Source organism: Osmia lignaria, chromosome 12 (assembly GCF_051020975.1).
Source record: "Osmia lignaria lignaria isolate PbOS001 chromosome 12, iyOsmLign1, whole genome shotgun sequence".
NCBI lineage: Eukaryota > Metazoa > Arthropoda > Insecta > Hymenoptera > Megachilidae > Osmia > Osmia lignaria.
In genome coordinates, this window is record NC_135043.1 from 747232 (window position 1) to 891410 (window position 144179).

Sequence of the window (144179 nt, forward strand, 5' to 3'; positions counted from 1 at the left end):
TGCATTATATCGCATGTAGATATAGTAACAATGACATTGTTTTAAATACATATTACATTAAATCTCATGTGGATATAGTAACAATGACATCTTCATTAAATGTGTAGTACATTATATCTCATGTATATATAGTAACAATGACATTGTTATTATATGTACATTCCATCATATCATGTAGATATAGTAACAATGACAATGTTATTAAACCTATATTGCATTATATCGAGTAGATATCGAAACAATGACATTGTCATCAAGTGTATATTACATTATATCTCATGTAGATATAGTAATAATGACTTCTATATTAAGTGTATATTGCATTATATCTCATGTACATATAGTAATAATGACTTCTATATTAAGTGTATATTGCATTATATCTCATGTACATATAGTAATAATGACTTCTATATTAAGTGTATATTACATTATATCTCATGTAGATATAGTAACAATGACATTGTTATTAAACGTATGTTACATTATATCTCATGTATATATAGCAACAATGACATTGTTATTATATGTACATTACAGTGTATCTCATGTATGTATAGTTACAATGACATTGTTATTAAATGTATATTATATTATATCCCATGGAGATATACTAATAATGACATTGATATTAAATATATATTACATCTCTGATGTAGATATAGTAACAACTGTATTGGTATTAAATGTATATTACATTATATCTCATGTATATATAGTAACGATGACAGTGTTATTACATGTATATTCCATTATATCATGGAGATTTAGTAACAATGACATTGTTTTAAATATATATTCCATTATATCTCATGTGGATATAGTAACAATGACATCGTCATTAAATGTATAGTACATTATATCTCATGTATGTATAGTAACAATGACATTGTTATTATATGTACATTCCATCAAATCATGTAGATATAGTAACAATGACATTGTTATTAAGGGTATATAACATTATATCGAGTAGATATAGTAACAAGTGTGTTGCTACTAAATGTATATTACATTATATCTCATGTATATATAGTAACAATGACAGTGTTGTTACATGTATATTCCATTATATCATGTAGATTTAGTAACAATGACATTGTTATTATATGTACATTCCATTATATCATGTAGATATAGTAACAATGACATTGTTATTAAATATATATTACATTATATCTCACGTAGATATAGTAACAATGACAATGTTATTAAACCTATATTGCATTATATCGAGTAGATATCGAAACAATGACATTGTCATCAAGTGTATATTACATTATATCTCATGTAGATATAGTAATAATGACTTCTATATTAAGTGTATATTGCATTATATCTCATGTAGATATAGTAACAATGACATTGTTTTAAATACATATTACATTATATCTCATGTGGATATAGTAACAATGACATCTTCATTAAATGTATAGTACATTATATCTCATGTATATATAGTAACAATGACATTGTTATTATATGTACATTCCATTATATCATGTAGGTATAGTAACAATGACATTGTTATAAAATATATATTACATTATGTCTCATGTAGATATAGTAACAATGACAATGTTATTAAATTTATATTGCATTATATCGAGTAGATATCGAAACAATGACATTGTTATCAAGTGTATATTACATTATATCTCATGTAGATGTACTAATAATGACTTCTATATTAAGTGTATATTGCATTATATCGCATGTAGATATAGTAACAATGACATTGTTATTAAATATATATTACATTATATCTCATGTAGATATAGTAACAATGACAATGTTATTAAACCTATATTGCATTATATCGAGTAGATATCGAAACAATGACATTGTTATCAAGTGTATATTACATTATATCTCATGTAGATATAGTAATAATGTCTTCTATATTAAGTGTATATTGCATTATATCGCATGTAGATATAGTAACAATGACATTGTTTTAAATACATATTACATTATATCTCATGTGGATATAGTAACAATGACACTTTCATTAAATGTATAGTACATTATATCTCATGTATATATCGTAACAATGACAGGGTTATTACATGTATATTCCATTATATCACGTAGATATAGAAACAATGACATTGTTATTAAACCTATATTGCATTATATCGAGTAGATATCGTAACAATGACATTGCTATAAAGTGTATATTACATTATATCTCATGTAGATATAGTAACAAGTGTATTGCTATTAAATTTATTTTACATTATATCTCATGTGTATATAGTAACAATGACATTGTTATTAAGGGTACATAACCTTATATCGAGTAGATACAGTAACAAGTGTGTTGCTATTAAATGTATATTCCATTATATCATGTAGATTTAGTAACAATGACATTGTTATTATATGTACATTCCATTATATCATGTAGATATAGTAACAATGACATTGTTATTAAATATATATTACATTATATCTCACGTAGATATAGTAACAATGACAATGTTGTTAAACCTATATTGCATTATATCGAGTAGATATCGAAACAATGACATTGTCATCCAGTGTATATTACATTATATCTCATGTAGATATCGAAACAATGACATTGTCATCAAGTGTATATTACATTATATCTCATGTAGATATAGTAATAATGACTTCTATATTAAGTGTATATTGCATTATATCTCATGTACATATAGTAATAATGACTTCTATATTAAGTGTATATTGCATTATATCTCATGTAGATATAGTAACAATGACATTGTTATTAAACGTATGTTACATTATATCTCATGTATATATAGCAACAATGACATTGTTATTATATGTACATTACAGTGTATCTCATGTATGTATAGCTACAATGACAGCGTTATCAAGTGTATATTATATTATATCCCATGGAGATATACTAATAATGACATTGATATTGAATATATATTACATCTCTGATGTAGATATAGTAACAACTGTATTGCTATTAAATGTATATTACATTATATCTCATGTATATATAGTAACGATGACAGTGTTATTACATGTATATTCCATTATATCATGGAGATTTAGTAACAATGACATTGTTTTAAATATATATTCCATTATATCTCATGTGGATATAGTAACAATGACATCTTCATTAAATGTATAGTACATTATATCTCATGTATATATAGTAACAATGACATTGTTATTATATGTACATTCCATTATATCATGTAGGTATAGTAACAATGACATTGTTATAAAATATATATTACATTATGTCTCATGTAGATATAGTAACAATGACAATGTTATTAAACCTATATTGCATTATATCGAGTAGATATCGAAACAATGACATTGTTATCAAGTGTATATTACATTATATCTCATGTAGATGTAGTAATAATGACTTCTATATTAAGTGTATATTGCATTATATCGCATGTAGATATAGTAACAATGACATTGTTTTAAATACATATTACATTATATCTCATGTGGATATAGTAACAATGACATCTTCATTAAATGTATAGTACATTATATCTCATGTATATATAGTAACAATGACATTGTTATTATATGTACATTCCATTATATCATGTAGATATAGTAACAATGACATTGTTATTGAACGTATATTACATTATATCTCATGTAGATATAGTAACAATGACAATGTTATTAAGTGTATATTACATTATATCTCATGTAGATATAGTAATAATGACTTCTATATTAAGTGTATATTGCATTATATCTCATGTAGATATAGTAACAATGGCATTGTTTTAAATACATATTACATTATATCTCATGTGGATATAGTAACAATGACATCTTCATTAAATGTATAGTACATTATATCTCATGTATATATAGTAACAATGACATTGTTATTATATGTACATTCCATTATATCATGTAGATATAGTAACAATGACATTGTTATTATATGTACATTCCATTATATCATGTAGGTATAGTAACAATGACATTGTTATAAAATATATATTACATTATGTCTCATGTAGATATAGTAACAATGACAATGTTATTAAACCTATATTGCATTATATCGAGTAGATATCGAAACAATGACATTGTTATCAAGTGTATATTACATTATACCTCATGTAGATATAGTAATAATGACTTCTATATTAAGTGTATATTGCATTATATCGCATGTAGATATAGTAACAATGAAACTGTTTTAAATACATATTACATTATATCTCATGTGGATATAGGAACAATGACATCTTCATTAAATGTATAGTACATTATATCTCATGCATATATAGTAACAATGACATTGTTATTATATGTACATTCCATCATATCATGTAGATATAGTAACAATGACATTGTTATTAAATATATATTACATTATATCTCATGTGGATATAGCAACCATGACATCTTCATTAAATGTATAGTACATTATATCTCATGTGGATATAGTAACAATGAACTCTTCATTAAATGTATAGTACATTATATCTCATGTATATATAGTAACAATGACAGTGTTATTACATGTATAATCCATTATATCATGTGGATATAGTAACAATGACATTGGTATTATATATATATTACATTATATCTCATGTGGAAATAGTGACAATTACATCTTCATTAAATGTATAGTACATTATATCTCATGTATATATAGTAACAATGATATTGTTATTATATGTACATTCCATTATATCATGTAGATATAGTAACAATGACAATGTTATTAAGTGTATATTATATTATATCTCATGTAGATATAGTAACAATGACATTGTTATTAAATGTATAGTATATTATATCCCATGGAGATATACTAATAATGACATTGATATTAAATATATATTACATCTCTGATGTAGATATAGTAACAACTGTACAGCTATTAAATATATATTACATTATATCTCATGTATATATAGTGACAATGACAGTGTTATTACATGTATATTCCATTACATCATGTAGATATAGTAACAATGACATTGTTATTATATATATATTACATTATTTCTCATGTGGATATAGTGACAATTACATCTTCATTAAATGTATAGCACGTTATATCTCATGTATATATAGTAACAATGACATTGTTATTATATGTACATTCCATTATATCATGTAGATATAGTAACAATGACATTGTTATTAAACGTATATTACATTATATCTCATGTAGATATAGTAACAATGACATTGATATTAAGTGTCTATTACATTATATCTCATGTAGATATAGTAACAATGACATTGTTATTAAATGGATAGTATATTATATCCCATGTATACATACTAATAATGACATTGATATTAAATATATATTACATCTCTGATGTAGATATAGTAACAACTGTACAGCTATTAAATGTCTATTACATTATATCTCATGTACATATAGTAACAATGACAGTGTTATTACATGTATATTCCATTACATCATGTAGATATAGTAACAATGACATTGTTATTATATATATATTACATTATATCTCATGTGGATATAGTAACAGTTACTTCTTCATTAAATGTATAGTATCTTATATCCCATGTATATATAGTAGCAATGGCATTGTTATTATATGTATATTCCATTATATCATGTAGATTTAGTAACAATGACATAGTTATTATATATATATTACATTATATCTCATGTGGATATAGTGACAATTACATCTTCATTAAATGTATAGTACATTATATCTCATGTATATATAGTAACAATGTCATTGTTATTATATGTACATTCCATTATATCATGTAGATATAGTAACAATGACATTGTTAATAAACATGTATTACATTATATCTCATGTGGGTATAGTAATAATGACATTGTTGTTAAATGTATATTCCATTATATTTCATGTATATATAGTAACAATGACAGTGTTATTACATGTATATTCCATTATATCATGTAGATTTAGTAACAATGACATTGTTTTAAATATATATTACATTATATCTCATGTGGATATAGTAACAATGACATCTTCATTAAATGTATAGTACATTATATCTCATGTATATATAGTAACAATGACAGTGTTATTACATGCATAATCAATTATATCATGTGGATATGGTAACAATGATATTGTTATTACATATATATTACATTATATCTCATGTGGATATAGTGACAATTACATCTTCATTAAATGTATAGTACATTATATCTCATGTATATATAGTAACAATGACACTGTTATTATATGTACATTCCATTATATCATGTAGATATAGTAACAATGACATTGTTATTAAACGTATATTACAATATATCTCATGTAGATATAGTAACAATGACATTGTTATTAAACGTATATTACATTATATCTCATGTAGATATAGTAACAATGACATTGTCATTAAATCTATAGTACATTATATCCCATGGAGATATACTAAAAATGACATTGATATTAAATATATATTACATCTCTGATGCAGATATAGTAAGAACTGTATTGCTATTAAATGTATATTACATTATATCTCATGTATCTATAGTAACAATGACAGTGTTATTACATGTATATTCCATTACATCATGTAGATATAGTAACAATGACATTGTTATTATATATATATTACATTATATCTCATGTGGATATAGTAACAATTACTTCTTCATTAAATGTATAGTATCTTATATCTCATGTATATATAGTAGCAATGGCATTGTTATTATATGTACATTCCATTATATCATGTAGATATAGTAACAATGACATTGTTATTATACGTATGTTACATTATATCTCATGTAGATATAGTAACAATGACATAGTTATTATATATATATTACATTATATCTCATGTGGATATAGTGACAATGACATTTTTTTAAATATATATTACATTGTATCTCATGTGGATATAGTAACAATGACATCTTCATTAAATGTATAGTACATTATATCTCATGTATATATAGTAACAATGACAGTGTTATTACATGCATATTCCATTATATCATGTGGATATGGTAACAATGATATTGTTATTATATATATATTACATTATATCTCATGTGGATATAGTGAAAATTACATCTTCATTAAATGTATAGTACATTATATCTCATGTATATATAGTAACAATGGCAGTCTTATTACATGTATATTCCATTATATCATGTGGATATGGTAACAATGATATTGTTATTATATATATATTACATTATATCTCATGTGGATATAGTGACAATTACATCTTCATTAAATGAATAGTACATTATATCTCATGTATATATAGTAACAATGACATTGTTATTATGTGTACATTCCATCATATCATGTAGATATAGTAACAATGACATTGTTATTAAATATATATTACATTATATCTCATGTGGATATAGCAACCATGACATCTTCATTAAATGTATAGTACATTATATCTCATGTATATATAGTAACAATGACAGTGTTAATACATGTATATTCCATTACATCATGTAGATATAGTAACAATGACATTGTTATTATATATATATTACATTATATCTCATGTGGATATAGTGACAATTACATCTTCATTAAATGAATAGTACATTATATCTCATGTATATATAGTAACAATGACATTGTTATTATATGTACATTCCATTATATCATGTAGACATAGTAACAATAACATTGTTATTAAACGTATATTACATTATATCTCATGTAGATATAGTAACAATGACATTGATATTAAGTGTCTATTACATTATATCTCATGTAGATATAGTAACAATGACATTGTTATTAAATGGATAGTATATTATATCCCATGTATACATACTAATAATGACATTGATATTAAATATATATTACATCTCTGATGTAGATATAGTAACAACTGTACAGCTATTAAATGTCTATTACATTATATCTCATGTACATATAGTAACAATGACAGTGTTATTACATGTATATTCCATTACATCATGTAGATATAGTAACAATGACATTGTTATTATATATATATTACATTATATCTCATGTGGATATAGTAACAATTACTTCTTCATTAAATGTATAGTATCTTATATCTCATGTATATATAGTAGCAATGGCATTGTTATTATATGTACATTCCATTATATCATGTAGATATAGTAACAATGACATTGTTATTAAATGTATATTACATTATATCTCATGTAGATATAGTAACAATGACAATGTTATTAAACCTATATTGCATTATATCGAGTAGATATCGAAACAATGACATTGTTATCAAGTGTATATTACATTATATCTCATGTAGATGTACTAATAATGACTTCTATATTAAGTGTATATTGCATTATATCGCATGTAGATATAGTAACAATGACATTGTTATTAAATATATATTACATTATATCTCATGTAGATATAGTAACAATGACAATGTTATTAAACCTATATTGCATTATATCGAGTAGATATCGAAACAATGACATTGTTATCAAGTGTATATTACATTATATCTCATGTAGATATAGTAATAATGTCTTCTATATTAAGTGTATATTGCATTATATCGCATGTAGATATAGTAACAATGACATTGTTTTAAATACATATTACATTATATCTCATGTGGATATAGTAACAATGACACTTTCATTAAATGTATAGTACATTATATCTCATGTATATATCGTAACAATGACAGGGTTATTACATGTATATTCCATTATATCACGTAGATATAGAAACAATGACATTGTTATTAAACCTATATTGCATTATATCGAGTAGATATCGTAACAATGACATTGCTATAAAGTGTATATTACATTATATCTCATGTAGATATAGTAACAAGTGTATTGCTATTAAATTTATTTTACATTATATCTCATGTGTATATAGTAACAATGGCATTGTTATTAAGGGTACATAACATTATATCGAGTAGATACAGTAACAAGTGTGTTGCTATTAAATGTATATTACATTATATCTCATGTATATATAGTAACAATGACAGTGTTGTTACATGTATATTCCATTATATCATGTAGATTTAGTAACAATGACATTGTTATTATATGTACATTCCATTATATCATGTAGATATAGTAACAATGACATTGTTATTAAATATATATTACATTATATCTCACGTAGATATAGTAACAATGACAATGTTGTTAAACCTATATTGCATTATATCGAGTAGATATCGAAACAATGACATTGTCATCCAGTGTATATTACATTATATCTCATGTAGATATCGAAACAATGACATTGTCATCAAGTGTATATTACATTATATCTCATGTAGATATAGTAATAATCACTTCTATATTAAGTGTATATTGCATTATATCTCATGTACATATAGTAATAATGACTTCTATATTAAGTGTATATTGCATTATATCTCATGTAGATATAGTAACAATGACATTGTTATTAAACGTATGTTACATTATATCTCATGTAGATATAGTAACAATGACATTGTTATTAAACGTATGTTACATTATATCTCATGTATATATAGCAACAATGACATTGTTATTATATGTACATTACAGTGTATCTCATGTATGTATAGTTACAATGACATTGTTATTAAATGTATATTATATTATATCCCATGGAGATATAGTAATAATGACATTGATATTAAATATATATTACATCTCTGATGTAGATATAGTAACAACTGTATTGCTATTAAATGTATATTACATTATATCTCATGTATATATAGTAACGATGACAGTGTTATTACATGTATATTCCATTATATCATGGAGATTTAGTAACAATGACATTGTTTTAAATATATATTCCATTATATCTCATGTGGATATAGTAACAATGACATCTTCATTAAATGTATAGTACATTATATCTCATGTATATATAGTAACAATGACATTGTTATTATATGTACATTCCATTATATCATGTAGGTATAGTAACAACGACATTGTTATAAAATATATATTACATTATGTCTCATGTAGATATAGTAACAATGACAATGTTATTAAACCTATATTGCATTATATCGAGTAGATATCGAAACAATGACATTGTTATCAAGTGTATATTACATTATATCTCATGTAGATGTAGTAATAATGACTTCTATATTAAGTGTATATTGCATTATATCGCATGTAGATATAGTAACAATGACATTGTTTTAAATACATATTACATTATATCTCATGTATATATAGTAACAATGACATTGTTATTATATGTACATTCCATTATATCATGTAGATATAGTAACAATGACATTGTTATTAAACGTATATTACATTATATCTCATGTAGATATAGTAACAATGACATTGTTATTAAACGTATGATACAATATATCTCATGTATATATAGCAACAATGACATTGTTATTATATGTACATTACAGTATATCTCATGTAGATATAGTAATAATGTCTTCTATATTAAGTGTATATTGCATTATATCGCATGCAGATATAGTAACAATGACATTGTTTTAAATACATATTACATTATATCTCATGTGGATATAGTAACAATGACACTTTCATTAAATGTATAGTACATTATATCTCATGTATATATCGTAACAATGACAGTGTTATTACATGTATATTCCATTATATCACGTAGATATAGAAACAATGACATTGTTATTAAACCTATATTGCATTATATCGAGTAAATATCGTAACAATGACATTGCTATATACTGTATATTACATTATATCTCATGTAGATATAGTACAAAGTGTATTGCTATTAAATGTATTTTACATTATATCTCATGTATATATAGTAACAATGACATTGTCATCAAGTGTATATTACATTATATCTCATGTAGATATAGTAATAATGACTTCTATATTAAGTGTATATTGCATTATATCTCATGTACATATAGTAATAATGACTTCTATATTAAGTGTATATTGCATTATATCTCATGTAGATATAGTAACAATGACATTGTTATTAAACGTATGTTACATTATATCTCATGTATATATAGCAACAATGACATTGTTATTATATGTACATTACAGTGTATCTCATGTATGTATAGTTACAATGACATTGTTATTAAATGTATATTATATTATATCCCATGGAGATATACTAATAATGACATTGATATTAAATATATATTACATCTCTGATGTAGATATAGTAACAACTGTATTGCTATTAAATGTATATTACATTATATCTCATGTATATATAGTAACGATGACAGTGTTATTACATGTATATTCCATTATATCATGGAGATTTAGTAACAATGACATGGTTTTAAATATATATTCCATTATATCTCATGTGGATATAGTAACAATGACATCGTCATTAAATGTATAGTACATTATATCTCATGTATGTATAGTAACAATGACATTGTTATTATATGTACATTCCATCAAATCATGTAGATATAGTAACAATGACATTGTTATTAAGGGTATATAACATTATATCGAGTAGATATAGCAACAAGCGTGTTGCTACTAAATGTATATTACATTATATCTCATGTATATATAGTAACAATGACAGTGTTGTTACATGTATATTCCATTATATCATGTATATATAGTAACAATGACATTGTTATTATATGTACATTCCATTATATCATGTAGATATAGTAACAATGACATTGTTATTAAACGTATATTACATTATATCTCATGTAGATATAGTAACAATGACATTGTTATTAAACGTATGATACAATATATCTCATGTATATATAGCAACAATGACATTGTTATTATATGTACATTACAGTATATCTCATGTAGATATAGTAATAATGTCTTCTATATTAAGTGTATATTGCATTATATCGCATGTAGATATAGTAACAATGACATTGTTTTAAATACATATTACATTATATCTCATGTGGATATAGTAACAATGACACTTTCATTAAATGTATAGTACATTATATCTCATGTATATATCGTAACAATGACAGTGTTATTACATGTATATTCCATTATATCACGTAGATATAGAAACAATGACATTGTTATTAAACCTATATTGCATTATATCGAGTAAATATCGTAACAATGACATTGCTATATACTGTATATTACATTATATCTCATGTAGATATAGTACAAAGTGTATTGCTATTAAATGTATTTTACATTATATCTCATGTATATATAGTAACAATGACATTGTCATCAAGTGTATATTACATTATATCTCATGTAGATATAGTAATAATGACTTCTATATTAAGTGTATATTGCATTATATCTCATGTACATATAGTAATAATGACTTCTATATTAAGTGTATATTGCATTATATCTCATGTAGATATAGTAACAATGACAATGTTATTAAACCTATATTGCATTATATCGAGTAGATATCGAAACAATGACATTGTTATCAAGTGTATATTACATTATATCTCATGTAGATATAGTAATAATGTCTTCTATATTAAGTGTATATTGCATTATATCGCATGTAGATATAGTAACAATGACATTGTTTTAAATACATATTACATTATATCTCATGTGGATATAGTAACAATGACACTTTCATTAAATGTATAGTACATTATATCTCATGTATATATCGTAACAATGACAGGGTTATTACATGTATATTCCATTATATCACGTAGATATAGAAACAATGACATTGTTATTAAACCTATATTGCATTATATCGAGTAGATATCGTAACAATGACATTGCTATAAAGTGTATATTACATTATATCTCATGTAGATATAGTAACAAGTGTATTGCTATTAAATTTATTTTACATTATATCTCATGTGTATATAGTAACAATGGCATTGTTATTAAGGGTACATAACATTATATCGAGTAGATACAGTAACAAGTGTGTTGCTATTAAATGTATATTACATTATATCTCATGTATATATAGTAACAATGACAGTGTTGTTACATGTATATTCCATTATATCATGTAGATTTAGTAACAATGACATTGTTATTATATGTACATTCCATTATATCATGTAGATATAGTAACAATGACATTGTTATTAAATATATATTACATTATATCTCACGTAGATATAGTAACAATGACAATGTTGTTAAACCTATATTGCATTATATCGAGTAGATATCGAAACAATGACATTGTCATCCAGTGTATATTACATTATATCTCATGTAGATATCGAAACAATGACATTGTCATCAAGTGTATATTACATTATATCTCATGTAGATATAGTAATAATCACTTCTATATTAAGTGTATATTGCATTATATCTCATGTACATATAGTAATAATGACTTCTATATTAAGTGTATATTGCATTATATCTCATGTAGATATAGTAACAATGACATTGTTATTAAACGTATGTTACATTATATCTCATGTAGATATAGTAACAATGACATTGTTATTAAACGTATGTTACATTATATCTCATGTATATATAGCAACAATGACATTGTTATTATATGTACATTACAGTGTATCTCATGTATGTATAGTTACAATGACATTGTTATTAAATGTATATTATATTATATCCCATGGAGATATAGTAATAATGACATTGATATTAAATATATATTACATCTCTGATGTAGATATAGTAACAACTGTATTGCTATTAAATGTATATTACATTATATCTCATGTATATATAGTAACGATGACAGTGTTATTACATGTATATTCCATTATATCATGGAGATTTAGTAACAATGACATTGTTTTAAATATATATTCCATTATATCTCATGTGGATATAGTAACAATGACATCTTCATTAAATGTATAGTACATTATATCTCATGTATATATAGTAACAATGACATTGTTATTATATGTACATTCCATTATATCATGTAGGTATAGTAACAACGACATTGTTATAAAATATATATTACATTATGTCTCATGTAGATATAGTAACAATGACAATGTTATTAAACCTATATTGCATTATATCGAGTAGATATCGAAACAATGACATTGTTATCAAGTGTATATTACATTATATCTCATGTAGATGTAGTAATAATGACTTCTATATTAAGTGTATATTGCATTATATCGCATGTAGATATAGTAACAATGACATTGTTTTAAATACATATTACATTATATCTCATGTATATATAGTAACAATGACATTGTTATTATATGTACATTCCATTATATCATGTAGATATAGTAACAATGACATTGTTATTAAACGTATATTACATTATATCTCATGTAGATATAGTAACAATGACATTGTTATTAAACGTATGATACAATATATCTCATGTATATATAGCAACAATGACATTGTTATTATATGTACATTACAGTATATCTCATGTAGATATAGTAATAATGTCTTCTATATTAAGTGTATATTGCATTATATCGCATGCAGATATAGTAACAATGACATTGTTTTAAATACATATTACATTATATCTCATGTGGATATAGTAACAATGACACTTTCATTAAATGTATAGTACATTATATCTCATGTATATATCGTAACAATGACAGTGTTATTACATGTATATTCCATTATATCACGTAGATATAGAAACAATGACATTGTTATTAAACCTATATTGCATTATATCGAGTAAATATCGTAACAATGACATTGCTATATACTGTATATTACATTATATCTCATGTAGATATAGTACAAAGTGTATTGCTATTAAATGTATTTTACATTATATCTCATGTATATATAGTAACAATGACATTGTCATCAAGTGTATATTACATTATATCTCATGTAGATATAGTAATAATGACTTCTATATTAAGTGTATATTGCATTATATCTCATGTACATATAGTAATAATGACTTCTATATTAAGTGTATATTGCATTATATCTCATGTAGATATAGTAACAATGACATTGTTATTAAACGTATGTTACATTATATCTCATGTATATATAGCAACAATGACATTGTTATTATATGTACATTACAGTGTATCTCATGTATGTATAGTTACAATGACATTGTTATTAAATGTATATTATATTATATCCCATGGAGATATACTAATAATGACATTGATATTAAATATATATTACATCTCTGATGTAGATATAGTAACAACTGTATTGCTATTAAATGTATATTACATTATATCTCATGTATATATAGTAACGATGACAGTGTTATTACATGTATATTCCATTATATCATGGAGATTTAGTAACAATGACATGGTTTTAAATATATATTCCATTATATCTCATGTGGATATAGTAACAATGACATCGTCATTAAATGTATAGTACATTATATCTCATGTATGTATAGTAACAATGACATTGTTATTATATGTACATTCCATCAAATCATGTAGATATAGTAACAATGACATTGTTATTAAGGGTATATAACATTATATCGAGTAGATATAGCAACAAGCGTGTTGCTACTAAATGTATATTACATTATATCTCATGTATATATAGTAACAATGACAGTGTTGTTACATGTATATTCCATTATATCATGTATATATAGTAACAATGACATTGTTATTATATGTACATTCCATTATATCATGTAGATATAGTAACAATGACATTGTTATTAAACGTATATTACATTATATCTCATGTAGATATAGTAACAATGACATTGTTATTAAACGTATGATACAATATATCTCATGTATATATAGCAACAATGACATTGTTATTATATGTACATTACAGTATATCTCATGTAGATATAGTAATAATGTCTTCTATATTAAGTGTATATTGCATTATATCGCATGTAGATATAGTAACAATGACATTGTTTTAAATACATATTACATTATATCTCATGTGGATATAGTAACAATGACACTTTCATTAAATGTATAGTACATTATATCTCATGTATATATCGTAACAATGACAGTGTTATTACATGTATATTCCATTATATCACGTAGATATAGAAACAATGACATTGTTATTAAACCTATATTGCATTATATCGAGTAAATATCGTAACAATGACATTGCTATATACTGTATATTACATTATATCTCATGTAGATATAGTACAAAGTGTATTGCTATTAAATGTATTTTACATTATATCTCATGTATATATAGTAACAATGACATTGTCATCAAGTGTATATTACATTATATCTCATGTAGATATAGTAATAATGACTTCTATATTAAGTGTATATTGCATTATATCTCATGTACATATAGTAATAATGACTTCTATATTAAGTGTATATTGCATTATATCTCATGTAGATATAGTAACAATGACATTGTTATTAAACGTATGTTACATTATATCTCATGTATATATAGCAACAATGACATTGTTATTATATGTACATTACAGTGTATCTCATGTATGTATAGTTACAATGACATTGTTATTAAATGTATATTATATTATATCCCATGGAGATATACTAATAATGACATTGATATTAAATATATATTACATCTCTGATGTAGATATAGTAACAACTGTATTGCTATTAAATGTATATTACATTATATCTCATGTATATATAGTAACGATGACAGTGTTATTACATGTATATTCCATTATATCATGGAGATTTAGTAACAATGACATGGTTTTAAATATATATTCCATTATATCTCATGTGGATATAGTAACAATGACATCGTCATTAAATGTATAGTACATTATATCTCATGTATGTATAGTAACAATGACATTGTTATTATATGTACATTCCATCAAATCATGTAGATATAGTAACAATGACATTGTTATTAAGGGTATATAACATTATATCGAGTAGATATAGCAACAAGCGTGTTGCTACTAAATGTATATTACATTATATCTCATGTATATATAGTAACAATGACAGTGTTGTTACATGTATATTCCATTATATCATGTAGATTTAGTAACAATGACATTGTTATTATATGTACATTCCATTATATCATGTAGATATAGTAACAATGACATTGTTATTAAATATATATTACATTATATCTCACGTAGATATAGTAACAATGACAATGTTATTAAACCTATATTGCATTATATCGAGTAGATATCGAAACAATGACATTGTCATCAAGTGTATATTACATTATATCTCATGTAGATATAGTAATAATGACTTCTATATTAAGTGTATATTGCATTATATCTCATGTAGATATAGTAATAATGACTTCTATATTAAGTGTATATTGCATTATATCTCATGTAGATGTAGTAACAATGACATTGTTATTAAACATATGTTACATTATATCTCATGTATATATAGCAACAATGACATTGTTATTATATGTACATTACAGTATATCTCATGTATGTATAGTGACAATGACATTGTTATTAAATGTATATTATATTATATCCCATGGAGATATACTAATAATGACATTGATATTAAATATATATTACATCTCTGATGTAGATATAGTAACAACTGTACTGCTATTAAATGTATATTACATTATATCTCATGTATATATAGTAACAATGACATTGTTTTAAATACATCTTACATTATATCTCATGTGGATATAGTAACAATGACATCTCCATTAAATGTATAGTACATTATATCTCATGTATATATAGTAACAATGACATTGTTATTATATGTACATTCCATTATATCATGTAGATATAGTAACAATGACATTGTTATTAAACGTATATTACATTATATCTCATGTAGATATAGTAACAATGACAATGTTATTAAGTGTATATTACATTATATCTCATGTAGATATAGTAATAATGACTTCTATATTAAGTGTATATTGCATTATATCTCATGTAGATATAGTAACAATGACATTGTTTTAAATACATATTACATTATATCTCATGTGGATATAGTAACAATGACACTTTCATTAAATGTATAGTACATTATATCTCATGTATATATCGTAACAATGACAGGGTTATTACATGTATATTCCATTATATCACGTAGATATAGAAACAATGACATTGTTATTAAACCTATATTGCATTATATCGAGTAGATATCGTAACAATGACATTGCTATAAAGTGTATATTACATTATATCTCATGTAGATATAGTAACAAGTGTATTGCTATTAAATTTATTTTACATTATATCTCATGTGTATATAGTAACAATGACATTGTTATTAAGGGTACATAACATTATATCGAGTAGATACAGTAACAAGTGTGTTGCTATTAAATGTATATTACATTATATCTCATGTACATATAGTAACAATGACAGTGTTGTTACATGTATATTCCATTATATCATGTAGATTTAGTAACAATGACATTGTTATTATATGTACATTCCATTATATCATGTAGATATAGTAACAATGACATTGTTATTAAATATATATTACATTATATCTCACGTAGATATAGTAACAATGACAATGTTGTTAAACCTATATTGCATTATATCGAGTAGATATCGAAACAATGACATTGTCATCCAGTGTATATTACATTATATCTCATGTAGATATCGAAACAGTGACATTGTCATCAAGTGTATATTACATTATATCTCATGTAGATATAGTAATAATGACTTCTATATTAAGTGTATATTGCATTATATCTCATGTACATATAGTAATAATGACTTCTATATTAAGTGTATATTGCATTATATCTCATGTAGATATAGTAACAATGACATTGTTATTAAACGTATGTTACATTATATCTCATGTATATATAGCAACAATGACATTGTTATTATATGTACATTACAGTGTATCTCATGTATGTATAGTTACAATGACATTGTTATTAAATGTATATTATATTATATCCCATGGAGATATACTAATAATGACATTGATATTAAATATATATTACATCTCTGATGTAGATATAGTAACAACTGTATTGCTATTAAATGTATATTACATTATATCTCATGTATATATAGTAACGATGACAGTGTTATTACATGTATATTCCATTATATCATGGAGATTTAGTAACAATGACATTGTTTTAAATATATATTCCATTATATCTCATGTGGATATAGTAACAATGACATCGTCATTAAATGTATAGTACATTATATCTCATGTATGTATAGTAACAATGACATTGTTATTATATGTACATTCCATCAAATCATGTAGATATAGTAACAATGACATTGTTATTAAGGGTATATAACATTATATCGAGTAGATATAGCAACAAGCGTGTTGCTACTAAATGTATATTACATTATATCTCATGTATATATAGTAACAATGACAGTGTTGTTACATGTATATTCCATTATATCATGTAGATTTAGTAACAATGACATTGTTATTATATGTACATTCCATTATATCATGTAGATATAGTAACAATGACATTGTTATTAAATATATATTACATTATATCTCACGTAGATATAGTAACAATGACAATGTTATTAAACCTATATTGCATTATATCGAGTAGATATCGAAACAATGACATTGTCATCAAGTGTATATTACATTATATCTCATGTAGATATAGTAATAATGACTTCTATATTAAGTGTATATTGCATTATATCTCATGTAGATATAGTAACAATGACATTGTTTTAAATACATATTACATTATATCTGATGTGGATATAGTAACAATGACACTTTCATTAAATGTATAATACATTATATCTCATGTATATATAGCAACAATGACAGTGTTATTACATGTATATTCCATTATATCATGTAGATATAGTAACAATGGCATAGTTATTATATATATATTACATTATATCTCATGTGGATATAGTGACAATTACATCTTCATTAAATGTATAGTACATTATATCTCATGTATATATAGTAACAATGACATTGTTATTATATGTACATTCCATTATATCATGTAGATATAGTAACAATGACATTGTTATTGAACGTATATTACATTATATCTCATGTAGATATAGTAACAATGACAATGTTATTAAGTGTATATTACATTATATCTCATGTAGATATAGTAATAATGACTTCTATATTAAGTGTATATTGCATTATATCTCATGTAGATATAGCAACAATGACATTGTTTTAAATACATATTACATTATATCTCATGTGGATATAGTAACAATGACATCTTCATTAAATGTATAGTACATTATATCTCATGTATATATAGTAACAATGACATTGTTATTATATGTACATTCCACTATATCATGTAGATATAGTAACAATGACATTGTTATTAAACGTATATTACCTTATATCTCATGTAGATATAGTAACAATGACAATGTTATTAAGTGTATATTACATTATATCTCATGTAGATATAGTAATAATGACTTCTATATTAAGTGTATATTGCATTATATCTCATGTAGATATAGTAATAATGACTTCTATATTAAGTGTATATTGCATTATATCTCATGTAGATATAGTAACAGTGACATTGTTATTAAACGTATGTTACATTATATCTCATGTATATATAGCAACAATGACATTGTTATTATATGTACATTACAGTGTATCTCATGTATGTATAGTTACAATGACATTGTTATTAAATGTATATTATATTATATCCCATGGAGATATACTAATAATGACATTGATATTAAATATATATTACATCTCTGATGTAGATATAGTAACAACTGTATTGCTATTAAATGTATATTACATTATATCTCATGTATATATAGTAACGATGACAGTGTTATTACATGTATATTCCATTATATCATGGAGATTTAGTAACAATGACATTGTTTTAAATATATATTCCATTATATCTCATGTGGATATAGTAACAATGACATCTTCATTAAATGTATAGTACATTATATCTCATGTATATATAGTAATAATGACATTGTTATTATATGTACATTCCATTATATCATGTAGGTATAGTAACAATGACATTGTTATAAAATATATATTACATTATGTCTCATGTAGATATAGTAACAATGACAATGTTATTAAACCTATATTGCATTATATCGAGTAGATATCGAAACAATGACATTGTTATCAAGTGTATATTACATTATATCTCATGTAGATGTAGTAATAATGACTTCTATATTAAGTGTATATTGCATTATATCGCATGTAGATATAGTAACAATGACATTGTTTTAAATACATATTACATTATATCTCATGTGGATATAGTAACAATGACATCTTCATTAAATGTATAGTACATTATATCTCATGTATATATAGTAACAATGTCATTGTTATTAAGGGTATATAACATTATATCGAGTAGATATAGTAACAAGTGTGTTGCTACTAAATGTATATTACATTATATTTCATGTATATATAGTAACAATGACAGTGTTGTTACATGTATATTCCATTATATCATGTAGATTTAGTAACAATGACATTGTTATTATATGTACATTCCATTATATCATGTAGATATAGTAACAATGACAATGTTATTAAACCTATATTGCATTATATCGAGTAGATATCGAAACAATGACATTGTCATGAAGTGTATATTACATTATATCTCATGTAGATATAGTAACAGTGACATTGTTATTAAACGTATGTTACATTATATCTCATGTATATATAGCAACAATGACATTGTTATTATATGTACATTACAGTGTATCTCATGTATGTATAGTTACAATGACATTGTTATTAAATGTATATTATATTATATCCCATGGAGATATACTAATAATGACATTGATATTAAATATATATTACATCTCTGATGTAGATATAGTAACAACTGTATTGCTATTAAATGTATATTACATTATATCTCATGTATATATAGTAACGATGACAGTGTTATTACATGTATATTCCATTATATCATGGAGATTTAGTAACAATGACATTGTTTTAAATATATATTCCATTATATCTCATGTGGATATAGTAACAATGACATCTTCATTAAATGTATAGTACATTATATCTCATGTATATATAGTAACAACGACATTGTTATTATATGTACATTCCATCAACATGTAGATATAGTAACAATGACATTGTTATTAAATATATATTACATTATATCTTATGCGGATATAGCAACAATGACATCTTCATTAAATGTATAGTACATTATATCTCATGTATATATAGTAACAATGACATTGTTATTATATGTACATTCCATTATATCATGTAGATATAGTAACAATGACATTGTTATTAAATATATATTACATTATATCTCACGTAGATATAGTAACAATGACAATGTTATTAAACCTATATTGCATAATATCGAGTAGATATCGAAACAATGACATTGTCATCATGTGTATATTACATTATATCTCATGTAGATATAGTAATAGTGACTTCTATATTAAGTGTATATTGCATTATATCTCATGTAGATATAGTAACAATGACATTGTTATTAAACGTATGTTACAATATATCTCATGTATATATAGCAACAACGACATTGTTATTATATGTACATTACAGTATATCTCATGTAGATATAGTAATAATGTCTTCTATATTAAGTGTACATTGCATTATATCGCATGTATATATAGTAACAATGACATTGTTTTAAATACATATTACATTATATCTCATGTGGATATAGTAACAATGACACCTTCATTAAATGTATAGTACATTATATCTCTATATATCGTAACAATGACAGTGTTATTACATGTATATTCCATTATATCACGTAGATATAGAAACAATGACATGGTTATTAAACCTATATTGCATTATGTCGAGTAAATACCGTAACAATGACATTGCTATATAGTGTATATTACATTATATCTCATGTAGATATAGTAACAAGTGTATTGCTATTAAATGTATTTTACATTATATCTCATGTATATATAGTAACAATGACATTGTTATTAAGGGTATATAACATTATATCGAGTAGATATAGTAACAAGTGTGTTGCTACTAAATGTATATTACATTATATCTCATGTATATATAGTAACAATGACAGTGTTGTTACATGTATATTCCATTATATCATGTAGATTTGGTAACAATGACATTGTTATTATATGTACATTCCATTATATCATGTAGATATAGTAACAATGACATTGTTATTAAATATATATTACATTATATCTCACGTAGATATAGTAACAATGACAATGTTATTAAACCTATTTTGCATTATATCGAGTAGATATCGAAACAATGACATTGTCATCAAGTGTATATTACATTATATCTCATGTAGATATAGTAATAATGACTTCTATATTAAGTGTATATTGCATTATATCTCATGTAGATATAGTAATAATGACTTCTATATTAAGTGTATATTGCATTATATCTCATGTAGATATAGTAACAATGACATTGTTATTAAACGTATGTTACATTATATCTCATGTATATATAGCAACAATGACATTGTTATTATATGTACATTACAGTGTATCTCATGTATGTATAGTTACAATGACATTGTTATTAAATGTATATTATATTATATCCCATGGAGATATACTAATAATGACATTGATATTAAATATATATTACATCTCTGATGTAGATATAGTAACAACTGTATTGCTATTAAATGTATATTACATTATATCTCATGTATATATAGTAACGATGACAGTGTTATTACATGTATATTCCATTATATCATGGAGATTTAGTAACAATGACATTGTTTTAAATATATATTCCATTATATCTCATGTGGATATAGTAACAATGACATCTTCATTAAATGTATAGTACATTATATCTCATGTATATATAGTAACAATGACATTGTTATTATATGTACATTCCATTATATCATGTAGGTATAGTAACAATGACATTGTTATGAGATATATATTACATTATGTCTCATGTACATATAGTAACAATGACAATGTTATTAAACCTATATTGCATTATATCGAGTAGATATCGAAACAATGACATTGTTATCAAGTGTATATTACATTATATCTCATGTAGATGTAGTAATAATGACTTCTATATTAAGTGTATATTGCATTATATCGCATGTAGATATAGTAACAATGACATTGTTTTAAATACATATTACATTATATCTCATGTGGATATAGTAACAATGACATCTTCATTAAATGTATAGTACATTATATCTCATGTATATATAGTAACAATGACATTGTTATTATATGTACATTCCATTATATCATGTAGATATAGTAACAATGACAATGTTATTAAACCTATATTGCATTATATCGAGTAGATATCGAAACAATGACATTGTCATGAAGTGTATATTACATTATATCTCATGTAGATATAGTAATAATGACTTCTATATTAAGTGTATATTGCATTATATCTCATGTAGATATAGTAATAATGACTTCTATATTAAGTGTATATTGCATTATATCTCATGTAGATATAGTAACAATGACATTGTTATTAAACGTATGTTACATTATATCTCATGTATATATAGCAACAATGACATTGTTATTATATGTACATTACAGTGTATCTCATGTATGTATAGTTACAATGACATTGTTATTAAATGTATATTATATTATATCCCATGGAGATATACTAATAATGACATTGATACTAAATATATATTACATCTCTGATGTAGATATAGTAACAACTGTATTGCTATTAAATGTATATTACATTATATCTCATGTATATATAGTAACGATGACAGTGTTATTACATGTATATTCCATTATATCATGGAGATTTAGTATCAATGACATTGTTTTAAATATATATTCCATTATATCTCATGTGGATATAGTAACAATGACATCTTCATTAAATGTATAGTACATTATATCTCATGTATATATAGTAACAATGACATTGTTATTATATGTACATTCCATTATATCATGTAGATATAGTAACAATGACATTGTTATTAAACGTATATTACATTATATCTCATGTAGATATAGTAACAATGACAATGTTATTAAGTGTATATTACATTATATCTCATGTAGATATAGTAATAATGACTTCTATATTAAGTGTATATTGCATTATATCTCATGTAGATATAGCAACAATGACATTGTTTTAAATACATATTACATTATATCTCATGTGGATATAGTAACAATGACATCTTCATTAAATGTATAGTACATTATATCTCATGTATATATAGTAACAATGACATTGTTATTATATGTACATTCCACTATATCATGTAGATATAGTAACAATGACATTGTTATTAAACGTATATTACCTTATATCTCATGTAGATATAGTAACAATGACAATGTTATTAAGTGTATATTACATTATATCTCATGTAGATATAGTAATAATGACTTCTATATTAAGTGTATATTGCATTATATCTCATGTAGATATAGTAATAATGACTTCTATATTAAGTGTATATTGCATTATATCTCATGTAGATATAGTAACAGTGACATTGTTATTAAATGTATGTTACATTATATCTCATGTATATATAGCAACAATGACATTGTTATTATATGTACATTACAGTGTATCTCATGTATGTATAGTTACAATGACATTGTTATTAAATGTATATTATATTATATCCCATGGAGATATACTAATAATGACATTGATACTAAATATATATTACATCTCTGATGTAGATATAGTAACAACTGTATTGCTATTAAATGTATATTACATTATATCTCATGTATATATAGTAACGATGACAGTGTTATTACATGTATATTCCATTATATCATGGAGATTTAGTATCAATGACATTGTTTTAAATATATATTCCATTATATCTCATGTGGATATAGTAACAATGACATCTTCATTAAATGTATAGTACATTATATCTCATGTATATATAGTAACAATGACATTGTTATTATATGTACATTCCATTATATCATGTAGATATAGTAACAATGACATTGTTATTAAACGTATATTACATTATATCTCATGTAGATATAGTAACAATGACAATGTTATTAAGTGTATATTACATTATATCTCATGTAGATATAGTAATAATGACTTCTATATTAAGTGTATATTGCATTATATCTCATGTAGATATAGCAACAATGACATTGTTTTAAATACATATTACATTATATCTCATGTGGATATAGTAACAATGACATCTTCATTAAATGTATAGTACATTATATCTCATGTATATATAGTAACAATGACATTGTTATTATATGTACATTCCACTATATCATGTAGATATAGTAACAATGACATTGTTATTAAACGTATATTACCTTATATCTCATGTAGATATAGTAACAATGACAATGTTATTAAGTGTATATTACATTATATCTCATGTAGATATAGTAATAATGACTTCTATATTAAGTGTATATTACATTATATCTCATGTAGATATAGTAATAATGACTTCTATATTAAGTGTATATTGCATTATATCTCATGTAGATATAGTAACAATGACATTGTTATTAAACGTATGTTACATTATATCTCATGTATATATAGCAACAATGACATTGTTACTATATGTACATTACAGTGTATCTCATGTATGTATAGTTACAATGACATTGTTATTAAATGTATATTATATTATATCCCATGGAGATATACTAATAATGACATTGATACTAAATATATATTACATCTCTGATGTAGATATAGTAACAACTGTATTGCTATTAAATGTATATTACATTATATCTCATGTATATATAGTAACGATGACAGTGTTATTACATGTATATTCCATTATATCATGGAGATTTAGTATCAATGACATTGTTTTAAATATATATTCCATTATATCTCATGTGGATATAGTAACAATGACATCTTCATTAAATGTATAGTACATTATATCTCATGTATATATAGTAACAATGACATTGTTATTATATGTACATTCCATTATATCATGTAGATATAGTAACAATGACATTGTTATTAAACGTATATTACATTATATCTCATGTAGATATAGTAACAATGACAATGTTATTAAGTGTATATTACATTATATCTCATGTAGATATAGTAATAATGACTTCTATATTAAGTGTATATTGCATTATATCTCATGTAGATATAGTAATAATGACTTCTATATTAAGTGTATATTGCATTATATCTCATGTAGATATAGTAACAGTGACATTGTTATTAAACGTATGTTACATTATATCTCATGTATATATAGCAACAATGACATTGTTATTATATGTACATTACAGTGTATCTCATGTATGTATAGTTACAATGACATTGTTATTAAATGTATATTATATTATATCCCATGGAGATATACTAATAATGACATTGATATTAAATATATATTACATCTCTGATGTAGATATAGTAACAACTGTATTGCTATTAAATGTATATTACATTATATCTCATGTATATATAGTAACGATGACAGTGTTATTACATGTATAATCCATTATATCATGGAGATTTAGTAACAATGACATTGTTTTAAATATATATTCCATTATATCTCATGTGGATATAGCAACCATGACATCTTCATTAAATGTATAGTACATTATATATCATGTATATATAGTAACAATGACATTGTTATTATATGTACATTCCATTATATCATGTAGATATAGTAACAATGACATTGTTATTAAATATATATTACATTATGTCTCATGTAGATATAGTGACAATGACAATGTTATTAAACCTATATTGCATAATATCGAGTAGATATCGAAACAATGACATTGTTATCAAGTGTATATTACATTATATCTCATGTAGATGTAGTAATAATGACTTCTATATTAAGTGTATATTGCATTATATCGCATGTAGATATAGTAACAATGACATTGTTTTAAATACATATTACATTATATCTCATGTGGATATAGTAACAATGACATCTTCATTAAATGTATAGTACATTATATCTCATGTATATATAGTAACAATGACATTGTTATTATATGTACATTCCATCATATCATGTAGATATAGTAACAATGACATTGTTATTAAATATATATTACATTATATCTTATGTGGATATAGCAACAATGACATCTTCATTAAATGTATAGTACATTATATCTCATGTATATATAGTAACAATGACATTGTTATTATATGTACATTCCATTATATCATGTAGATATAGTAACAATGACATTGTTATTATATGTACATTCCATTATATCATGTAGATATAGTAACAATGACATTGTTATTAAATATATATTACATTATATCTCACGTAGATATAGTAACAATGACAATGTTATTAAACCTATATTGCATAATATCGAGTAGATATCGAAACAATGACATTGTCATCATGTGTATATTACATTATATCTCATGTAGATATAGTAATAGTGACTTCTATATTAAGTGTATATTGCATTATATCTCATGTAGATATAGTAACAATGACATTGTTATTAAACGTATGTTACAATATATCTCATGTATATATAGCAACAACGACATTGTTATTATATGTACATTACAGTATATCTCATGTAGATATAGTAATAATGTCTTCTATATTAAGTGTACATTGCATTATATCGCATGTATATATAGTAACAATGACATTGTTTTAAATACATATTACATTATATCTCATGTGGATATAGTAACAATGACACCTTCATTAAATGTATAGTACATTATATCTCTATATATCGTAACAATGACAGTGTTATTACATGTATATTCCATTATATCACGTAGATATAGAAACAATGACATGGTTATTAAACCTATAATGCATTATGTCGAGTAAATATCGTAACAATGACATTGCTATATAGTGTATATTACATTATATCTCATGTAGATATAGTAACAAGTGTATTGCTATTAAATGTATTTTACATTATATCTCATGTATATATAGTAACAATGTCATTGTTATTAAGGGTATACAACATTATATCGAGTAGATATAGTAACAAGTGTGTTGCTACTAAATGTATATTACATTATATTTCATGTATATATAGTAACAATGACAGTGTTGTTACATGTATATTCCATTATATCATGTAGATTTAGTAACAATGACATTGTTATTATATGTACATTCCATTATATCATGTAGATATAGTAACAATGACAATGTTATTAAACCTATATTGCATTATATCGAGTAGATATCGAAACAATGACATTGTCATGAAGTGTATATTACATTATATCTCATGTAGATATAGTAATAATGACTTCTATATTAAGTGTATATTGCATTATATCTCATGTAGATATAGTAACAATGACATTGTTATTAAACGTATGTTACATTATATCTCATGTATATATAGCAACAATGACATTGTTATTATATGTACATTACAGTGTATCTCATGTATGTATAGTTACAATGACATTGTTATTAAATGTATATTATATTATATCCCATGGAGATATACTAATAATGACATTGATATTAAATATATATTACATCTCTGATGTAGATATAGTAACAACTGTATTGCTATTAAATGTATATTACATTATATCTCATGTATATATAGTAACGATGACAGTGTTATTACATGTATATTCCATTATATCATGGAGATTTAGTAACAATGACATTGTTTTAAATATATATTCCATTATATCTCATGTGGATATAGTAACAATGACATCGTCATTAAATGTATAGTACATTATATCTCATGTATATATAGTAACAACGACATTGTTATTATATGTACATTCCATCAACATGTAGATATAGTAACAATGACATTGTTATTAAATATATATTACATTATATCTTATGCGGATATAGCAACAATGACATCTTCATTAAATGTATAGTACATTATATCTCATGTATATATAGTAACAATGACATTGTTATTATATGTATATTCCATTATATCATGTAGATTTAGTAACAATGACATTGTTATTATATGTACATTCCATTATATCATGTAGATATAGTAACAATGACAATGTTATTAAACCTATATTGCATTATATCGAGTAGATATCGAAACAATGACATTGTCATGAAGTGTATATTACATTATATCTCATGTAGATATAGTAACAATGACTTCTATATTAAGTGTATATTGCATTATATCTCATGTAGATATAGTAATAATGACTTCTATATTAAGTGTATATTGCATTATATCTCATGTAGATATAGTAACAATGACATTGTTATTAAACGTATGTTACATTATATCTCATGTATATATAGCAACAATGACATTGTTATTATATGTACATTACAGTGTATCTCATGTATGTATAGTTACAATGACATTGTTATTAAATGTATATTATATTATATCCCATGGAGATATACTAATAATGACATTGATATTAAATATATATTACATCTCTGATGTAGATATAGTAACAACTGTATTGCTATTAAATGTATATTACATTATATCTCATGTATATATAGTAACGATGACAGTGTTATTACATGTATATTCCATTATATCATGGAGATTTAGTAACAATGACATTGTTTTAAATATATATTCCATTATATCTCATGTGGATATAGTAACAATGACATCGTCATTAAATGTATAGTACATTATATCTCATGTATATATAGTAACAACGACATTGTTATTATATGTACATTCCATCAACATGTAGATATAGTAACAATGACATTGTTATTAAATATATATTACATTATATCTTATGCGGATATAGCAACAATGACATCTTCATTAAATGTATAGTACATTATATCTCATGTATATATAGTAACAATGACATTGTTATTATATGTACATTCCATTATATCATGTAGATATAGTAACAATGACATTGTTATTAAATATATATTACATTATATCTCACGTAGATATAGTAACAATGACAATGTTATTAAACCTATATTGCATAATATCGAGTAGATATCGAAACAATGACATTGTCATCATGTGTATATTACATTATATCTCATGTAGATATAGTAATAGTGACTTCTATATTAAGTGTATATTGCATTATATCTCATGTAGATATAGTAACAATGACATTGTTATTAAACGTATGTTACAATATATCTCATGTATATATAGCAACAACGACATTGTTATTATATGTACATTACAGTATATCTCATATAGATAGGGTAATAATGTCTTCTATATTAAGTGTACATTGCATTATATCGCATGTATATATAGTAACAATTGCATTGTTTTAAATACATATTACATTATATCTCATGTGGATATAGTAACAATGACACCTTCATTAAATGTATAGTACATTATATCTCTATATATCGTAACAATGACAGTGTTATTACATGTATATTCCATTATATCACGTAGATATAGAAACAATGACATGGTTATTAAACCTATATTGCATTATATCGAGTAAATATCGTAACAATGACATTGCTATATACTGTATATTACATTATATCTCATGTAGATATAGTACAAAGTGTATTGCTATTAAATGTATTTTACATTATATCTCATGTATATATAGTAACAATGACATTGTTATTAAGGGTATATAACATTATATCGAGTAGATAAGGTAACAAGTGTGTTGCTACTAAATGTATATTACATTATATCTCATGTATATATAGTAACAATGACAGTGTTGTTACATGTATATTCCATTATATCATGTAGATTTAGTAACAATAACATTGTTATTATATGTACATGCCATTATATCATGTAGATATAGTAACAATGACATTGTTATTAAATATATATTACATTATATCTCACGTAGCTATAGTAACAATGACAATGTTATTAAACCTATATTGCATTATATCGAGTAGATATCGAAACAATGACATTGTCATCAAGTGTATATTACATTATATCTCATGTAGATATAGTAATAATGACTTCTATATTAAGTGTATATTGCATTATATCTCATGTAGATATAGTAATAATGACTTCTATATTAAGTGTATATTGCATTTTATCTCATGTAGATGTAGTAACAATGACATTGTTATTAAACATATGTTACATTATATCTCATGTATATATAGCAACAATGACATTGTTATTATATGTACATTACAGTATATCTCATGTATGTATAGTGACAATGACATTGTTATTAAATGTATATTATATTATATCCCATGGAGATATACTAATAATGACATTGATATTAAATATATATTACATCTCCGATGTAGATATAGTAACAACTGTACTGCTATTAAATGTATATTACATTATATCTCATGTATATATAGTAACAATGACATTGTTTTAAATACATATTACATTATATCTCATGTGGATATAGTAACAATGACATCTTCATTAAATGTATAGTACATTATATCTCATGTATATATAGTAACAATGACATTGTTATTATATGTACATTCCATTATATCATGTAGATATAGTAACAATGACATTGTTATTAAACGTATATTACAATATATCTCATGTAGATATAGTAACAATGACAATGTTATTAAGTGTATATTACATTATATCTCATGTAGATATAGTAATAATGACTTCTATATTAAGTGTATATTGCATTATATCTCATGTAGATATAGTAACAATGACATTGTTTTAAATACATATTACATTATATCTCATGTGGATATAGTAACAATGACATCTTCATTAAATGTATAGTACATTATATCTCATGTATATATAGTAACAATGACATTGTTATTATATGTACATTCCATTATATCATGTAGATATAGTAACAATGACATTGTTATTATATGTACATTCCATTATATCATGTAGGTATAGTAACAATGACATTGTTATAAAATATATATTACATTATGTCTCATGTAGATATAGTAACAATGACAATGTTATTAAACCTATATTGCATTATATCGAGTAGATATCGAAACAATGACATTGTTATCAAGTGTATATTACATTATACCTCATGTAGATATAGTAATAATGACTTCTATATTAAGTGTATATTGCATTATATCGCATGTAGATATAGTAACAATGAAACTGTTTTAAATACATATTACATTATATCTCATGTGGATATAGGAACAATGACATCTTCATTAAATGTATAGTACATTATATCTCATGTATATATAGTAACAATGACATTGTTATTATATGTACATTCCATCATATCATGTAGATATAGTAACAATGACATTGTTATTAAATATATATTACATTATATCTCATGTGGATATAGCAACCATGACATCTTCATTAAATGTATAGTACATTATATCTCATGTGGATATAGTAACAATGAACTCTTCATTAAATGTATAGTACATTATATCTCATGTATATATAGTAACAATGACATTGTTGTTAAATATATATTACATTATATCTCATGTAGATATAGTAACAATGACAATGTTATTAAACCTATATTGCATTATATCGAGTAGATATCGAAACAATGACATTGTTATCAAGTGTATATTACATTATATCTCATGTAGATGTAGTAATAATGACTTCTATATTAAGTGTATATTGCATTATATCGCATGTAGATATAGTAACAATGACATTGTTTTAAATACATATTACATTATATCTCATGTGGATATAGTAACAATGACATCTTCATTAAATGTATAATACATTATATCTCATGTATATATAGTAACAATGACAGTGTTATTACATGTATATTCCATTATATCATGTAGATATAGTAACAATGACATAGTTATTATATATATATTACATTATATCTCATGTGGATATAGTGACAATTACATCTTCATTAAATGTATAGTACATTATATCTCATGTATATATAGTAACAATGACATTGTTATTATATGTACATTCCATTATATCATGTAGATATAGCAACAATGACATTGTTAATAAACATGTATTACATTATATCTCATGTGGGTATAGTAATAATGACATTGTTGTTAAATGTATATTCCATTATATTTCATGTATATATAGTAACAATGACAGTGTTATTACATGTATATTCCATTATATCATGTAGATTTAGTAACAATGACATTGTTTTAAATATATATTACATTATATCTCATGTGGATATAGTAACAATGACATCTTCATTAAATGTATAGTACATTATATCTCATGTATATATCGTAACAATGACAGGGTTATTACATGTATATTCCATTATATCACGTAGATATAGAAACAATGACATTGTTATTAAACCTATATTGCGTTATATCGAGTAGATATCGTAACAATGACATTGCTATAAAGTGTATATTACATTATATCTCATGTAGATATAGTAACAAGTGTATTGCTATTAAATTTATTTTACATTATATCTCATGTGTATATAGTAACAATGACATTGTTATTAAGGGTACATAACATTATATCGAGTAGATACAGTAACAAGTGTGTTGCTATTAAATGTATATTACATTATATCTCATGTATATATAGTAACAATGACAGTGTTGTTACATGTATATTCCATTATATCATGTAGATTTAGTAACAATGACATTGTTATTATATGTACATTCCATTATATCATGTAGATATAGTAACAATGACATTGTTATTAAATATATATTACATTATATCTCACGTAGATATAGTAACAATGACAATGTTGTTAAACCTATATTGCATCATATCGAGTAGATATCGAAACAATGACATTGTCATCCAGTGTATATTACATTATATCTCATGTAGATATAGTAATAATGACTTCTATATTAAGTGTATATTGCATTATATCTCATGTACATATAGTAATAATGACTTCTATATTAAGTGTATATTGCATTATATCTCATGTAGATATAGTAACAATGACATTGTTATTAAACGTATGTTACATTATATCTCATGTATATATAGCAACAATGACATTGTTATTATATGTACATTACAGTGTATCTCATGTATGTATAGTTACAATGACATTGTTATTAAATGTATATTATATTATATCCCATAGAGATATACTAATAATGACATTGATATTAAATATATATTACATCTCTGATGTAGATATAGTAACAACTGTATTGCTATTAAATGTATATTACATTATATCTCATGTATATATAGTAACGATGACAGTGTTATTACATGTATATTCCATTATATCATGGAGATTTAGTAACAATGACATTGTTTTAAATATATATTCCATTATATCTCATGTGGATATAGTAACAATGACATCTTCATTAAATGTATAGTACATTATATCTCATGTATATATAGTAACAATGACATTGTTATTATATGTACATTCCATTATATCATGTAGGTATAGTAACAATGACATTGTTATGAAATATATATTACATTATGTCTCATGTAGATATAGTAACAATGACATTGTTATTAAACGTATATTGCATTATATCGAGTAGATATCGAAACAATGACATTGTTATCAAGTGTATATTACATTATATCTCATGTAGATATAGTAATAATGACTTCTATATTAAGTGTATATTGCATTATATCTCATGTAGATATAGTAATAATGACTTCTATATTAAGTGTATATTGCATTATATCTCATGTAGATATAGTAACAATGACACTGTTATTAAACGTATGTTACATTATATCTCATTTATATATAGCAACAATGACATTGTTATTATATGTACATTACAGTGTATCTCATGTATGTATAGTTACAATGACATTGTTATTAAATGTATATTATATTATATCCCATGGAGATATACTAATAATGACATTGATATTAAATATATATTACATCTCTGATGTAGATATAGTAACAACTGTATTGCTATTAAATGTATATTACATTATATCTCATGTATATATAGTAACGATGACATTGTTATTAAATATATATTACATTATATCTCACGTAGATATAGTAACAATGACAATGTTATTAAACCTATATTGCATAATATCGAGTAGATATCGAAACAATGACATTGTCATCATCTGTATATTACATTATATCTCATATAGATATAGTAATAGTGACTTCTATATTAAGTGTATATTGCATTATATCTCATGTAGATATAGTAACAATGACATTGTTATTAAACGTATGTTACAATATATCTCATGTATATATAGCAACAACGACATTGTTATTATATGTACATTACAGTATATCTCATGTAGATATAGTAATAATGTCTTCTATATTAAGTGTACATTGCATTATATCGCATGTATATATAGTAACAATTGCATTGTTTTAAATACATATTACATTATATCTCATGTGGATATAGTAACAATGACACCTTCATTAAATGTATAGTACATTATATCTCTATATATCGTAACAATGACAGTGTTATTACATGTATATTCCATTATATCACGTAGATATAGAAACAATGACATGGTTATTAAACCTATATTGCATTATATCGAGTAAATATCGTAACAATGACATTGCTATATACTGTATATTACATTATATCTCATGTAGATATAGTACAAAGTGTATTGCTATTAAATGTATTTTACATTATATCTCATGTATATATAGTAACAATGACATTGTTATTAAGGGTATATAACATTATATCGAGTAGATAAGGTAACAAGTGTGTTGCTACTAAATGTATATTACATTATATCTCATGTATATATAGTAACAATGACAGTGTTGTTACATGTATATTCCATTATATCATGTAGATTTAGTAACAATAACATTGTTATTATATGTACATGCCATTATATCATGTAGATATAGTAACAATGACATTGTTATTAAATATATATTACATTATATCTCACGTAGCTATAGTAACAATGACAATGTTATTAAACCTATATTGCATTATATCGAGTAGATATCGAAACAATGACATTGTCATCAAGTGTATATTACATTATATCTCATGTAGATATAGTAATAATGACTTCTATATTAAGTGTATATTGCATTATATCTCATGTAGATATAGTAATAATGACTTCTATATTAAGTGTATATTGCATTTTATCTCATGTAGATGTAGTAACAATGACATTGTTATTAAACATATGTTACATTATATCTCATGTATATATAGCAACAATGACATTGTTATTATATGTACATTACAGTATATCTCATGTATGTATAGTGACAATGACATTGTTATTAAATGTATATTATATTATATCCCATGGAGATATACTAATAATGACATTGATATTAAATATATATTACATCTCCGATGTAGATATAGTAACAACTGTACTGCTATTAAATGTATATTACATTATATCTCATGTATATATAGTAACAATGACATTGTTTTAAATACATATTACATTATATCTCATGTGGATATAGTAACAATGACATCTTCATTAAATGTATAGTACATTATATCTCATGTATATATAGTAACAATGACATTGTTATTATATGTACATTCCATTATATCATGTAGATATAGTAACAATGACATTGTTATTAAACGTATATTACAATATATCTCATGTAGATATAGTAACAATGACAATGTTATTAAGTGTATATTACATTATATCTCATGTAGATATAGTAATAATGACTTCTATATTAAGTGTATATTGCATTATATCTCATGTAGATATAGTAACAATGACATTGTTTTAAATACATATTACATTATATCTCATGTGGATATAGTAACAATGACATCTTCATTAAATGTATAGTACATTATATCTCATGTATATATAGTAACAATGACATTGTTATTATATGTACATTCCATTATATCATGTAGATATAGTAACAATGACATTGTTATTATATGTACATTCCATTATATCATGTAGGTATAGTAACAATGACATTGTTATAAAATATATATTACATTATGTCTCATGTAGATATAGTAACAATGACAATGTTATTAAACCTATATTGCATTATATCGAGTAGATATCGAAACAATGACATTGTTATCAAGTGTATATTACATTATACCTCATGTAGATATAGTAATAATGACTTCTATATTAAGTGTATATTGCATTATATCGCATGTAGATATAGTAACAATGAAACTGTTTTAAATACATATTACATTATATCTCATGTGGATATAGGAACAATGACATCTTCATTAAATGTATAGTACATTATATCTCATGTATATATAGTAACAATGACATTGTTATTATATGTACATTCCATCATATCATGTAGATATAGTAACAATGACATTGTTATTAAATATATATTACATTATATCTCATGTGGATATAGCAACCATGACATCTTCATTAAATGTATAGTACATTATATCTCATGTGGATATAGTAACAATGAACTCTTCATTAAATGTATAGTACATTATATCTCATGTATATATAGTAACAATGACAGTGTTATTACATGTATAATCCATTATATCATGTGGATATAGTAACAATGACATTGGTATTATATATATATTACATTATATCTCATGTGGAAATAGTGACAATTACATCTTCATTAAATGTATATTACATTATATCTCATGTATATATAGTAACGATGACAGTGTTATTACATGTATATTCCATTATATCATGTAGATCTAGTAACAATGACATTGTTTTAAATATATATTACATTATATCTCATGTGGATATAGTAACAATGACATCTTCATTAAATGTATAGTACATTATATCTCATGTATATATAGTAACAATGACATTGTTATTATATGTACATTCCATTATATCATGTAGATATAGTAACAATGACATTGTTATCAAACGTATATTACATTATATCTCATGTAGATATAGTAACAATGACATTGTTATTATATGTACATTCCATTATATCATGTAGGTATAGTAACAATGACATTGTTATAAAATATATATTACATTATGTCTCATGTAGATATAGTAACAATGACAATGTTATTAAACCTATATTGCATTATATCGAGTAGATATCGAAACAATGACATTGTTATCAAGTGTATATTACATTATATCTCATGTAGATATAGTAATAATGACTTCTATATTAAGTGTATATTGCATTATATCGCATGTAGATATAGTAACAATGAAACTGTTTTAAATACATATTACATTATATCTCATGTGGATATAGGAACAATGACATCTTCATTAAATGTATAGTACATTATATCTCATGTATATATAGTAACAATGACATTGTTATTATATGTACATTCCATCATATCATGTAGATATAGTAACAATGACATTGTTATTAAATATATATTACATTATATCTCATGTGGATATAGCAACCATGACATCTTCATTAAATGTATAGTACATTATATCTCATGTATATATAGTAACAATGACATTGTTGTTAAATATATATTACATTATATCTCATGTAGATATAGTAACAATGACAATGTTATTAAACCTATATTGCATTATATCGAGTAGATATCGAAACAATGACATTGTTATCAAGTGTATATTACATTATATCTCATGTAGATGTAGTAATAATGACTTCTATATTAAGTGTATATTGCATTATATCGCATGTAGATATAGTAACAATGACATTGTTTTAAATACATATTACATTATATCTCATGTGGATATAGTAACAATGACATCTTCATTAAATGTATAATACATTATATCTCATGTATATATAGTAACAATGACAGTGTTATTACATGTATATTCCATTATATCATGTAGATATAGTAACAATGACATAGTTATTATATATATATTACATTATATCTCATGTGGATATAGTGACAATTACATCTTCATTAAATGTATAGTACATTATATCTCATGTATATATAGTAACAATGACATTGTTATTATATGTACATTCCATTATATCATGTAGATATAGCAACAATGACATTGTTAATAAACATGTATTACATTATATCTCATGTGGGTATAGTAATAATGACATTGTTGTTAAATGTATATTCCATTATATTTCATGTATATATAGTAACAATGACAGTGTTATTACATGTATATTCCATTATATCATGTAGATTTAGTAACAATGACATTGTTTTAAATATATATTACATTATATCTCATGTGGATATAGTAACAATGACATCTTCATTAAATGTATAGTACATTATATCTCATGTATATATCGTAACAATGACAGGGTTATTACATGTATATTCCATTATATCACGTAGATATAGAAACAATGACATTGTTATTAAACCTATATTGCGTTATATCGAGTAGATATCGTAACAATGACATTGCTATAAAGTGTATATTACATTATATCTCATGTAGATATAGTAACAAGTGTATTGCTATTAAATTTATTTTACATTATATCTCATGTGTATATAGTAACAATGACATTGTTATTAAGGGTACATAACATTATATCGAGTAGATACAGTAACAAGTGTGTTGCTATTAAATGTATATTACATTATATCTCATGTATATATAGTAACAATGACAGTGTTGTTACATGTATATTCCATTATATCATGTAGATTTAGTAACAATGACATTGTTATTATATGTACATTCCATTATATCATGTAGATATAGTAACAATGACATTGTTATTAAATATATATTACATTATATCTCACGTAGATATAGTAACAATGACAATGTTGTTAAACCTATATTGCATCATATCGAGTAGATATCGAAACAATGACATTGTCATCCAGTGTATATTACATTATATCTCATGTAGATATAGTAATAATGACTTCTATATTAAGTGTATATTGCATTATATCTCATGTACATATAGTAATAATGACTTCTATATTAAGTGTATATTGCATTATATCTCATGTAGATATAGTAACAATGACATTGTTATTAAACGTATGTTACATTATATCTCATGTATATATAGCAACAATGACATTGTTATTATATGTACATTACAGTGTATCTCATGTATGTATAGTTACAATGACATTGTTATTAAATGTATATTATATTATATCCCATAGAGATATACTAATAATGACATTGATATTAAATATATATTACATCTCTGATGTAGATATAGTAACAACTGTATTGCTATTAAATGTATATTACATTATATCTCATGTATATATAGTAACGATGACAGTGTTATTACATGTATATTCCATTATATCATGGAGATTTAGTAACAATGACATTGTTTTAAATATATATTCCATTATATCTCATGTGGATATAGTAACAATGACATCTTCATTAAATGTATAGTACATTATATCTCATGTATATATAGTAACAATGACATTGTTATTATATGTACATTCCATTATATCATGTAGGTATAGTAACAATGACATTGTTATGAAATATATATTACATTATGTCTCATGTAGATATAGTAACAATGACATTGTTATTAAACGTATATTGCATTATATCGAGTAGATATCGAAACAATGACATTGTTATCAAGTGTATATTACATTATATCTCATGTAGATATAGTAATAATGACTTCTATATTAAGTGTATATTGCATTATATCTCATGTAGATATAGTAATAATGACTTCTATATTAAGTGTATATTGCATTATATCTCATGTAGATATAGTAACAATGACACTGTTATTAAACGTATGTTACATTATATCTCATTTATATATAGCAACAATGACATTGTTATTATATGTACATTACAGTGTATCTCATGTATGTATAGTTACAATGACATTGTTATTAAATGTATATTATATTATATCCCATGGAGATATACTAATAATGACATTGATATTAAATATATATTACATCTCTGATGTAGATATAGTAACAACTGTATTGCTATTAAATGTATATTACATTATATCTCATGTATATATAGTAACGATGACATTGTTATTAAATATATATTACATTATATCTCACGTAGATATAGTAACAATGACAATGTTATTAAACCTATATTGCATAATATCGAGTAGATATCGAAACAATGACATTGTCATCATCTGTATATTACATTATATCTCATATAGATATAGTAATAGTGACTTCTATATTAAGTGTATATTGCATTATATCTCATGTAGATATAGTAACAATGACATTGTTATTAAACGTATGTTACAATATATCTCATGTATATATAGCAACAACGACATTGTTATTATATGTACATTACAGTATATCTCATGTAGATATAGTAATAATGTCTTCTATATTAAGTGTACATTGCATTATATCGCATGTATATATAGTAACAATGACATTGTTTTAAATACATATTACATTATATCTCATGTGGATATAGTAACAATGACATCTTCATTAAATGTATAGTACATTATATCTCATGTATATATAGTAACAATGACATTGTTATTATATGTACATTCCATTATATCATGTAGATATAGTAACAATGACATTGTTATTAAACGTATATTACAATATATCTCATGTAGATATAGTAACAATGACAATGTTATTAAGTGTATATTACATTATATCTCATGTAGATATAGTAATAATGACTTCTATATTAAGTGTATATTGCATTATATCTCATGTAGATATAGTAACAATGACATTGTTTTAAATACATATTACATTATATCTCATGTGGATATAGTAACAATGACATCTTCATTAAATGTATAGTACATTATATCTCATGTATATATAGTAACAATGACATTGTTATTATATGTACATTCCATTATATCATGTAGATATAGTAACAATGACATTGTTATTATATGTACATTCCATTATATCATGTAGGTATAGTAACAATGACATTGTTATAAAATATATATTACATTATGTCTCATGTAGATATAGTAACAATGACAATGTTATTAAACCTATATTGCATTATATCGAGTAGATATCGAAACAATGACATTGTTATCAAGTGTATATTACATTATACCTCATGTAGATATAGTAATAATGACTTCTATATTAAGTGTATATTGCATTATATCGCATGTAGATATAGTAACAATGAAACTGTTTTAAATACATATTACATTATATCTCATGTGGATATAGGAACAATGACATCTTCATTAAATGTATAGTACATTATATCTCATGTATATATAGTAACAATGACATTGTTATTATATGTACATTCCATCATATCATGTAGATATAGTAACAATGACATTGTTATTAAATATATATTACATTATATCTCATGTGGATATAGCAACCATGACATCTTCATTAAATGTATAGTACATTATATCTCATGTGGATATAGTAACAATGAACTCTTCATTAAATGTATAGTACATTATATCTCATGTATATATAGTAACAATGACATTGTTGTTAAATATATATTACATTATATCTCATGTAGATATAGTAACAATGACAATGTTATTAAACCTATATTGCATTATATCGAGTAGATATCGAAACAATGACATTGTTATCAAGTGTATATTACATTATATCTCATGTAGATGTAGTAATAATGACTTCTATATTAAGTGTATATTGCATTATATCGCATGTAGATATAGTAACAATGACATTGTTTTAAATACATATTACATTATATCTCATGTGGATATAGTAACAATGACATCTTCATTAAATGTATAATACATTATATCTCATGTATATATAGTAACAATGACAGTGTTATTACATGTATATTCCATTATATCATGTAGATATAGTAACAATGACATAGTTATTATATATATATTACATTATATCTCATGTGGATATAGTGACAATTACATCTTCATTAAATGTATAGTACATTATATCTCATGTATATATAGTAACAATGACATTGTTATTATATGTACATTCCATTATATCATGTAGATATAGCAACAATGACATTGTTAATAAACATGTATTACATTATATCTCATGTGGGTATAGTAATAATGACATTGTTGTTAAATGTATATTCCATTATATTTCATGTATATATAGTAACAATGACAGTGTTATTACATGTATATTCCATTATATCATGTAGATTTAGTAACAATGACATTGTTTTAAATATATATTACATTATATCTCATGTGGATATAGTAACAATGACATCTTCATTAAATGTATAGTACATTATATCTCATGTATATATCGTAACAATGACAGGGTTATTACATGTATATTCCATTATATCACGTAGATATAGAAACAATGACATTGTTATTAAACCTATATTGCGTTATATCGAGTAGATATCGTAACAATGACATTGCTATAAAGTGTATATTACATTATATCTCATGTAGATATAGTAACAAGTGTATTGCTATTAAATTTATTTTACATTATATCTCATGTGTATATAGTAACAATGACATTGTTATTAAGGGTACATAACATTATATCGAGTAGATACAGTAACAAGTGTGTTGCTATTAAATGTATATTACATTATATCTCATGTATATATAGTAACAATGACAGTGTTGTTACATGTATATTCCATTATATCATGTAGATTTAGTAACAATGACATTGTTATTATATGTACATTCCATTATATCATGTAGATATAGTAACAATGACATTGTTATTAAATATATATTACATTATATCTCACGTAGATATAGTAACAATGACAATGTTGTTAAACCTATATTGCATCATATCGAGTAGATATCGAAACAATGACATTGTCATCCAGTGTATATTACATTATATCTCATGTAGATATAGTAATAATGACTTCTATATTAAGTGTATATTGCATTATATCTCATGTACATATAGTAATAATGACTTCTATATTAAGTGTATATTGCATTATATCTCATGTAGATATAGTAACAATGACATTGTTATTAAACGTATGTTACATTATATCTCATGTATATATAGCAACAATGACATTGTTATTATATGTACATTACAGTGTATCTCATGTATGTATAGTTACAATGACATTGTTATTAAATGTATATTATATTATATCCCATAGAGATATACTAATAATGACATTGATATTAAATATATATTACATCTCTGATGTAGATATAGTAACAACTGTATTGCTATTAAATGTATATTACATTATATCTCATGTATATATAGTAACGATGACAGTGTTATTACATGTATATTCCATTATATCATGGAGATTTAGTAACAATGACATTGTTTTAAATATATATTCCATTATATCTCATGTGGATATAGTAACAATGACATCTTCATTAAATGTATAGTACATTATATCTCATGTATATATAGTAACAATGACATTGTTATTATATGTACATTCCATTATATCATGTAGGTATAGTAACAATGACATTGTTATGAAATATATATTACATTATGTCTCATGTAGATATAGTAACAATGACATTGTTATTAAACGTATATTGCATTATATCGAGTAGATATCGAAACAATGACATTGTTATCAAGTGTATATTACATTATATCTCATGTAGATATAGTAATAATGACTTCTATATTAAGTGTATATTGCATTATATCTCATGTAGATATAGTAATAATGACTTCTATATTAAGTGTATATTGCATTATATCTCATGTAGATATAGTAACAATGACACTGTTATTAAACGTATGTTACATTATATCTCATTTATATATAGCAACAATGACATTGTTATTATATGTACATTACAGTGTATCTCATGTATGTATAGTTACAATGACATTGTTATTAAATGTATATTATATTATATCCCATGGAGATATACTAATAATGACATTGATATTAAATATATATTACATCTCTGATGTAGATATAGTAACAACTGTATTGCTATTAAATGTATATTACATTATATCTCATGTATATATAGTAACGATGACATTGTTATTAAATATATATTACATTATATCTCACGTAGATATAGTAACAATGACAATGTTATTAAACCTATATTGCATAATATCGAGTAGATATCGAAACAATGACATTGTCATCATCTGTATATTACATTATATCTCATATAGATATAGTAATAGTGACTTCTATATTAAGTGTATATTGCATTATATCTCATGTAGATATAGTAACAATGACATTGTTATTAAACGTATGTTACAATATATCTCATGTATATATAGCAACAACGACATTGTTATTATATGTACATTACAGTATATCTCATGTAGATATAGTAATAATGTCTTCTATATTAAGTGTACATTGCATTATATCGCATGTATATATAGTAACAATGACATTGTTTTAAATACATATTACATTATATCTCATGTGGATATAGTAACAATGACACCTTCATTAAATGTATAGTACATTATATCTCTATATATCGTAACAATGACAGTGTTATTACATGTATATTCCATTATATCACGTAGATATAGAAACAATGACATGGTTATTAAACCTATATTGCATTATATCGAGTAAATATCGTAACAATGACATTGCTATATAGTGTATATTACATTATATCTCATGTAGATATAGTAACAAGTGTATTGCTATGAAATGTATTTTACATTATATCTCATGTATATATAGTAACAATGTCATTGTTATTAAGGGTATATAACATTATATCGAGTAGATATAGTAACAAGTGTGTTGCTACTAAATGTATATTACATTATATTTCATGTATATATAGTAACAATGACAGTGTTGTTACATGTATATTCCATTATATCATGTAGATTTAGTAACAATGACATTGTTATTATATGTACATTCCATTATATCATGTAGATATAGTAACAATGACAATGTTATTAAACCTATATTGCATTATATCGAGTAGATATCGAAACAATGACATTGTCATGAAGTGTATATTACATTATATCTCATGTAGATATAGTAATAATGACTTCTATATTAAGTGTATATTGCATTATATCTCATGTAGATATAGTAACAATGACATTGTTATTAAACGTATGTTACATTATATCTCATGTATATATGGCAACAATGACATTGTTACTATATGTACATTACAGTGTATCTCATGTATGTATAGTTACAATGACATTGTTATTAAATGTATATTATATTATATCCCATGGAGATATACTAATAATGACATTGATACTAAATATATATTACATCTCTGATGTAGATATAGTAACAACTGTATTGCTATTAAATGTATATTACATTATATCTCATGTATATATAGTAACGATGACAGTGTTATTACATGTATATTCCATTATATCATGGAGATTTAGTATCAATGACATTGTTTTAAATATATATTCCATTATATCTCATGTGGATATAGTAACAATGACATCTTCATTAAATGTATAGTACATTATATCTCATGTATATATAGTAACAATGACATTGTTATTATATGTACATTCCATTATACCATGTAGATATAGTAACAATGACATTGTTATTAAACGTATATTACATTATATCTCATGTAGATATAGTAACAATGACAATGTTATTAAGTGTATATTACATTATATCTCATGTAGATATAGTAATAATGACTTCTATATTAAGTGTATATTGCATTATATCTCATGTAGACATAGTAATAATGACTTCTATATTAAGTGTATATTGCATTATATCTCATGTAGATATAGTAACAGTGACATTGTTATTAAACGTATGTTACATTATATCTCATGTATATATAGCAACAATGACATTGTTATTATATGTACATTACAGTGTATCTCATGTATGTATAGTTACAATGACATTGTTATTAAATGTATATTATATTATATCCCATGGAGATATACTAATAATGACATTGATATTAAATATATATTACATCTCTGATGTAGATATAGTAACAACTGTATTGCTATTAAATGTATATTACATTATATCTCATGTATATATAGTAACGATGACAGTGTTATTACATGTATAATCCATTATATCATGGAGATTTAGTAACAATGACATTGTTTTAAATATATATTCCATTATATCTCATGTGGATATAGCAACCATGACATCTTCATTAAATGTATAGTACATTATATATCATGTATATATAGTAACAATGACATTGTTATTATATGTACATTCCATTATATCATGTAGATATAGTAACAATGACATTGTTATTAAATATATATTACATTATGTCTCATGTAGATATAGTGACAATGACAATGTTATTAAACCTATATTGCATAATATCGAGTAGATATCGAAACAATGACATTGTCATCATGTGTATATTACATTATATCTCATGTAGATATAGTAATAGTGACTTCTATATTAAGTGTATATTGCATTATATCTCATGTATATATAGCAACAACGACATTGTTATTATATGTACATTACAGTATATCTCATGTAGATATAGTAATAATGTCTTCTATATTAAGTGTACATTGCATTATATCGCATGTATATATAGTAACAATGACATTGTTTTAAATACATATTACATTATATCTCATGTGGATATAGTAACAATGACACCTTCATTAAATGTATAGTACATTATATCTCTATATATCGTAACAATGACAGTGTTATTACATGTATATTCCATTATATCACGTAGATATAGAAACAATGACATGGTTATTAAACCTATATTGCATTATGTCGAGTAAATATCGTAACAATGACATTGCTATATAGTGTATATTACATTATATCTCATGTAGATATAGTAACAAGTGTATTGCTATTAAATGTATTTTACATTATATCTCATGTATATATAGTAACAATGTCATTGTTATTAAGGGTATATAACATTATATCGAGTAGATATAGTAACAAGTGTGTTGCTACTAAATGTATATTACATTATATTTCATGTATATATAGTAACAATGACAGTGTTGTTACATGTATATTCCATTATATCATGTAGATTTAGTAACAATGACATTGTTATTATATGTACATTCCATTATATCATGTAGATATAGTAACAATGACAATGTTATTAAACCTATATTGCATTATATCGAGTAGATATCGAAACAATGACATTGTCATGAAGTGTATATTACATTATATCTCATGTAGATATAGTGATAATGACTTCTATATTAAGTGTATATTGCATTATATCTCATGTAGATATAGTAATAATGACTTCTATATTAAGTGTATATTGCATTATATCTCATGTAGATATAGTAACAATGACATTGTTATTAAACGTATGTTACATTATATCTCATGTATATATAGCAACAATGACATTGTTATTATATGTACATTACAGTGTATCTCATGTATGTATAGTTACAATGACATTGTTATTAAATGTATATTATATTATATCCCATGGAGATATACTAATAATGACATTGATATTAAATATATATTACATCTCTGATGTAGATATAGTAACAACTGTATTGCTATTAAATGTATATTACATTATATCTCATGTATATATAGTAACGATGACAGTGTTATTACATGTATATTCCATTATATCATGGAGATTTAGTAACAATGACATTGTTTTAAATATATATTCCATTATATCTCATGTGGATATAGTAACAATGACATCTTCATTAAATGTATAGTACATTATATCTCATGTATATATAGTAACAATGACATTGTTATTATATGTACATTCCATTATATCATGTAGGTATAGTAACAATGACATTGTTATGAAATATATATTACATTATGTCTCATGTAGATATAGTAACAATGACAATGTTATTAAACCTATATTGCATTATATCGAGTAGATATCGAAACAATGACATTGTTATCAAGTGTATATTACATTATATCTCATGTAGATGTAGTAATAATGACTTCTATATTAAGTGTATATTGCATTATATCGCATGTAGATATAGTAACAATGACATTGTTTTAAATACATATTACATTATATCTCATGTGGATATAGTAACAATGACATCTTCATTAAATGTATAGTACATTATATCTCATGTATATATAGTAACAATGACATTGTTATTATATGTACATTCCATTATATCATGTAGATATAGTAACAATGACATTGTTATTAAACGTATATTACATTATATCTCATGTAGATATAGTAACAATGACAATGTTATTAAGTGTATATTTCATTATATCTCATGTAGATATAGTAATAATGACTTCTATATTAAGTGTATATTGCATTATATCTCATGTAGATATAGTAATAATGACTTCTATATTAAGTGTATATTGCATTATATCTCATGTAGATATAGTAACAATGACACTGTTATTAAACGTATGTTACATTATATCTCATGTATATATAGCAACAATGACATTGTTATTAAATGTATATTATATTATATCCCATGGAGATATACTAATAATGACATTGATATTAAATATATATTACATCTCTGATGTAGATATAGTAACAACTGTATTGCTATTAAATGTATATTACATTATATCTCATGTATATATAGTAACGATGACAGTGTTATTACATGTATATTCCATTATATCATGGAGATTTAGTAACAATGACATTGTTATAAATATATATTCCATTATATCTCACGTGGATATAGTAACAATGACATCGTCATTAAATGTATAGTACATTATATCTCATGTATATATAGTAACAATGACATTATTATTATATGTACATTCCATCAACATGTAGATATAGTAACAATGACATTGTTATTAAATATATATTACATTATATCTTATGCGGATATAGCAACAATGACATCTTCATTAAATGTATAGTACATTATATCTCATGTATATATAGTAACAATGACATTGTTATTATATGTACATTCCATTATATCATGTAGATATAGTAACAATGACATTGTTATTAAATATATATTCCATTATATCTCATGTGGATATAGCAACCATGACATCTTCATTAAATGTATAGTACATTATATCTCATGTGGATATAGTAACAATGAACTCTTCATTAAATGTATAGTACATTATATCTCATGTATATATAGTAACAATGACAGTGTTATTACATGTATAATCCATTATATCATGTGGATATAGTAACAATGACATTGGTATTATATATATATTACATTATATCTCATGTGGAAATAGTGACAATTACATCTTCATTAAATGTATATTACATTATATCTCATGTATATATAGTAACGATGACAGTGTTATTACATGTATATTCCATTATATCATGTAGATATAGTAACAATGAAACTGTTTTAAATACATATTACATTATATCTCATGTGGATATAGGAACAATGACATCTTCATTAAATGTATAGTACATTATATCTCATGTATATATAGTAACAATGACATTGTTATTATATGTACATTCCATCATATCATGTAGATATAGTAACAATGACATTGTTATTAAATATATATTACATTATATCTCATGTGGATATAGCAACCATGACATCTTCATTAAATGTATAGTACATTATATCTCATGTATATATAGTAACAATGACATTGTTGTTAAATATATATTACATTATATCTCATGTAGATATAGTAACAATGACAATGTTATTAAACCTATATTGCATTATATCGAGTAGATATCGAAACAATGACATTGTTATCAAGTGTATATTACATTATATCTCATGTAGATGTAGTAATAATGACTTCTATATTAAGTGTATATTGCATTATATCGCATGTAGATATAGTAACAATGACATTGTTTTAAATACATATTACATTATATCTCATGTGGATATAGTAACAATGACATCTTCATTAAATGTATAATACATTATATCTCATGTATATATAGTAACAATGACAGTGTTATTACATGTATATTCCATTATATCATGTAGATATAGTAACAATGACATAGTTATTATATATATATTACATTATATCTCATGTGGATATAGTGACAATTACATCTTCATTAAATGTATAGTACATTATATCTCATGTATATATAGTAACAATGACATTGTTATTATATGTACATTCCATTATATCATGTAGATATAGCAACAATGACATTGTTAATAAACATGTATTACATTATATCTCATGTGGGTATAGTAATAATGACATTGTTGTTAAATGTATATTCCATTATATTTCATGTATATATAGTAACAATGACAGTGTTATTACATGTATATTCCATTATATCATGTAGATTTAGTAACAATGACATTGTTTTAAATATATATTACATTATATCTCATGTGGATATAGTAACAATGACATCTTCATTAAATGTATAGTACATTATATCTCATGTATATATCGTAACAATGACAGGGTTATTACATGTATATTCCATTATATCACGTAGATATAGAAACAATGACATTGTTATTAAACCTATATTGCGTTATATCGAGTAGATATCGTAACAATGACATTGCTATAAAGTGTATATTACATTATATCTCATGTAGATATAGTAACAAGTGTATTGCTATTAAATTTATTTTACATTATATCTCATGTGTATATAGTAACAATGACATTGTTATTAAGGGTACATAACATTATATCGAGTAGATACAGTAACAAGTGTGTTGCTATTAAATGTATATTACATTATATCTCATGTATATATAGTAACAATGACAGTGTTGTTACATGTATATTCCATTATATCATGTAGATTTAGTAACAATGACATTGTTATTATATGTACATTCCATTATATCATGTAGATATAGTAACAATGACATTGTTATTAAATATATATTACATTATATCTCACGTAGATATAGTAACAATGACAATGTTGTTAAACCTATATTGCATCATATCGAGTAGATATCGAAACAATGACATTGTCATCCAGTGTATATTACATTATATCTCATGTAGATATCGAAACAATGACATTGTCATCAAGTGTATATTACATTATATCTCATGTAGATATAGTAATAATGACTTCTATATTAAGTGTATATTGCATTATATCTCATGTACATATAGTAATAATGACTTCTATATTAAGTGTATATTGCATTATATCTCATGTAGATATAGTAACAATGACATTGTTATTAAACGTATGTTACATTATATCTCATGTATATATAGCAACAATGACATTGTTATTATATGTACATTACAGTGTATCTCATGTATGTATAGTTACAATGACATTGTTATTAAATGTATATTATATTATATCCCATAGAGATATACTAATAATGACATTGATATTAAATATATATTACATCTCTTATGTAGATATAGTAACAACTGTATTGCTATTAAATGTATATTACATTATATCTCATGTATATATAGTAACGATGACAGTGTTATTACATGTATATTCCATTATATCATGGAGATTTAGTAACAATGACATTGTTTTAAATATATATTCCATTATATCTCATGTGGATATAGTAACAATGACATCTTCATTAAATGTATAGTACATTATATCTCATGTACATATAGTAACAATGACATTGTTATTATATGTACATTCCATTATATCATGTAGGTATAGTAACAATGACATTGTTATGAAATATATATTACATTATGTCTCATGTACATATAGTAACAATGACAATGTTATTAAACCTATATTGCATTATATCGAGTAGATATAGTAACAATGACATTGTTTTAAATACATATTACATTATATCTCATGTGGATATAGTAACAATGACATCTTCATTAAATGTATAGTACATTATATCTCATGTATATATAGTAACAATGACATTGTTATTATATGTACATTCCATTATATCATGTAGATATAGTAACAATGACATTGTTATTAAACGTATATTACATTATATCTCATGTAGATATAGTAACAATGTCAATGTTATTAAGTGTATATTACATTATATCTCATGTAGATATAGTAATAATGACTTCTATATTAAGTGTATATTGCATTATATCTCATGTAGATATAGTAATAATGACTTCTATATTAAGTGTATATTGCATTATATCTCATGTAGATATAGTAACAATGACACTGTTATTAAACGTATGTTACATTATATCTCATGTATATATAGCAACAATGACATTGTTATTATATGTACATTACAGTGTATCTCATGTATGTATAGTTACAATGACATTGTTATTAAATGTATATTATATTATATCCCATGGAGATATACTAATAATGACATTGATATTAAATATATATTACATCTCTGATGTAGATATAGTAACAACTGTATTGCTATTAAATGTATATTACATTATATCTCATGTATATATAGTAACGATGACATTGTTATTAAATATATATTACATTATATCTCACGTAGATATAGTAACAATGACAATGTTATTAAACCTATATTGCATAATATCGAGTAGATATCGAAACAATGACATTGTCATCATCTGTATATTACATTATATCTCATATAGATATAGTAATAGTGACTTCTATATTAAGTGTATATTGCATTATATCTCATGTAGATATAGTAACAATGACATTGTTATTAAACGTATGTTACAATATATCTCATGTATATATAGCAACAACGACATTGTTATTATATGTACATTACAGTATATCTCATGTAGATATAGTAATAATGTCTTCTATATTAAGTGTACATTGCATTATATCGCATGTATATATAGTAACAATGACATTGTTTTAAATACATATTGCATTATATCTCATGTGGATATAGTAACAATGACACCTTCATTAAATGTATAGTACATTATATCTCTATATATCGTAACAATGACAGTGTTATTACATGTATATTCCATTATATCACGTAGATATAGAAACAATGACATGGTTATTAAACCTATATTGCATTATGTCGAGTAAATATCGTAACAATGACATTGCTATATAGTGTATATTACATTATATCTCATGTAGATATAGTAACAAGTGTATTGCTATTAAATGTATTTTACATTATATCTCATGTATATATAGTAACAATGTCATTGTTATTAAGGGTATATAACATTATATCGAGTAGATATAGTAACAAGTGTGTTGCTACTAAATGTATATTACATTATATTTCATGTATATATAGTAACAATGACAGTGTTGTTACATGTATATTCCATTATATCATGTAGATTTAGTAACAATGACATTGTTATTATATGTACATTCCATTATATCATGTAGATATAGTAACAATGACAATGTTATTAAACCTATATTGCATTATATCGAGTAGATATCGAAACAATGACATTGTCATGAAGTGTATATTACATTATATCTCATGTAGATATAGTGATAATGACTTCTATATTAAGTGTATATTGCATTATATCTCATGTAGATATAGTAATAATGACTTCTATATTAAGTGTATATTGCATTATATCTCATGTAGATATAGTAACAATGACATTGTTATTAAACGTATGTTACATTATATCTCATGTATATATAGCAACAATGACATTGTTATTATATGTACATTACAGTGTATCTCATGTATGTAAAGTTACAATGACATTGTTATTAAATGTATATTATATTATATCCCATGGAGATATACTAATAATGACATTGATATTAAATATATATTACATCTCTGATGTAGATATAGTAACAACTGTATTGCTATTAAATGTATATTACATTATATCTCATGTATATATAGTAACGATGACAGTGTTATTACATGTATATTCCATTATATCATGGAGATTTAGTAACAATGACATTGTTTTAAATATATATTCCATTATATCTCATGTGGATATAGTAACAATGACATCTTCATTAAATGTATAGTACATTATATCTCATGTATATATAGTAACAATGACATTGTTATTATATGTACATTCCATTATATCATGTAGGTATAGTAACAATGACATTGTTATGAAATATATATTACATTATGTCTCATGTACATATAGTAACAATGACAATGTTATTAAACCTATATTGCATTATATCGAGTAGATATCGAAACAATGACATTGTTATCAAGTGTATATTACATTATATCTCATGTAGATGTAGTAATAATGACTTCTATATTAAGTGTATATTGCATTATATCGCATGTAGATATAGTAACAATGACATTGTTTTAAATACATATTACATTATATCTCATGTGGATATAGTAACAATGACATCTTCATTAAATGTATAGTACATTATATCTCATGTATATATAGTAACAATGACATTGTTATTATATGTACATTCCATTATATCATGTAGATATAGTAACAATGACATTGTTATTAAACGTATATTACATTATATCTCATGTAGATATAGTAACAATGTCAATGTTATTAAGTGTATATTACATTATATCTCATGTAGATATAGTAATAATGACTTCTATATTAAGTGTATATTGCATTATATCTCATGTAGATATAGTAATAATGACTTCTATATTAAGTGTATATTGCATTATATCTCATGTAGATATAGTAACAATGACACTGTTATTAAACGTATGTTACATTATATCTCATGTATATATAGCAACAATGACATTGTTATTATATGTACATTACAGTGTATCTCATGTATGTATAGTTACAATGACATTGTTATTAAATGTATATTATATTATATCCCATGGAGATATACTAATAATGACATTGATACTAAATATATATTACATCTCTGATGTAGATATAGTAACAACTGTATTGCTATTAAATGTATATTACATTATATCTCATGTATATATAGTAACGATGACAGTGTTATTACATGTATATTCCATTATATCATGGAGATTTAGTATGAATGACATTGTTTTAAATATATATTCCATTATATCTCATGTGGATATAGTAACAATGACATCTTCATTAAATGTATAGTACATTATATCTCATGTATATATAGTAACAATGACATTGTTATTATATGTACATTCCATTATATCATGTAGATATAGTAACAATGACATTGTTATTAAACGTATATTACATTATATCTCATGTAGATATAGTAACAATGACAATGTTATTAAGTGTATATTACATTATATCTCATGTAGATATAGTAATAATGACTTCTATATTAAGTGTATATTGCATTATATCTCATGTAGATATAGCAACAATGACATTGTTTTAAATACATATTACATTATATCTCATGTGGATATAGTAACAATGACATCTTCATTAAATGTATAGTACATTATATCTCATGTATATATAGTAACAATGACATTGTTATTATATGTACATTCCACTATATCATGTAGATATAGTAACAATGACAATGTTATTAAACGTATATTACCTTATATCTCATGTAGATATAGTAACAATGACAATGTTATTAAGTGTATATTACATTATATCTCATGTAGATATAGTAATAATGACTTCTATATTAAGTGTATATTGCATTATATCTCATGTAGATATAGTAATAATGACTTCTATATTAAGTGTATATTGCATTATATCTCATGTAGATATAGTAACAGTGACATTGTTATTAAACGTATGTTACATTATATCTCATGTATATATAGCAACAATGACATTGTTATTATATGTACATTACAGTGTATCTCATGTATGTATAGTTACAATGACATTGTTATTAAATGTATATTATATTATATCCCATGGAGATATACTAATAATGACATTGATATTAAATATATATTACATCTCTGATGTAGATATAGTAACAACTGTATTGCTATTAAATGTATATTACATTATATCTCATGTATATATAGTAACGATGACAGTGTTATTACATGTATATTCCATTATATCATGGAGATTTAGTAACAATGACATTGTTTTAAATATATATTCCATTATATCTCATGTGGATATAGCAACCATGACATCTTCATTAAATGTATAGTACATTATATATCATGTATATATAGTAACAATGACATTGTTATTATATGTACATTCCATTATATCATGTAGATATAGTAACAATGACAATGTTATTAAACCTATATTGCATTATATCGAGTAGATATCGAAACAATGACATTGTCATGAAGTGTATATTACATTATATCTCATGTAGATATAGTGATAATGACTTCTATATTAAGTGTATATTGCATTATATCTCATGTAGATATAGTAATAATGACTTCTATATTAAGTGTATATTGCATTATATCTCATGTAGATATAGTAACAATGACATTGTTATTAAACGTATGTTACATTATATCTCATGTATATATAGCAACAATGACATTGTTATTATATGTACATTACAGTGTATCTCATGTATGTATAGTTACAATGACATTGTTATTAAATGTATATTATATTATATCCCATGGAGATATACTAATAATGACATTGATATTAAATATATATTACATCTCTGATGTAGATATAGTAACAACTGTATTGCTATTAAATGTATATTACATTATATCTCATGTGTATATAGTAACGATGACAGTGTTATTACATGTATATTCCATTATATCATGGAGATTTAGTAACAATGACATTGTTTTAAATATATATTCCATTATATCTCATGTGGATATAGTAACAATGACATCTTCATTAAATGTATAGTACATTATATCTCATGTATATATAGTAACAATGACATTGTTATTATATGTACATTCCATTATATCATGTAGGTATAGTAACAATGACATTGTTATGAAATATATATTACATTATGTCTCATGTAGATATAGTAACAATGACAATGTTATTAAACCTAAATTGCATTATATCGAGTAGATATCGAAACAATGACATTGTTATCAAGTGTATATTACATTATATCTCATGTAGATGTAGTAATAATGACTTCTATATTAAGTGTATATTGCATTATATCGCATGTAGATATAGTAACAATGACATTGTTTTAAATACATATTACATTATATCTCATGTGGATATAGTAACAATGACATTTTCATTAAATGTATAGTACATTATATCTCATGTATATATAGTAACAATGACATTGTTATTATATGTACATTCCATTATATCATGTAGATATAGTAACAATGACATTGTTATTAAACGTATATTACATTATATCTCATGTAGATATAGTAACAATGACAATGTTATTAAGTGTATATTTCATTATATCTCATGTAGATATAGTAATAATGACTTCTATATTAAGTGTATATTGCATTATATCTCATGTAGATATAGTAATAATGACTTCTATATTAAGTGTATATTGCATTATATCTCATGTATATATAGCAACAATGACATTGTTATTATATGTACATTACAGTGTATCTCATGTATGTATAGTTACAATGACATTGTTATTAAATGTATATTATATTATATCCCATGGAGATATACTAATAATGACATTGATATTAAATATATATTACATCTCTGATGTAGATATAGTAACAACTGTATTGCTATTAAATGTATATTACATTATATCTCATGTATATATAGTAACGATGACAGTGTTATTACATGTATATTCCATTATATCATGGAGATTTAGTAACAATGACATTGTTATAAATATATATTCCATTATATCTCACGTGGATATAGTAACAATGACATCGTCATTAAATGTATAGTACATTATATCTCATGTATATATAGTAACAATGACATTGTTATTATATGTACATTCCATCAACATGTAGATATAGTAACAATGACATTGTTATTAAATATATATTACATTATATCTTATGCGGATATAGCAACAATGACATCTTCATTAAATGTATAGTACATTATATCTCATGTATATATAGTAACAATGACATTGTTATTACATGTACATTCCATTATATCATGTAGATATAGTAACAATGACATTGTTATTAAATATATATTACATTATATCTCACGTAGATATAGTAACAATGACAATGTTATTAAACCTATATTGCATAATATCGGGTAGATATCGAAACAATGACATTGTCATCATGTGTATATTACATTATATCTCATGTAGATATAGTAATAGTGACTTCTATATTAAGTGTATATTGCATTATATCTCATGTAGATATAGTAACAATGACATTGTTATTAAACGTATGTTACAATATATCTCATGTATATATAGCAACAACGACATTGTTATTATATGTACATTACAGTATATCTCATGTAGATATAGTAATAATGTCTTCTATATTAAGTGTACATTGCATTATATCGCATGTATATATAGTAACAATGACATTGTTTTAAATACATATTACATTATATCTCATGTGGATATAGTAACAATGACACCTTCATTAAATGTATAGTACATTATATCTCTATATATCGTAACAATGACAGTGTTATTACATGTATATTCCATTATATCACGTAGATATAGAAACAATGACATGGTTATTAAACCTATATTGCATTATGTCGAGTAAATATCGTAACAATGACATTGCTATATAGTGTATATTACATTATATCTCATGTAGATATAGTAACAAGTGTATTGCTATTAAATGTATTTTACATTATATCTCATGTATATATAGTAACAATGTCATTGTTATTAAGGGTATATAACATTATATCGAGTAGATATAGTAACAAGTGTGTTGCTACTAAATGTATATTACATTATATTTCATGTATATATAGTAACAATGACAGTGTTGTTACATGTATATTCCATTATATCATGTAGATTTAGTAACAATGACATTGTTATTATATGTACATTCCATTATATCATGTAGATATAGTAACAATGACAATGTTATTAAACCTATATTGCATTATATCGAGTAGATATCGAAACAATGACATTGTCATGAAGTGTATATTACATTATATCTCATGTAGATATAGTGTTAATGACTTCTATATTAAGTGTATATTGCATTATATCTCATGTAGATATAGTAATAATGACTTCTATATTAAGTGTATATTGCATTATATCTCATGTAGATATAGTAACAATGACATTGTTATTAAACGTATGTTACATTATATCTCATGTAGATATAGTAACAATGACATTGTTATTAAACGTATATTACATTATATCTCATGTAGATATAGTAACAATGACAATGTTATTAAGTGTATATTACATTATATCTTATGTAGATATAGTAATAATGACTTCTATATTAAGTGTATATTGCATTATATCTCATGTAGATATAGTAATAATGACTCCTATATTAAGTGTATATTGCATTATATCTCATGTAGATATAGTAACAATGACATTGTTATTAAACGTATGTTACATTATATCTCATGTATATATAGCAACAATGACATTGTTATTATATGTACATTACAGTGTATCTCATGTATGTATAGTTACAATGACATTGTTATTAAATGTATATTATATTATATCCCATGGAGATATACTAATAATGACATTGATATTAAATATATATTACATCTCTGATGTAGATATAGTAACAACTGTATTGCTATTAAATGTATATTACATTATATCTCATGTATATATAGTAACGATGACAGTGTTATTACATGTATATTCCATTATATCATGGAGATTTAGTAACAATGACATTGTTTTAAATATATATTCCATTATATCTCATGTGGATATAGTAACAATGACATCGTCATTAAATGTATAGTACATTATATCTCATGTATGTATAGTAACAATGACATTGTTATTATATGTACATTCCATCAAATCATGTAGATATAGTAACAATGACATAGTTATTAAATATATATTACATTATATCTTATGTGGATATAGCAACAATGACATCTTCATTAAATGTATAGTACATTATATCTCATGTATATATAGTAACAATGACATTGTTATTATATGTACATTCCATTATATCATGTAGATATAGTAACAATGACATTCTTATTAAATATATATTACATTACATCTCACGTAGATATAGTAACAATGACATTGTTATTAAGTGTATATTACATTATATCTCATGTAGATATAGTAATAGTGAATTCTATATTAAGTGTATATTGCATTATATCTCATGTAGATATAGTAACAATGACATTGTTATTAAATATATATTACATTATATCTCATGTAGATATAGTAATAATGACAATGTTATTAAACCTATATTGCATTATATCGAGTAGATATCGAAACAATGACATTGTTATCAAGTGTATATTATATTATATCCCATGGAGATATACTAATAATGACATTGATATTGAATACATATTACATCTCTGATGTAGATATAGTAACAACTGTACTGCTATTAAATGTATATTACATTATATCTCATGTATATATAGTAACGATGACAGTGTTATTACATGTATATTCCATTATATCATGTAGATTTAGTAACAATGACATTGTTTTAAATATATATTACATTATATCTCATGTGGATATAGTAACAATGACATCTTCATTAAATGTATAGTACATTATATCTCATGTATATATAGAAACAATGACATTGTTATTATATGTACATTCCATTATATCATGTAGATATAGTAACAATGACATTGTTATTAAATATATATTACATTATGTCTCATGTAGATATAGTGACAATGACAATGTTATTAAACCTATATTGCATTATATCGTGTAGATATCGAAACAATGACATTGTTATCAAGTGTATATTACATTATATCTCATGTAGATGTAGTAATAATGACTTCTATATTAAGTGCATATTGCATTATATCTCATGTAGATATAGTAACAATGACATTGTTATTATATGTACATTACAGTGTATCTCATGTATGTATAGTTACAATGACATTGTTATTAAATGTATATTATATTATATCCCATGGAGATATACTAATAATGCCATTGATATTAAATATATATTACATCTCTGATGTAGATATAGTAACAACTGTATTGCTATTAAATGTATATTACATTATATCTCATGTATATATAGCAACCATGACATTGTTATTATATGTACATTCCATTATATCATGTAGATATAGTAACAATGACATTGTTATTAAATACATATTACATTATGTCTCATGTAGATATAGTGACAATGACAATGTTATTAAACCTATATTGCATTATATCGAGTAGATATCGAAACAATGACATTGTTATCAAGTGTATATTACATTATATCTCATGTAGATGTAGCAATAATGACTTCTATATTAAGTGTATATTGCATTATATCGCATGTAGATATGGTAACAATGACATTGGTTTAAATACATATTACATTATATCTCATGTGGATATAGTAACAATGACATCTTCATTAAATGTATAGTACATTATATCTCATGTATATATAGTAACAATGACATTGTTATAATATGTACATTCCATTATATCATGTAGATATAGTAACAATGACATTGTCATTAAACGTATATTACATTATATCTCATGTAGATATAGTAACAATGACAATGTTATTAAGTGTATATTACATTATATCTCATGTAGATATAGTAATAATGACTTCTATATTAAGTGTATATTGCATTATATCTCATGTAGATATAGTAATAATGACTTCTATATTAAGTGTATATTGCATTATATCTCACGTAGATATAGTAACAATGACATTGTTATTAAACGTATGTTACATTATATCTCATGTATATATAGTAACAATGACATTGTTATTATATGTACATTCCATCATATCATGTAGATATAGTAACAATGACATTGTTATTAAATATATATTACATTATATCTCATGTGGATATAGCAACAATGACATCTTCATTAAATGTATAGTACATTATATCTCATGTATATATAGTAACAATGACATTGTTATTATATGTACATACCATTATATCATGTAGATATAGTAACAATGACATTGTTATTAAATATATATTACATTATATCTCATGTAGATATAGTAACAATGACAATGTTATTAAACCTATATTGCATTATATCGAGTAGATATCGAAACAATGACATTGTTATCAAGTGTATATTATATTATATCCCATGGAGATATACTAATAATGACATTGATATTGAATACATATTACATCTCTGATGTAGATATAGTAACAACTGTACTGCTATTAAATGTATATTACATTATATCTCATGTATATATAGTAACGATGACAGTGTTATTACATGTATATTCCATTATATCATGTAGATTTAGTAACAATGACATTGTTTTAAATATATATTCCATTATATCTCATGTGGATATAGTAACAATGACATCGTCATTAAATGTATAGTACATTATATCTCATGTATGTATAGTAACAATGACATTGTTATTATATGTACATTCCATCAAATCATGTAGATATAGTAACAATGACATTGTTATTAAATATATATTACATTACATCTCACGTAGATATAGTAACAATGACAATGTTATTAAACCTATATTGCATAATATCGAGTAGATATCGAAACAATGACATTGTCATCATGTGTATATTACATTATATCTCATGTAGATATAGTAATAGTGACTTCTATATTAAGTGTATATTGCATTATATCTCATGTAGATATAGTAACAATGACATTGTTATTAAACGTATGATACAATATATCTCATGTATATATAGCAACAATGACATTGTTATTATATGTACATTACAGTATATCTCATGTAGATATAGTAATAATGTCTTCTATATTAAATGTATATTGCATTATATCGCATGTAGATATAGTAACAATGACATTGTTTTAAATACATATTACATTATATCTCATGTGGATATAGTAACAATGACACTTTCATTAAATGTATAGTACATTATATCTCATGTATATATCGTAACAATGACAGTGTTATTACATGTATATTCCATTATATCACGTAGATATAGAAACAATGACATTGTTATTAAACCTATATTGCATTATATCGAGTAAATATCGTAACAATGACATTGCTATATAGTGTATATTACATTATATCTCATGTAGATATAGTACAAAGTGTATTGCTATTAAATGTATTTTACATTATATCTCATGTATATATAGTAACAATGACAGTGTTGTTACATGTATATTCCATTATATCATGTAGATTTAGTAACAATGACATTGTTATTATATGTACATTCCATTATATCATGTAGATATAGTAACAATGACATTGTTATTAAATATATATTACATCTCTGATGTAGATATAGTAACAACTGTATTGCTATTAAATGTATATTACATTATATCTCATGTATATATAGTAACGATGACAGTGTTATTACATGTATATTCCATTATATCATGGAGATTTAGTAACAATGACATTGTTTTAAATATATATTCCATTATATCTCATGTGGATATAGTAACAATGACATCTTCATTAAATGTATAGTACATTATATCTCATGTATATATAGTAACAATGACATTGTTATTATATGTACATTCCATTATATCATGTAGGTATAGTAACAATGACATTGTTATAAAATATATATTACATTATGTCTCATGTAGATATAGTAACAATGACAATGTTATTAAACCTATATTGCATTATATCGAGTAGATATCGAAACAATGACATTGTTATCAAGTGTATATTACATTATATCTCATGTAGATGTAGTAATAATGACTTCTATATTAAGTGTATATTGCATTATATCGCATGTAGATATAGTAACAATGACATTGTTTTAAATACATATTACATTATATCTCATGTGGATATAGTAACAATGACATCTTCATTAAATGTGTAGTACATTATATCTCATGTATATATAGTAACAACGACATTGTTATTATATGCACATTCCATTATATCATGTAGATATAGTAACAATGACATTGTTATTAAATATATATTACATTATATCTCATGTGGATATAGCAACAATGACATCTTCATTAAATGTATAGTACATTATATCTCATGTACATATAGTAACAATGACAGTGTTATTACATGTATATTCCATTATATCATGTGGACATGGTAACAATGACATTGTTATTATATATATATTACATTATATCTCATGTGGATATAGTGACAATTACATCTTCATTAAATGTATAGTACATTATATCTCATGTATATATAGTAACAATGACAGTGTTATTACATGTATATTCCATTGTATCATGTAGATTTAGTAACAATGACATTGTTTTAAATATATATTACATTATATCTCATGTGGATATAGTAACAATGAACTCTTCATTAAATGTATAGTACATTATATCTCATGTATATATAGTAACAATGACACTGTTATTATATGCACATTCCATTATATCATGTAGATATAGTAACAATGACATTGTTATTAAACGTATATTACATTATATCTCATGTAGATATAGTAACAATGACAATGTTATTAAGTGTATAGTATATTATATCCCATGGATATATACTAATAATGACATTGATATTAAATATATGTTACATCTCTGATGTAGATATAGTAACAACTGTATAGCTATTAAATGTATATTGCATTATATCTCATGTAGATATAGTAACAATGACATTGTTATTAAACGTATGTTACATTATATCTCATGTATATATAGTAACAGTGACATTGTTATTAAATGTATAGTATATTATATCCCATGGAGATATACTAATAATGACATTGATATTAGGTATATATTACATCTCTGGTGTAGATATTGTAACAACTGCATAGCTATTAAGTGTATATTACCTTATATCTCATGTATATATAATAACAATGACAGTGTTATTACATGTATATTCCATTATATCATGTAGTTATAGTAACAATGACAATGTTATTAATCCTATATTGCATTATATTGAGTAGATATCGAAACAATGACATTGTTATCAAGTGTATATTACATTATATCTCATGTAGATATAGTAATAATGACTTCTATATTAAGTGTATATTGCATTATATCTCATGTAGATATAGTAACAATGACATTGTTTTAAATACATATTACATTATATCTCATGTGGATATAGTAACAATGACACTTTCATTAAATGTATAATACATTATATCTCATGTATATATAGTAACAATGACAGTGTTATTACATGTATATTCCATTATATCATGTAGATATAGTAACAATGACATAGTTATTATATATATATTACATTATATCTCATGTGGATATAGTGACAATTACATCTTCATTAAATGTATAGTACATTATATCTCATGTATATATAGTAACAATGACATTGTTATTATATGTACATTCCATTATATCATGTAGGTATAGTAACAATGACATTGTTATAAAATATATATTACATTATGTCTCATGTAGATATAGTAACAATGACAATGTTATTAAACCTATATTGCATTATATCGAGTAGATATCGAAACAATGACATTGTTATCAAGTGTATATTACATTATATCTCATGTAGATGTACTAATAATGACTTCTATATTAAGTGTATATTGCATTATATCGCATGTAGATATAGTAACAATGACATTGTTATTAAATATATATTACATTATATCTCATGTAGATATAGTAACAATGACAATGTTATTAAACCTATATTGCATTATATCGAGTAGATATCGAAACAATGACATTGTTATCAAGTGTATATTACATTATATCTCATGTAGATATAGTAATAATGTCTTCTATATTAAGTGTATATTGCATTATATCGCATGTAGATATAGTAACAATGACATTGTTTTAAATACATATTACATTATATCTCATGTGGATATAGTAACAATGACACTTTCATTAAATGTATAGTACATTATATCTCATGTATATATCGTAACAATGACAGGGTTATTACATGTATATTCCATTATATCACGTAGATATAGAAACAATGACATTGTTATTAAACCTATATTGCATTATATCGAGTAGATATCGTAACAATGACATTGCTATAAAGTGTATATTACATTATATCTCATGTAGATATAGTAACAAGTGTATTGCTATTAAATTTATTTTACATTATATCTCATGTGTATATAGTAACAATGACATTGTTATTAAGGGTACATAACATTATATCGAGTAGATACAGTAACAAGTGTGTTGCTATTAAATGTATATTACATTATATCTCATGTATATATAGTAACAATGACAGTGTTGTTACATGTATATTCCATTATATCTCATGTAGATATAGTAACAATGACATTGTTGTTAAATCTATAGTACATTATATCCCATGGAGATATACTAAAAATGACATTGATATTAAATATATATTACATCTCTGATGCAGATATAGTAAGAACTGTATTGCTTTTAAATGTATATTACATTATATCTCATGTATCTATAGTAACAATGACAGTGTTATTACATGTATATTCCATTACATCATGTAGATATAGTAACAATGACATTGTTATTATATATATATTACATTATATCTCATGTGGATATAGTAACAATTACTTCTTCATTAAATGTATAGTATCTTATATCTCATGTATATATAGTAGCAATGGCATTGTTATTATATGTACATTCCATTATATCATGTAGATATAGTAACAATGACATTGTTATTAAACGTATGTTACATTATATCTCATGTAGATACAGTAACAATGACATAGTTATTATATATATATTACATTATATCTCATGTGGGTATAGTAATAATGACATTGATATTATATGTATATTACAGTATATCTCATGTAGATATAATAATTGTGACTTTGATATTAAATGTATATTACATCTCTGATGTAGATATGGTAACAATGACTTTGATATTAAATGTATATTACATCCTTGATGTAAATATAGTAACAACTGTATTGCTATTAAATGTATATAACATTATAGCTCATGTGGGTATAGTAATAATCACATTGTTATTAAACGTATATTGGAGTATATCTCATGTAGATATAGTAATAATGACTGTGATATTAAATGTATATTACACCTCTGATGTAGATATAGTAACAATGACATTGTTATTAAGGGTATATAACATTATATCGAGTAGATATAGCAACAATGACATTGTTATTAAATGTATAGTATATTATATCCCATGGAGATATACCAATAATGACATTGATATTAAATATATACTACATCTCTGATGTAGATATAGTAACAACTGTATAGCTATTAAATGTATATTACATTATATCTCATGTATATATAGTAACAATGACAGTGTTATTACATGTATAATCCATTATATCATGTGGACATAGTAACAATGACATTGTTATTATATATATATTACATTATATCTCATGTGGATATAGTGACAATTACATCTTCATTAAATGTATAGTACATTATATCTCATGTATATATAGTAACAATGACAGTGTTATTACATGTATATTCCTTTATATCATGTAGATTTAGTAACAATGACATTGTTTTAAATATATATTACATTGTATCTCATGTGGATATAGTAACAATGACATCTTCATTAAATGTATAGTACATTATATCTCATGTATATATAGTAACAATGACAGTGTTATTACATGCATAATCAATTATATCATGTGGATATGGTACCAATGATATTGTTACTATATATATATTACATTATATCTCATGTGGATATAGTGACAATGACATTTTTTTAAATATATATTACATTGTATCTCATGTGGATATAGTAACAATGACATCTTCATTAAATGTATAGTACATTATATCTCATGTATATATAGTAACAATGACAGTGCTATTACATGCATATTCCATTATATCATGTGGATATGGTAACAATGATATTGTTATTATATATATATTACATTATATCTCATGTGGATATAGTGAAAATTACATCTTCATTAAATGTATAGTACATTATATCTCATGTATATATAGTAACAATGACAGTCTTATTACATGTATATTCCATTATATCATGTGGATATGGTAACAATGATATTGTTATTATATATATATTACATTATATCTCATGTGGATATAGTGACAATTACATCTTCATTAAATGAATAGTACATTATATCTCATGTATATATAGTAACAATGACATTGTTATTATGTGTACATTCCATCATATCATGTAGATATGGTAACAATGACATTGTTATTAAATATATATTACATTATATCTCATGTGGATATAGCAACCATGACATCTTCATTAAATGTATAGTACATTATATCTCATGTATATATAGTAACAATGACAGTGTTATTACATGTATATTCCATTACATCATGTAGATATAGTAACAATGACATTGTTATTGTATATATATTACATTATATCTCATGTGGATATAGTAACAATTACATCTTCATTAAATGTATAGCACGTTATATCTCATGTATATATAGTAACAATGACATTGTTATTATATGTACATTCCATTATATCATGTAGATATAGTAACAATGACATTGTTATTAAATATATATTACATTATATCTCACGTAGATATAGTAACAATGACAATGTTATTAAACCTATATTGCATTATATCGAGTAGATATCGAAACAATGACATTGTTATCAAGTGTATATTATATTATATCCCATGGAGATATACCAATAATGACATTGATATTAAATATATACTACATCTCTGATGTAGATATAGTAACAACTGTATAGCTATTAAATGTATATTACATTATATCTCATGTATATATAGTAACAATGACAGTGTTATTACATGTATAATCCATTATATCATGTGGACATAGTAACAATGACATTGTTATTATATATATATTACATTATATCTCATGTGGATATAGTGACAATTACATCTTCATTAAATGTATAGTACATTATATCTCATGTATATATAGTAACAATGACAGTGTTATTACATGTATATTCCTTTATATCATGTAGATTTAGTAACAATGACATTGTTTTAAATATATATTACATTGTATCTCATGTGGATATAGTAACAATGACATCTTCATTAAATGTATAGTACATTATATCTCATGTATATATAGTAACAATGACAGTGTTATTACATGCATAATCAATTATATCATGTGGATATGGTACCAATGATATTGTTACTATATATATATTACATTATATCTCATGTGGATATAGTGACAATGACATTTTTTTAAATATATATTACATTGTATCTCATGTGGATATAGTAACAATGACATCTTCATTAAATGTATAGTACATTATATCTCATGTATATATAGTAACAATGACAGTGCTATTACATGCATATTCCATTATATCATGTGGATATGGTAACAATGATATTGTTATTATATATATATTACATTATATCTCATGTGGATATAGTGAAAATTACATCTTCATTAAATGTATAGTACATTATATCTCATGTATATATAGTAACAATGACAGTCTTATTACATGTATATTCCATTATATCATGTGGATATGGTAACAATGATATTGTTATTATATATATATTACATTATATCTCATGTGGATATAGTGACAATTACATCTTCATTAAATGAATAGTACATTATATCTCATGTATATATAGTAACAATGACATTGTTATTATGTGTACATTCCATCATATCATGTAGATATGGTAACAATGACATTGTTATTAAATATATATTACATTATATCTCATGTGGATATAGCAACCATGACATCTTCATTAAATGTATAGTACATTATATCTCATGTATATATAGTAACAATGACAGTGTTATTACATGTATATTCCATTACATCATGTAGATATAGTAACAATGACATTGTTATTATATATATATTACATTATATCTCATGTGGATATAGTAACAATTACATCTTCATTAAATGTATAGCACGTTATATCTCATGTATATATAGTAACAATGACATTGTTATTATATGTACATTCCATTATATCATGTAGATATAGTAACAATGACATTGTTATTAAATATATATTACATTATATCTCACGTAGATATAGTAACAATGACAATGTTATTAAACCTATATTGCATTATATCGAGTAGATATCGAAACAATGACATTGTCATCAAGTGTATATTACATTATATCTCATGTAGATATAGTAATAATGACTTCTATATTAAGTGTATATTGCATTATATCTCATGTAGATATAGTAATAATGACTTCTATATTAAGTGTATATTGCATTATATCTCATGTAGATGTAGTAACAATGACATTGTTATTAAACATATGTTACATTATATCTCATGTATATATAGCAACAATGACATTGTTATTATATGTACATTACAGTATATCTCATGTATGTATAGTGACAATGACATTGTTATTAAATGTATATTATATTATATCCCATGGAGATATACTAATAATGACATTGATATTAAATATATATTACATCTCTGATGTAGATATAGTAACAACTGTACTGCTATTAAATGTATATTACATTATATCTCATGTATATATAGTAACAATGACATTGTTATTATATGTACATTCCATTATATCTCATGTATATATAGTAACAATGACATTGTTATTATATGTACATTCCATTATATCATGTAGATATAGTAACAATGACATTGTTATTAAACGTATATTACATTATATCTCATGTAGATATAGTAACAATGACAATGTTATTAAGTGTATAGTACATTATATCTCATGTAGATATAGTAATAATGACTTCTATATTAAGTGTATATTGCATTATATCTCATGTAGATATAGTAACAATGACATTGTTTTAAATACATATTACATTATATCTCATGTGGATATAGTAACAATGACATCTTCATTAAATGTATAGTACATTATATCTCATGTATATATAGTAACAATGACATTGTTATTATATGTACATTCCATTATATCATGTAGGTATAGTAACAATGACATTGTTATAAAATATATATTACATTATGTCTCATGTAGATATAGTAACAATGACAATGTTATTAAATTTATATTGCATTATATCGAGTAGATATCGAAACAATGACATTGTTATCAAGTGTATATTACATTATATCTCATGTAGATGTACTAATAATGACTTCTATATTAAGTGTATATTGCATTATATCGCATATAGATATAGTAACAATGACATTGTTATTAAATATATATTACATTATATCTCATGTAGATATAGTAACAATGACAATGTTATTAAACCTATATTGCATTATATCGAGTAGATATCGAAACAATGACATTGTTATCAAGTGTATATTACATTATATCTCATGTAGATATAGTAATAATGTCTTCTATATTAAGTGTATATTGCATTATATCGCATGTAGATATAGTAACAATGACATTGTTTTAAATACATATTACATTATATCTCATGTGGATATAGTAACAATGACACTTTCATTAAATGTATAGTACATTATATCTCATGTATATATCGTAACAATGACAGGGTTATTACATGTATATTCCATTATATCACGTAGATATAGAAACAATGACATTGTTATTAAACCTATATTGCATTATATCGAGTAGATATCGTAACAATGACATTGCTATAAAGTGTATATTACATTATATCTCATGTAGATATAGTAACAAGTGTATTGCTATTAAATTTATTTTACATTATATCTCATGTGTATATAGTAACAATGACATTGTTATTAAGGGTACATAACCTTATATCGAGTAGATACAGTAACAAGTGTGTTGCTATTAAATGTATATTCCATTATATCATGTAGATTTAGTAACAATGACATTGTTATTATATGTACATTCCATTATATCATGTAGATATAGTAACAATGACATTGTTATTAAATATATATTACATTATATCTCACGTAGATATAGTAACAATGACAATGTTGTTAAACCTATATTGCATTATATCGAGTAGATATCGAAACAATGACATTGTCATCCAGTGTATATTACATTATATCTCATGTAGATATCGAAACAATGACATTGTCATCAAGTGTATATTACATTATATCTCATGTAGATATAGTAATAATGACTTCTATATTAAGTGTATATTGCATTATATCTCATGTACATATAGTAATAATGACTTCTATATTAAGTGTATATTGCATTATATCTCATGTAGATATAGTAACAATGACATTGTTATTAAACGTATGTTACATTATATCTCATGTATATATAGCAACAATGACATTGTTATTATATGTACATTACAGTGTATCTCATGTATGTATAGCTACAATGACATTGTTATCAAGTGTATATTATATTATATCCCATGGAGATATACTAATAATGACATTGATATTGAATATATATTACATCTCTGATGTAGATATAGTAACAACTGTATTGCTATTAGATGTATATTACATTATATCTCATGTATATATAGTAACGATGACAGTGTTATTACATGTATATTCCATTATATCATGGAGATTTAGTAACAATGACATTGTTTTAAATATATATTCCATTATATCTCATGTGGATATAGTAACAATGACATCTTCATTAAATGTATAGTACATTATATCTCATGTATATATAGTAACAATGACATTGTTATTATATGTACATTCCATTATATCATGTAGGTATAGTAACAATGACATTGTTATAAAATATATATTACATTATGTCTCATGTAGATATAGTAACAATGACAATGTTATTAAACCTATATTGCATTATATCGAGTAGATATCGAAACAATGACATTGTTATCAAGTGTATATTACATTATATCTCATGTAGATGTAGTAATAATGACTTCTATATTAAGTGTATATTGCATTATATCGCATGTAGATATAGTAACAATGACATTGTTTTAAATACATATTACATTATATCTCATGTGGATATAGTAACAATGACATCTTCATTAAATGTATAGTACATTATATCTCATGTATATATAGTAACAATGACATTGTTATTATATGTACATTCCATTATATCATGTAGATATAGTAACAATGACATTGTTATTAAACGTATATTACATTATATCTCATGTAGATATAGTAACAATGACAATGTTATTAAGTGTATATTACATTATATCTCATGTAGATATAGTAATAATGACTTCTATATTAAGTGTATATTGCATTATATCTCATGTAGATATAGTAACAATGGCATTGTTTTAAATACATATTACATTATATCTCATGTGGATATAGTAACAATGACATCTTCATTAAATGTATAGTACATTATATCTCATGCATATATAGTAACAATGACATTGTTATTATATGTACATTCCATCATATCATGTAGATATAGTAACAATGACATTGTTATTAAATATATATTACATTATATCTCATGTGGATATAGCAACCATGACATCTTCATTAAATGTATAGTACATTATATCTCATGTGGATATAGTAACAATGAACTCTTCATTAAATGTATAGTACATTATATCTCATGTATATATAGTAACAATGACAGTGTTATTACATGTATAATCCATTATATCATGTGGATATAGTAACAATGACATTGGTATTATATATATATTACATTATATCTCATGTGGAAATAGTGACAATTACATCTTCATTAAATGTATAGTACATTATATCTCATGTATATATAGTAACAATGATATTGTTATTATATGTACATTCCATTATATCATGTAGATATAGTAACAATGACAATGTTATTAAGTGTATATTATATTATATCTCATGTAGATATAGTAACAATGACATTGTTATTAAATGTATAGTATATTATATCCCATGGAGATATACTAATAATGACATTGATATTAAATATATATTACATCTCTGATGTAGATATAGTAACAACTGTACAGCTATTAAATATATATTACATTATATCTCATGTATATATAGTGACAATGACAGTGTTATTACATGTATATTCCATTACATCATGTAGATATAGTAACAATGACATTGTTATTATATATATATTACATTATTTCTCATGTGGATATAGTGACAATTACATCTTCATTAAATGTATAGCACGTTATATCTCATGTATATATAGTAACAATGACATTGTTATTATATGTACATTCCATTATATCATGTAGATATAGTAACAATGACATTGTTATTAAACGTATATTACATTATATCTCATGTAGATATAGTAACAATGACATTGATATTAAGTGTCTATTACATTATATCTCATGTAGATATAGTAACAATGACATTGTTATTAAATGGATAGTATATTATATCCCATGTATACATACTAATAATGACATTGATATTAAATATATATTACATCTCTGATGTAGATATAGTAACAACTGTACAGCTATTAAATGTCTATTACATTATATCTCATGTACATATAGTAACAATGACAGTGTTATTACATGTATATTCCATTACATCATGTAGATATAGTAACAATGACATTGTTATTATATATATATTACATTATATCTCATGTGGATATAGTAACAGTTACTTCTTCATTAAATGTATAGTATCTTATATCCCATGTATATATAGTAGCAATGGCATTGTTATTATATGTATATTCCATTATATCATGTAGATTTAGTAACAATGACATAGTTATTATATATATATTACATTATATCTCATGTGGATATAGTGACAATTACATCTTCATTAAATGTATAGTACATTATATCTCATGTATATATAGTAACAATGTCATTGTTATTATATGTACATTCCATTATATCATGTAGATATAGTAACAATGACATTGTTAATAAACATGTATTACATTATATCTCATGTGGGTATAGTAATAATGACATTGTTGTTAAATGTATATTCCATTATATTTCATGTATATATAGTAACAATGACAGTGTTATTACATGTATATTCCATTATATCATGTAGATTTAGTAACAATGACATTGTTTTAAATATATATTACATTATATCTCATGTGGATATAGTAACAATGACATCTTCATTAAATGTATAGTACATTATATCTCATGTATATATAGTAACAATGACAGTGTTATTACATGCATAATCAATTATATCATGTGGATATGGTAACAATGATATTGTTATTACATATATATTACATTATATCTCATGTGGATATAGTGACAATTACATCTTCATTAAATGTATAGTACATTATATCTCATGTATATATAGTAACAATGACACTGTTATTATATGTACATTCCATTATATCATGTAGATATAGTAACAATGACATTGTTATTAAACGTATATTACAATATATCTCATGTAGATATAGTAACAATGACATTGTTATTAAACGTATATTACATTATATCTCATGTAGATATAGTAACAATGACATTGTCATTAAATCTATAGTACATTATATCCCATGGAGATATACTAAAAATGACATTGATATTAAATATATATTACATCTCTGATGCAGATATAGTAAGAACTGTATTGCTATTAAATGTATATTACATTATATCTCATGTATCTATAGTAACAATGACAGTGTTATTACATGTATATTCCATTACATCATGTAGATATAGTAACAATGACATTGTTATTATATATATATTACATTATATCTCATGTGGATATAGTAACAATTACTTCTTCATTAAATGTATAGTATCTTATATCTCATGTATATATAGTAGCAATGGCATTGTTATTATATGTACATTCCATTATATCATGTAGATATAGTAACAATGACATTGTTATTAAACGTATGTTACATTATATCTCATGTAGATATAGTAACAATGACATAGTTATTATATATATATTACATTATATCTCATGTGGATATAGTGACAATGACATTTTTTTAAATATATATTACACTGTATCTCATGTGGATATAGTAACAATGACATCTTCATTAAATGTATAGTACATTATATCTCATGTATATATAGTAACAATGACAGTGTTATTACATGCATATTCCATTATATCATGTGGATATGGTAACAATGATATTGTTATTATATATATATTACATTATATCTCATGTGGATATAGTGAAAATTACATCTTCATTAAATGTATAGTACATTATATCTCATGTATATATAGTAACAATGGCAGTCTTATTACATGTATATTCCATTATATCATGTGGATATGGTAACAATGATATTGTTATTATATATATATTACATTATATCTCATGTGGATATAGTGACAATTACATCTTCATTAAATGGATAGTATATTATATCCCATGTATACATACTAATAATGACATTGATATTAAATATATATTACATCTCTGATGTAGATATAGTAACAACTGTACAGCTATTAAATGTCTATTACATTATATCTCATGTACATATAGTAACAATGACAGTGTTATTACATGTATATTCCATTACATCATGTAGATACAGTAACAATGACATTGTTATTATATATATATTACATTATATCTCATGTGGATATAGTAACAATTACTTCTTCATTAAATGTATAGTATCTTATATCTCATGTATATATAGTAGCAATGGCATTGTTATTATATGTACATTCCATTATATCATGTAGATATAGTAACAATGACATTGTTATTAAATGTATATTACATTATATCTCATGTAGATATAGTAACAATGACAATGTTATTAAACCTATATTGCATTATATCGAGTAGATATCGAAACAATGACATTGTTATCAAGTGTATATTACATTATATCTCATGTAGATGTACTAATAATGACTTCTATATTAAGTGTATATTGCATTATATCGCATGTAGATATAGTAACAATGACATTGTTATTAAATATATATTACATTATATCTCACGTAGATATAGTAACAATGACAATGTTATTAAACCTATATTGCATTATATCGAGTAGATATCGAAACAATGACATTGTTATCAAGTGTATATTATATTATATCCCATGGAGATATACCAATAATGACATTGATATTAAATATATACTACATCTCTGATGTAGATATAGTAACAACTGTATAGCTATTAAATGTATATTACATTATATCTCATGTATATATAGTAACAATGACAGTGTTATTACATGTATAATCCATTATATCATGTGGACATAGTAACAATGACATTGTTATTATATATATATTACATTATATCTCATGTGGATATAGTGACAATTACATCTTCATTAAATGTATAGTACATTATATCTCATGTATATATAGTAACAATGACAGTGTTATTACATGTATATTCCTTTATATCATGTAGATTTAGTAACAATGACATTGTTTTAAATATATATTACATTGTATCTCATGTGGATATAGTAACAATGACATCTTCATTAAATGTATAGTACATTATATCTCATGTATATATAGTAACAATGACAGTGTTATTACATGCATAATCAATTATATCATGTGGATATGGTACCAATGATATTGTTACTATATATATATTACATTATATCTCATGTGGATATAGTGACAATGACATTTTTTTAAATATATATTACATTGTATCTCATGTGGATATAGTAACAATGACATCTTCATTAAATGTATAGTACATTATATCTCATGTATATATAGTAACAATGACAGTGCTATTACATGCATATTCCATTATATCATGTGGATATGGTAACAATGATATTGTTATTATATATATATTACATTATATCTCATGTGGATATAGTGAAAATTACATCTTCATTAAATGTATAGTACATTATATCTCATGTATATATAGTAACAATGACAGTCTTATTACATGTATATTCCATTATATCATGTGGATATGGTAACAATGATATTGTTATTATATATATATTACATTATATCTCATGTGGATATAGTGACAATTACATCTTCATTAAATGAATAGTACATTATATCTCATGTATATATAGTAACAATGACATTGTTATTATGTGTACATTCCATCATATCATGTAGATATGGTAACAATGACATTGTTATTAAATATATATTACATTATATCTCATGTGGATATAGCAACCATGACATCTTCATTAAATGTATAGTACATTATATCTCATGTATATATAGTAACAATGACAGTGTTATTACATGTATATTCCATTACATCATGTAGATATAGTAACAATGACATTGTTATTATATATATATTACATTATATCTCATGTGGATATAGTAACAATTACATCTTCATTAAATGTATAGCACGTTATATCTCATGTATATATAGTAACAATGACATTGTTATTATATGTACATTCCATTATATCATGTAGATATAGTAACAATGACATTGTTATTAAATATATATTACATTATATCTCACGTAGATATAGTAACAATGACAATGTTGTTAAACCTATATTGCATTATATCGAGTAGATATCGAAACAATGACATTGTCATCCAGTGTATATTACATTATATCTCATGTAGATATCGAAACAATGACATTGTCATCAAGTGTATATTACATTATATCTCATGTAGATATAGTAATAATGACTTCTATATTAAGTGTATATTGCATTATATCTCATGTACATATAGTAATAATGACTTCTATATTAAGTGTATATTGCATTATATCTCATGTAGATATAGTAACAATGACATTGTTATTAAACGTATGTTACATTATATCTCATGTATATATAGCAACAATGACATTGTTATTATATGTACATTACAGTGTATCTCATGTATGTATAGCTACAATGACATTGTTATCAAGTGTATATTATATTATATCCCATGGAGATATACTAATAATGACATTGATATTGAATATATATTACATCTCTGATGTAGATATAGTAACAACTGTATTGCTATTAAATGTATATTACATTATATCTCATGTATATATAGTAACGATGACAGTGTTATTACATGTATATTCCATTATATAATGGAGATTTAGTAACAATGACATTGTTTTAAATATATATTCCATTATATCTCATGTGGATATAGTAACAATGACATCTTCATTAAATGTATAGTACATTATATCTCATGTATATATAGTAACAATGACATTGTTATTATATGTACATTCCATTATATCATGTAGGTATAGTAACAATGACATTGTTATAAAATATATATTACATTATGTCTCATGTAGATATAGTAACAATGACAATGTTATTAAACCTATATTGCATTATATCGAGTAGATATCGAAACAATGACATTGTTATCAAGTGTATATTACATTATATCTCATGTAGATGTAGTAATCATGACTTCTATATTAAGTGTATATTGCATTATATCGCATGTAGATATAGTAACAATGACATTGTTTTAAATACATATTACATTATATCTCATGTGGATATAGTAACAATGACATCTTCATTAAATGTGTTGTACATTATATCTCATGTATATATAGTAACAATGACATTGTTATTATATGTACATTCCATCATATCATGTAGATATAGTAACAATGACATTGTTATTAAATATATATTACATTATATCTCATGTGGATATAGCAACCATGACATCTTCATTAAATGTATAGTACATTATATCTCATGTATATATAGTAACAATGACATTGTTATTAAATATGTACATTCCATTATATCATGTAGATATAGTAACAACGACATTGTTATTAAATGTATATTACATTATATCTCATGTAGATATAGTAACAATGACAATGTTATTAAACCTATATTGCATTATATCGAGTAGATATCGAAACAATGACATTGTTATCAAGTGTATATTATATTATATCCCATGGAGATATACTAATAATGACATTGATATTGAATATATATTACATCTCTGATGTAGATATAGTAACAACTGTACTGCTATTAAATGTATATTACATTATATCTCATGTATATATAGTAACGATGACAGTGTTATTACATGTATATTCCATTATATCATGTAGATTTAGTAACAATGACATTGTTTTAAATATATATTACATTATATCTCATGTGGATATAATAACAATGACATCTTCATTAAATGTATAGTACATTATATCTCATGTATATATAGTAACAATGACATTGTTATTATATGTACATTCCATTATATCATGTAGATATAGTAACAATGACATTGTTATTAAATATATATTACATTATATCTCATGTAGATATAGTAACAATGACAATGTTATTAAACCTATATTGCATTATATCGAGTAGATATCGAAACAATGACATTGTTATCAAGTGTATATTACATTATATCTCATGTAGATGTAGTAATCATGACTTCTATATTAAGTGTATATTGCATTATATCGCATGTAGATATAGTAACAATGACATTGTTTTAAATACATATTACATTAAATCTCATGTGGATATAGTAACAATGACATCTTCATTAAATGTGTAGTACATTATATCTCATGTATATATAGTAACAATGACATTGTTATTATATGTACATTCCATCATATCATGTAGATATAGTAACAATGACATTGTTATTAAATATATATTACATTATATCTCATGTGGATATAGCAACCATGACATCTTCATTAAATGTATAGTACATTATATCTCATGTATATATAGTAACAATGACATTGTTATTAAATATGTACATTCCATTATATCATGTAGATATAGTAACAACGACATTGTTATTAAATGTATATTACATTATATCTCATGTAGATATAGTAACAATGACAATGTTATTAAACCTATATTGCATTATATCGAGTAGATATCGAAACAATGACATTGTCATCAAGTGTATATTACATTATATCTCATGTAGATATAGTAATAATGACTTCTATATTAAGTGTATATTGCATTATATCTCATGTACATATAGTAATAATGACTTCTATATTAAGTGTATATTGCATTATATCTCATGTACATATAGTAATAATGACTTCTATATTAAGTGTATATTACATTATATCTCATGTAGATATAGTAACAATGACATTGTTATTAAACGTATGTTACATTATATCTCATGTATATATAGCAACAATGACATTGTTATTATATGTACATTACAGTGTATCTCATGTATGTATAGTTACAATGACATTGTTATTAAATGTATATTATATTATATCCCATGGAGATATACTAATAATGACATTGATATTAAATATATATTACATCTCTGATGTAGATATAGTAACAACTGTATTGCTATTAAATGTATATTACATTATATCTCATGTATATATAGTAACGATGACAGTGTTATTACATGTATATTCCATTATATCATGGAGATTTAGTAACAATGACATTGTTTTAAATATATATTCCATTATATCTCATGTGGATATAGTAACAATGACATCGTCATTAAATGTATAGTACATTATATCTCATGTATGTATAGTAACAATGACATTGTTATTATATGTACATTCCATCAAATCATGTAGATATAGTAACAATGACATTGTTATTAAGGGTATATAACATTATATCGAGTAGATATAGTAACAAGTGTGTTGCTACTAAATGTATATTACATTATATCTCATGTATATATAGTAACAATGACAGTGTTGTTACATGTATATTCCATTATATCATGTAGATTTAGTAACAATGACATTGTTATTATATGTACATTCCATTATATCATGTAGATATAGTAACAATGACATTGTTATTAAATATATATTACATTATATCTCACGTAGATATAGTAACAATGACAATGTTATTAAACCTATATTGCATTATATCGAGTAGATATCGAAACAATGACATTGTCATCAAGTGTATATTACATTATATCTCATGTAGATATAGTAATAATGACTTCTATATTAAGTGTATATTGCATTATATCTCATGTAGATATAGTAATAATGACTTCTATATTAAGTGTATATTGCATTATATCTCATGTAGATGTAGTAACAATGACATTGTTATTAAACATATGTTACATTATATCTCATGTATATATAGCAACAATGACATTGTTATTATATGTACATTACAGTATATCTCATGTATGTATAGTGACAATGACATTGTTATTAAATGTATATTATATTATATCCCATGGAGATATACTAATAATGACATTGATATTAAATATATATTACATCTCTGATGTAGATATAGTAACAACTGTACTGCTATTAAATGTATATTACATTATATCTCATGTATATATAGTAACAATGACATTGTTATTATATGTACATTCCATTATATCTCATGTATATATAGTAACAATGACATTGTTATTATATGTACATTCCATTATATCATGTAGATATAGTAACAATGACATTGTTATTAAACGTATATTACATTATATCTCATGTAGATATAGTAACAATGACAATGTTATTAAGTGTATAGTACATTATATCTCATGTAGATATAGTAATAATGACTTCTATATTAAGTGTATATTGCATTATATCTCATGTAGATATAGTAACAATGACATTGTTTTAAATACATATTACATTATATCTCATGTGGATATAGTAACAATGACATCTTCATTAAATGTATAGTACATTATATCTCATGTATATATAGTAACAATGACATTGTTATTATATGTACATTCCATTATATCATGTAGGTATAGTAACAATGACATTGTTATAAAATATATATTACATTATGTCTCATGTAGATATAGTAACAATGACAATGTTATTAAATTTATATTGCATTATATCGAGTAGATATCGAAACAATGACATTGTTATCAAGTGTATATTACATTATATCTCATGTAGATGTACTAATAATGACTTCTATATTAAGTGTATATTGCATTATATCGCATATAGATATAGTAACAATGACATTGTTATTAAATATATATTACATTATATCTCATGTAGATATAGTAACAATGACAATGTTATTAAACCTATATTGCATTATATCGAGTAGATATCGAAACAATGACATTGTTATCAAGTGTATATTACATTATATCTCATGTAGATATAGTAATAATGTCTTCTATATTAAGTGTATATTGCATTATATCGCATGTAGATATAGTAACAATGACATTGTTTTAAATACATATTACATTATATCTCATGTGGATATAGTAACAATGACACTTTCATTAAATGTATAGTACATTATATCTCATGTATATATCGTAACAATGACAGGGTTATTACATGTATATTCCATTATATCACGTAGATATAGAAACAATGACATTGTTATTAAACCTATATTGCATTATATCGAGTAGATATCGTAACAATGACATTGCTATAAAGTGTATATTACATTATATCTCATGTAGATATAGTAACAAGTGTATTGCTATTAAATTTATTTTACATTATATCTCATGTGTATATAGTAACAATGACATTGTTATTAAGGGTACATAACCTTATATCGAGTAGATACAGTAACAAGTGTGTTGCTATTAAATGTATATTCCATTATATCATGTAGATTTAGTAACAATGACATTGTTATTATATGTACATTCCATTATATCATGTAGATATAGTAACAATGACATTGTTATTAAATATATATTACATTATATCTCACGTAGATATAGTAACAATGACAATGTTGTTAAACCTATATTGCATTATATCGAGTAGATATCGAAACAATGACATTGTCATCCAGTGTATATTACATTATATCTCATGTAGATATCGAAACAATGACATTGTCATCAAGTGTATATTACATTATATCTCATGTAGATATAGTAATAATGACTTCTATATTAAGTGTATATTGCATTATATCTCATGTACATATAGTAATAATGACTTCTATATTAAGTGTATATTGCATTATATCTCATGTAGATATAGTAACAATGACATTGTTATTAAACGTATGTTACATTATATCTCATGTATATATAGCAACAATGACATTGTTATTATATGTACATTACAGTGTATCTCATGTATGTATAGCTACAATGACATTGTTATCAAGTGTATATTATATTATATCCCATGGAGATATACTAATAATGACATTGATATTGAATATATATTACATCTCTGATGTAGATATAGTAACAACTGTATTGCTATTAGATGTATATTACATTATATCTCATGTATATATAGTAACGATGACAGTGTTATTACATGTATATTCCATTATATCATGGAGATTTAGTAACAATGACATTGTTTTAAATATATATTCCATTATATCTCATGTGGATATAGTAACAATGACATCTTCATTAAATGTATAGTACATTATATCTCATGTATATATAGTAACAATGACATTGTTATTATATGTACATTCCATTATATCATGTAGGTATAGTAACAATGACATTGTTATAAAATATATATTACATTATGTCTCATGTAGATATAGTAACAATGACAATGTTATTAAACCTATATTGCATTATATCGAGTAGATATCGAAACAATGACATTGTTATCAAGTGTATATTACATTATATCTCATGTAGATGTAGTAATAATGACTTCTATATTAAGTGTATATTGCATTATATCGCATGTAGATATAGTAACAATGACATTGTTTTAAATACATATTACATTATATCTCATGTGGATATAGTAACAATGACATCTTCATTAAATGTATAGTACATTATATCTCATGTATATATAGTAACAATGACATTGTTATTATATGTACATTCCATTATATCATGTAGATATAGTAACAATGACATTGTTATTAAACGTATATTACATTATATCTCATGTAGATATAGTAACAATGACAATGTTATTAAGTGTATATTACATTATATCTCATGTAGATATAGTAATAATGACTTCTATATTAAGTGTATATTGCATTATATCTCATGTAGATATAGTAACAATGGCATTGTTTTAAATACATATTACATTATATCTCATGTGGATATAGTAACAATGACATCTTCATTAAATGTATAGTACATTATATCTCATGCATATATAGTAACAATGACATTGTTATTATATGTACATTCCATCATATCATGTAGATATAGTAACAATGACATTGTTATTAAATATATATTACATTATATCTCATGTGGATATAGCAACCATGACATCTTCATTAAATGTATAGTACATTATATCTCATGTGGATATAGTAACAATGAACTCTTCATTAAATGTATAGTACATTATATCTCATGTATATATAGTAACAATGACAGTGTTATTACATGTATAATCCATTATATCATGTGGATATAGTAACAATGACATTGGTATTATATATATATTACATTATATCTCATGTGGAAATAGTGACAATTACATCTTCATTAAATGTATAGTACATTATATCTCATGTATATATAGTAACAATGATATTGTTATTATATGTACATTCCATTATATCATGTAGATATAGTAACAATGACAATGTTATTAAGTGTATATTATATTATATCTCATGTAGATATAGTAACAATGACATTGTTATTAAATGTATAGTATATTATATCCCATGGAGATATACTAATAATGACATTGATATTAAATATATATTACATCTCTGATGTAGATATAGTAACAACTGTACAGCTATTAAATATATATTACATTATATCTCATGTATATATAGTGACAATGACAGTGTTATTACATGTATATTCCATTACATCATGTAGATATAGTAACAATGACATTGTTATTATATATATATTACATTATTTCTCATGTGGATATAGTGACAATTACATCTTCATTAAATGTATAGCACGTTATATCTCATGTATATATAGTAACAATGACATTGTTATTATATGTACATTCCATTATATCATGTAGATATAGTAACAATGACATTGTTATTAAACGTATATTACATTATATCTCATGTAGATATAGTAACAATGACATTGATATTAAGTGTCTATTACATTATATCTCATGTAGATATAGTAACAATGACATTGTTATTAAATGGATAGTATATTATATCCCATGTATACATACTAATAATGACATTGATATTAAATATATATTACATCTCTGATGTAGATATAGTAACAACTGTACAGCTATTAAATGTCTATTACATTATATCTCATGTACATATAGTAACAATGACAGTGTTATTACATGTATATTCCATTACATCATGTAGATATAGTAACAATGACATTGTTATTATATATATATTACATTATATCTCATGTGGATATAGTAACAGTTACTTCTTCATTAAATGTATAGTATCTTATATCCCATGTATATATAGTAGCAATGGCATTGTTATTATATGTATATTCCATTATATCATGTAGATTTAGTAACAATGACATAGTTATTATATATATATTACATTATATCTCATGTGGATATAGTGACAATTACATCTTCATTAAATGTATAGTACATTATATCTCATGTATATATAGTAACAATGTCATTGTTATTATATGTACATTCCATTATATCATGTAGATATAGTAACAATGACATTGTTAATAAACATGTATTACATTATATCTCATGTGGGTATAGTAATAATGACATTGTTGTTAAATGTATATTCCATTATATTTCATGTATATATAGTAACAATGACAGTGTTATTACATGTATATTCCATTATATCATGTAGATTTAGTAACAATGACATTGTTTTAAATATATATTACATTATATCTCATGTGGATATAGTAACAATGACATCTTCATTAAATGTATAGTACATTATATCTCATGTATATATAGTAACAATGACAGTGTTATTACATGCATAATCAATTATATCATGTGGATATGGTAACAATGATATTGTTATTACATATATATTACATTATATCTCATGTGGATATAGTGACAATTACATCTTCATTAAATGTATAGTACATTATATCTCATGTATATATAGTAACAATGACACTGTTATTATATGTACATTCCATTATATCATGTAGATATAGTAACAATGACATTGTTATTAAACGTATATTACAATATATCTCATGTAGATATAGTAACAATGACATTGTTATTAAACGTATATTACATTATATCTCATGTAGATATAGTAACAATGACATTGTCATTAAATCTATAGTACATTATATCCCATGGAGATATACTAAAAATGACATTGATATTAAATATATATTACATCTCTGATGCAGATATAGTAAGAACTGTATTGCTATTAAATGTATATTACATTATATCTCATGTATCTATAGTAACAATGACAGTGTTATTACATGTATATTCCATTACATCATGTAGATATAGTAACAATGACATTGTTATTATATATATATTACATTATATCTCATGTGGATATAGTAACAATTACTTCTTCATTAAATGTATAGTATCTTATATCTCATGTATATATAGTAGCAATGGCATTGTTATTATATGTACATTCCATTATATCATGTAGATATAGTAACAATGACATTGTTATTAAACGTATGTTACATTATATCTCATGTAGATATAGTAACAATGACATAGTTATTATATATATATTACATTATATCTCATGTGGATATAGTGACAATGACATTTTTTTAAATATATATTACACTGTATCTCATGTGGATATAGTAACAATGACATCTTCATTAAATGTATAGTACATTATATCTCATGTATATATAGTAACAATGACAGTGTTATTACATGCATATTCCATTATATCATGTGGATATGGTAACAATGATATTGTTATTATATATATATTACATTATATCTCATGTGGATATAGTGAAAATTACATCTTCATTAAATGTATAGTACATTATATCTCATGTATATATAGTAACAATGGCAGTCTTATTACATGTATATTCCATTATATCATGTGGATATGGTAACAATGATATTGTTATTATATATATATTACATTATATCTCATGTGGATATAGTGACAATTACATCTTCATTAAATGAATAGTACATTATATCTCATGTATATATAGTAACAATGACATTGTTATTATGTGTACATTCCATCATATCATGTAGATATAGTAACAATGACATTGTTATTAAATATATATTACATTATATCTCATGTGGATATAGCAACCATGACATCTTCATTAAATGTATAGTACATTATATCTCATGTATATATAGTAACAATGACAGTGTTAATACATGTATATTCCATTACATCATGTAGATATAGTAACAATGACATTGTTATTATATATATATTACATTATATCTCATGTGGATATAGTGACAATTACATCTTCATTAAATGAATAGTACATTATATCTCATGTATATATAGTAACAATGACATTGTTATTATATGTACATTCCATTATATCATGTAGACATAGTAACAATAACATTGTTATTAAACGTATATTACATTATATCTCATGTAGATATAGTAACAATGACATTGATATTAAGTGTCTATTACATTATATCTCATGTAGATATAGTAACAATGACATTGTTATTAAATGGATAGTATATTATATCCCATGTATACATACTAATAATGACATTGATATTAAATATATATTACATCTCTGATGTAGATATAGTAACAACTGTACAGCTATTAAATGTCTATTACATTATATCTCATGTACATATAGTAACAATGACAGTGTTATTACATGTATATTCCATTACATCATGTAGATACAGTAACAATGACATTGTTATTATATATATATTACATTATATCTCATGTGGATATAGTAACAATTACTTCTTCATTAAATGTATAGTATCTTATATCTCATGTATATATAGTAGCAATGGCATTGTTATTATATGTACATTCCATTATATCATGTAGATATAGTAACAATGACATTGTTATTAAATGTATATTACATTATATCTCATGTAGATATAGTAACAATGACAATGTTATTAAACCTATATTGCATTATATCGAGTAGATATCGAAACAATGACATTGTTATCAAGTGTATATTACATTATATCTCATGTAGATGTACTAATAATGACTTCTATATTAAGTGTATATTGCATTATATCGCATGTAGATATAGTAACAATGACATTGTTATTAAATATATATTACATTATATCTCATGTAGATATAGTAACAATGACAATGTTATTAAACCTATATTGCATTATATCGAGTAGATATCGAAACAATGACATTGTTATCAAGTGTATATTACATTATATCTCATGTAGATATAGTAATAATGTCTTCTATATTAAGTGTATATTGCATTATATCTCATGTACATATAGTAATAATGACTTCTATATTAAGTGTATATTGCATTATATCTCATGTAGATATAGTAACAATGACATTGTTATTAAACGTATGTTACATTATATCTCATGTAGATATAGTAACAATGACATTGTTATTAAACGTATGTTACATTATATCTCATGTATATATAGCAACAATGACATTGTTATTATATGTACATTACAGTGTATCTCATGTATGTATAGTTACAATGACATTGTTATTAAATGTATATTATATTATATCCCATGGAGATATAGTAATAATGACATTGATATTAAATATATATTACATCTCTGATGTAGATATAGTAACAACTGTATTGCTATTAAATGTATATTACATTATATCTCATGTATATATAGTAACGCTGACAGTGTTATTACATGTATATTCCATTATATCATGGAGATTTAGTAACAATGACATTGTTTTAAATATATATTCCATTATATCTCATGTGGATATAGTAACAATGACATCTTCATTAAATGTATAGTACATTATATCTCATGTATATATAGTAACAATGACATTGTTATTATATGTACATTCCATTATATCATGTAGGTATAGTAACAACGACATTGTTATAAAATATATATTACATTATGTCTCATGTAGATATAGTAACAATGACAATGTTATTAAACCTATATTGCATTATATCGAGTAGATATCGAAACAATGACATTGTTATCAAGTGTATATTACATTATATCTCATGTAGATGTAGTAATAATGACTTCTATATTAAGTGTATATTGCATTATATCGCATGTAGATATAGTAACAATGACATTGTTTTAAATACATATTACATTATATCTCATGTATATATAGTAACAATGACATTGTTATTATATGTACATTCCATTATATCATGTAGATATAGTAACAATGACATTGTTATTAAACGTATATTACATTATATCTCATGTAGATATAGTAACAATGACATTGTTATTAAACGTATGATACAATATATCTCATGTATATATAGCAAAAATGACATTGTTATTATATGTACATTACAGTATATCTCATGTAGATATAGTAATAATGTCTTCTATATTAAGTGTATATTGCATTATATCGCATGTAGATATAGTAACAATGACATTGTTTTAAATACATATTACATTATATCTCATGTGGATATAGTAACAATGACACTTTCATTAAATGTATAGTACATTATATCTCATGTATATATCGTAACAATGACAGTGTTATTACATGTATATTCCATTATATCACGTAGATATAGAAACAATGACATTGTTATTAAACCTATATTGCATTATATCGAGTAAATATCGTAACAATGACATTGCTATATACTGTATATTACATTATATCTCATGTAGATATAGTACAAAGTGTATTGCTATTAAATGTATTTTACATTATATCTCATGTATATATAGTAACAATGACATTGTCATCAAGTGTATATTACATTATATCTCATGTAGATATAGTAATAATGACTTCTATATTAAGTGTATATTGCATTATATCTCATGTACATATAGTAATAATGACTTCTATATTAAGTGTATATTGCATTATATCTCATGTAGATATAGTAACAATGACATTGTTATTAAACGTATGTTACATTATATCTCATGTATATATAGCAACAATGACATTGTTATTATATGTACATTACAGTGTATCTCATGTATGTATAGTTACAATGACATTGTTATTAAATGTATATTATATTATATCCCATGGAGATATACTAATAATGACATTGATATTAAATATATATTACATCTCTGATGTAGATATAGTAACAACTGTATTGCTATTAAATGTATATTACATTATATCTCATGTATATATAGTAACGATGACAGTGTTATTACATGTATATTCCATTATATCATGGAGATTTAGTAACAATGACATGGTTTTAAATATATATTCCATTATATCTCATGTGGATATAGTAACAATGACATCGTCATTAAATGTATAGTACATTATATCTCATGTATGTATAGTAACAATGACATTGTTATTATATGTACATTCCATCAAATCATGTAGATATAGTAACAATGACATTGTTATTAAGGGTATATAACATTATATCGAGTAGATATAGCAACAAGCGTGTTGCTACTAAATGTATATTACATTATATCTCATGTATATATAGTAACAATGACAGTGTTGTTACATGTATATTCCATTATATCATGTAGATTTAGTAACAATGACATTGTTATTATATGTACATTCCATTATATCATGTAGATATAGTAACAATGACATTGTTATTAAATATATATTACATTATATCTCACGTAGATATAGTAACAATGACAATGTTATTAAACCTATATTGCATTATATCGAGTAGATATCGAAACAATGACATTGTCATCAAGTGTATATTACATTATATCTCATGTAGATATAGTAATAATGACTTCTATATTAAGTGTATATTGCATTATATCTCATGTAGATATAGTAATAATGACTTCTATATTAAGTGTATATTGCATTATATCTCATGTAGATGTAGTAACAATGACATTGTTATTAAACATATGTTACATTATATCTCATGTATATATAGCAACAATGACATTGTTATTATATGTACATTACAGTATATCTCATGTATGTATAGTGACAATGACATTGTTATTAAATGTATATTATATTATATCCCATGGAGATATACTAATAATGACATTGATATTAAATATATATTACATCTCTGATGTAGATATAGTAACAACTGTACTGCTATTAAATGTATATTACATTATATCTCATGTATATATAGTAACAATGACATTGTTTTAAATACATATTACATTATATCTCATGTGGATATAGTAACAATGACATCTCCATTAAATGTATAGTACATTATATCTCATGTATATATAGTAACAATGACATTGTTATTATATGTACATTCCATTATATCATGTAGATATAGTAACAATGACATTGTTATTAAACGTATATTACATTATATCTCATGTAGATATAGTAACAATGACAATGTTATTAAGTGTATATTACATTATATCTCATGTAGATATAGTAATAATGACTTCTATATTAAGTGTATATTGCATTATATCTCATGTAGATATAGTAACAATGACATTGTTTTAAATACATATTACATTATATCTCATGTGGATATAGTAACAATGACACTTTCATTAAATGTATAGTACATTATATCTCATGTATATATCGTAACAATGACAGGGTTATTACATGTATATTCCATTATATCACGTAGATATAGAAACAATGACATTGTTATTAAACCTATATTGCATTATATCGAGTAGATATCGTAACAATGACATTGCTATAAAGTGTATATTACATTATATCTCATGTAGATATAGTAACAAGTGTATTGCTATTAAATTTATTTTACATTATATCTCATGTGTATATAGTAACAATGACATTGTTATTAAGGGTACATAACATTATATCGAGTAGATACAGTAACAAGTGTGTTGCTATTAAATGTATATTACATTATATCTCATGTACATATAGTAACAATGACAGTGTTGTTACATGTATATTCCATTATATCATGTAGATTTAGTAACAATGACATTGTTATTATATGTACATTCCATTATATCATGTAGATATAGTAACAATGACATTGTTATTAAATATATATTACATTATATCTCACGTAGATATAGTAACAATGACAATGTTGTTAAACCTATATTGCATTATATCGAGTAGATATCGAAACAATGACATTGTCATCCAGTGTATATTACATTATATCTCATGTAGATATCGAAACAGTGACATTGTCATCAAGTGTATATTACATTATATCTCATGTAGATATAGTAATAATGACTTCTATATTAAGTGTATATTGCATTATATCTCATGTACATATAGTAATAATGACTTCTATATTAAGTGTATATTGCATTATATCTCATGTAGATATAGTAACAATGACATTGTTATTAAACGTATGTTACATTATATCTCATGTATATATAGCAACAATGACATTGTTATTATATGTACATTACAGTGTATCTCATGTATGTATAGTTACAATGACATTGTTATTAAATGTATATTATATTATATCCCATGGAGATATACTAATAATGACATTGATATTAAATATATATTACATCTCTGATGCAGATATAGTAACAACTGTATTGCTATTAAATGTATATTACATTATATCTCATGTATATATAGTAACGATGACAGTGTTATTACATGTATATTCCATTATATCATGGAGATTTAGTAACAATGACATTGTTTTAAATATATATTCCATTATATCTCATGTGGATATAGTAACAATGACATCGTCATTAAATGTATAGTACATTATATCTCATGTATGTATAGTAACAATGACATTGTTATTATATGTACATTCCATCAAATCATGTAGATATAGTAACAATGACATTGTTATTAAGGGTATATAACATTATATCGAGTAGATATAGCAACAAGCGTGTTGCTACTAAATGTATATTACATTATATCTCATGTATATATAGTAACAATGACAGTGTTGTTACATGTATATTCCATTATATCATGTAGATTTAGTAACAATGACATTGTTATTATATGTACATTCCATTATATCATGTAGATATAGTAACAATGACATTGTTATTAAATATATATTACATTATATCTCACGTAGATATAGTAACAATGACAATGTTATTAAACCTATATTGCATTATATCGAGTAGATATCGAAACAATGACATTGTCATCAAGTGTATATTACATTATATCTCATGTATATATAGCAACAATGACAGTGTTATTACATGTATATTCCATTATATCATGTAGATATAGTAACAATGGCATAGTTATTATATATATATTACATTATATCTCATGTGGATATAGTGACAATTACATCTTCATTAAATGTATAGTACATTATATCTCATGTATATATAGTAACAATGACATTGTTATTATATGTACATTCCATTATATCATGTAGATATAGTAACAATGACATTGTTATTGAACGTATATTACATTATATCTCATGTAGATATAGTAACAATGACATTGATATTAAGTGTCTATTACATTATATCTCATGTAGATATAGTAACAATGACATTGTTATTAAATCTATAGTACATTATATCCCATGGAGATATACTAATAATGACATTGATATTAAATATATATTATATCTCTGATGTAGATATAATAACAACTGTATAGCTATTAAATGTATATTACACTATATCTCATGTATATATAGTAACAATGACAGTGTTATTACATGTATATTCCATTATATCATGTAGATATAGTAACAATGACATAGTCATTATATACATATTACATTATATCTCATCTGGGTATAGTAACAATGACATTGTTTTAAATATATATTACATTGTATCTCATGTGGATATAGTAACAATGACATCTTCATTAAATGTATGGTACATTATATCTCATGATTATATAGTAACAATGACAGTGTTATTACATGCATATTCCATTATATCATGTGCATATGGTAACAATGATATTGTTATTATATATATATTACATTATATCTCATGTGGATATAGTGACAATTACATCTTCATTAAATGTATAGTACATTATATCTCATGTATATATAGTAACAATGACACTGTTATTATATGTACATTCCATTATATCATGTAGATATAGTAACAATGACAATGTTATTAAACCTATATTGCATAATATCGAGTAGATATCGAAACAATGACATTGTCATCATGTGTATATTACATTATATCTCATGTAGATATAGTAATAGTGACTTCTATATTAAGTGTATATTGCATTATATCTCATGTAGATATAGTAACAATGACATTGTTATTAAACGTATGTTACAATATATCTCATGTATATATAGCAACAGCGACATTGTTATTATATGTACATTACAGTATATCTCATGTAGATATAGTAATAATGACTTCTATATTAAGTGTATATTGCATTATATCGCATGTATATATAGTAACAATGACATTGTTTTAAATACATATTACATTATATCTCATGTGGATATAGTAACAATGACACCTTCATTAAATGTATAGTACATTATATCTCTATATATCGTAACAATGACAGTGTTATTACATGTATATTCCATTATATCACGTAGATATAGAAACAATGACATGGTTATTAAACCTATATTGCATTATATCGAGTAAATATCGTAACAATGACATTGCTATATAGTGTATATTACATTATATCTCATGTAGATATAGTAACAAGTGTATTGCTATGAAATGTATTTTACATTATATCTCATGTATATATAGTAACAATGTCATTGTTATTAAGGGTATATAACATTATATCGAGTAGATATAGTAACAAGTGTGTTGCTACTAAATGTATATTACATTATATTTCATGTATATATAGTAACAATGACAGCGTTGTTACATGTATATTCCATTATATCATGTAGATTTAGTAACAATGACATTGTTATTATATGTACATTCCATTATATCATGTAGATATAGTAACAATGACAATGTTATTAAACCTATATTGCATTATATCGAGTAGATATCGAAACAATGACATTGTCATGAAGTGTATATTACATTATATCTCATGTAGATATAGTAATAATGACTTCTATATTAAGTGTATATTGCATTATATCTCATGTAGATATAGTAATAATGACTTCTATATTAAGTGTATATTGCATTATATCTCATGTAGATATAGTAACAATGACATTGTTATTAAACGTATGTTACATTATATCTCATGTATATATAGCAACAATGACATTGTTATTATATGTACATTACAGTGTATCTCATGTATGTATAGTTACAATGACATTGTTATTAAATGTATATTGTATTATATCCCATGGAGATATACTAATAATGACATTGATACTAAATATATATTACATCTCTGATGTAGATATAGTAACAACTGTATTGCTATTAAATGTATATTACATTATATCTCATGTATATATAGTAACGATGACAGTGTTATTACATGTATATTCCATTATATCATGGAGATTTAGTATCAATGACATTGTTTTAAATATATATTCCATTATATCTCATGTGGATATAGTAACAATGACATCTTCATTAAATGTATAGTACATTATATCTCATGTATATATAGTAACAATGACATTGTTATTATATGTACATTCCATTATATCATGTAGATATAGTAACAATGACATTGTTATTAAACGTATATTACATTATATCTCATGTAGATATAGTAACAATGACAATGTTATTAAGTGTATATTACATTATATCTCATGTAGATATAGTAATAATGACTTCTATATTAAGTGTATATTACATTATATCTCATGTAGATATAGTAATAATGACTTCTATATTAAGTGTATATTGCATTATATCTCATGTAGATATAGTAATAATGACTTCTATATTAAGTGTATATTGCATTATATCTCATGTAGATATAGTAACAGTGACATTGTTATTAAACGTATGTTACATTATATCTCATGTATATATAGCAACAATGACATTGTTATTATATGTACATTACAGTGTATCTCATGTATGTATAGTTACAATGACATTGTTATTAAATGTATATTATATTATATCCCATGGAGATATACTAATAATGACATTGATATTAAATATATATTACATCTCTGATGTAGATATAGTAACAACTGTATTGCTATTAAATGTATATTACATTATATCTCATGTATATATAGTAACGATGACAGTGTTATTACATGTATATTCCATTATATCATGGAGATTTAGTAACAATGACATTGTTTTAAATATATATTCCATTATATCTCATGTGGATATAGTAACAATGACATCTTCATTAAATGTATAGTACATTATATCTCATGTATATATAGTAATAATGACATTGTTATTATATGTACATTCCATTATATCATGTAGGTATAGTAACAATGACATTGTTATAAAATATATATTACATTATGTCTCATGTAGATATAGTAACAATGACAATGTTATTAAACCTATATTGCATTATATCGAGTAGATATCGAAACAATGACATTGTTATCAAGTGTATATTACATTATATCTCATGTAGATGTAGTAATAATGACTTCTATATTAAGTGTATATTGCATTATATCGCATGTAGATATAGTAACAATGACATTGTTTTAAATACATATTACATTATATCTCATGTGGATATAGTAACAATGACATCTTCATTAAATGTATAGTACATTATATCTCATGTATATATAGTAACAATGTCATTGTTATTAAGGGTATATAACATTATATCGAGTAGATATAGTAACAAGTGTGTTGCTACTAAATGTATATTACATTATATTTCATGTATATATAGTAACAATGACAGTGTTGTTACATGTATATTCCATTATATCATGTAGATTTAGTAACAATGACATTGTTATTATATGTACATTCCATTATATCATGTAGATATAGTAACAATGACAATGTTATTAAACCTATATTGCATTATATCGAGTAGATATCGAAACAATGACATTGTCATGAAGTGTATATTACATTATATCTCATGTAGATATAGTAACAGTGACATTGTTATTAAACGTATGTTACATTATATCTCATGTATATATAGCAACAATGACATTGTTATTATATGTACATTACAGTGTATCTCATGTATGTATAGTTACAATGACATTGTTATTAAATGTATATTATATTATATCCCATGGAGATATACTAATAATGACATTGATATTAAATATATATTACATCTCTGATGTAGATATAGTAACAACTGTATTGCTATTAAATGTATATTACATTATATCTCATGTATATATAGTAACGATGACAGTGTTATTACATGTATATTCCATTATATCATGGAGATTTAGTAACAATGACATTGTTTTAAATATATATTCCATTATATCTCATGTGGATATAGTAACAATGACATCTTCATTAAATGTATAGTACATTATATCTCATGTATATATAGTAACAACGACATTGTTATTATATGTACATTCCATCAACATGTAGATATAGTAACAATGACATTGTTATTAAATATATATTACATTATATCTTATGCGGATATAGCAACAATGACATCTTCATTAAATGTATAGTACATTATATCTCATGTATATATAGTAACAATGACATTGTTATTATATGTACATTCCATTATATCATGTAGATATAGTAACAATGACATTGTTATTAAATATATATTACATTATATCTCACGTAGATATAGTAACAATGACAATGTTATTAAACCTATATTGCATAATATCGAGTAGATATCGAAACAATGACATTGTCATCATGTGTATATTACATTATATCTCATGTAGATATAGTAATAGTGACTTCTATATTAAGTGTATATTGCATTATATCTCATGTAGATATAGTAACAATGACATTGTTATTAAACGTATGTTACAATATATCTCATGTATATATAGCAACAACGACATTGTTATTATATGTACATTACAGTATATCTCATGTAGATATAGTAATAATGTCTTCTATATTAAGTGTACATTGCATTATATCGCATGTATATATAGTAACAATGACATTGTTTTAAATACATATTACATTATATCTCATGTGGATATAGTAACAATGACACCTTCATTAAATGTATAGTACATTATATCTCTATATATCGTAACAATGACAGTGTTATTACATGTATATTCCATTATATCACGTAGATATAGAAACAATGACATGGTTATTAAACCTATATTGCATTATGTCGAGTAAATATCGTAACAATGACATTGCTATATAGTGTATATTACATTATATCTCATGTAGATATAGTAACAAGTGTATTGCTATTAAATGTATTTTACATTATATCTCATGTATATATAGTAACAATGACATTGTTATTAAGGGTATATAACATTATATCGAGTAGATATAGTAACAAGTGTGTTGCTACTAAATGTATATTACATTATATCTCATGTATATATAGTAACAATGACAGTGTTGTTACATGTATATTCCATTATATCATGTAGATTTGGTAACAATGACATTGTTATTATATGTACATTCCATTATATCATGTAGATATAGTAACAATGACATTGTTATTAAATATATATTACATTATATCTCACGTAGATATAGTAACAATGACAATGTTATTAAACCTATTTTGCATTATATCGAGTAGATATCGAAACAATGACATTGTCATCAAGTGTATATTACATTATATCTCATGTAGATATAGTAATAATGACTTCTATATTAAGTGTATATTGCATTATATCTCATGTAGATATAGTAATAATGACTTCTATATTAAGTGTATATTGCATTATATCTCATGTAGATATAGTAACAATGACATTGTTATTAAACGTATGTTACATTATATCTCATGTATATATAGCAACAATGACATTGTTATTATATGTACATTACAGTGTATCTCATGTATGTATAGTTACAATGACATTGTTATTAAATGCATATTATATTATATCCCATGGAGATATACTAATAATGACATTGATATTAAATATATATTACATCTCTGATGTAGATATAGTAACAACTGTATTGCTATTAAATGTATATTACATTATATCTCATGTATATATAGTAACGATGACAGTGTTATTACATGTATATTCCATTATATCATGGAGATTTAGTAACAATGACATTGTTTTAAATATATATTCCATTATATCTCATGTGGATATAGTAACAATGACATCTTCATTAAATGTATAGTACATTATATCTCATGTATATATAGTAACAATGACATTGTTATTATATGTACATTCCATTATATCATGTAGGTATAGTAACAATGACATTGTTATAAAATATATATTACATTATGTCTCATGTAGATATAGTAACAATGACAATGTTATTAAACCTATATTGCATTATATCGAGTAGATATCGAAACAATGACATTGTTATCAAGTGTATATTACATTATATCTCATGTAGATGTAGTAATCATGACTTCTATATTAAGTGTATATTGCATTATATCGCATGTAGATATAGTAACAATGACATTGTTTTAAATACATATTACATTATATCTCATGTGGATATAGTAACAATGACATCTTCATTAAATGTGTTGTACATTATATCTCATGTATATATAGTAACAATGACATTGTTATTATATGTACATTCCATCATATCATGTAGATATAGTAACAATGACATTGTTATTAAATATATATTACATTATATCTCATGTGGATATAGCAACCATGACATCTTCATTAAATGTATAGTACATTATATCTCATGTATATATAGTAACAATGACAATGTTATTAAACCTATATTGCATTATATCGAGTAGATATCGAAACAATGACATTGTTATCAAGTGTATATTATATTATATCCCATGGAGATATACTAATAATGACATTGATATTGAATATATATTACATCTCTGATGTAGATATAGTAACAACTGTACTGCTATTAAATGTATATTACATTATATCTCATGTATATATAGTAACGATGACAGTGTTATTACATGTATATTCCATTATATCATGTAGATTTAGTAACAATGACATTGTTTTAAATATATATTACATTATATCTCATGTGGATATAATAACAATGACATCTTCATTAAATGTATAGTACATTATATCTCATGTATATATAGTAACAATGACATTGTTATTATATGTACATTCCATTATATCATGTAGATATAGTAACAATGACATTGTTATTAAATATATATTACATTATATCTCATGTAGATATAGTAACAATGACAATGTTATTAAACCTATATTGCATTATATCGAGTAGATATCGAAACAATGACATTGTTATCAAGTGTATATTACATTATATCTCATGTAGATGTAGTAATCATGACTTCTATATTAAGTGTATATTGCATTATATCGCATGTAGATATAGTAACAATGACATTGTTTTAAATACATATTACATTAAATCTCATGTGGATATAGTAACAATGACATTGTTATTAAATATATATTACATTATATCTCATGTGGATATAGCAACCATGACATCTTCATTAAATGTATAGTACATTATATCTCATGTATATATAGTAACAATGACATTGTTATTAAATATGTACATTCCATTATATCATGTAGATATAGTAACAACGACATTGTTATTAAATGTATATTACATTATATCTCATGTAGATATAGTAACAATGACAATGTTATTAAACCTATATTGCATTATATCGAGTAGATATCGAAACAATGACATTGTCATCAAGTGTATATTACATTATATCTCATGTAGATATAGTAATAATGACTTCTATATTAAGTGTATATTGCATTATATCTCATGTACATATAGTAATAATGACTTCTATATTAAGTGTATATTGCATTATATCTCATGTACATATAGTAATAATGACTTCTATATTAAGTGTATATTACATTATATCTCATGTAGATATAGTAACAATGACATTGTTATTAAACGTATGTTACATTATATCTCATGTATATATAGCAACAATGACATTGTTATTATATGTACATTACAGTGTATCTCATGTATGTATAGTTACAATGACATTGTTATTAAATGTATATTATATTATATCCCATGGAGATATACTAATAATGACATTGATATTAAATATATATTACATCTCTGATGTAGATATAGTAACAACTGTATTGCTATTAAATGTATATTACATTATATCTCATGTATATATAGTAACGATGACAGTGTTATTACATGTATATTCCATTATATCATGGAGATTTAGTAACAATGACATTGTTTTAAATATATATTCCATTATATCTCATGTGGATATAGTAACAATGACATCGTCATTAAATGTATAGTACATTATATCTCATGTATGTATAGTAACAATGACATTGTTATTATATGTACATTCCATCAAATCATGTAGATATAGTAACAATGACATTGTTATTAAGGGTATATAACATTATATCGAGTAGATATAGTAACAAGTGTGTTGCTACTAAATGTATATTACATTATATCTCATGTATATATAGTAACAATGACAGTGTTGTTACATGTATATTCCATTATATCATGTAGATTTAGTAACAATGACATTGTTATTATATGTACATTCCATTATATCATGTAGATATAGTAACAATGACATTGTTATTAAATATATATTACATTATATCTCACGTAGATATAGTAACAATGACAATGTTATTAAACCTATATTGCATTATATCGAGTAGATATCGAAACAATGACATTGTCATCAAGTGTATATTACATTATATCTCATGTAGATATAGTAATAATGACTTCTATATTAAGTGTATATTGCATTATATCTCATGTAGATATAGTAATAATGACTTCTATATTAAGTGTATATTGCATTATATCTCATGTAGATGTAGTAACAATGACATTGTTATTAAACATATGTTACATTATATCTCATGTATATATAGCAACAATGACATTGTTATTATATGTACATTACAGTATATCTCATGTATGTATAGTGACAATGACATTGTTATTAAATGTATATTATATTATATCCCATGGAGATATACTAATAATGACATTGATATTAAATATATATTACATCTCTGATGTAGATATAGTAACAACTGTACTGCTATTAAATGTATATTACATTATATCTCATGTATATATAGTAACAATGACATTGTTATTATATGTACATTCCATTATATCATGTAGATATAGTAACAATGACATTGTTATTAAACGTATATTACATTATATCTCATGTAGATATAGTAACAATGACATTGTTATTAAATCTATAGTACATTATATCCCATGGAGATATACTAAAAATGACATTCATATTAAATATATATTACATCTCTGATGCAGATATAGTAAGAACTGTATTGCTATTAAATGTATATTACATTATATCTCATGTATCTATAGTAACAATGACAGTGTTATTACATGTATATTCCATTACATCATGTAGATATAGTAACAATGACATTGTTATTATATATATATTACATTATATCTCATGTGGATATAGTAACAATTACTTCTTCATTAAATGTATAGTATCTTATATCTCATGTATATATAGTAGCAATGGCATTGTTATTATATGTACATTCCATTATATCATGTAGATATAGTAACAATGACATTGTTATTAAACGTATGTTACATTATATCTCATGTAGATATAGTAACAATGACATTGTTATTAAACGTATGTTACATTATATCTCATGTAGATATAGTAACAATGACATAGTTATTATATATATATTACATTATATCTCATGTGGGTATAGTAATAATGACATTGATATTATATGTATATTACAGTATATCTCATGTAGATATAATAATTGTGACTTTGATATTAAATGTATATTACATCTCTGATGTAGATATGGTAACAATGACTTTGATATTAAATGTATATTACATCCTTGATGTAAATATAGTAACAACTGTATTGCTATTAAATGTATATAACATTATAGCTCATGTGGGTATAGTAATAATCACATTGTTATTAAACGTATATTGGAGTATATCTCATGTAGATATAGTAATAATGACTGTGATATTAAATGTATATTACACCTCTGATGTAGATATAGTAACAATGACATTGTTATTAAGGGTATATAACATTATATCGAGTAGATATAGCAACAATGACATTGTTATTAAATGTATAGTATATTATATCCCATGGAGATATACCAATAATGACATTGATATCAAAATATATACTACATCTCTGATGTAGATATAGTAACAACTGTATAGCTATTAAATGTATATTACATTATATCTCATGTATATATAGTAACAATGACAGTGTTATTACATGTATAATCCATTATATCATGTGGACATAGTAACAATGACATTGTTATTATATATATATTACATTATATCTCATGTGGATATAGTGACAATTACATCTTCATTAAATGTATAGTACATTATATCTCATGTATATATAGTAGCAATGACAATGTTATTAAACCTATATTGCATTATATCGAGTAGATATCGAAACAATGACATTGTTATCAAGTGTATATTATATTATATCCCATGGAGATATACCAATAATGACATTGATATTAAATATATACTACATCTCTGATGTAGATATAGTAACAACTGTATAGCTATTAAATGTATATTACATTATATCTCATGTATATATAGTAACAATGACAGTGTTATTACATGTATAATCCATTATATCATGTGGACATAGTAACAATGACATTGTTATTATATATATATTACATTATATCTCATGTGGATATAGTGACAATTACATCTTCATTAAATGTATAGTACATTATATCTCATGTATATATAGTAACAATGACAGTGTTATTACATGTATAATCCATTATATCATGTGGACATAGTAACAATGACATTGTTATTATATATATATTACATTATATCTCATGTGGATATAGTGACAATTACATCTTCATTAAATGTATAGTACATTATATCTCATGTATATATAGTAACAATGACAGTGTTATTACATGTATATTCCTTTATATCATGTAGATTTAGTAACAATGACATTGTTTTAAATATATATTACATTGTATCTCATGTGGATATAGTAACAATGACATCTTCATTAAATGTATAGTACATTATATCTCATGTATATATAGTAACAATGACAGTGTTATTACATGCATAATCAATTATATCATGTGGATATGGTACCAATGATATTGTTACTATATATATATTACATTATATCTCATGTGGATATAGTGACAATGACATTTTTTTAAATATATATTACATTGTATCTCATGTGGATATAGTAACAATGACATCTTCATTAAATGTATAGTACATTATATCTCATGTATATATAGTAACAATGACAGTGTTATTACATGCATATTCCATTATATCATGTGGATATGGTAACAATGATATTGTTATTATATATATATTACATTATATCTCATGTGGATATAGTGAAAATTACATCTTCATTAAATGTATAGTACATTATATCTCATGTATATATAGTAACAATGACAGTCTTATTACATGTATATTCCATTATATCATGTGGATATGGTAACAATGATATTGTTATTATATATATATTACATTATATCTCATGTGGATATAGTGACAATTACATCTTCATTAAATGAATAGTACATTATATCTCATGTATATATAGTAACAATGACATTGTTATTATGTGTATATTCCATCATATCATGTAGATATGGTAACAATGACATTGTTATTAAATATATATTACATTATATCTCATGTGGATATAGCAACCATGACATCTTCATTAAATGTATAGTACATTATATCTCATGTATATATAGTAACAATGACAGTGTTATTACATGTATATTCCATTACATCATGTAGATATAGTAACAATGACATTGTTATTATATATATATTACATTATATCTCATGTGGATATAGTGACAATTACATCTTCATTAAATGTATAGCACGTTATATCTCATGTATATATAGTAACAATGACATTGTTATTATATGTACATTCCATTATATCATGTAGACATAGTAACAATAACATTGTTATTAAACGTATATTACATTATATCTCATGTAGATATAGTAACAATGACATTGATATTAAGTGTCTATTACATTATATCTCATGTAGATATAGTAACAATGACATTGTTATTAAATGGATAGTATATTATATCCCATGTATACATACTAATAATGACATTGATATTAAATATATATTACATCTCTGATGTAGATATAGTAACAACTGTACAGCTATTAAATGTCTATTACATTATATCTCATGTACATATAGTAACAATGACAGTGTTATTACATGTATATTCCATTACATCATGTAGATATAGTAACAATGACATTGTTATTATATATATATTACATTATATCTCATGTGGATATAGTAACAATTACTTCTTCATTAAATGTATAGTATCTTATATCTCATGTATATATAGTAGCAATGGCATTGTTATTATATGTACATTCCATTATATCATGTAGATATAGTAACAATGACATTGTTATTAAATGTCTATTACATTATATCTCATGTAGATATAGTAACAATGACAATGTTATTAAACCTATATTGCATTATATCGAGTAGATATCGAAACAATGACATTGTTATCAAGTGTATATTATATTATATCCCATGGAGATATACTAATAATGACATTGATATTGAATATATATTACATCTCTGATGTAGATATAGTAACAACTGTATTGCTATTAAATGTATATTACATTATATCTCATGTATATATAGTAACGATGACAGTGTTATTACATGTATATTCCATTATATCATGGAGATTTAGTAACAATGACATTGTTTTAAATATATATTCCATTATATCTCATGTGGATATAGTAACAATGACATCTTCATTAAATGTATAGTACATTATATCTCATGTATATATAGTAACAATGACATTGTTATTATATGTACATTCCATTATATCATGTAGGTATAGTAACAATGACATTGTTATAAAATATATATTACATTATGTCTCATGTAGATATAGTAACAATGACAATGTTATTAAATTTATATTGCATTATATCGAGTAGATATCGAAACAATGACATTGTTATCAAGTGTATATTACATTATATCTCATGTAGATGTACTAATAATGACTTCTATATTAAGTGTATATTGCATTATATCGCATGTAGATATAGTAACAATGACATTGTTATTAAATATATATTACATTATATCTCATGTAGATATAGTAACAATGACAATGTTATTAAACCTATATTGCATTATATCGAGTAGATATCGAAACAATGACATTGTTATCAAGTGTATATTACATTATATCTCATGTAGATATAGTAATAATGTCTTCTATATTAAGTGTATATTGCATTATATCGCATGTAGATATAGTAACAATGACATTGTTTTAAATACATATTACATTATATCTCATGTGGATATAGTAACAATGACACTTTCATTAAATGTATAGTACATTATATCTCATGTATATATCGTAACAATGACAGGGTTATTACATGTATATTCCATTATATCACGTAGATATAGAAACAATGACATTGTTATTAAACCTATATTGCATTATATCGAGTAGATATCGTAACAATGACATTGCTATAAAGTGTATATTACATTATATCTCATGTAGATATAGTAACAAGTGTATTGCTATTAAATTTATTTTACATTATATCTCATGTGTATATAGTAACAATGACATTGTTATTAAGGGTACATAACCTTATATCGAGTAGATACAGTAACAAGTGTGTTGCTATTAAATGTATATTCCATTATATCATGTAGATTTAGTAACAATGACATTGTTATTATATGTACATTCCATTATATCATGTAGATATAGTAACAATGACATTGTTATTAAATATATATTACATTATATCTCACGTAGATATAGTAACAATGACAATGTTGTTAAACCTATATTGCATTATATCGAGTAGATATCGAAACAATGACATTGTCATCCAGTGTATATTACATTATATCTCATGTAGATATCGAAACAATGACATTGTCATCAAGTGTATATTACATTATATCTCATGTAGATATAGTAATAATGACTTCTATATTAAGTGTATATTGCATTATATCTCATGTACATATAGTAATAATGACTTCTATATTAAGTGTATATTACATTATATCTCATGTAGATATAGTAACAATGACATTGTTATTAAACGTATGTTACATTATATCTCATGTATATATAGCAACAATGACATTGTTATTATATGTACATTACAGTGTATCTCATGTATGTATAGTTACAATGACATTGTTATTAAATGTATATTATATTATATCCCATGGAGATATACTAATAATGACATTGATATTAAATATATATTACATCTCTGATGTAGATATAGTAACAACTGTATTGCTATTAAATGTATATTACATTATATCTCATGTATATATAGTAACGATGACAGTGTTATTACATGTATATTCCATTATATCATGGAGATTTAGTAACAATGACATTGTTTTAAATATATATTCCATTATATCTCATGTGGATATAGTAACAATGACATCGTCATTAAATGTATAGTACATTATATCTCATGTATGTATAGTAACAATGACATTGTTATTATATGTACATTCCATCAAATCATGTAGATATAGTAACAATGACATTGTTATTAAGGGTATATAACATTATATCGAGTAGATATAGTAACAAGTGTGTTGCTACTAAATGTATATTACATTATATCTCATGTATATATAGTAACAATGACAGTGTTGTTACATGTATATTCCATTATATCATGTAGATTTAGTAACAATGACATTGTTATTATATGTACATTCCATTATATCATGTAGATATAGTAACAATGACATTGTTATTAAATATATATTACATTATATCTCACGTAGATATAGTAACAATGACAATGTTATTAAACCTATATTGCATTATATCGAGTAGATATCGAAACAATGACATTGTCATCAAGTGTATATTACATTATATCTCATGTAGATATAGTAATAATGACTTCTATATTAAGTGTATATTGCATTATATCTCATGTAGATATAGTAATAATGACTTCTATATTAAGTGTATATTGCATTATATCTCATGTAGATGTAGTAACAATGACATTGTTATTAAACATATGTTACATTATATCTCATGTATATATAGCAACAATGACATTGTTATTATATGTACATTACAGTATATCTCATGTATGTATAGTGACAATGACATTGTTATTAAATGTATATTATATTATATCCCATGGAGATATACTAATAATGACATTGATATTAAATATATATTACATCTCTGATGTAGATATAGTAACAACTGTACTGCTATTAAATGTATATTACATTATATCTCATGTATATATAGTAACAATGACATTGTTATTATATGTACATTCCATTATATCTCATGTATATATAGTAACAATGACATTGTTATTATATGTACATTCCATTATATCATGTAGATATAGTAACAATGACATTGTTATTAAACGTATATTACATTATATCTCATGTAGATATAGTAACAATGACAATGTTATTAAGTGTATAGTACATTATATCTCATGTAGATATAGTAATAATGACTTCTATATTAAGTGTATATTGCATTATATCTCATGTAGATATAGTAACAATGACATTGTTTTAAATACATATTACATTATATCTCATGTGGATATAGTAACAATGACATCTTCATTAAATGTATAGTACATTATATCTCATGTATATATAGTAACAATGACATTGTTATTATATGTACATTCCATTATATCATGTAGGTATAGTAACAATGACATTGTTATAAAATATATATTACATTATGTCTCATGTAGATATAGTAACAATGACAATGTTATTAAATTTATATTGCATTATATCGAGTAGATATCGAAACAATGACATTGTTATCAAGTGTATATTACATTATATCTCATGTAGATGTACTAATAATGACTTCTATATTAAGTGTATATTGCATTATATCGCATATAGATATAGTAACAATGACATTGTTATTAAATATATATTACATTATATCTCATGTAGATATAGTAACAATGACAATGTTATTAAACCTATATTGCATTATATCGAGTAGATATCGAAACAATGACATTGTTATCAAGTGTATATTACATTATATCTCATGTAGATATAGTAATAATGTCTTCTATATTAAGTGTATATTGCATTATATCGCATGTAGATATAGTAACAATGACATTGTTTTAAATACATATTACATTATATCTCATGTGGATATAGTAACAATGACACTTTCATTAAATGTATAGTACATTATATCTCATGTATATATCGTAACAATGACAGGGTTATTACATGTATATTCCATTATATCACGTAGATATAGAAACAATGACATTGTTATTAAACCTATATTGCATTATATCGAGTAGATATCGTAACAATGACATTGCTATAAAGTGTATATTACATTATATCTCATGTAGATATAGTAACAAGTGTATTGCTATTAAATTTATTTTACATTATATCTCATGTGTATATAGTAACAATGACATTGTTATTAAGGGTACATAACCTTATATCGAGTAGATACAGTAACAAGTGTGTTGCTATTAAATGTATATTCCATTATATCATGTAGATTTAGTAACAATGACATTGTTATTATATGTACATTCCATTATATCATGTAGATATAGTAACAATGACATTGTTATTAAATATATATTACATTATATCTCACGTAGATATAGTAACAATGACAATGTTGTTAAACCTATATTGCATTATATCGAGTAGATATCGAAACAATGACATTGTCATCCAGTGTATATTACATTATATCTCATGTAGATATCGAAACAATGACATTGTCATCAAGTGTATATTACATTATATCTCATGTAGATATAGTAATAATGACTTCTATATTAAGTGTATATTGCATTATATCTCATGTACATATAGTAATAATGACTTCTATATTAAGTGTATATTGCATTATATCTCATGTAGATATAGTAACAATGACATTGTTATTAAACGTATGTTACATTATATCTCATGTATATATAGCAACAATGACATTGTTATTATATGTACATTACAGTGTATCTCATGTATGTATAGCTACAATGACATTGTTATCAAGTGTATATTATATTATATCCCATGGAGATATACTAATAATGACATTGATATTGAATATATATTACATCTCTGATGTAGATATAGTAACAACTGTATTGCTATTAGATGTATATTACATTATATCTCATGTATATATAGTAACGATGACAGTGTTATTACATGTATATTCCATTATATCATGGAAATTTAGTAACAATGACATTGTTTTAAATATATATTCCATTATATCTCATGTGGATATAGTAACAATGACATCTTCATTAAATGTATAGTACATTATATCTCATGTATATATAGTAACAATGACATTGTTATTATATGTACATTCCATTATATCATGTAGGTATAGTAACAATGACATTGTTATAAAATATATATTACATTATGTCTCATGTAGATATAGTAACAATGACAATGTTATTAAACCTATATTGCATTATATCGAGTAGATATCGAAACAATGACATTGTTATCAAGTGTATATTACATTATATCTCATGTAGATGTAGTAATAATGACTTCTATATTAAGTGTATATTGCATTATATCGCATGTAGATATAGTAACAATGACATTGTTTTAAATACATATTACATTATATCTCATGTGGATATAGTAACAATGACATCTTCATTAAATGTATAGTACATTATATCTCATGTATATATAGTAACAATGACATTGTTATTATATGTACATTCCATTATATCATGTAGATATAGTAACAATGACATTGTTATTAAACGTATATTACATTATATCTCATGTAGATATAGTAACAATGACAATGTTATTAAGTGTATATTACATTATATCTCATGTAGATATAGTAATAATGACTTCTATATTAAGTGTATATTGCATTATATCTCATGTAGATATAGTAACAATGGCATTGTTTTAAATACATATTACATTATATCTCATGTGGATATAGTAACAATGACATCTTCATTAAATGTATAGTACATTATATCTCATGTATATATAGTAACAATGACATTGTTATTATATGTACATTCCATTATATCATGTAGATATAGTAACAATGACATTGCTATTATATGTACATTCCATTATATCATGTAGGTATAGTAACAATGACATTGTTATAAAATATATATTACATTATGTCTCATGTAGATATAGTAACAATGACAATGTTATTAAACCTATATTGCATTATATCGAGTAGATATCGAAACAATGACATTGTTATCAAGTGTATATTACATTATACCTCATGTAGATATAGTAATAATGACTTCTATATTAAGTGTATATTGCATTATATCGCATGTAGATATAGTAACAATGAAACTGTTTTAAATACATATTACATTATATCTCATGTGGATATAGGAACAATGACATCTTCATTAAATGTATAGTACATTATATCTCATGCATATATAGTAACAATGACATTGTTATTATATGTACATTCCATCATATCATGTAGATATAGTAACAATGACATTGTTATTAAATATATATTACATTATATCTCATGTGGATATAGCAACCATGACATCTTCATTAAATGTATAGTACATTATATCTCATGTGGATATAGTAACAATGAACTCTTCATTAAATGTATAGTACATTATATCTCATGTATATATAGTAACAATGACAGTGTTATTACATGTATAATCCATTATATCATGTGGATATAGTAACAATGACATTGGTATTATATATATATTACATTATATCTCATGTGGAAATAGTGACAATTACATCTTCATTAAATGTATAGTACATTATATCTCATGTATATATAGTAACAATGATATTGTTATTATATGTACATTCCATTATATCATGTAGATATAGTAACAATGACAATGTTATTAAGTGTATATTATATTATATCTCATGTAGATATAGTAACAATGACATTGTTATTAAATGTATAGTATATTATATCCCATGGAGATATACTAATAATGACATTGATATTAAATATATATTACATCTCTGATGTAGATATAGTAACAACTGTACAGCTATTAAATATATATTACATTATATCTCATGTATATATAGTGACAATGACAGTGTTATTACATGTATATTCCATTACATCATGTAGATATAGTAACAATGACATTGTTATTATATATATATTACATTATTTCTCATGTGGATATAGTGACAATTACATCTTCATTAAATGTATAGCACGTTATATCTCATGTATATATAGTAACAATGACATTGTTATTATATGTACATTCCATTATATCATGTAGATATAGTAACAATGACATTGTTATTAAACGTATATTACATTATATCTCATGTAGATATAGTAACAATGACATTGATATTAAGTGTCTATTACATTATATCTCATGTAGATATAGTAACAATGACATTGTTATTAAATGGATAGTATATTATATCCCATGTATACATACTAATAATGACATTGATATTAAATATATATTACATCTCTGATGTAGATATAGTAACAACTGTACAGCTATTAAATGTCTATTACATTATATCTCATGTACATATAGTAACAATGACAGTGTTATTACATGTATATTCCATTACATCATGTAGATATAGTAACAATGACATTGTTATTATATATATATTACATTATATCTCATGTGGATATAGTAACAGTTACTTCTTCATTAAATGTATAGTATCTTATATCCCATGTATATATAGTAGCAATGGCATTGTTATTATATGTATATTCCATTATATCATGTAGATTTAGTAACAATGACATAGTTATTATATATATATTACATTATATCTCATGTGGATATAGTGACAATTACATCTTCATTAAATGTATAGTACATTATATCTCATGTATATATAGTAACAATGTCATTGTTATTATATGTACATTCCATTATATCATGTAGATATAGTAACAATGACATTGTTAATAAACATGTATTACATTATATCTCATGTGGGTATAGTAATAATGACATTGTTGTTAAATGTATATTCCATTATATTTCATGTATATATAGTAACAATGACAGTGTTATTACATGTATATTCCATTATATCATGTAGATTTAGTAACAATGACATTGTTTTAAATATATATTACATTATATCTCATGTGGATATAGTAACAATGACATCTTCATTAAATGTATAGTACATTATATCTCATGTATATATAGTAACAATGACAGTGTTATTACATGCATAATCAATTATATCATGTGGATATGGTAACAATGATATTGTTATTACATATATATTACATTATATCTCATGTGGATATAGTGACAATTACATCTTCATTAAATGTATAGTACATTATATCTCATGTATATATAGTAACAATGACACTGTTATTATATGTACATTCCATTATATCATGTAGATATAGTAACAATGACATTGTTATTAAACGTATATTACAATATATCTCATGTAGATATAGTAACAATGACATTGTTATTAAACGTATATTACATTATATCTCATGTAGATATAGTAACAATGACATTGTCATTAAATCTATAGTACATTATATCCCATGGAGATATACTAAAAATGACATTGATATTAAATATATATTACATCTCTGATGCAGATATAGTAAGAACTGTATTGCTATTAAATGTATATTACATTATATCTCATGTATCTATAGTAACAATGACAGTGTTATTACATGTATATTCCATTACATCATGTAGATATAGTAACAATGACATTGTTATTATATATATATTACATTATATCTCATGTGGATATAGTAACAATTACTTCTTCATTAAATGTATAGTATCTTATATCTCATGTATATATAGTAGCAATGGCATTGTTATTATATGTACATTCCATTATATCATGTAGATATAGTAACAATGACATTGTTATTAAACGTATGTTACATTATATCTCATGTAGATATAGTAACAATGACATAGTTATTATATATATATTACATTATATCTCATGTGGATATAGTGACAATGACATTTTTTTAAATATATATTACATTGTATCTCATGTGGATATAGTAACAATGACATCTTCATTAAATGTATAGTACATTATATCTCATGTATATATAGTAACAATGACAGTGTTATTACATGCATATTCCATTATATCATGTGGATATGGTAACAATGATATTGTTATTATATATATATTACATTATATCTCATGTGGATATAGTGAAAATTACATCTTCATTAAATGTATAGTACATTATATCTCATGTATATATAGTAACAATGGCAGTCTTATTACATGTATATTCCATTATATCATGTGGATATGGTAACAATGATATTGTTATTATATATATATTACATTATATCTCATGTGGATATAGTGACAATTACATCTTCATTAAATGAATAGTACATTATATCTCATGTATATATAGTAACAATGACATTGTTATTATGTGTACATTCCATCATATCATGTAGATATAGTAACAATGACATTGTTATTAAATATATATTACATTATATCTCATGTGGATATAGCAACCATGACATCTTCATTAAATGTATAGTACATTATATCTCATGTATATATAGTAACAATGACAGTGTTAATACATGTATATTCCATTACATCATGTAGATATAGTAACAATGACATTGTTATTATATATATATTACATTATATCTCATGTGGATATAGTGACAATTACATCTTCATTAAATGAATAGTACATTATATCTCATGTATATATAGTAACAATGACATTGTTATTATATGTACATTCCATTATATCATGTAGACATAGTAACAATAACATTGTTATTAAACGTATATTACATTATATCTCATGTAGATATAGTAACAATGACATTGATATTAAGTGTCTATTACATTATATCTCATGTAGATATAGTAACAATGACATTGTTATTAAATGGATAGTATATTATATCCCATGTATACATACTAATAATGACATTGATATTAAATATATATTACATCTCTGATGTAGATATAGTAACAACTGTACAGCTATTAAATGTCTATTACATTATATCTCATGTACATATAGTAACAATGACAGTGTTATTACATGTATATTCCATTACATCATGTAGATACAGTAACAATGACATTGTTATTATATATATATTACATTATATCTCATGTGGATATAGTAACAATTACTTCTTCATTAAATGTATAGTATCTTATATCTCATGTATATATAGTAGCAATGGCATTGTTATTATATGTACATTCCATTATATCATGTAGATATAGTAACAATGACATTGTTATTAAATGTATATTACATTATATCTCATGTAGATATAGTAACAATGACAATGTTATTAAACCTATATTGCATTATATCGAGTAGATATCGAAACAATGACATTGTTATCAAGTGTATATTACATTATATCTCATGTAGATGTACTAATAATGACTTCTATATTAAGTGTATATTGCATTATATCGCATGTAGATATAGTAACAATGACATTGTTATTAAATATATATTACATTATATCTCATGTAGATATAGTAACAATGACAATGTTATTAAACCTATATTGCATTATATCGAGTAGATATCGAAACAATGACATTGTTATCAAGTGTATATTACATTATATCTCATGTAGATATAGTAATAATGTCTTCTATATTAAGTGTATATTGCATTATATCGCATGTAGATATAGTAACAATGACATTGTTTTAAATACATATTACATTATATCTCATGTGGATATAGTAACAATGACACTTTCATTAAATGTATAGTACATTATATCTCATGTATATATCGTAACAATGACAGGGTTATTACATGTATATTCCATTATATCACGTAGATATAGAAACAATGACATTGTTATTAAACCTATATTGCATTATATCGAGTAGATATCGTAACAATGACATTGCTATAAAGTGTATATTACATTATATCTCATGTAGATATAGTAACAAGTGTATTGCTATTAAATTTATTTTACATTATATCTCATGTGTATATAGTAACAATGGCATTGTTATTAAGGGTACATAACATTATATCGAGTAGATACAGTAACAAGTGTGTTGCTATTAAATGTATATTACATTATATCTCATGTATATATAGTAACAATGACAGTGTTGTTACATGTATATTCCATTATATCATGTAGATTTAGTAACAATGACATTGTTATTATATGTACATTCCATTATATCATGTAGATATAGTAACAATGACATTGTTATTAAATATATATTACATTATATCTCACGTAGATATAGTAACAATGACAATGTTGTTAAACCTATATTGCATTATATCGAGTAGATATCGAAACAATGACATTGTCATCCAGTGTATATTACATTATATCTCATGTAGATATCGAAACAATGACATTGTCATCAAGTGTATATTACATTATATCTCATGTAGATATAGTAATAATCACTTCTATATTAAGTGTATATTGCATTATATCTCATGTACATATAGTAATAATGACTTCTATATTAAGTGTATATTGCATTATATCTCATGTAGATATAGTAACAATGACATTGTTATTAAACGTATGTTACATTATATCTCATGTAGATATAGTAACAATGACATTGTTATTAAACGTATGTTACATTATATCTCATGTATATATAGCAACAATGACATTGTTATTATATGTACATTACAGTGTATCTCATGTATGTATAGTTACAATGACATTGTTATTAAATGTATATTATATTATATCCCATGGAGATATAGTAATAATGACATTGATATTAAATATATATTACATCTCTGATGTAGATATAGTAACAACTGTATTGCTATTAAATGTATATTACATTATATCTCATGTATATATAGTAACGCTGACAGTGTTATTACATGTATATTCCATTATATCATGGAGATTTAGTAACAATGACATTGTTTTAAATATATATTCCATTATATCTCATGTGGATATAGTAACAATGACATCTTCATTAAATGTATAGTACATTATATCTCATGCATATATAGTAACAATGACATTGTTATTATATGTACATTCCATTATATCATGTAGGTATAGTAACAACGACATTGTTATAAAATATATATTACATTATGTCTCATGTAGATATAGTAACAATGACAATGTTATTAAACCTATATTGCATTATATCGAGTAGATATCGAAACAATGACATTGTTATCAAGTGTATATTACATTATATCTCATGTAGATGTAGTAATAATGACTTCTATATTAAGTGTATATTGCATTATATCGCATGTAGATATAGTAACAATGACATTGTTTTAAATACATATTACATTATATCTCATGTATATATAGTAACAATGACATTGTTATTATATGTACATTCCATTATATCATGTAGATATAGTAACAATGACATTGTTATTAAACGTATATTACATTATATCTCATGTAGATATAGTAACAATGACATTGTTATTAAACGTATGATACAATATATCTCATGTATATATAGCAACAATGACATTGTTATTATATGTACATTACAGTATATCTCATGTAGATATAGTAATAATGTCTTCTATATTAAGTGTATATTGCATTATATCGCATGTAGATATAGTAACAATGACATTGTTTTAAATACATATTACATTATATCTCATGTGGATATAGTAACAATGACACTTTCATTAAATGTATAGTACATTATATCTCATGTATATATCGTAACAATGACAGTGTTATTACATGTATATTCCATTATATCACGTAGATATAGAAACAATGACATTGTTATTAAACCTATATTGCATTATATCGAGTAAATATCGTAACAATGACATTGCTATATACTGTATATTACATTATATCTCATGTAGATATAGTACAAAGTGTATTGCTATTAAATGTATTTTACATTATATCTCATGTATATATAGTAACAATGACATTGTCATCAAGTGTATATTACATTATATCTCATGTAGATATAGTAATAATGACTTCTATATTAAGTGTATATTGCATTATATCTCATGTACATATAGTAATAATGACTTCTATATTAAGTGTATATTGCATTATATCTCATGTAGATATAGTAACAATGACATTGTTATTAAACGTATGTTACATTATATCTCATGTATATATAGCAACAATGACATTGTTATTATATGTACATTACAGTGTATCTCATGTATGTATAGTTACAATGACATTGTTATTAAATGTATATTATATTATATCCCATGGAGATATACTAATAATGACATTGATATTAAATATATATTACATCTCTGATGTAGATATAGTAACAACTGTATTGCTATTAAATGTATATTACATTATATCTCATGTATATATAGTAACGATGACAGTGTTATTACATGTATATTCCATTATATCATGGAGATTTAGTAACAATGACATGGTTTTAAATATATATTCCATTATATCTCATGTGGATATAGTAACAATGACATCGTCATTAAATGTATAGTACATTATATCTCATGTATGTATAGTAACAATGACATTGTTATTATATGTACATTCCATCAAATCATGTAGATATAGTAACAATGACATTGTTATTAAGGGTATATAACATTATATCGAGTAGATATAGCAACAAGCGTGTTGCTACTAAATGTATATTACATTATATCTCATGTATATATAGTAACAATGACAGTGTTGTTACATGTATATTCCATTATATCATGTAGATTTAGTAACAATGACATTGTTATTATATGTACATTCCATTATATCATGTAGATATAGTAACAATGACATTGTTATTAAATATATATTACATTATATCTCACGTAGATATAGTAACAATGACAATGTTATTAAACCTATATTGCATTATATCGAGTAGATATCGAAACAATGACATTGTCATCAAGTGTATATTACATTATATCTCATGTAGATATAGTAATAATGACTTCTATATTAAGTGTATATTGCATTATATCTCATGTAGATATAGTAATAATGACTTCTATATTAAGTGTATATTGCATTATATCTCATGTAGATGTAGTAACAATGACATTGTTATTAAACATATGTTACATTATATCTCATGTATATATAGCAACAATGACATTGTTATTATATGTACATTACAGTATATCTCATGTATGTATAGTGACAATGACATTGTTATTAAATGTATATTATATTATATCCCATGGAGATATACTAATAATGACATTGATATTAAATATATATTACATCTCTGATGTAGATATAGTAACAACTGTACTGCTATTAAATGTATATTACATTATATCTCATGTATATATAGTAACAATGACATTGTTTTAAATACATATTACATTATATCTCATGTGGATATAGTAACAATGACATCTCCATTAAATGTATAGTACATTATATCTCATGTATATATAGTAACAATGACATTGTTATTATATGTACATTCCATTATATCATGTAGATATAGTAACAATGACATTGTTATTAAACGTATATTACATTATATCTCATGTAGATATAGTAACAATGACAATGTTATTAAGTGTATATTACATTATATCTCATGTAGATATAGTAATAATGACTTCTATATTAAGTGTATATTGCATTATATCTCATGTAGATATAGTAACAATGACATTGTTTTAAATACATATTACATTATATCTCATGTGGATATAGTAACAATGACACTTTCATTAAATGTATAGTACATTATATCTCATGTATATATCGTAACAATGACAGGGTTATTACATGTATATTCCATTATATCACGTAGATATAGAAACAATGACATTGTTATTAAACCTATATTGCATTATATCGAGTAGATATCGTAACAATGACATTGCTATAAAGTGTATATTACATTATATCTCATGTAGATATAGTAACAAGTGTATTGCTATTAAATTTATTTTACATTATATCTCATGTGTATATAGTAACAATGACATTGTTATTAAGGGTACATAACATTATATCGAGTAGATACAGTAACAAGTGTGTTGCTATTAAATGTATATTACATTATATCTCATGTACATATAGTAACAATGACAGTGTTGTTACATGTATATTCCATTATATCATGTAGATTTAGTAACAATGACATTGTTATTATATGTACATTCCATTATATCATGTAGATATAGTAACAATGACATTGTTATTAAATATATATTACATTATATCTCACGTAGATATAGTAACAATGACAATGTTGTTAAACCTATATTGCATTATATCGAGTAGATATCGAAACAATGACATTGTCATCCAGTGTATATTACATTATATCTCATGTAGATATCGAAACAGTGACATTGTCATCAAGTGTATATTACATTATATCTCATGTAGATATAGTAATAATGACTTCTATATTAAGTGTATATTGCATTATATCTCATGTACATATAGTAATAATGACTTCTATATTAAGTGTATATTGCATTATATCTCATGTAGATATAGTAACAATGACATTGTTATTAAACGTATGTTACATTATATCTCATGTATATATAGCAACAATGACATTGTTATTATATGTACATTACAGTGTATCTCATGTATGTATAGTTACAATGACATTGTTATTAAATGTATATTATATTATATCCCATGGAGATATACTAATAATGACATTGATATTAAATATATATTACATCTCTGATGTAGATATAGTAACAACTGTATTGCTATTAAATGTATATTACATTATATCTCATGTATATATAGTAACGATGACAGTGTTATTACATGTATATTCCATTATATCATGGAGATTTAGTAACAATGACATTGTTTTAAATATATATTCCATTATATCTCATGTGGATATAGTAACAATGACATCGTCATTAAATGTATAGTACATTATATCTCATGTATGTATAGTAACAATGACATTGTTATTATATGTACATTCCATCAAATCATGTAGATATAGTAACAATGACATTGTTATTAAGGGTATATAACATTATATCGAGTAGATATAGCAACAAGCGTGTTGCTACTAAATGTATATTACATTATATCTCATGTATATATAGTAACAATGACAGTGTTGTTACATGTATATTCCATTATATCATGTAGATTTAGTAACAATGACATTGTTATTATATGTACATTCCATTATATCATGTAGATATAGTAACAATGACATTGTTATTAAATATATATTACATTATATCTCACGTAGATATAGTAACAATGACAATGTTATTAAACCTATATTGCATTATATCGAGTAGATATCGAAACAATGACATTGTCATCAAGTGTATATTACATTATATCTCATGTATATATAGCAACAATGACAGTGTTATTACATGTATATTCCATTATATCATGTAGATATAGTAACAATGGCATAGTTATTATATATATATTACATTATATCTCATGTGGATATAGTGACAATTACATCTTCATTAAATGTATAGTACATTATATCTCATGTATATATAGTAACAATGACATTGTTATTATATGTACATTCCATTATATCATGTAGATATAGTAACAATGACATTGTTATTGAACGTATATTACATTATATCTCATGTAGATATAGTAACAATGACATTGATATTAAGTGTCTATTACATTATATCTCATGTAGATATAGTAACAATGACATTGTTATTAAATCTATAGTACATTATATCCCATGGAGATATACTAATAATGACATTGATATTAAATATATATTATATCTCTGATGTAGATATAATAACAACTGTATAGCTATTAAATGTATATTACACTATATCTCATGTATATATAGTAACAATGACAGTGTTATTACATGTATATTCCATTATATCATGTAGATATAGTAACAATGACATAGTCATTATATACATATTACATTATATCTCATCTGGGTATAGTAACAATGACATTGTTTTAAATATATATTACATTGTATCTCATGTGGATATAGTAACAATGACATCTTCATTAAATGTATGGTACATTATATCTCATGATTATATAGTAACAATGACAGTGTTATTACATGCATATTCCATTATATCATGTGCATATGGTAACAATGATATTGTTATTATATATATATTACATTATATCTCATGTGGATATAGTGACAATTACATCTTCATTAAATGTATAGTACATTATATCTCATGTATATATAGTAACAATGACACTGTTATTATATGTACATTCCATTATATCATGTAGATATAGTAACAATGACAATGTTATTAAACCTATATTGCATAATATCGAGTAGATATCGAAACAATGACATTGTCATCATGTGTATATTACATTATATCTCATGTAGATATAGTAATAGTGACTTCTATATTAAGTGTATATTGCATTATATCTCATGTAGATATAGTAACAATGACATTGTTATTAAACGTATGTTACAATATATCTCATGTATATATAGCAACAGCGACATTGTTATTATATGTACATTACAGTATATCTCATGTAGATATAGTAATAATGACTTCTATATTAAGTGTATATTGCATTATATCGCATGTATATATAGTAACAATGACATTGTTTTAAATACATATTACATTATATCTCATGTGGATATAGTAACAATGACACCTTCATTAAATGTATAGTACATTATATCTCTATATATCGTAACAATGACAGTGTTATTACATGTATATTCCATTATATCACGTAGATATAGAAACAATGACATGGTTATTAAACCTATATTGCATTATATCGAGTAAATATCGTAACAATGACATTGCTATATAGTGTATATTACATTATATCTCATGTAGATATAGTAACAAGTGTATTGCTATGAAATGTATTTTACATTATATCTCATGTATATATAGTAACAATGTCATTGTTATTAAGGGTATATAACATTATATCGAGTAGATATAGTAACAAGTGTGTTGCTACTAAATGTATATTACATTATATTTCATGTATATATAGTAACAATGACAGCGTTGTTACATGTATATTCCATTATATCATGTAGATTTAGTAACAATGACATTGTTATTATATGTACATTCCATTATATCATGTAGATATAGTAACAATGACAATGTTATTAAACCTATATTGCATTATATCGAGTAGATATCGAAACAATGACATTGTCATGAAGTGTATATTACATTATATCTCATGTAGATATAGTAATAATGACTTCTATATTAAGTGTATATTGCATTATATCTCATGTAGATATAGTAATAATGACTTCTATATTAAGTGTATATTGCATTATATCTCATGTAGATATAGTAACAATGACATTGTTATTAAACGTATGTTACATTATATCTCATGTATATATAGCAACAATGACATTGTTATTATATGTACATTACAGTGTATCTCATGTATGTATAGTTACAATGACATTGTTATTAAATGTATATTATATTATATCCCATGGAGATATACTAATAATGACATTGATACTAAATATATATTACATCTCTGATGTAGATATAGTAACAACTGTATTGCTATTAAATGTATATTACATTATATCTCATGTATATATAGTAACGATGACAGTGTTATTACATGTATATTCCATTATATCATGGAGATTTAGTATCAATGACATTGTTTTAAATATATATTCCATTATATCTCATGTGGATATAGTAACAATGACATCTTCATTAAATGTATAGTACATTATATCTCATGTATATATAGTAACAATGACATTGTTATTATATGTACATTCCATTATATCATGTAGATATAGTAACAATGACATTGTTATTAAACGTATATTACATTATATCTCATGTAGATATAGTAACAATGACAATGTTATTAAGTGTATATTACATTATATCTCATGTAGATATAGTAATAATGACTTCTATATTAAGTGTATATTACATTATATCTCATGTAGATATAGTAATAATGACTTCTATATTAAGTGTATATTGCATTATATCTCATGTAGATATAGTAATAATGACTTCTATATTAAGTGTATATTGCATTATATCTCATGTAGATATAGTAACAGTGACATTGTTATTAAACGTATGTTACATTATATCTCATGTATATATAGCAACAATGACATTGTTATTATATGTACATTACAGTGTATCTCATGTATGTATAGTTACAATGACATTGTTATTAAATGTATATTATATTATATCCCATGGAGATATACTAATAATGACATTGATATTAAATATATATTACATCTCTGATGTAGATATAGTAACAACTGTATTGCTATTAAATGTATATTACATTATATCTCATGTATATATAGTAACGATGACAGTGTTATTACATGTATATTCCATTATATCATGGAGATTTAGTAACAATGACATTGTTTTAAATATATATTCCATTATATCTCATGTGGATATAGTAACAATGACATCTTCATTAAATGTATAGTACATTATATCTCATGTATATATAGTAATAATGACATTGTTATTATATGTACATTCCATTATATCATGTAGGTATAGTAACAATGACATTGTTATAAAATATATATTACATTATGTCTCATGTAGATATAGTAACAATGACAATGTTATTAAACCTATATTGCATTATATCGAGTAGATATCGAAACAATGACATTGTTATCAAGTGTATATTACATTATATCTCATGTAGATGTAGTAATAATGACTTCTATATTAAGTGTATATTGCATTATATCGCATGTAGATATAGTAACAATGACATTGTTTTAAATACATATTACATTATATCTCATGTGGATATAGTAACAATGACATCTTCATTAAATGTATAGTACATTATATCTCATGTATATATAGTAACAATGTCATTGTTATTAAGGGTATATAACATTATATCGAGTAGATATAGTAACAAGTGTGTTGCTACTAAATGTATATTACATTATATTTCATGTATATATAGTAACAATGACAGTGTTGTTACATGTATATTCCATTATATCATGTAGATTTAGTAACAATGACATTGTTATTATATGTACATTCCATTATATCATGTAGATATAGTAACAATGACAATGTTATTAAACCTATATTGCATTATATCGAGTAGATATCGAAACAATGACATTGTCATGAAGTGTATATTACATTATATCTCATGTAGATATAGTAACAGTGACATTGTTATTAAACGTATGTTACATTATATCTCATGTATATATAGCAACAATGACATTGTTATTATATGTACATTACAGTGTATCTCATGTATGTATAGTTACAATGACATTGTTATTAAATGTATATTATATTATATCCCATGGAGATATACTAATAATGACATTGATATTAAATATATATTACATCTCTGATGTAGATATAGTAACAACTGTATTGCTATTAAATGTATATTACATTATATCTCATGTATATATAGTAACGATGACAGTGTTATTACATGTATATTCCATTATATCATGGAGATTTAGTAACAATGACATTGTTTTAAATATATATTCCATTATATCTCATGTGGATATAGTAACAATGACATCTTCATTAAATGTATAGTACATTATATCTCATGTATATATAGTAACAACGACATTGTTATTATATGTACATTCCATCAACATGTAGATATAGTAACAATGACATTGTTATTAAATATATATTACATTATATCTTATGCGGATATAGCAACAATGACATCTTCATTAAATGTATAGTACATTATATCTCATGTATATATAGTAACAATGACATTGTTATTATATGTACATTCCATTATATCATGTAGATATAGTAACAATGACATTGTTATTAAATATATATTACATTATATCTCACGTAGATATAGTAACAATGACAATGTTATTAAACCTATATTGCATAATATCGAGTAGATATCGAAACAATGACATTGTCATCATGTGTATATTACATTATATCTCATGTAGATATAGTAATAGTGACTTCTATATTAAGTGTATATTGCATTATATCTCATGTAGATATAGTAACAATGACATTGTTATTAAACGTATGTTACAATATATCTCATGTATATATAGCAACAACGACATTGTTATTATATGTACATTACAGTATATCTCATGTAGATATAGTAATAATGTCTTCTATATTAAGTGTACATTGCATTATATCGCATGTATATATAGTAACAATGACATTGTTTTAAATACATATTACATTATATCTCATGTGGATATAGTAACAATGACACCTTCATTAAATGTATAGTACATTATATCTCTATATATCGTAACAATGACAGTGTTATTACATGTATATTCCATTATATCACGTAGATATAGAAACAATGACATGGTTATTAAACCTATATTGCATTATGTCGAGTAAATATCGTAACAATGACATTGCTATATAGTGTATATTACATTATATCTCATGTAGATATAGTAACAAGTGTATTGCTATTAAATGTATTTTACATTATATCTCATGTATATATAGTAACAATGACATTGTTATTAAGGGTATATAACATTATATCGAGTAGATATAGTAACAAGTGTGTTGCTACTAAATGTATATTACATTATATCTCATGTATATATAGTAACAATGACAGTGTTGTTACATGTATATTCCATTATATCATGTAGATTTGGTAACAATGACATTGTTATTATATGTACATTCCATTATATCATGTAGATATAGTAACAATGACATTGTTATTAAATATATATTACATTATATCTCACGTAGATATAGTAACAATGACAATGTTATTAAACCTATTTTGCATTATATCGAGTAGATATCGAAACAATGACATTGTCATCAAGTGTATATTACATTATATCTCATGTAGATATAGTAATAATGACTTCTATATTAAGTGTATATTGCATTATATCTCATGTAGATATAGTAATAATGACTTCTATATTAAGTGTATATTGCATTATATCTCATGTAGATATAGTAACAATGACATTGTTATTAAACGTATGTTACATTATATCTCATGTATATATAGCAACAATGACATTGTTATTATATGTACATTACAGTGTATCTCATGTATGTATAGTTACAATGACATTGTTATTAAATGTATATTATATTATATCCCATGGAGATATACTAATAATGACATTGATATTAAATATATATTACATCTCTGATGTAGATATAGTAACAACTGTATTGCTATTAAATGTATATTACATTATATCTCATGTATATATAGTAACGATGACAGTGTTATTACATGTATATTCCATTATATCATGGAGATTTAGTAACAATGACATTGTTTTAAATATATATTCCATTATATCTCATGTGGATATAGTAACAATGACATCTTCATTAAATGTATAGTACATTATATCTCATGTATATATAGTAACAATGACATTGTTATTATATGTACATTCCATTATATCATGTAGGTATAGTAACAATGACATTGTTATGAGATATATATTACATTATGTCTCATGTACATATAGTAACAATGACAATGTTATTAAACCTATATTGCATTATATCGAGTAGATATCGAAACAATGACATTGTTATCAAGTGTATATTACATTATATCTCATGTAGATGTAGTAATAATGACTTCTATATTAAGTGTATATTGCATTATATCGCATGTAGATATAGTAACAATGACATTGTTTTAAATACATATTACATTATATCTCATGTGGATATAGTAACAATGACATCTTCATTAAATGTATAGTACATTATATCTCATGTATATATAGTAACAATGACATTGTTATTATATGTACATTCCATTATATCATGTAGATATAGTAACAATGACAATGTTATTAAACCTATATTGCATTATATCGAGTAGATATCGAAACAATGACATTGTCATGAAGTGTATATTACATTATATCTCATGTAGATATAGTAATAATGACTTCTATATTAAGTGTATATTGCATTATATCTCATGTAGATATAGTAATAATGACTTCTATATTAAGTGTATATTGCATTATATCTCATGTAGATATAGTAACAATGACATTGTTATTAAACGTATGTTACATTATATCTCATGTATATATAGCAACAATGACATTGTTATTATATGTACATTACAGTGTATCTCATGTATGTATAGTTACAATGACATTGTTATTAAATGTATATTATATTATATCCCATGGAGATATACTAATAATGACATTGATACTAAATATATATTACATCTCTGATGTAGATATAGTAACAACTGTATTGCTATTAAATGTATATTACATTATATCTCATGTATATATAGTAACGATGACAGTGTTATTACATGTATATTCCATTATATCATGGAGATTTAGTATCAATGACATTGTTTTAAATATATATTCCATTATATCTCATGTGGATATAGTAACAATGACATCTTCATTAAATGTATAGTACATTATATCTCATGTATATATAGTAACAATGACATTGTTATTATATGTACATTCCATTATATCATGTAGATATAGTAACAATGACATTGTTATTAAACGTATATTACATTATATCTCATGTAGATATAGTAACAATGACAATGTTATTAAGTGTATATTACATTATATCTCATGTAGATATAGTAATAATGACTTCTATATTAAGTGTATATTGCATTATATCTCATGTAGATATAGCAACAATGACATTGTTTTAAATACATATTACATTATATCTCATGTGGATATAGTAACAATGACATCTTCATTAAATGTATAGTACATTATATCTCATGTATATATAGTAACAATGACATTGTTATTATATGTACATTCCACTATATCATGTAGATATAGTAACAATGACATTGTTATTAAACGTATATTACCTTATATCTCATGTAGATATAGTAACAATGACAATGTTATTAAGTGTATATTACATTATATCTCATGTAGATATAGTAATAATGACTTCTATATTAAGTGTATATTGCATTATATCTCATGTAGATATAGTAATAATGACTTCTATATTAAGTGTATATTGCATTATATCTCATGTAGATATAGTAACAGTGACATTGTTATTAAACGTATGTTACATTATATCTCATGTATATATAGCAACAATGACATTGTTATTATATGTACATTACAGTGTATCTCATGTATGTATAGTTACAATGACATTGTTATTAAATGTATATTATATTATATCCCATGGAGATATACTAATAATGACATTGATACTAAATATATATTACATCTCTGATGTAGATATAGTAACAACTGTATTGCTATTAAATGTATATTACATTATATCTCATGTATATATAGTAACGATGACAGTGTTATTACATGTATATTCCATTATATCATGGAGATTTAGTATCAATGACATTGTTTTAAATATATATTCCATTATATCTCATGTGGATATAGTAACAATGACATCTTCATTAAATGTATAGTACATTATATCTCATGTATATATAGTAACAATGACATTGTTATTATATGTACATTCCATTATATCATGTAGATATAGTAACAATGACATTGTTATTAAACGTATATTACATTATATCTCATGTAGATATAGTAACAATGACAATGTTATTAAGTGTATATTACATTATATCTCATGTAGATATAGTAATAATGACTTCTATATTAAGTGTATATTGCATTATATCTCATGTAGATATAGCAACAATGACATTGTTTTAAATACATATTACATTATATCTCATGTGGATATAGTAACAATGACATCTTCATTAAATGTATAGTACATTATATCTCATGTATATATAGTAACAATGACATTGTTATTATATGTACATTCCACTATATCATGTAGATATAGTAACAATGACATTGTTATTAAACGTATATTACCTTATATCTCATGTAGATATAGTAACAATGACAATGTTATTAAGTGTATATTACATTATATCTCATGTAGATATAGTAATAATGACTTCTATATTAAGTGTATATTGCATTATATCTCATGTAGATATAGTAATAATGACTTCTATATTAAGTGTATATTGCATTATATCTCATGTAGATATAGTAACAGTGACATTGTTATTAAACGTATGTTACATTATATCTCATGTATATATAGCAACAATGACATTGTTATTATATGTACATTACAGTGTATCTCATGTATGTATAGTTACAATGACATTGTTATTAAATGTATATTATATTATATCCCATGGAGATATACTAATAATGACATTGATATTAAATATATATTACATCTCTGATGTAGATATAGTAACAACTGTATTGCTATTAAATGTATATTACATTATATCTCATGTATATATAGTAACGATGACAGTGTTATTACATGTATATTCCATTATATCATGGAGATTTAGTAACAATGACATTGTTTTAAATATATATTCCATTATATCTCATGTGGATATAGTAACAATGACATCTTCATTAAATGTATAGTACATTATATCTCATGTATATATAGTAATAATGACATTGTTATTATATGTACATTCCATTATATCATGTAGGTATAGTAACAATGACATTGTTATAAAATATATATTACATTATGTCTCATGTAGATATAGTAACAATGACAATGTTATTAAACCTATATTGCATTATATCGAGTAGATATCGAAACAATGACATTGTTATCAAGTGTATATTACATTATATCTCATGTAGATGTAGTAATAATGACTTCTATATTAAGTGTATATTGCATTATATCGCATGTAGATATAGTAACAATGACATTGTTTTAAATACATATTACATTATATCTCATGTGGATATAGTAACAATGACATCTTCATTAAATGTATAGTACATTATATCTCATGTATATATAGTAACAATGACATTGTTATTATATGTACATTCCATCATATCATGTAGATATAGTAACAATGACATTGTTATTAAATATATATTACATTATATCTTATGTGGATATAGCAACAATGACATCTTCATTAAATGTATAGTACATTATATCTCATGTATATATAGTAACAATGACATTGTTATTATATGTACATTCCATTATATTATGTAGATATAGTAACAATGACATTGTTATTATATGTACATTCCATTATATCATGTAGATATAGTAACAATGACATTGTTATTAAATATATATTACATTATATCTCACGTAGATATAGTAACAATGACAATGTTATTAAACCTATATTGCATAATATCGAGTAGATATCGAAACAATGACATTGTCATCATGTGTATATTACATTATATCTCATGTAGATATAGTAATAGTGACTTCTATATTAAGTGTATATTGCATTATATCTCATGTAGATATAGTAACAATGACATTGTTATTAAACGTATGTTACAATATATCTCATGTATATATAGCAACAACGACATTGTTATTATATGTACATTACAGTATATCTCATGTAGATATAGTAATAATGTCTTCTATATTAAGTGTACATTGCATTATATCGCATGTATATATAGTAACAATGACATTGTTTTAAATACATATTACATTATATCTCATGTGGATATAGTAACAATGACACCTTCATTAAATGTATAGTACATTATATCTCTATATATCGTAACAATGACAGTGTTATTACATGTATATTCCATTATATCACGTAGATATAGAAACAATGACATGGTTATTAAACCTATAATGCATTATGTCGAGTAAATATCGTAACAATGACATTGCTATATAGTGTATATTACATTATATCTCATGTAGATATAGTAACAAGTGTATTGCTATTAAATGTATTTTACATTATATCTCATGTATATATAGTAACAATGTCATTGTTATTAAGGGTATATAACATTATATCGAGTAGATATAGTAACAAGTGTGTTGCTACTAAATGTATATTACATTATATTTCATGTATATATAGTAACAATGACAGTGTTGTTACATGTATATTCCATTATATCATGTAGATTTAGTAACAATGACATTGTTATTATATGTACATTCCATTATATCATGTAGATATAGTAACAATGACAATGTTATTAAACCTATATTGCATTATATCGAGTAGATATCGAAACAATGACATTGTCATGAAGTGTATATTACATTATATCTCATGTAGATATAGTAATAATGACTTCTATATTAAGTGTATATTGCATTATATCTCATGTAGATATAGTAATAATGACTTCTATATTAAGTGTATATTGCATTATATCTCATGTAGATATAGTAACAATGACATTGTTATTAAACGTATGTTACATTATATCTCATGTATATATAGCAACAATGACATTGTTATTATATGTACATTACAGTGTATCTCATGTATGTATAGTTACAATGACATTGTTATTAAATGTATATTATATTATATCCCATGGAGATATACTAATACTGACATTGATATTAAATATATATTACATCTCTGATGTAGATATAGTAACAACTGTATTGCTATTAAATGTATATTACATTATATCTCATGTATATATAGTAACGATGACAGTGTTATTACATGTATATTCCATTATATCATGGAGATTTAGTAACAATGACATTGTTTTAAATATATATTCCATTATATCTCATGTGGATATAGTAACAATGACATCGTCATTAAATGTATAGTACATTATATCTCATGTATATATAGTAACAACGACATTGTTATTATATGTACATTCCATCAACATGTAGATATAGTAACAATGACATTGTTATTAAATATATATTACATTATATCTTATGCGGATATAGCAACAATGACATCTTCATTAAATGTATAGTACATTATATCTCATGTATATATAGTAACAATGACATTGTTATTATATGTACATTCCATTATATCATGTAGATATAGTAACAATGACATTGTTATTAAATATATATTACATTATATCTCACGTAGATATAGTAACAATGACAATGTTATTAAACCTATATTGCATAATATCGAGTAGATATCGAAACAATGACATTGTCATCATGTGTATATTACATTATATCTCATGTAGATATAGTAATAGTGACTTCTATATTAAGTGTATATTGCATTATATCTCATGTAGATATAGTAACAATGACATTGTTATTAAACGTATGTTACAATATATCTCATGTATATATAGCAACAACGACATTGTTATTATATGTACATTACAGTATATCTCATGTAGATATAGTAATAATGTCTTCTATATTAAGTGTACATTGCATTATATCGCATGTATATATAGTAACAATTGCATTGTTTTAAATACATATTACATTATATCTCATGTGGATATAGTAACAATGACACCTTCATTAAATGTATAGTACATTATATCTCTATATATCGTAACAATGACAGTGTTATTACATGTATATTCCATTATATCACGTAGATATAGAAACAATGACATGGTTATTAAACCTATATTGCATTATATCGAGTAAATATCGTAACAATGACATTGCTATATACTGTATATTACATTATATCTCATGTAGATATAGTACAAAGTGTATTGCTATTAAATGTATTTTACATTATATCTCATGTATATATAGTAACAATGACATTGTTATTAAGGGTATATAACATTATATCGAGTAGATAAGGTAACAAGTGTGTTGCTACTAAATGTATATTACATTATATCTCATGTATATATAGTAACAATGACAGTGTTGTTACATGTATATTCCATTATATCATGTAGATTTAGTAACAATAACATTGTTATTATATGTACATGCCATTATATCATGTAGATATAGTAACAATGACATTGTTATTAAATATATATTACATTATATCTCACGTAGCTATAGTAACAATGACAATGTTATTAAACCTATATTGCATTATATCGAGTAGATATCGAAACAATGACATTGTCATCAAGTGTATATTACATTATATCTCATGTAGATATAGTAATAATGACTTCTATATTAAGTGTATATTGCATTATATCTCATGTAGATATAGTAATAATGACTTCTATATTAAGTGTATATTGCATTATATCTCATGTAGATATAGTAACAATGACATTGTTATTAAACGTATATTATATTATATCCCATGGAGATATACTAATAATGACATTGATATTAAATATATATTACATCTCTGATGTAGATATAGTAACAACTGTATTGCTATTAAATGTATATTACATTATATCTCATGTATATATAGTAACGATGACAGTGTTATTACATGTATATTCCATTATATCATGGAGATTTAGTAACAATGACATTGTTTTAAATATATATTCCATTATATCTCATGTGGATATAGTAACAATGACATCGTCATTAAATGTATAGTACATTATATCTCATGTATGTATAGTAACAATGACATTGTTATTATATGTACATTCCATCAAATCATGTAGATATAGTAACAATGACATTGTTATTAAGGGTATATAACATTATATCGAGTAGATATAGTAACAAGTGTGTTGCTACTAAATGTATATTACATTATATCTCATGTATATATAGTAACAATGACAGTGTTGTTACATGTATATTCCATTATATCATGTAGATTTAGTAACAATGACATTGTTATTATATGTACATTCCATTATATCATGTAGATATAGTAACAATGACATTGTTATTAAATATATATTACATTATATCTCACGTAGATATAGTAACAATGACAATGTTATTAAACCTATATTGCATTATATCGAGTAGATATCGAAACAATGACATTGTCATCAAGTGTATATTACATTATATCTCATGTAGATATAGTAATAATGACTTCTATATTAAGTGTATATTGCATTATATCTCATGTAGATATAGTAATAATGACTTCTATATTATGTGTATATTGCATTTTATCTCATGTAGATGTAGTAACAATGACATTGTTATTAAACATATGTTACATTATATCTCATGTATATATAGCAACAATGACATTGTTATTATATGTACATTACAGTATATCTCATGTATGTATAGTGACAATGACATTGTTATTAAATGTATATTATATTATATCCCATGGAGATATACTAATAATGACATTGATATTAAATATATATTACATCTCCGATGTAGATATAGTAACAACTGTACTGCTATTAAATGTATATTACATTATATCTCATGTATATATAGTAACAATGACATTGTTTTAAATACATATTACATTATATCTCATGTGGATATAGTAACAATGACATCTTCATTAAATGTATAGTACATTATATCTCATGTATATATAGTAACAATGACATTGTTATTATATGTACATTCCATTATATCATGTAGATATAGTAACAATGACATTGTTATTAAACGTATATTACAATATATCTCATGTAGATATAGTAACAATGACAATGTTATTAAGTGTATATTACATTATATCTCATGTAGATATAGTAATAATGACTTCTATATTAAGTGTATATTGCATTATATCTCATGTAGATATAGTAACAATGACATTGTTTTAAATACATATTACATTATATCTCATGTGGATATAGTAACAATGACATCTTCATTAAATGTATAGTACATTATATCTCATGTATATATAGTAACAATGACATTGTTATTATATGTACATTCCATTATATCATGTAGATATAGTAACAATGACATTGTTATTATATGTACATTCCATTATATCATGTAGGTATAGTAACAATGACATTGTTATAAAATATATATTACATTATGTCTCATGTAGATATAGTAACAATGACAATGTTATTAAACCTATATTGCATTATATCGAGTAGATATCGAAACAATGACATTGTTATCAAGTGTATATTACATTATACCTCATGTAGATATAGTAATAATGACTTCTATATTAAGTGTATATTGCATTATATCGCATGTAGATATAGTAACAATGAAACTGTTTTAAATACATATTACATTATATCTCATGTGGATATAGGAACAATGACATCTTCATTAAATGTATAGTACATTATATCTCATGTATATATAGTAACAATGACATTGTTATTATATGTACATTCCATCATATCATGTAGATATAGTAACAATGACATTGTTATTAAATATATATTACATTATATCTCATGTGGATATAGCAACCATGACATCTTCATTAAATGTATAGTACATTATATCTCATGTGGATATAGTAACAATGAACTCTTCATTAAATGTATAGTACATTATATCTCATGTATATATAGTAACAATGACAGTGTTATTACATGTATAATCCATTATATCATGTGGATATAGTAACAATGACATTGGTATTATATATATATTACATTATATCTCATGTGGAAATAGTGACAATTACATCTTCATTAAATGTATATTACATTATATCTCATGTATATATAGTAACGATGACAGTGTTATTACATGTATATTCCATTATATCATGTAGATTTAGTAACAATGACATTGTTTTAAATATATATTACATTATATCTCATGTGGATATAGTAACAATGACATCTTCATTAAATGTATAGTACATTATATCTCATGTATATATAGTAACAATGACATTGTTATTATATGTACATTCCATTATATCATGTAGATATAGTAACAATGACATTGTTATCAAACGTATATTACATTATATCTCATGTAGATATAGTAACAATGACATTGTTATTATATGTACATTCCATTATATCATGTAGGTATAGTAACAATGACATTGTTATAAAATATATATTACATTATGTCTCATGTAGATATAGTAACAATGACAATGTTATTAAACCTATATTGCATTATATCGAGTAGATATCGAAACAATGACATTGTTATCAAGTGTATATTACATTATATCTCATGTAGATATAGTAATAATGACTTCTATATTAAGTGTATATTGCATTATATCGCATGTAGATATAGTAACAATGAAACTGTTTTAAATACATATTACATTATATCTCATGTGGATATAGGAACAATGACATCTTCATTAAATGTATAGTACATTATATCTCATGTATATATAGTAACAATGACATTGTTATTATATGTACATTCCATCATATCATGTAGATATAGTAACAATGACATTGTTATTAAATATATATTACATTATATCTCATGTGGATATAGCAACCATGACATCTTCATTAAATGTATAGTACATTATATCTCATGTATATATAGTAACAATGACATTGTTGTTAAATATATATTACATTATATCTCATGTAGATATAGTAACAATGACAATGTTATTAAACCTATATTGCATTATATCGAGTAGATATCGAAACAATGACATTGTTATCAAGTGTATATTACATTATATCTCATGTAGATGTAGTAATAATGACTTCTATATTAAGTGTATATTGCATTATATCGCATGTAGATATAGTAACAATGACATTGTTTTAAATACATATTACATTATATCTCATGTGGATATAGTAACAATGACATCTTCATTAAATGTATAATACATTATATCTCATGTATATATAGTAACAATGACAGTGTTATTACATGTATATTCCATTATATCATGTAGATATAGTAACAATGACATAGTTATTATATATATATTACATTATATCTCATGTGGATATAGTGACAATTACATCTTCATTAAATGTATAGTACATTATATCTCATGTATATATAGTAACAATGACATTGTTATTATATGTACATTCCATTATATCATGTAGATATAGCAACAATGACATTGTTAATAAACATGTATTACATTATATCTCATGTGGGTATAGTAATAATGACATTGTTGTTAAATGTATATTCCATTATATTTCATGTATATATAGTAACAATGACAGTGTTATTACATGTATATTCCATTATATCATGTAGATTTAGTAACAATGACATTGTTTTAAATATATATTACATTATATCTCATGTGGATATAGTAACAATGACATCTTCATTAAATGTATAGTACATTATATCTCATGTATATATCGTAACAATGACAGGGTTATTACATGTATATTCCATTATATCACGTAGATATAGAAACAATGACATTGTTATTAAACCTATATTGCGTTATATCGAGTAGATATCGTAACAATGACATTGCTATAAAGTGTATATTACATTATATCTCATGTAGATATAGTAACAAGTGTATTGCTATTAAATTTATTTTACATTATATCTCATGTGTATATAGTAACAATGACATTGTTATTAAGGGTACATAACATTATATCGAGTAGATACAGTAACAAGTGTGTTGCTATTAAATGTATATTACATTATATCTCATGTATATATAGTAACAATGACAGTGTTGTTACATGTATATTCCATTATATCATGTAGATTTAGTAACAATGACATTGTTATTATATGTACATTCCATTATATCATGTAGATATAGTAACAATGACATCGTTATTAAATATATATTACATTATATCTCACGTAGATATAGTAACAATGACAATGTTGTTAAACCTATATTGCATCATATCGAGTAGATATCGAAACAATGACATTGTCATCCAGTGTATATTACATTATATCTCATGTAGATATCGAAACAATGACATTGTCATCAAGTGTATATTACATTATATCTCATGTAGATATAGTAATAATGACTTCTATATTAAGTGTATATTGCATTATATCTCATGTACATATAGTAATAATGACTTCTATATTAAGTGTATATTGCATTATATCTCATGTAGATATAGTAACAATGACATTGTTATTAAACGTATGTTACATTATATCTCATGTATATATAGCAACAATGACATTGTTATTATATGTACATTACAGTGTATCTCATGTATGTATAGTTACAATGACATTGTTATTAAATGTATATTATATTATATCCCATAGAGATATACTAATAATGACATTGATATTAAATATATATTACATCTCTTATGTAGATATAGTAACAACTGTATTGCTATTAAATGTATATTACATTATATCTCATGTATATATAGTAACGATGACAGTGTTATTACATGTATATTCCATTATATCATGGAGATTTAGTAACAATGACATTGTTTTAAATATATATTCCATTATATCTCATGTGGATATAGTAACAATGACATTGTTATTATATGTACATTCCATTATATCATGTAGGTATAGTAACAATGACATTGTTATGAAATATATATTACATTATGTCTCATGTACATATAGTAACAATGACAATGTTATTAAACCTATATTGCATTATATCGAGTAGATATCGAAACAATGACATTGTTATCAAGTGTATATTACATTATATCTCATGTAGATGTAGTAATAATGACTTCTATATTAAGTGTATATTGCATTATATCGCATGTAGATATAGTAACAATGACATTGTTTTAAATACATATTACATTATATCTCATGTGGATATAGTAACAATGACATCTTCATTAAATGTATAGTACATTATATCTCATGTATATATAGTAACAATGACATTGTTATTATATGTACATTCCATTATATCATGTAGATATAGTAACAATGACATTGTTATTAAACGTATATTACATTATATCTCATGTAGATATAGTAACAATGACACTGTTATTAAACGTATGTTACATTATATCTCATGTATATATAGCAACAATGACATTGTTATTATATGTACATTACAGTGTATCTCATGTATGTATAGTTACAATGACATTGTTATTAAATGTATATTATATTATATCCCATGGAGATATACTAATAATGACATTGATATTAAATATATATTACATCTCTGATGTAGATATAGTAACAACTGTATTGCTATTAAATGTATATTACATTATATCTCATGTATATATAGTAACGATGACATTGTTATTAAATATATATTACATTATATCTCACGTAGATATAGTAACAATGACAATGTTATTAAACCTATATTGCATAATATCGAGTAGATATCGAAACAATGACATTGTCATCATCTGTATATTACATTATATCTCATATAGATATAGTAATAGTGACTTCTATATTAAGTGTATATTGCATTATATCTCATGTAGATATAGTAACAATGACATTGTTATTAAACGTATGTTACAATATATCTCATGTATATATAGCAACAACGACATTGTTATTATATGTACATTACAGTATATCTCATGTAGATATAGTAATAATGTCTTCTATATTAAGTGTACATTGCATTATATCGCATGTATATATAGTAACAATGACATTGTTTTAAATACATATTACATTATATCTCATGTGGATATAGTAACAATGACACCTTCATTAAATGTATAGTACATTATATCTCTATATATCGTAACAATGACAGTGTTATTACATGTATATTCCATTATATCACGTAGATATAGAAACAATGACATGGTTATTAAACCTATATTGCATTATGTCGAGTAAATATCGTAACAATGACATTGCTATATAGTGTATATTACATTATATCTCATGTAGATATAGTAACAAGTGTATTGCTATTAAATGTATTTTACATTATATCTCATGTATATATAGTAACAATGTCATTGTTATTAAGGGTATATAACATTATATCGAGTAGATATAGCAACAAGTGTGTTGCTACTAAATGTATATTACATTATATTTCATGTATATATAGTAACAATGACAGTGTTGTTACATGTATATTCCATTATATCATGTAGATTTAGTAACAATGACATTGTTATTATATGTACATTCCATTATATCATGTAGATATAGTAACAATGACAATGTTATTAAACCTATATTGCATTATATCGAGTAGATATCGAAACAATGACATTGTCATGAAGTGTATATTACATTATATCTCATGTAGATATAGTGATAATGACTTCTATATTAAGTGTATATTGCATTATATCTCATGTAGATATAGTAATAATGACTTCTATATTAAGTGCATATTGCATTATATCTCATGTAGATATAGTAACAATGACATTGTTATTAAACGTATGTTACATTATATCTCATGTATATATAGCAACAATGACATTGTTATTATATGTACATTACAGTGTATCTCATGTATGTAAAGTTACAATGACATTGTTATTAAATGTATATTATATTATATCCCATGGAGATATACTAATAATGACATTGATATTAAATATATATTACATCTCTGATGTAGATATAGTAACAACTGTATTGCTATTAAATGTATATTACATTATATCTCATGTATATATAGTAACGATGACAGTGTTATTACATGTATATTCCATTATATCATGGAGATTTAGTAACAATGACATTGTTTTAAATATATATTCCATTATATCTCATGTGGATATAGTAACAATGACATCTTCATTAAATGTATAGTACATTATATCTCATGT